The sequence below is a fragment of the Coregonus clupeaformis genome, chromosome 2, assembly GCF_020615455.1.
Source record: "Coregonus clupeaformis isolate EN_2021a chromosome 2, ASM2061545v1, whole genome shotgun sequence".
NCBI lineage: Eukaryota > Metazoa > Chordata > Actinopteri > Salmoniformes > Salmonidae > Coregonus > Coregonus clupeaformis.
Window position 1 is genome coordinate 24,502,293 of NC_059193.1, and position 144,179 is coordinate 24,646,471.

General features: G+C 43.4%; 6 protein-coding genes across 8 annotated transcripts; 2 read left to right on the plus strand and 4 right to left on the minus strand.

Moving 5' to 3' along the window:
• The first annotated feature begins 13,763 nt into the window (after positions 1-13,763).
• Positions 13,764-19,635, plus strand: LOC121531978 (neuronal PAS domain-containing protein 4A-like). Its single transcript, XM_041837606.2, has 8 exons — positions 13,764-14,277; positions 14,757-14,920; positions 15,044-15,146; positions 15,264-15,573; positions 15,712-15,821; positions 16,020-16,155; positions 16,288-17,996; positions 18,118-19,635. The coding sequence occupies exons 1-8, from the start codon at positions 14,103-14,105 to the stop codon at positions 18,144-18,146; spliced, it is 2,736 nt and encodes a 911-aa protein (XP_041693540.1). The 5' UTR covers positions 13,764-14,102; the 3' UTR covers positions 18,147-19,635.
• A 19,164-nt stretch (positions 19,636-38,799) lies between these two features.
• LOC121531988 (39S ribosomal protein L11, mitochondrial-like) lies at positions 38,800-92,598 on the minus strand. Of its 3 annotated transcripts, none has more exons than XM_041837622.2 (6): positions 92,520-92,598; positions 75,062-75,218; positions 41,813-41,908; positions 39,845-39,938; positions 39,246-39,405; positions 38,800-38,905 (listed from the first exon to the last, which is right to left on the minus strand). In XM_041837622.2, exons 2-6 carry the CDS (start codon positions 75,182-75,184, stop codon positions 38,809-38,811), a joined length of 570 nt encoding a protein of 189 aa, XP_041693556.1. In that variant the 5' UTR covers positions 75,185-75,218; positions 92,520-92,598; the 3' UTR covers positions 38,800-38,808. The 3 variants fall into 3 exon arrangements, with proteins under 3 accessions (XP_041693556.1, XP_041693551.1, XP_041693564.1); XM_041837617.2 differs by having other exon boundaries at positions 92,467-92,597; XM_041837630.2 differs by lacking the exon at positions 92,520-92,598 and adding an exon at positions 85,151-85,173.
• Positions 66,850-71,548, plus strand: LOC121535986 (transmembrane protein 121-like). The gene is made up of 2 exons (XM_041843243.2): positions 66,850-67,552; positions 70,488-71,548. The coding sequence occupies exon 2, from the start codon at positions 70,490-70,492 to the stop codon at positions 71,546-71,548; it is 1,059 nt and encodes a 352-aa protein (XP_041699177.1). The 5' UTR covers positions 66,850-67,552; positions 70,488-70,489.
• A 2,845-nt stretch (positions 92,599-95,443) lies between the features above and the next one.
• LOC121532007 lies at positions 95,444-112,996 on the minus strand. The gene is made up of 16 exons (XM_041837643.1): positions 112,573-112,996; positions 108,408-108,513; positions 106,334-106,547; positions 105,804-105,946; positions 102,288-102,450; positions 102,110-102,165; positions 101,654-101,841; positions 101,261-101,371; positions 100,996-101,121; positions 100,195-100,296; positions 99,955-100,113; positions 98,104-98,746; positions 96,327-96,390; positions 96,016-96,200; positions 95,813-95,901; positions 95,444-95,612 (listed from the first exon to the last, which is right to left on the minus strand). Exons 1-16 carry the CDS (start codon positions 112,759-112,761, stop codon positions 95,520-95,522), a joined length of 2,631 nt encoding a protein of 876 aa, XP_041693577.1. The 5' UTR covers positions 112,762-112,996; the 3' UTR covers positions 95,444-95,519.
• A 6,300-nt stretch (positions 112,997-119,296) lies between these two features.
• Positions 119,297-122,123, minus strand: LOC121532016 (ADP/ATP translocase 2). The gene is made up of 4 exons (XM_041837655.2): positions 121,915-122,123; positions 120,170-120,653; positions 119,907-120,047; positions 119,297-119,763 (listed from the first exon to the last, which is right to left on the minus strand). Exons 1-4 carry the CDS (start codon positions 122,023-122,025, stop codon positions 119,606-119,608), a joined length of 894 nt encoding a protein of 297 aa, XP_041693589.1. The 5' UTR covers positions 122,026-122,123; the 3' UTR covers positions 119,297-119,605.
• Positions 122,124-123,995: 1,872 nt separating this feature from the next.
• On the minus strand, positions 123,996-130,880 carry LOC121532025 (solute carrier family 25 member 43-like). Its single transcript, XM_041837667.2, has 5 exons — positions 130,447-130,880; positions 127,273-127,514; positions 126,717-126,889; positions 125,019-125,153; positions 123,996-124,675 (listed from the first exon to the last, which is right to left on the minus strand). Exons 1-5 carry the CDS (start codon positions 130,716-130,718, stop codon positions 124,472-124,474), a joined length of 1,026 nt encoding a protein of 341 aa, XP_041693601.1. The 5' UTR covers positions 130,719-130,880; the 3' UTR covers positions 123,996-124,471.
• Positions 130,881-144,179: the final 13,299 nt, after the last annotated feature.

Below are 144,179 nucleotides of genomic sequence, written 5' to 3' on the forward strand. Positions count from 1 at the left end.
CATTTATTAAATTGAGATTTTGTGTCACTGATCTACACATAATATCCCATAATGTCAAAGTGGAATTGTGTTTTTAGACATTTTTATAAATTAATGAAAAATGAAAAGATGAAATGTCTTGAGTCAAAACATATTCAACCCCTTTGTTATGGCATGGAGTAAAAATGTTCTTAACAAATCACATAATAAGTTGCATGGACTGACTCTGTGTGCAATAATAGTAACTAACATGATTTTTTTATGACTACCCCATCTCTGTACCCCACACATACAATTATCTGTAAGGTCCCTCAGTCGACTAGTGAATTTCAAGCACAGACTCAACCACAAAGACCAGGGAGGTTTTCTAATATCTCACAAAGAAGGGCACAGATTGGCAAAAATAAAGAATCTGACACTGAATATCCCTTTGACCATAGTGAAGTTATTAATTAGGCTTTGGATGGTGTATTGATACATTTACAGTCATTTAGCAGACACTCTTATCCAGAGCGACTTACAGTTAGTGAGTGATTACATTATAATTTGTTTCATACTGGCCCCCCGTGGGAATCGAACCCACAACCCTGGCGTTGCAAACGCCATGCTCTACCAACTGAGCTACATCCAATCACTACAATACACCCAATCACTACAAAGATACAGGTGTTCTTCCTTCCTAACTAATTTGCCTGAGAGGAAAGAAACCGCTCAGGGATTTCACCATAAGGCCAATGGTGATTTTTTTTCCAAAACATGCATCCTGTTTGCAACAAGGCATTAAAGTAATACTGCAAAAAGAATGGCAAAGGAATTTACTTTTTGTCCTGAATACAAAGTGTTATTTCTGGGGCAAATCCAATACATCACTGGGTACAACTCTCAATATTTTCAAGCATGGTGGTGGCTGCATCATTTACATTTTAGTCATTTAGCAGACGCTCTTATCCAGAGCGACTTACAGTTAGTGCATACATTCTTTTTTTTATACTGGTCCCCCGTGGGAATCAAACCCACAACCCTGGCGTTGCAAACGTCATGCTCTACCAACTGAGCTACACCCCTGCTGGCCATTCTCTCCCCTACCCTGGACGACGCTGGGCCAATTGTGCGCCGCCCCATGGGTCTCCCGGTCGCGGCCGGTTACGACAGAGCCTGGATTCGAACCAGGATCTCTAGTGGCACAGCTAGCACTGCGCTGCAGTGCCTTAGAGCACTGTGCCACTCGGGGACTTATCATGTCATGCGTATGTTTGTCATCAGCAAGGGCTGGGGAGTTTTTCAGGATAAAAAGAAACGGAATGTAGCTAAGCACAGGCAAAATCCTAGAGGAAAACCCTGTTTAGTCTGCTTTTCAACAGACGCTGGGAGACAATTTCACCTTTCAGCAGGACAATAACCCTAAAAGGCCAAATATACTCTGGAGTTGCTTACCAAGATGACATTGAATATTCCTGAATGGCCTAGTTACAGTTTTGACTTAAATCTGTTTGAAAATGGCAAGCCTTGAAAACTGCTGTCTAGCAATGATCAACAACCAACTTGACAGAGCTTGAAGAATTTAAAAAACAATAATGAGTAAATATTGTACAATTCAGGTGTGCAAAACTCTTAGAGACTTACCCAAAAAGACTCACAGCTGTAACTGCTGCCAAGGGTGTTTCTAACATGTATTGACCCAGGGGGGTGAATACGTATCTAAACAAGAGATATTTGTGTATTATTTTTCATTAGTTATTTTTTATTTTTTTAAACATTTTTTCTTCCCCTTTGACATTACAGAATATTTTTTGTAGATTGTTGTCAGAAAATGACCATTAAATCAATTTTAATCCCACTTTGTAAAACAACAAAATGTGGAAAAAGTCAATGGGTGTGAATACTTTCTGAAGGCACTGTACATTAACACACAACAACCAGATGGCATCAGTATGCTTGTCTTAGCTCAGGGCTTTGTGGTACAGATCATAGTTAACAACATGATGGTGTTGCGGGGTATGGAGGAAGGGTGGGTTACGGGGGAGGAATAGAGTGGAACAACTCCCATGGCATTTCCTGTTGGCACTGAGACAAGGAAATAACCTGAGTGAAATGGGATCAGACTGTACTGTACCCGCGCAGTGGGCATGGGGGAGGATGCTAATATGTTGTGTGTGGGTTTGTGTGTGTATGCGCAAGGGTATGTGTATGTGCGAGGTGTTTTGTTTTTGCATTCGCAATAAGAGTATGAGCGTAGGTGTGAGGTTGTGTGTGAGTGCCACGGTGTGAGTGTGTATGCAGACATGGGGAGGAGTGTTTGGGGTGGCAGTAGGGAGCGGAACAGTGGGCCTCTCTTTGGCACCTCCGCCCAGGTATGAGCTCATTTTCCTGGGCAAGCCTTCCGCCGTGGGCCAGGCCGGGTGTGGGGGTGGGAGTCAGTGGGGCAGTAATGCAATCACTGGGCCAGGAAATACAGCCAATGGAAGATATAGGGCACTCAAAGAATCTAAGGACATCTTCTCCTAGAACTCACATAACCTGCTGTGTACCCAGGGTAAAGACATAAACGCCAACTATGCATAATTGATAAGATACCATCTTCTGTGAACAAACCCTCAAAAGCTAAAATAGAACAAAGCATTTCAGCTTCAATGGATAACAAAAGCTATTTCGCTCTCTTATTCTCTTTAACCACTTTGCTTGTGGATATTTTTATCAACAGAGGAGGAAGGGAACTCAGTCTAGGTAGGGTAGTGTCATTGCCCTCCGCCCACACCCTACCATTGAAATGAGTCCCTTAACAAAATCAGGAGAGTGCTGTGGAATCCGTGAGTGTCATCAATAATAGTCGTTACATATGACAACACAAACAAACAACTCTGAATGAGTGGAGTGTAAATGAGTAGGGGGGGTGGGACAGGAAATGGTGATTCTATATTGGGGTCTCTATGGCCCTATATATAGAGAGAGTGCTCCTATATAGAGATACCCAGATGATAACAATACACAAATAGATAACAACAATCACAAATACTTATCTGAAAATAGCAACCAGGTAAGTCATTGTTACCAAATCAAAAGATGCTTAGTGAATTTTTATCCGGATTAATGGTCATGAACTTCTTAAGCTGCCCATCATCTATAGCCAAACCTCATGAAGTAAGGCAGCCATGAATGGATCTGTGAGGTGAAAGAGAGAAACATGCTCGAATATAGACCAGTTGGTGAGAGGTAATTGCACTATTCGTTTGTAGAGAATTTCATTGACCTCGAGATACCACCTAGGACTTGAGATTAGAAGGCTTACAAGTGACACTAATTTTTAGCTGACCTGCTCATCACCTTAATCAAATGAGTGGTCTAATTGCTGGATATGTTGATTACACGAGGTCAGTGTAATATCCTGAACTACATGTTGAATATCTCAGTGAAGATAATGGACCAATGCATTAAGAAGCCGGCACAGCTGACCACTGTAGGGGATTGGAACCAGCTAAATTGAGGAAAATATGTAATTACATATTGAATCTCTATATTTAAAAAAAATACCCCATAAATTCAATACACCAGTGAATTTGAGGTCCATACAGTTATGTAACTAGGGACTCGTGAGTGGATGTGTAGTTTTATTCCCACACATTTGAGAAATGGTTTTCGTAACGTTTCTCCCTTTCCCTCATATGGTCAGACATTCAATGTTGCAAATACTTCCAACCTTCATAGTGGTCTCTTTGAATAATAACCCATTCCATATCTACCCCACCTTCCATTTCTTTACTCAGTGCGTAAATGTGGTTACTAAGATACGACAACGTGTTGCTATGGACGCGTGGGCGTACTGAGGCAAAAGGGCTCGAGCTGAAAGAATATTCTGCTATGCAGGAAGACATAACAGAAAAGGAAAAACTGTTATGAAAGGTATGCAATTGAAAGGAAGCTGAAGTGTATTTTGACGGAGTGCAAACGGACAATTGATACCTCAACAAATCTGCAGCTTGGATGTCCATATATTCTTCTGGACATTCCACCATGGATGAGGTGTATGGATTTGGAGACCCTGTTCAAAATGTCACTAAAAGGAGGATACAACTTTTTGGTAATTTGCACTTTGCCTACACAAATCAGTAGTTATGGTTAAGGATGAGAGGTGGACCTCTCTAGAATAAACAAATACAAGTTTCCCACGCACCAACTGGAAGCCCTTAATTCTGCCAAACAATTCTAATACCCTTTGACAGTGTTGTAAATGCCCATATTGGCTGTTGTACAAACACAACACAACACCAACATCCTTATCACGATCAATGGCCAATTTAGTATCCACCACTAAAGGGATTATTTCTCAGGTTTTATCGCTTCCAACACATATTATCAGTTATGAAACATAATGGCAATGATAAGCAGGTTAGAGAGAGAAGGGTGCTGATGGATAGAGTGAGTTAAAGGGTAAGTCATCATTAGCTATATGAGTGAAGAGGAGGTAATTGGTAGAGAGACAGAGAGAAAGAGAGAGAGAGAGAGATAGAGCAAGAGAGAGGGAGAGGGAGAGAGAGTGGGGGTGAAATAAAAAAAAAAGAATGATCTAGTAGTGTGTGAATGAACTGGACAAATGGTCATGTGGTTATCACTGCATTCACTGCACCTCAAGAAAATTCACCATTGTTATCAAAAATTATGACAAATTGCAAAGGCCAATAAACCGAGGAGGAGTAGATGAGTTTAGAGAGAGGCTCAACAAAACCCAACAAAATGAAAGTATAGATGGTACTGTAGCTTCATTCTAAAGCCAAAATGAAGGGTACCTTTTACCTCTCTTTCTCCCTTGCTCTCTCTTTCCCCTGTCTGTACTGTGCCTCTCTGCCCACAGACTCTCGCTCTCCCTTGAACAATTACGCAACATATCACCAAACACCATTTTCTCTGATTCTCATTGTTGATTATATGTCTTTGTCTCACCTTTGTCCTTCCACTATTTTTTGTCCCCTCTCCTCCTGCCTTCCTTTGCTCTTTCACTATGTAGTGAAAATCAGATTTTTGTCAATAAGCAAATACACAATCATCTCTGCTCATTGCATGTCTATCCATTCCTATCTATCCAATCTATGGTCCAAAATAAGAGAATAAGAGAGAGAGAGAGAAAGAGAAAGACAGAGAAAAAGAGCAGGAAAGACTGACTGACAGAGGGTGAATAAAAAAAACTGCTGCTAGTAGGTCTCTGATGATGTCAGACATCTACACCACATCACCATAGCAACCCAACATCAGCACCAACTTACTGAGAAAGGAGTAAGAGAGAAAAAGAGGGTGGAAATGTCTGTGGTGGCATGTAACAGTGGGATGCTTTTACATATTATATACACATACATTAAGTATTACACATCACACAATGTGGTTTGCAAATGTTCAATTAAATCACTCCTTTCTGTCAATGCTCAACGCAATCCTAACCATTATATTGAGGGCCTTAATAGAAGACACTAATGTTGACTAATCATTCTTCACACATTTTTACCATATAATGCATCCAGAAAGTCTTAGTTATAAGACACTTTAGTTATAAGACAGAAGGAAGAATGGAAAACACTTCTCTAATCTTTTCATTCAAACTATACCATCAGAACTATTGTCCTCATGATGCCCCGTGGGTTCAGATAGTCCAAAGACCACCAGGGGAGGGGGTAGAGAGGGTGAGCTTGACACCCCCTGTACTAGGCGACTGCTCCCCCTCTTCCGAGACCCAAGTTCTAAAAATAAACTGAGTACTGGAAAAAAATAGAAAAGTACAAGGCTACAGGCTCTGGAAGCATCATCAGAGGAAGGGAGGGAGGGAGAGAGGGGGTTGAGGGAGGACGGGGGATTGGAAGCAGTCAGTGGGTATGTGTGGGCGTTTGTTCGCTTCACTTCCACTGGTTATGGCTGTCTATGAATCTGGCTGCATTCACACCAGACAAACATGCAGACGGTGTGTGAAACACCCTAACCTGCACTCTATACATGTGAAAGCATGCACAAACAAAGCACACTGGAAGCTATAGCATTTTCCTGTAAGGGCTTATGGTTCACGCTGGTTATTAATAACTGCACCACGCACACTCTACGCTGCCATGCATGTCGCAGACTGTCCAGCCATCTCGCTGTCTTCTGTCCTACTGGACTCAGCTTGTCATATGTCAATATTCCAACTCATCATACCTGATCTTAACTGCTGTAGCCCTCTACCTCTCTCTACGTCACTCAGTCTTTTTCATCAACACTCCTTCCTTCCCTCTTGCCCCATCTTCTCTTGCTCGCGCTTCGACGCAGGAGTGGGAGGTGTTGCTAGGCGACAGATTAGCTCCTTTCTTTCAAGAAGCAGAGCAAAGACCTTGATTCTCTGGGTGTAAAAATAAACACCAGTGTAAAGAAAGAGAGTCTTAAGGAAAGGACAAGTATCCTTCACCTCTGCCACGAGAGGCGAACATTTATTTCCTCAGAAAAATATTTTTCTACAACCCTCTTGTGTTTTTCCTCAGAATACTCTGCTTTCCTGGAGAGGGTGAGACTTAATACACATATCATTTCAATTTGGGATAATGATAACTATCTATCACTAACTATATCTCTATAGATATCTACAGTGCCTTCGGAAAGTATTCAGACACCTTGACTTTTTCCACATTTTGTTACGTTACAGCCTTATTCTAAAATTGATTAAATAAATAAAAATCCTCAGCAATCTACACACAATACCCCATAGTGACAAAGTGAAAACAGGTTTTTAGAAATTTTGGCAAATGTATTCAAAATAAAAAACAGAAATACCTTATTTACATAAGTATTCAGAGCCTTTGCAATGAGACTCGAAATTGAGCTCAGGTGCATCCTATTCCATTGATCATCCTTGAGATGTTTCTACAACTTGATTGGAATCCACCTGTGGTAAATTCAATTAATTGGACATGATTTGGAAAGGCACAGACCTATCTATATAAAGGTCCCACAGTTGACAGTGCATGTCAGAGCAAAAACCAAGCCATGAGGTCGAAGGAATTGTCCGTAGTGCTCATAGACAGGATTGTGTCAAGGCACAGATCTGGGGAAGGCTACCAAAACAGTTCTGCACCATTGAAGGTCCCCAAGAACACAGTGGCCTCCATCATTATTAAATGGAAGAAGTTTGGAACCACCAAGACTCTTCCTAGAGCTGGCCAAACTGAGCAATCCGGGGAGAAGGGCCTTGGTCAGGGAGGTGACCAAGAACCCGATGGTCACTCCGACAGAGCTCTAGAGCTCCTCTGTGGAGATGGGAGAACCTTCCAGAAGGACAACGATCTCTGCAGCACTCCACCAATCAGGCCTGATTGGTAGAGTGGCCAGACGGAAGCCACATCTCAGTAAAAGGCACATGACCGCCTGCTTGGAGTTTGTCAAAAGGCACCTAAAGACTCTCAGACCATGAGAAACAAGATTCTCTGGTCTGATGAAAGTAAGATTGAACTCTTTGGCCTGAATGCCAAGCGTCACGTCTGGAGCAAACCTGGCACCATCTCTACGGTGAAGCATGGTGGTGGCAGCATCAAGCTGTGGGGATGTTTTTCAGCAGCAAGGACTGGGAGACTAGTCAGCATCGAGGCAAAGATGAACGGAGAAAAGTACATAGAGATCCTTGATGAAAACCTGCTCAGGACCTCCAACTGGGGGCGAAGGTTCACCTTCCGACAGGAAAACGACCCTAAGCACACAGCAAATTTAATCCAGTTTAGAATAAGGCTGTAACCTAACAATGTGGTAAAGTCAAGGGGTATGAATGCCTTTCGAATGCACTGTATATCTCTATTCCAGTAACAATATATGCCAGTAACAATCATTGACTTCCTAACAACTATTGTTATCTAACAGAAACTCTTACCAAGAAAGATCCTTTCTCCCAGGTTTCATGGTTAGATAAGAAATACTTGGTTAGACAATAATGCTGAGAAGACAGGTGAGCTACAAACTGTTCCCTTAAGTCAGATGGCCAGAGATTGCAGTAGAATAGCCTACATACGGTTTGCTTTCCATCCGACGCTCAACCCATTCTCTCTGTTACATTTACACTGTGGAAACTGCTGAGAGACACCTGTTGCCATGGGTGATGCCGAACCATTTGGCCCTTTATGGACTGACTGCAGTTAATGTAACCAACACGTAGGCTACAACTTGTTCTTTATCAACACGTTATGTGTTTGTTATGTAGGTGTGCATTTTGCATGTTTTAGTGTGTTAAGTGATAATGCCCTCGAAGCCGGTATTGATATATCCTCTAAACACCGACTTCGAGGGCATTATCACTTTTATACAATGGGTTCCCAACATATTCAAATAATGATTAACATATTTGAATTAAACGTTATTTTGAATTCATTCATACTATTTCATCCTTCCACAAGATGTAGTCTCGACACAAATCTAGGGTTGATCCCCAAGCTGGTGGTCGTTCGTTCTATCCGTTCGGTTGCCAGAGATGCGACCTAGTCTTTTTGTTTATCTATGTACGCGACCCAGTCGTTCGTTCTAAATGTTCCATTGCAGTACTGGCTGGCAACGTTCTTATCCCTTGCTTGTTAGCTAGCTAATTTACAGTCACGTCAAAAAGTGCAGCCAGAATAACAGCAAAGTAGCCGCATTTGCATTTGTTTAAGCTGTTTTCTAGTGACATTTATTTGGATACATCCATAACAATGAGCTAACGAGGCGCGATTTCGCTTGGCATGGAAAATGTGCTCACTCGTCAGGACACTGTTGTTCAGAGGAGCTTTCCAACAACACAGCTAACACAACCACTTCAAACTGAAGCTGGAAAGACTGCAAAGTAGCTGCACTTCGTTTCGTTTGACCTTTTTTCAATTGAAATTTCTTTATATATATATCCATAAAAATTATGCCAGCTGATTCATGATTTCAACCGGTTGAGAAATGCTGCCTGTCTGTCTCGCCCCGACTCCCGACACGTTCATTACTATGGGACAGCTGGAGAACAAATTTTGAATATTGAAACAATGTTGCAAATTTCGGAGACAGACAGCAAGGTTTATACAAATCTCCACTGTTGAAAACTAAATGTTAGTCTAAAAGAAATGTGAGATAATGTTTAGATGCTTTTTATAGTGGAGATCAAGTTTATAAAGTGCCTGTCTGGGCTGATCAGACAGTGAATTGTGCAGTCAGATGGAACAGAGTAAATAGGCATTTTAACTTGTGGAATAGACACCGGCTGGAATGCGGTTTTAACCAATCAGCATTCAGGATTAGACCCACCCGTTGTATAATGCGGAAGCATCACTGGATGTCATTGAGCCATGAGACAGCCTAATTGGATTCATTGAAGTCCTCTCAAATAGATAGGCTACTCATCCCTGCAACCCTCTTACCCTTTGACATCGGCCTGCCCACTGCCATGTTCCCGTCTCCCACCCAGCCGTGATACCTACACGGCCCGGCTCATAATGGCTGCCATTATCATGACAAGCACAACAATGGAAGTGATGGCAATTTGTCCAGGCCACTGCTGAGTCAACACAGTGTGTAGGACACGAAGTGCTTCTGAGACTGCCAGGTGAAAAAAATACAATAAGTGCCATACTATTTTTGGTGATTTGTGGGATGGAAATAGCTATGCCGTGTTTTGAATAATCGTGATCCAAAAATGATCTTGTATTGGAGTAAAAATACATAGTAGCCTACCAACAACCATCAGACCAGAGCATAGATTCCTCAAACATCTCTGGATGCCAGACATCTGGCTATAGGCCTACCTCCCTGACAACTTACAGTGAGGGAAAAAAGTATTTGATCCCCTGCTGATTTTGTACGTTTGCCCACTGACAAAGACATGATCAGTCTATAATTTGAATGGTAGGTTTATTTGAACAGTGAGAGACAGAATAACAACAACAAAATCCAGAAAAACGCATGTCAAAAATGTTATAAATTGATTTGCATTTTAATGAGGGAAATAAGTATTTGACCCCTCTGCAAAACATGACTTAGTACTTGGTGGCAAAACCCTTGTTGGCAATCACAGAGGTCAGACGTTTCTTGTAGTTGTCCACCAGGTTTGCACACATCTCAGGAGGGATTTTGTCCCACTCGTCTTTGCAGATCTTCTCCAAGTCATTATGGTTTCGAGGCTGACGTTTGGCAACTCGAACCTTCAGCTCCCTCCACAGATTTTCTATGGGATTAAGGTCTGGAGACTGGCTAGGCCACTCCAGGACCTTAATGTGCTTCTTCTTGAGCCACTCCTTTGTTGCCTTGGCCGTGTGTTTTGGGTCATTGTCATGCTGGAATACCCATCCACAACCCATTTGCAATGCCCTGGCTGAGAGAAGGAGGTTCTCACCCAAGATTTGACAGTACATGGCCCCGTCCATCGTCCCTTTGATGCGGTGAAGTTGTCCTGTCCCCTTAGCAGAAAAACACCCCCAAAGCATAATGTTTCCACCTCCATGTTTTACGGTGGGGATGGTGTTCTTGGGGTCATAGGCAGCATTCCTCCTCCTCCAAACACGGCGAGTTGAGTTGATGCCAAAGAGCTCGATTTTGGTCTCATCTGACCACAACACTTTCACCCAGTTCTCCTCTGAATCATTCAGATGTTCATTGGCAAACTTCAGACGGGCCTGTATATGTGCTTTCTTGAGCAGGGGGGACCTTGCGGGCGCTGCAGGATTTCAGTCCTTCACGGCGTAGTGTGTTACCAATTGTTTTCTTGGTGACTATGGTCCCAGCTGCCTTGAGATCATTGACAAGATCCTCCCGTGTCGTTCTGGGCTGATTCCTCACCGTTCTCATGATCATTGCAACTCCACGAGGTGAGATCTTGCATGGAGCCCCAGGCCGAGGGAGATTGACAGTCTTTTGTGTTTCTTCCATTTGCGAATAATCGCACCAACTGTTGTCACCTTCTCACCAAGCTGCTTGGCGATGGTCTTGTAGCCCATTCCAGCCTTGTGTAGGTCTACAATCTTGTCCCTGACATCCTTGGAGAGCTCTTTGGTTCTGGCCATGGTGGAGAGTTTGGAATCTGATTGATTGATTGCTTCTTTGGACAGGTGTCTTTTATACAGGTAACAAGCTGAGATTAGGAGCACTCCCTTTAAGAGTGTGCTCCTAATCTCAGCTCGTTACCTGTACAAAAGACACCTGGGAGCCAGAAATCTTTCTGATTGAGAGGGGGTCAAATACTTATTTCCCTTATTAAAATGCAAATCAATTTATAACATTTTTGACATGCGTTTTTCTGGATTTTTGTGTTGTTATCCTGTCTCTCACTGTTCAAATAAACCTACCATTAAAATTATAGACTGGTCATTTCTTTGTCAGTGGGCAAACGTACAAAATCAGCAGGAGATCAAATACTTTTTTCCCTCACTGTATATGGTTGTAGTTCTTCTCATTCAGAGAACTGTCTGTGATTTTATCCACAATACAATAACACAGGTCAACAGTCAGCAAAGTATGAGTAGAGAAGACAGACCTATGATGTAAGCTAATGCGGATCCATTTGATCATTCATGTACAGTATGTCATGTGGGAAGCTGTTCATATGCATTTGCGGAAAGTACAAAATTCTATATGTCAATCAGATTGTAGGAAGCTGTTTATACTACTCTGTCACAACACATCATCCATTGTTACTGTACCTTTCTGCATTTGCGGAAAGCAATATTTGATGAACGCCATCGCTCTATGTGACAATTATGGTGTTAGAGAGCGGTGTATCGCTATAGAGAGCTGAAACGTCTATGTAGCTGTCCATGGTGCTGAAATCTATTGCGGCAGCTCTAAACTAAAGCATTTGCGGGGAGAGGGAAGGTTGCTTTGTGGTGTGATGGCATCTTTAAGGCACATACCAACTTCTATATGTCAATCCAATTGTGAGAAGCTGTTTATACTACTCTGTCACAACACGTTATCCATTGTTACTGTATCTTTCCAAATGGACCACATTTGGAGATCCGTGAAATCGAAGTTTGTGAACATGCAACATGTTAGACGCGTTACACTTATGACTATTAATCTATTTTGAGCCTTAAAAAAAAGCATCTGTCTAAAAATAGGGACAATTGGAGATGGAAGCGGGGGTGCGCCACTGAGTGCATGTGTCAGTCACTGGTGAGAGCTATTTATAGAAACGACGAGATTCATCTCTGCGCTCAGCTCTGTTTGCAACAGGTGTAGTGTGTGTGTGTGAACACTCTGAGTATCCTATAAAATATATAAAAGACTACAAAACAGTTTGTATGCTTCAAATATCACATAGACTATTTGCTGAACTTTAACACGCAGTAAGAACACCAAGACACAATTGTTGCAACATACCTTCTTCATACAGTTCCTTTCAAATAATTTCACAAAACATCACATTTCATCTCAAATTGAGCTTCCACAATTTACTGGATCCGACTGTCGTCTGTCACAGGTTTTTCCACATCAGTAGTAGAAGTAGTTAAAAATGACTGCTGCACAGCCTCCATCCCCAACCAAGCCTTCCAACATTATGATTTAGGCAACGTTTTATAGGATATTTTGATTGAAGAGGGTGTATTTTGGGCAAGATCAAACTCTGGTCTTTTCTGTTCAGCCCATAGGGTTGGGTATGATCAGGTTATTGGGATCTATGTTTTTCGACAAAGCAAAAAATACACAATTTGCTAAATACAAACATGGGTGCTTCTAAATAAGATAACACTGTAACCTTTGGAAATGGTTACAAGGCTTTCCCAAATAATTCCCAGTTTGGATGCAATCCACACATAGCCTAAGGTTTTCAACCAGAAGAATCAGCCAGGTTTCGATGCATAGACAAGACATAGCTCAGCATCACCCTTAGCTACATTGCGCTCAAATTACCTTAAAAGGATGGATGTTGCAGTTTATGTAACATATAGGCTATACAGCGCGATTAGCCTGTCTCTCTTACAGTATGCCCTGTAGGATTACCGACCCCCCTCCTCTGCCTTTGCGTGTTAGCCCCGGAGGCACTGCGCAGCCTGACAACGGAATTACAGTCAGAATGGTGCACTCCATTCATAAAAAGAGACTGAATATGGTGATGTAACACTGCCCCACTGTCCCGCGTTTCTCCCTGAAGCAGAATTCCACCGATGCTAGAATATATTTTTGCTGGAATATCGTTCATGTATAACGTTGGCATGCATCTGCATGTGTTACCCTAGAGGTCGACGGTGGACGGTTTTACGGAATGCATCGCATCGTTCATAATCATAACATGAAACATATTATGAGCTAGTCTGGCGAGGCATAGATGCATTTGCATCATGTAGGCTACTGATAACTTAGACTACACTATATTAGGAATTATACATTTTCAGAGAGGATCAATTGTTCCTCGGGTGCCAGACATAGAAATAGAGCTTCTCTTTCGTATGCATCTCAGTTTCACTGCCCCCCTCCCGTACACCGGGGTCCGGTGACTCCGTCTACGTTTTACGTTTTTCTCCGCCCATTCCTCGGTTTTGTCCAAATCGGGCTTTTTGCGTCGCCGGAGCTCCGGATATCAAGCCAACGTCATCATTGTGTAGAGGGAAGCGCTGACGTCAGAAAAGTGTCACCGAAAGGAGAGGGTAGGAGCGGTAGGGGGAGCGGGCAGAGGGAGAGAATTTCACCATTGCTAACATTGAATCTCCCTCGGCCCCCCTTCCCTCTAGCCCCCCTCTCCCTACGACGTCGGTGTTGGCGCGTTGGGAGCCCCCCTTCGTCACCGGAATCCCAGCCTATATAACTTACTCGAGAGCAGAGTCCCTCCACCAGATTTACGGGATCCGGATATCTGGGCGAGAGACGGCTACTACAGCCGCCGAATCACTCACACTCCGAACCGGTGGAAAGCCATCCAGCGGCTAGCCAGTAACCTTACTGGACGCTGTGGCGGAACCGAAGAGGAAAAAAGAAAGGATATGAGAAGGTCTGAAGCCTTACTCTGGAACGAGCTGAGATGAAAGTCCAATAGTAAAACGACAAGGTTATTACTACTAGCCTATCTCTCTGACACCTCATCTTGGCGGAAAGAGACCCAAACCTCATCTGACGCAACAGTCAATACTCCGTTGAGTTTCACATTCAACTCCAGGGAATTTAGTCAACCACTATAACAGGCTACAATGTATCGATCAACGAAAGGCGCGTCGAAAGCTCGAAGGGACCAAATCAACGCAGAGATTCGGAACCTGAAGGACTTGCTTCCCATATCCGATGCTGACAAGGCACGGCTCTCATACCTACATATCATGTCCCTTGCCAGCATGTACACCAGAAAATCGGTCTTCTTCTCTCAAGGTAAGCGCGACTTAGCTTATAACAGACAAGTTCAAATACACTCAGTGTATAATCCATAGCCTGCCTGTTGATTCATAACTAAGAAATGCTTGTGAATGAAACATATACTGACAAACTGTTGCTTCCATCCGTCTGAGCTAGTTGCATGCTACCTTGGGCTTTCCGCTTGAATCAACAGGTCTTGTCGAAAGAAACAGTTGATGAACTTCATATCTATATGTGAATTATGTTGTTTAGGAATACATATAATGGAATATTATAGTGCTCTGTTTGAGGTTCTGGCGTGAAAAACTATTTTAGAGCGGAGTGTCGCTATCTAGGGCTGAAACGCTTCTATCGCTGTCCATGGTACTGAAATGTAATGCGGCCGTTCTATAGCCATTGCGGGGAGCAGAAACGTTACCTTTGTGGAATGATGACATCCATTACCTAGACAAAAACATAATAAAACATTTTTTCCCATCATCTTTTGTTTTTAGAATCGGGATCTGCCGGCAGTCTCGAGGAAAGCTCGAGGTTCCTGTCTTTCCACGAGCTGTCAGAGCTGGTGCAGGAGCTACCAGGGTTCCTGGTCCTGCTGACTGGGGAAGGCAAGCTGCTCTACCTGTCAGACAGCGTCTCCGAGCACCTCGGCCACTCCATGGTGAGTCCACGGGAGACCATATCATGTCTAAATATGAAACTAGTAAGTTAGCTGAAATTTTGATTTTGTCTCAAGGATTCCATGAATATACTAAATAAGAACTACTCTTTCTCGATGTTTCAGGTGGATCTGGTTGCCCAGGGTGACAGTGTGTATGATATCATTGACCCTACTGACCACTTCATCATGAGGACCAACCTGGCCCCTCCTACATCACCTGATACAGGTAAGACACGCCTCCATATTTCCAATGGTACAGAAACGCGTTGCAAATGGCTCGCATTTATATCACTCAGATCATTTCTGATATTCACAATCCTTCCTTACCTCTTCTTTCTCTCAGATCGTCTATTCCGTTGTCGTTTCAATACTTCCAAGTCGGTGCGCAGGCAGAGTGCTGGGAACAAGCTGGTTCTGATCCGGGCGCGCTGCCTTTTCCCACCCTCCTCTTCTACCACCCCTAGCTCCTACTGGACATCCAATCCTGTCTGGATGTGCTTCTGTTCCCCTCTGGAGGCCATCCCGACCCACTCTGGCCCTGGGGGGGACCAAGTTCCTGCTCTGATCCCTCCTGCTGCGGAGAACAACTTCTTCCTAGCCTCGTTCCAGTCTCAACACAGCCGAGACATGAGGCTCCAGAATGCACAAGACAGGTGAGGTCACACCCAATGACCAGGCAGCGCCGCCTGTTGCTTTAGATCATCTGAGTGATGGCATGACTTGTATGCTTTATAGTTAGAAGCATGTTAAACACATAGACTTACCATGTCTTCTCTCCATCTTCCCTGCAGTGTCAGTGTTTACCTTGGCCTTGATGTGTCAGCCCTGAGGTCTCGCTCCTGGTACAGCCTCCTCCACCCACAGGACCTGTCACACGCCTCCACTCAGCACTATAGCCTGTGTAAGTACCAATTCAGTTCACCACACAACAACCACACACAGACGCACCAACACACATCAACACAAATGCGAACTCAATTATAATGTATCCACCATTACATGGAGCAATCTTCACTACAAGCTCACCATTAAAGTTCTGTGATGTGATCAGTTGTAGAACAATGTCTGATGTTGATGTTCTCTCTTTGTTCCCCCACAGTGAGAGAAGGAGGAGAGGGTAGATCTGAGATGGTGGTACGGGTGGAGTCTGCAGACCACTCCTGGGTCTGGCTCTACATGGTACTGCAGCTGGAGGCAGGAGACAGCCCCATCAGCAGCAACAACCACATCATCAGGTACTACCTCTACCCTATGACAGATCATTATAACACATTGTCAATAGATATAAAGGAGATGACTGATTGCAAGAAGCACAAGGGAATCTTACTGACCATTTCCATCTCTCTCTCTTTCTGTTTCTCTCCCAGTGAGACGGAGGCGTGGTCGGTGAGACAGCAGCTGAGCACAGAGCAGACCCAGCTGACCCTGGTACTGAGTACCAGTACCTCCCGCCAGGACAGCCTGAGCCTGTCCAGCCCAGACCAAGTCTTCACCCCAGGCAGCAGTGGCCTCTCAGCCCAGTCCTTTGACTTCAGCATGACTGTGTCCAGCAGTGTGGGCTCCTCCGACGAGACAGGGGGCGCCACCACTGAGCCAATGCAGGTGGAGGGTGACCCTCGCTCTAGTATTTCCTCTATTGAGGAGGAGAGCTTCTTCCAGCAGCAGCAGCAGATGCCTGCCCCTGTCCAAAGCCCCTCTGCTGCCTCCTCCCCCACCCCAGTTACCGTTGCAACGGTAGCAGACCTGGACTTCCTCACTCAGAACATTCTCCTGCCCCCCTCCTTCCAGCTCGAGCCCCCGCTGCCCACCCTCCCCCTTCCCCTCCCCCCAGTGCCCACCTCCCAGGAGCAGCAGACCAAAGAGTTTGTGTGCACGCCCCCCTACACACCCCAGCTGGGCGTGGGCAGCTTCCTGTTCAGCGAGCCCCTCTTTAGCTTCGACCCCACAGGCACCACCACACCCCCTCCCTCCACCACCACCACAGCTACAGCCACCACCTCCATCGCCCCCTCCGCCCCACCCACCACAGCCTCCAGTCCTGCTCCCCCCTCCTCCCTGTGCCTCACTGGTCCCTCCACTGACCTGTTCTTCCCTGCCGATCCCTGCAGTGGCTCTCTCTATGAGAAGCTACCCCCCACCCCTGACAGCCCTGGGGATGGGGACTGCACAGTGATGACCTTGCCAGAGGTTCGGGGACCCCTGTATGTAGATGTCCCTTTAGGGCCCTTTCACTACCCCCTCGACGGCCTCCTCACCCCAGAGGCCTCCCCCGGTAAACAGCCTGGTCTCTCTTTCTTCTCCCTGGAGAAAGAGAGGGAGAAGGAGAGAGCAGAGATCTCCTTCTTAGCTCAGCACATCAGCTCCTTAGCAGAGGGATTCTACCTGGATCCTCTCTTATCCAAGCTATCCCCTCCTTCCATGTCCCCCTCCCCCACCCTAGCACCATCCCTAGCCACCGCTGGTGTTGACTCTATCCACATGCTGGGAGAGTTTTGCCCCGTTAAAGCATGGAGAGGCCTGGACTTCCCCATATACCAAGATGATGATGACTCTCTGTTTGAAGAGAGCATCTTAGAAGCCTTTCTCCAGGACTTCTCCACCCCTCCGCCCCTCTCCCCCACCCCCTCCATCCCCCCGCCCTCTCCCCCTAACCCAGTGTGCTGGCACTCACCCTCCCACTTTGAGGGGGTCAGCCACTTCTGTAGCGTCCAATCAGCGCACTGTAACCCCACGGCCAGGTGCGGGGCGACATTGGCTGGCGAGGCCGGGGCGATGGCAGAATGGGAGGGGCTGGGAGAGGAGTCGATGGAGATCGAGGTGGCGTCATCACCTCTGTCTTCCTGTTCCTCCATCACAGCATCCCCTCCCCTGCGACTCACTGCCTCCCCCACCTTCGCCCCCTCCACGCCCGTCGCCCCCAACATGCCGGCCGTGCCTTGCGCCCAGTCCCTCCTGGAGGAGCTGGCCGCCCTGGAACCCATGTTTGGGGCAGGTGCCTCGATCGCCCCTGGCTTGGGGCAGCAACCTGAGTTGTATCAACTCCAGTGTCACCAGCCGCCACAGTGCTTCCACAAAGGTGAGAATCATTCAGTTAACTTGTTCTACTGTCTTTCTCTGTTTGATAAATGGATGAATATGTGTTAACCCTGAACATACCAGACTAATGCCCCTTTCTCTTTCTCTCTTGTGTTTTTCAGATGGGAGTGGAAGTGTTCCTCCGTTCTAAAATAAGTCTGTGACTTACTTCATTAAGTATGGCATATTGTCATATTTCGTGGAGCTATTTTACTGAAAAGTAAAGATGATTTAAGTGTATAAATATATACATAATGTATACTACTGAAGGACTTTAACTCCTACATGTCTACTGAGGACAAAGATTGCCTTCATATTTTTGTTCATTTATTTATTAACAATTTCACATTTAATTTCAACATTGACATAATGGTGCAATATTTACCAACTGAATGTACCCATGACTGACTGAGTTTTGGGTCCATTTGGTGCCACAGCTTTTCTGTAACATGAGCTTCAGATTTTATCAGACAGAGACGTAACAAAACCTCTGACCTTGTAAAGTGCCGTTTAACTTCCAGACGCGCATTTGTATTCACTCATAGTGAAAAACCTGTTGTGAACAAAACAATAAGAATACCTTCTTTGATATTTCAATAGGGAAATGACTTAGAGCATTATTGCTTGTACTGCAGCAACGCAAACCCAAATCACAAATGTGGTGAAAGTTTATGTTTACAAAATCTCTACTGACCTGGTACAACCGATGACAGTAGCTGACAAAAGGGGACCAGATTTCCTCTCTCACATCCTCAATATTCAGTTTCCAGAGAGACACAGTTCTTCTACTCTGACCTTATTGTACTCCTCCCTTGTCATAGCTTTAAAGGCCATGTCTAAACGTACAAATACTGTAGTCAAACTAACCTAATACTTCAGACACTCTGAGCTTTGAGTTTGCGGCTGCCCATTTTAAAACATTTGGCTTCATGTTATTTCTCCATTACAAACTTGTGTATCAATGTGATGGTGTGCAACCAAAAAAAAAACAATACAAAACATATGAAGACATAGGTCTTGGAATGTCCACAAGCAAGAACACATGACGAAGGTTTCCGTCCTTTACCAGAAGGCGTTGCCAAATGGAAATCGTCTGGAAGTTACTCAACAACTGTGTGTGGTTCTGTTGTGTACAGGACCAGCACATTGTACATTAGACTCTGAATGTGGGCTCTTTAGGTCATTGTTCTCTTGGGCTTGGCTTCAAGGGCAGCTCTGCTGGATTTTCTTGCAGCATCAATATTTGCAATGCTGGCAGTTTATAGCGGCTCCTGTGTGCCTGGCATGGCCATGACCTGCTGAACTCTGAACTCTATCTGAACTCTTTCTCTGTGTCCATGAACCAATGGACAGACAGTCACATCATAGCTCTACGTGAGTTATGGTGTTGTGGGGCACAATATGGCTGTGAATGACTGTATGATTCTTCTTTTTTGAGAGGGGTTTGACAAAAATGGAAGTTTTGTTTTAAAAAATGACCTGAAAATAGTGTGATGGGGTGCTATTTCTATTCAGTTCCTCCTAAGCGACACAGGTTGAGAATGGTACTATTCCCATGGTGTCGACATGCTAACGTAGAGTTGTCTACGGTCAAGTAAAGGATTGATTCCTACGTTCTAGCTATTAAATGCTAAGTTTAACATATGTTTAAGTATTATATTGTATGTGTTAAATTGAAAAAGAAAAAACTATTGATGTTCAATGCATAATGCATTATGTCTGTGGATATATGCACATGCAATTTTTTTGAAGGGTTGTACATATTTGTACATTTGTATGAATACATCAGTCTGTACATATCAGAGACATTTCTATTGTTTAAGATGGACTATATACATGATGATATATTGAAGAATGGACATTGTGGATCAGTGTTCTCTTGTGTTGCTGATAAGTGTATTTGGTTGTCAAACAAATGCATTTATATTAAAGTGCACTTAAAGCGGCTGGATCTCTCTGTGTCGTCACTTCCAGTCCTCCTCACCCTCCTCCTCCTTCTACCTACTCTCATCATCTTCCCCCATCCCTCCTTCCTCTTCCCTCCCTCCCTCGCTCTCTCCTCCGTTTCTTCCCCTGGAGCGAGCTCCGCTCAGCAACAGCACTGACGCCACGATCTGACTCAGACTGACGCACACGCTCCACACCGAGGCTCTCACACACAGACACACAGGGGCGGACTGGGACCAGAAATCGGCTCTGGCATTTGTAACATGCCGGCTAATGTTTTTCCACCTGACCTTTTTTTCCCCTCCAAGCCCCCACAATGTTTTTCCTTGAAGCCCCCATTATTAGCCAGATAATGATATTTTGCACAAAAAAACTAAACTAGTTAGACAGGCCCACAAGGCAAAAGATTGACCAGCCCATTTGACATTTGTCCAAAATGCCAGATGGCCAGCCCGCCCCTGCAAGCACACACAATAGGAGCCCCCCATCTTTACAAATAGCAGCAGCTCACACTCACTCAATGTACCTGCTACTCTGAGAGCGTGCTGTGATGGTGTCAGACTCCATATATAGGCATTCCTGTGTCGAAGCTCTGATTCAAGCAGCCCCCTCTTTCCTCAGCCTCCGATTCAGATGGGAGGGAGGACTGGGGGAGCCAGAGAGAGAGAATGAGAGAGAGGGGAGAGAGGGGGGAGAAAAGGAGAGCAAGAGCAGAGAGGAAGCCAAAACCAGAGAGAAAGAGGGACAGAAATGATGAATGTACTATCAATCACTGACTAGTACCCAGTGAAAGCTCTGTGCTCTTCACATCATGGAGGACACATTTGGGTAAAATCACTAACGTTACATGAGTGATGGGCATTGCCATGTTACTGTGTAAATGCATCCTGCCACCTCTCTCATCTCCTTTGACATTTAGAATAGTCATCCCCCAGGTCCCTCAAATCTAATCTCAGAAGCAGATCTGTAGGATAAGGTACAAGTATGAGACCTTTAATATCTTATATACTAAACCTGGAGAGACAAAGCTTTGCCATAGCAACATTATGTTTCAGCACCAGACGATTCACTGCAGTGAGCCTCCTGGAAATGAGAGCAGCAGAGATAGAGCAGACTATAGCTCTCTCCTGCCATCTTGTGGCAAGAAAAAGTAGTACATTTTCAACTACGAACTCGTTGAGCCAACTCCTGCTGATACTGGAGTGACAGAGGGAGATTCCCAATTGTTTTTTTGGGCGCCTCCTTTCCTGTGTCCTCTCCTCCTCTCGTTTTGAATAAAGGTAAAAGGTAATGGAGGAGAGTGGCGGAGATTGAACGTGGAAGGAAATGCAGAGTCGTTTCTAGAATTTTGGGGGGGCCCTAAGCAGGATTTGGTTGGGGAACCCCCGACCTCACGGATAAAACATTTTAGTGTCCTCTTGGGAGCAGAGTGAAAAATGTGAAGCTATGAAGTTAATGTTCTGCAATTCTATACATTTTACCTTTGGGTGTATAATATTTTTTGCACTTTTAAAGCAAATTTCCTGCAATTCTACACATTTTGCCATGACTTTTGCCATTCTCATATTTGGTATTTTGGTATTTTATTAGGATCCCCTTTAGCTGTTGCGAAAACAGCAGCTACTATTCCTGGGGTCCACACAAAACATGAAACATGACATAATACAGAACATTAATAGACAAGAACAGCTCAAGGACATAATTACATACATTTAAAATCGGCACACATAGCCTACATATCAATACCTACACACAAAATATCTAGGTCAAATAGGGGAGAGCTATTGTGCCGTGAGGTGTTGCTTTATCTTTTTTTTTTATCAGGTTTGCTGTTCATTTGAGCAATATGAGATGGAAGGGAGTTCCATGCAATAATGGCTCTATATAATACTGTACACTTTCTTGAATTTGTTCTGGATTTGGGGACTGTGAAAAGACCCCTGGTGGCATGTCTAGTGGGGTAAGTGTGTGTGTCAGAGCACATTAATGTTTCTTATAAAAAGAAGAAGTGATGCAGTCAGTCTCTCCTCAACTCCCAAGTGGACATTCTCTCTTTTTCCCCTGACCCATCTGTCTATCTCCTCATTTGAATTCCATGCTGTCACAGTCACTAGTCCATTCAAGCTTAACATCCTTGTCATTTATCGCCCTCCAGGTTCCCTTGGAGAGTTCCTTTCCTGAGGATGGCTCACCCCTCACAGTTCTGGGTGACTTTAACCTCCCTACGTCTGCCTTTGACTCATTTCTCTCTGCCTCCTTCTTTCCACTCCTTTCCTCTTTTGACCTCACCCTCTCACCGTCCCCCCTACTCACAAGGCAGGCAATACGCTTGACCTCATCTTTACTAGATGCTGTTCGTCTACTAATCTCACTGCAACTCCCCTCCAAGTCTCCGACCACTACTTTGTATCCTTTTCTCTCTCGCTCTCCTCCAACACTACTCACTCTGCCCCTACTTAGGTAATGTGCCGTCGCAACCTTCGCTCTCTCTCTCCCGCTACTCTCTCCTCTTCCATCCTATCATCTCTTCCCTCTGCTAAATCCTTCTCCCTCCGATCTCCTGATTATGCCTCCTCAACCCTCCTCTCCTCCCTTTCTGCATCTTTTGACTCTCTATGTCCCCTATCCTCCCGGCCGGCTCGGTCCTCCCCTCCTGCTCCGTGGCTTGACGACTCATCAGAACAGGGCTCTGGGCAGCCGAGCGGAAATGGAGGAAAACTAGACTCCATGCGGACCTATCATCTTTTCACTCCCTCCTCTCTACATTCTCTTCCTCTGTTTCCGCTGCTAAAGCCACTTTCTACCACTCTAAATTTCAAGCCTCTGCCTCTAACCCTAGGAAGCTCTTTACCACCTTCTCCTCCCTGCTGAATCCTCCTCCTCCTCCCCCTCCCTCCTCCCTCTCTGTGGATGACTTTGTCAACCATTTTGAAAAGAAGTTTGACGACATCCAATCCTCATTTATTGTCAAATGACACCGCTGGTCCTGCTCACACTGCCCTACCCTATGCTTTGACTTCTTTCTCCCCTCTCTTTCCAGATGAAATCTTGCGACTTGTGATGGCCGGCCGCCCAACAACCTGCCCGCTTGACCCTATCCCCTCCTCTCTTCTCCAGACCATTTCCGGAGACCTTCTCCCTTACCTCACCTCGCTCATCAACTCATCCTTGACCGCTGGCCATGTCCCTTCCATCTTCAAGAGAGCGAGAGTTGCACCCCTCCTCAAAAAACCTACACTCGATCCCTCCGATGTCAACAACTACAGACCAGTATCCCTTCTTTCTTTTCTCTCCAAAACTCTTGAGCGTGCCGTCTCTAGCCAACTCTCCTGCTATCTATCTCAGAATTACCTTCTTGATCCAAACCAGTCAGGTTTCAAGACTGGTCATTCAACTGAGACTGCTCTTCTCTGTGTCACGGAGGCTCTCCGCACTGCTAAAGCTAACTCTCTCTCCTCTGCTCTTATCCTTCTAGACCTATCCGCTGACCACCTTCCGGAGACACTTGAAACCCTACCTCTTTAAGAAATACCTGGAATAGTATAAAGTAATCCTTCTTCCCCCACCCCCAATAAAAAAATATATATATATATTTTTAAAAAGTGGTTGTCCCACTGGCTATCATAAGTTGAATGCACCAATTTGTAAGTCGCTCTGGATAAGAGCGTCTGCTAAATGATGTAAATGTAAATGTAACTCTTAGCCAAGAGAGACTGGCATGCATAGTATTTATATTAGCCCTTTGATTACAATGAAGAGCAAGACGTGCCGCTCTGTTCTGAGCCAGCTGCAGCTTAACTAGGTCTTTCTTTGCAGCACTTGACCACATAACTGAACAATAATCAAGATTAGACAAAACTAGAGCCTGCAGGACTTGCTTTTTGGAGTGTAGTGTCAAAAAATCAAATCAAATCAAATCAAATCAAATCAGATTTTATTGGTCACATGCGCCGAATACAACAGGTGCAGACATTACAGTGAAATGCTTACTTACAGCCCTTAACCAACAGTGCATTTATTTTAAACAAAAAAAGTAAAAATAAAACAACAACAAAAAAAGTGTTGAGAAAAAAAAGAGCAGAAGTAAAATAAAGTATAATAATATATGCCATTTAGCAGACGCTTTTATCCAAAGCGACTTACAGTCATGCGTGCATAATTTTTTTTTTTTTGTGTATGGGTGGTCCCGGGGATCGAACCCACTACCTTGGCGTTACAAGCGCCGTGCTCTACCAGCTGAGCTACAGAGGACCAAAGTGACAGTAGGGAGGCTATATATACAGGGGGGTACCGTTGCAGAGTCAATGTGCGGGGGCACCGGCTAGTTGAGGTAGTTGAGGTAATATGTACAAAAAGCAGAGCATCTCTTTATTATGGACAGACCTCTACCCATCTTTACAACCATTGAATCTATATGTATTGACCATGAAAGTTTAAAATCTAAGGGAACACCAAGTAATTTAGTCTCCTCAACTTGTTCAACAGCCACACCATTCATTACCAGATTCAGCTGAGGTCTAGAACTTAGGGAATGATTTGTACCAAATACAATGCTCTTAGTTTTAAAGATGTTCAGGACCAGTTTATTACTGGCCACACATTCCAAAACAGACTGCAACTCCTTGTTAAGGGTTTCAGTGACTTCATTAGCTGTGGTTGCTGATGCGTACAGTGGGGAAAAAAATTATTTAGTCAGTCACCAATTGTGCAAGTTCTCCCACTTAAAAAGATGAGAGAGGCCTGTAATTTTCATCATAGGTACACGTCAACTATGACAGACAAATTGAGGAAAAAATTTCCAGAAAATCACATTGTAGGATTTTTTATGAATTTATTTGCAAATTATGGTGGAAAATAAGTATTTGGTCACCTACAAACAAGTAAGATTTCTGGCTCTCACAGACCTGTAACTTCTTCTTTAAGAGGCTCCTCTGTCGTCCACTCGTTACCTGTATTAATGGCACCTGTTTGAACTTGTTATCAGTATAAAAGACACCTGTCCACAACCTCAAACAGTCACACTCCAAACTCCACTATGGCCAAGACCAAAGAGCTGTCAAAGGACACCAGAAACAAAATTGTAGACCTGCACCAGGCTGGGAAGACTGAATCTGCAATAGGTAAGCAGCTTGGTTGGAAGAAATCAACTGTGGGAGCAATTATTAGGAAATGGAAGACATACAAGACCACTGATAATCTCCCTCGATCTGGGGCTCCACGCAAGATCTCACCCCGTGGGGTCAAAATGATCACAAGAACGGTGAGCAAAAATCCCAGAACCACACGGGGGACCTAGTGAATGACCTGCAGAGAGCTGGGACCAAAGTAACAAAGCCTACCATCAGTAACACACTACGCCACCAGGGACTCAAATCCTGCTTAAGCCAGTACATGTCCAGGCCCGTCTGAAGTTTGCTAGAGTGCATTTGGATGATCCAGAAGAGGATTGGGAGAATGTCATATGGTCAGATGAAACCAAAATATAACTTCTTGGTAAAAACTCAACTCGTCGTGTTTGGAGGACAAAGAATGCTGAGTTGCATCCAAAGAACACCATACCTACTGTGAAGCATGGGGGAGGAAACATCATGCTTTGGGGCTGTTTTTCTGCAAAGGGACCAGGACGACTGATCCATGTAAAGGAAAGAATGAATGGGGCCATGTATCGTGAGATTTTGAGTGAAAACCTCCTTCCATCAGCAAGGGCATTGAAGATGAAACGTGGCTGGGTCTTTCAGCATGACAATGATCCCATACACACCGCCAGGGCAACGAAGGAGTGGCTTCGTAAGAAGCATTTCAAGGTCCTGGAGTGGCCTAGCCAGTCTCCAGATCTCAACCCCATAGAAAATCTTTGGAGGGAGTTGAAAGTCTGTGTTGCCCAGCGACAGCCCCAAAACATCACTGCTCTAGAGGAGATCTGCATGGAGGAATGGGCCAAAATACCAGCAACAGTGTGTGAAAACCTTGTGAAGACTTACAGAAAACGTTTGACCTGTGTCATTGCCAACAAAGGGTATATAACAAAGTATTGAGAAACTTTTGTTATTGACCAAATACTTATTTTCCACCATAATTTGCAAATAAATTCATTAAAAATCCTACAATATGATTTTCTGGATTATTTTTTCTCATTTTGTCTGTCATAGTTGATGTGTACCTATGATGAAAATTACAGGCCTCTCTCATCTTTTTAAGTGGGAGAACTTGCACAATTGGTGGCTGACTAAATACTTTTTTTCCCCACTGTATATGGTTGAATCATCAGCATACATGGACACACAGGCTTTGTTTAATGCCAGTGGCAGGTCATTGGTAAAAATAGAAGACTAGAGGGCCAAGAGAGCTACCCTGCGGCATTTCCCAGCCCTAATAGGCAAGGTTATGTAACCATATTTAGTCCTACCTGCTATGGTGGTTTGTTTTTGAGGTAGAATTACTGTCATGTTATTGATCCCAGATTGCAAACCTTATTTGCACATTCTCTATTCCAGATCCATCTTTCAACTACAGTAGGTCAGCTGTTTCAACCTGGAACACTGTTCTCCTGCTTTGGTCTGTTTCAGTCATTGCAGGTAGTCCTGAAGAGCAGGAGTGTGTGAAGGGGTTTTGTCCCAGCCCAGCCAAGCTCTAACACTTGATCAACATAATCCATTGATCATAATCAACACAACGAATCACGGCGATAGGCTATGATTTGTAATCAGGTATGAGCTGGGCTGGAACAAAAGCTTATACACACTCCAGTCCTGCCATTCAGATCTATAGATGTCATTATTCTGTACTATAGTAATTTAGATGGTATGATATATAACCCATGCTCCGCTCTCAAGTTGAACTTGAACTTGTTGACTGACGCCATGGCAGCGGCTGCTAAGAAGAAGGTAGCAGCTGCGGACCAGAAGACTGCAGCCAAAGGCAGCACTGGTCCACACCTGCCCTGTCTGTTGGGTGAGTAGTATTGGTTGGTACCGCATGTGCCTTTAGGTTCCTCTCCATGTGTAGGTTATTGTACTGGCCTGTGTGGTGCAGTCTTTCATATGTGTAGCAGTTTGTTGCATCGTATTGCTTCGTTTATCATTTGTGTCAACTTTGAATTCAATCTAAGTCACAGATTGTTAACTTCCACCATTTTTGTACTTGACCTTTATTGATGCAGACCTGAAGACATTCAAGCAGCACTTTGAGAGCGAGCATCCCAAGTCGCCAATGGTCCCAGTACTGGTTGATGTGCAGGCCTAAGGGATCACTCACACTCAAATGGACCTACAGCTGGGGTAAGATTCTTCCATCATTTACACACAGTAGACATAGTGTAAACCACCATGTTGTCAACAAAATGCTGTCCTCAATCAATGGTTAAGTTGTATTGTGTATGGCTCAATTTGTGGCAAAGCTGTGATCACTCATAGTTTTTAATGTTGTGATTCACAGACACACGATGACCACGATTTGAATGCTGCAACTGAGACTAAATGACGTTGAGGGATACATGCTGAGACCCCGAGTATACAGTGCTGTGAAAAAGTATTTGCCCCCTTTCTAATTTTCTCTACTTTTGCATATTTTTGATACTGAATGTTATCAGATCTTCAACCAAAACCTAATATTAGATAAAGGGAACCTGAGTGAACAAATAACACAACAATTACATACTTATTTCATTTATTTCATAAACAAAGTTATGCAACACCTAATGCCCCAGTGTGAAAAAGTAATCGCTCCCTTTAGCAGTGTTTGGTTTTCGCCAGGCATGATGGGACCCATGTCATCTAAAAATGTATACTTTTGATTCATCTGTCCATAGAACATTCTTCCAAGAGTCTTGAAGATCATCCAGGTGCTTCCAGGTGCTTTTTGGCAAACTTCAGTCAACTTTTTGGATGAGATGGGTCCCATTATGTCTGGCAAAAACCAAACACTGCATTCCACAGTAAGAACTTCATACCAACGGTCAAGCATGGTGGTGGTAGTGTGATGGTTTGGGGATGCTTTGCTGCCTCAGGACCTGGACGACTTGCATTAATAGAAGGAACCATGAATTCTGCTCCGTATCAGATAATTATGTGTGAAGGTTAGTATGCATGATCCATTGACATGAGGGAGGTGGGTGGATATAGTACCTTGTTTGAGTGTGTATTAATGGGGACAAGATTGTAAACTGTTGGCTAATCACCTGACTACTGTGTCCTACAGACTAATCCTGCTGCTGCTGCTGAAGATGACACCAGCTTGACACCATCTTCAGTAGTACAGAGCCTGTAGAACAGGGCTTCCCAAACGTTTTTGGCCCACGACCCCATTTTGATATCTGAAAACACTCGCGACCCCAACCATGTGAAACAAATTAAATAATTAACGGCCAATGTTTACTTTTTTATTTGGGGCTATGGCAGTCAATTGAAAAACATTCTAACCGTTTTTCTGATTGTCTTTTCAACTCACCATCACATACTTTTAATGTGGGGCTATGACAGTCAACTTCAAATTAGTCTGACATAATGTATCTTATCTCACCACCACTAATGAGATGGGTGTGCTTGATGCATGTTGCGTCGAAGCGTCTCAAAGTCAGGGGGCGTGGTCGACAGTGCGCACCTCATCTCTGCTGTCACATCCAACCTGGATCGATATTTGGTTTTAATACAGACGAGAGCACTGAATCCAGCTTCACACAGATATGAGATGACGAAGGGTACCATGAGTTTTATGGCGCTTTCAAGACAACTGGGAACTCTGAAAAATACAAAGTCAAATCATGACGTCAGTGATCTTCCGGTCGGAAAGTCGGAGCTCTAGAAAGAGGCGAGTGTTCTCAAGTTGGAATTCCGAGTTGGATGACCGTTCAAAATGAATTGGGAAGTAGGTCCCAAAATGGTCTTACAAGCGTTGGATGTGAGCAGTCATCACTCGTGTGGGACACTTACTGATGCTGTTTTCTGTTAGAAACATGCACAGCTGAGGGAAGGGGGTATGGTTCGCTTTTGAAAGACTCCAATAACAATTATTTCCTCTGAATCCACTGATTCGGTCACTCATCTGTAGAATGTTTTTGTATTTCCCCTGCATGCTTGCGTTCAGTTTCCCAAATGTGGTTTGATGTAGTTTACAATCAAAGTTACCTACTTCTGGATATCTGAGTTCTGTGCTCAGCTCTTTTGCTGCCAGTTTCTCTCGGTGAATCATACAATGCACCTCCTGCAGCATATCTGGATATCTGAGTTCTGTGCTCAGCTCTTTTGCCGCCAGTTGCTCTCGGTGTATCATACAATGCGTCCATATGGCAGAGGGAGACACATTCATAACTAGAGTGCATAGATGGAGCCCAATTTGTGCAAAAGCACGCCATGGAATCTGTTTTTCGTCAATATAGCCACGCAGCACACTGAAAACAAGTGCCGTTTCATGCTCAGGAATTGTGAGACAGAACAATATGTCCTCGTGAATAGCTTCCCCCGACAAGTATAGCGAACAAAGGTCAATGCATAGCGTCTCGGCCCTCACATCTAACGTCCATTTGGAGGGCATAAACTGGGGAGATGCTAGCAATAGCATAAATTCTTCGTTTAACAGTTATCTGTGAGTTTCTGTGCCTCTGCCACCCCACACATTGTTTTCACCATATCAATTGCCACTGGTAATCTCTGCATTATTATTTTTTTATTTTACCTTTATTTAACTAGGCAAGTCAGTTAAGAACAAATTCTTATTTACAATGACTGCCTACACCGGCCAAACCCGGACGACGCTGGGCCAATTGTGCGCCACCCTATGGGACTCCCAATCACGGCCGGTTGTGATACAGCCTGGAATCGAACCAGGGGGTCTGTAGTGACGCCTCAAGCACTGAGATGCAGTGCCTTAGACCACTGCGCCACTCAGGAGCCCAGTGTGTGGTTTCATGCGGGCCTAGCCATTCATGGTGGGAATCATTCAAGTGCAAGGTCAAGTGCTACCTATTCCCATGATCTAAGGGTGCTCGCTCTCTGGTTGAATTCTATCTTTTAGATTTGAATAATTTTAATTTAGTGTGATGGTTACAATGATTTTGAGATACAAATAATAACTTTTTTCTGGATTTGGGAACCGCTGCAGTAGACCTATTGGATGAAAGCTTTCAGCCTGGAAAAAGCTCAAACTCAACATCATTTGACTTTGAAACAAGCCAGGACAGCCAAAGGTATTTATAAAAGCACAATACCCTCTTGAGAAAACAAAATCACCAACACACTAAACTGTCTACAAAACAAGTGCTCCTCAAACTGTCACACCCGGATCTGTTTCACCTGTCTTAGTGATTGTCTCCACCCTCCTTCAGGTGTCGCCCATCTTCCCCATTATCCCCAGTGTCTTTATACCTGCGTTCTCTGTTTGTCTGTTGCCAGTTTGACCCTGACGCTCTGTACCTTTTGGACTCTGTTCTGGATTACTGACCTCTGCCTGCCCTTGACCTGTCGTTTGCCTGCCCCACTGTTTTTGTAATAAACTTTTGTTACTACGAAACTGTCTGCATCTGGGTCTTCTCCAGAGCCATGATACAAACTTTTCACACACTTGCAGTCAGTTTTTTTTTTTTTTTTGGGGGGCTGTTAGTATACTCGTCTAACCTATTCACTCTATTGTTGGCAGTACTTGTCTACTGAAAAGCACAACTGTATGTGCTCATACATAACAATACACGACTAGACTGTCTACAAGTCTGAGTGTAACAAAACACATACCAGTCTACTGTACCATTTTTGGTTAACAGATTAACATGATTTATTGTGTGGTTACACATCCTCATGATCAGTCTACATGTTTTACACATCCTCATGATCAGTCTACATGTTTTACACATCCTCATGATCAGTCTTCATGTTTTACACATCCTCATGATCAGTCTTCATGTTTTACACATCCTCATGATCAGTCTTCATGTTTTACACATCCTCGTGATCAGTCTTCATGTTTTACACATCCTCGTGATCAGTCTTCATGTTTTACACATCCTCGTGATCAGTCTTCATGTTTTACACATCCTCGTGCTCAGTCTTCAGGTTTTACACATCCTCGTGATCAGTCTTCAGGTTTTACACATCCTCGTGATCAGTCTTCATGTTTTACACATCCTCGTGATCAGTCTTCATGTTTTACACATCCTCGTGCTCAGTCTTCAGGTTTTACACATCCTCGTGATCAGTCTTCATGTTTTACACATCCTCGTGATCAGTCTTCATGTTTTACACATCCTCATGATCAGTCTTCATGTTTTACACATCCTCGTGATCAGTCTTCATGTTTTACACATCCTCGTGATCAGTCTTCATGTTTTACACATCCTCGTGATCAGTCTTCATGTTTTACACATCCTCGTGATCAGTCTTCATGTTTTACACATCCTCGTGCTCAGTCTTCAGGTTTTACACATCCTCGTGATCAGTCTTCATGTTTTACACATCCTCGTGATCAGTCTTCATGTTTTACACATCCTCGTGATCAGTCTTCATGTTTTACACATCCTCGTGCTCAGTATTCATGTTTTACACATCCTCATGATCAGTCATGTTTTACACATCCTCATGATCAGTCTTCATGTTTTACACATCCTCATGATCAGTCTTTGTCTTTCTAGGAGACTTGCAGTACAAACCAATCTTCTGCAAGAGGTCGAAGCAGTGGGTGGTGTCATTGCCCAACACATGAAGTTCACCAGCTGAAGAACATTCTGGAACCTTCCAGGAACATTCAACCAACGCAACATCCATATTCAGTTAGACTGATGTTGTAGTATAATATAGGATGCCGAGTATGCTCACAACTGCATTGTGGTCTAGATATTGTTAGCTGTTGTACATATGTATATAATGGTGTTTTATATAATGTTTTTTACTACTCTACTGACAAGTGACTAAATGATTCCAGCTGCATCAGAAGTGTTGACTTCAACTTCTTGATCAATTAATTGTGATATTCATGAAATGTATTTGGATAAACTAGCTTCAATCTTACTGCTAAAACAAATTATGCAGGGAGTTGGTGTATCATTTAAACTTTAATTTGTTGGCAAGTAAACATGTTTCAATAAAACAGTAGATGAGTCTGTCAATATAGCAAATAAGTAGACATGGCTTGTATTCAAGACAACGTTTATTTGCTCTGAAGACCGAGGTGAGTTTACACAGCAATATGCAGGAACGGTAATGGCACTGAGTATACTAAACATTAGGAACACCTTCCTAATATTGAGTTGCACCCCCCCTGTCCCCTGTCCCCCTCTTGTTGGAGTGAACATGATAGCCTGTGTTGACTCCAACACTTCTGTTGGAGGCTGAAAAACTCTGCAGCGTTGCAGTTCTTGACACAAACCGGTGCGCCTAGCACCTACTACCATACCCTGTTCAAAGGCACTTAAATCTTTTGTCTGGCCCATTCACCCTCTGAATGGCACACGTACACAATTCATGTCTCAAGGCTTAAACATCCTTATTTAACCTGTCTACCCCTTCATCTACACTGATTTAAGTGGATTTAACAAGTGACATCAATAAGGGATCATAGCTTTCACCTGGATTCACCTGGTCAGTCTATGTCATTCACCTGGCCAGTCTATGTTTACATTTACATTTTAGTCATTTAGCAGACGCTCTTATCCAGAGCGACTTACAGGAGCAATTAGGGTTAAGTGCCTTGCTCAAGGGCACATTTACGTCATTTAGCAGACGCTCTTATCCAGAGCGACTACAAATTGGTGCATTCACCCTATAGCCAGTGGGATAACCACTTTACAATTATACTTTTTATTTTTATTTTTATTTTTTTATTTTTTGGGGGGAGGGGTAGAAGGATTACTTTATCCTATCCCAGGTGTTCCTTAAAGAGGTGGGGTTTCAAATGTCTCCGGAAGGTGGTGAGTGACTCCGCTGTCCTGGCGTCGTGAGGGAGCTTGTTCCACCATTGGGGTGCCAGAGCAGCGAACAGTTTTGACTGGGCTGAGCGGGAACTATGCTTCCGCAGAGGAAGGGGAGCCAGCAGGCCAGAGGTGGATGAACGCAATGCCCTCATTTGGGTGTAGGGACTGATCAGAGCCTGAAGGTACGGAGGTGCCGTTCCCCTCACTGCTCCATAGGCAAGCACCATGGTCTTGTAACGGATGCGAGCTTCAACTGGAAGCCAGTGGAGTGTGCGGAGGAGGGGGTGACGTGAGAGAACTTGGGAAGGTTGAACACCAGACGGGCTGCGGCATTCTGGATGAGTTGTAGGGGTTTAATGGCACAGGCAGGGAGCCCAGCCAACAGCGAGTTGCAGTAATCCAGACGGGGAGATGACAAGTGCCTTGATTAGGACCTGTGCCGCTTCCTGTGTAAGGCAGGGTCGTACTCTCCGAATGTTGTAGAGCATGAACCTGCAGGATCGGGTCACCGCCTTGATGTTAGCGGAGAACGACAGGGTGTTGTCCAGGGTCACGCCAAGGCTCTTCGCACTCTGGGAGGAGGACACAACGGAGTTGTCAACCGTGATGGCGAGATCATGGAACGGGCAGTCCTTCCCCGGGAGGAAGAGCAGCTCCGTCTTGCCAGGGTTCAGCTTGAGGTGGTGATCCGTCACCCATACTGATATGTCGGCCAGACATGCAGAGATGCGATTCGCCACCTGGTTATCAGAAGGGGGAAAGGAGAAGATTAGTTGTGTATCGTCAGCGTAGCAATGATAGGAGAGGCCATGTGAGGATATGACAGAGCCAAGTGACTTGGTGTATAGGGGAGAAAAGGAGAGGGCCTAGAACTGAGCCCTGGGGACACCAGTGGTGAGAGCACGTGGTGCGGAGACAGCTTCTCGCCACGCCACTTGGTAGGAGCGACCGGTCAGGTAGGACGCAATCCAGGAGTGAGCCGCGCCGAAGATGCCCAGCTCGGAGAGGGTGGAGAGGAGGATCTGATGGTTCACTGTATCAAAGGCAGCAGACAGGTCTAGAAGGACAAGAGCAGAGGAGAGAGAGTTAGCTTTAGCAGTGCGGAGAGCCTCCGTGACACAGAGAAGAGCAGTCATGGAAAGAGCAGGTGTTCTTCATGTTTTGTATACTCAGTGTATAAACAGTAGAATCAAAATATACTACTAACACTTATAATAAATACTAGAGTTCTACAAAGGGAATACTTAGGAATGGTGTGTTTGGGTGGTGCAGTGAAGTGTTTCGAAGTCACTTTTATAAAAGGGGAGATTGTTATGGGACCTTTCACATCTCCTCTTGAGATTCATCAACTTCTTTGTATCCAAGCGGTATTGTCTGTGAGAGAAAGACGAAAATGCTATTCATGGGCAATCATTGTGTACAGACAGTACAGTATTCCTACTGTAGCAGCATGGTGTAGAATATGAGACATTCCACAGACACACATTAGCTAGCTAGCTACAACACAGGTATAGTTACTCCAAGACTAATGAGTCATAAAGCCACAGTCATTCCTTTACTCTCTGCCATCATCATCAAAACATTTCTCCAGTTTTGCTCCTAATGAGAGGCACTGAGGCTAGCTAGCTAACTAGCTATAACGTTAGATTACAGTCACAGGAGGCTGCTGAGGGGAGGACAGCTCATAATAATGGCTGGAATGGTGTGAACCACATTGAAAACATATTTGATGTGTTCGATACCATTCCATTGATTCCGTTCCAGCCATTACTATATGAATCTTCTCTTTGTGCCAGCCTGGGTTCAAATGCCTTCTGTTAATTTTTTTTCTGTATTTATTTATCTGTATATGTTATGTATGTATGTATGTACAGTTGAAGTCAGAAGTTTACATATACCTTAGCCAAATACATTTAAACTCAGTTTTTCACAATTCCTGACATTTAATCCTAGTAAAAATTCCCTGTCTTAGGTCAGTTAGGATCACCACTTTATTTTAAGAATGTGAAATGTCAGAATAATAGTAGAGAGAATGATTTAATTCAGCTTTTATTTCTTTCATCACATTCCCAGTGGGTCAGAAGTTTACATACACTCAATTAGTATTTGGTAGCATTGCCTTTAAATTGTTTAACTTGGGTCAAACGTTTCGGGTAGCCTTCCACAAGCTTCCCACAATAAGTTGGGTGAATTTTGGCCCATTCCTCCTGACAGAGCTGGTGTAACTGAGTCAGGTTTGTAGGCCTCCTTGCTCGCACACGCTTTTTCAGTTCTGCCCACAAATGTTCTATAGGATTGAGGTCAGGGCTTTGTGATGGTCACTCCAATACCTTGACTTTGTTGTCCTTAACCCATTTTGCCACAACTTTGGAAGTATGCTTGGGGTCATTGTCCATTTGGAAGACCCATTTGCGACCAAGCTTTAACTTCCTGACTGATGTCTTTCCTTACTCTTGATGCCATCTATTTTGTGAAGTGCACCAGTCCCTCCTGCAGCAAAGCACCCCCACAGCATGATGCTGACACCCCCGTGCTTCACGGTTGGGATGGTGTTCTTCGGCTTGCAAGCAACCACCTTTTTCCTCCAAACATAACGATGGTCATTATGGCCAAACAGTTCTATTTTTGTTTAATCAGACCAGAGGACATTTCTCCAAAAAGTACAATCTTTGTCCAACCTAAGTGTATGTAAACTTCCGACTTCAACTGTAGTTAGCTAGCTAGCTGCTTTGTAAAAAAAAAAAAATAGCCTAGTGTTCATGGCACATTGTATATCTAACTGCTACTAGGATAGTATTCTGTACAAGACACAAGACCAAATGCATAAATAAGACAAATATTAGTTAAAATATGGAACAGTACATGAAAATGTTCAATATATCTTTCATTCTGGATCAAGGTAGCTAGCAGCTAGCTAGCTGACAGCAACAGTGTCAGCTAGAGATGAAGTGCCGGAGCTTGCTGGGATTTTTAGTCTTGCATGAGGTCTACTTTGATGCTAATTAGCATATATGAATCAAATCAAATCAAATTGTATTTGCCACATGCGCCGAATACAACAGGTGTAGACATTACAGTGAAATTTGGTTGTCCCACTGGCTATCATAAGGTGAATGCACCAATTTGTAAGTCGCTCTGGATAAGAGCGTCTGCTAAATGACGAAAATGTAAATGTAAATGCTTACTTACAAGACCTTAACCAACAAGGCATTTTTTACTTATTTTATTTTTAAAGAATAAAAGCAAATAACTAAAGAGCAGCAGTAAAATAACAGTAGGGAGGCTATATACAGGGGGGTACCGGTGCAGAGTCAATGTGCGGGGGCACCGGCTAGTCGAGGTAATTGAGGTAATATGTACATGTGGGTAGAGAAAGTGACTATGCATAAATAATAAACAGGGTAGCAGCAGCGTAAAAGAGGGGAATGGGGTGGGGGGGCAGTGCAAATAGTCCGGGTAGCCATGATTAGCTGTTCAGGAGTCTTATGGCTTGGGGGTAGAAGCTGTTGAGAAGCCTTTTGGACCTAGACTTGGCGCTCTGGTACCGCTTTCCGTGTGGTAGCAGAGAGAACAGTCTATGACTAGGGTGGCTGGAGTCTTTGACAATTTTGAGGGCCTTCCTGTGACACCGCCTGGTATAGAGGTCCTGGATGGCAGGAAGCAGAGTAAATAGAGCCGAATATATTGATAAAAGTCACTTTGTCCGAGAGAGATTTACACCGTTATAATAATAATAATAATAATATGCCATTTAGCAGACGCTTTTATCCAAAGCGACTTACAGTCATGCGTGCATACATTTTTTTTGTGTATGGGTGGTCCCGGGGATCGAACCCACTACCTTGGCGTTACAAGCGCCGTGCTCTACCAGCTGAGCTACAGAGGACCACTCCACTTTATCAAAACATCACTCCAGGGAAAGCCTTCATGAAACACAGACCTTGTTTGAAGTGGTTCTAAATGATTGGAACCATTTCCGTGTTTGACCGCTAGGTTTTATGGGTATTAGGATGTGTTCACTGTGGGGCTCTTGCCGCGTTCAAAACAACTGGGAACTCTGAAAATACGAGGTCAAATCATGACGTCAGTGATCTTCAGGTCGGAAGGTCGGAGCTATAGAAAGAGGCCCAAGTTCCCAAGTTGGAATTCCGAGTTGGATGACCGCAAAAAAAAAAAATCCCAGTCGGAGCTCGTTTTTTTCAGAGTTCCCAGTTGTTTTCAACGTGGCATCTATAGTGTCTGTGACAGCATGAGCAGCCATTGAAGCTATCTCCATTTTCAAGTAGTCAATTTTCTTCTTCACGATTGGCTGATCCCTCCTGATGATCCGGTTGGAAATGACTCCAACAGGGTCACCAGGAGGGATCAGCCAATAAAGTTGGAAGTCCCACCCAGTTGACTACATTACAATGGTGGAAGCCCTCAATGGCCTTGCCCATGCTAAAACGGCCTTCTTGGCCACTAGAGGCCTCTATCATTCTCTATGGTCCTTCTCCACTTGCACATCATTAGGCAAATTACATTTACAGGGGTGGAATCCTAAAATAAATGTGTAAAGTAATAAAAACGAATTTTACTAGTTGTGCAATACATTTGATATTAAAAGGATAAGTAGTAAATGTTCATTTTTAAGAGTTTGCATTATTTTCTCCTTTGAGAAAAAACTACTGATTCAAAAGGGGTGTGGCGGGTATTAAAGACCCAATGCAGCCATTTTTATCTCAATATCAAATCATTTCTGGTTATCAAGTACCTAACTGTTATGTTTTACAATTAAAATGGTCAAAAAAAGACAAAAACTGCTTCTTAGCAAAGAGCAATTTCTCAAGCAAGAATTTTGCTAGGACTGTCTGGTAGTGGTCTGAGAGAGGGGATTAATTGGACGAGCCTAATGGGAGGGATATGTAACCTGAAAACTAGCTGTTATTGGCAGAGGTTTGAAACTTTTTGTTATTGGTCTATTAACTTATACCACCTGGTGATGTCGCCAGGCAGGCCAAAACTCCATCCCCAAAACTCAATATTTTCAAACAGCCATTACACTAAAATGCAATTTTCATTTTCACAGTATTATTCTAACCTCATAGTGTGGAAATATACAGAGTTTACAAAACATTATGAACACCTGCTCTTTCCATGACAAACTGACCAGGTGAAAGCTATGATCCCTTATGTCACTTGTTAAATCCACTTCAAATCAGTGTAGATGAAGGGGAGGAAACAGGTTAAAGAAGGACTTATAAGCCTTGAGACATGGATTTAAGTGCCTTTGAACTAGGTATGGTAGTAGGTGCCAGGCGCACCGGTTTGTGTCAAGAACTGCAACGCTGCTGGGTTTTTCACACTCAACAGTTTCCCGTGTGTATCAAGAATGGTCCACCACCCAAAGGACATCCAGCCAACTTGATACAAATGTGGGAAGCACTGGAGTCAACATGGGCCAGCGTCCCTGTAGAACGTTCGACACCTTGTAGAGTCCATGCCCCGACAAATTTAGGCTGTTCTGAGGGCAAAAGGGGGGGGGGTGTAACTCAATATTAATGTGTTCCTAATGTTTGGTATACTCAGTGTACATAAAGCACAGGAAAATCACTTCTCCTCGACCACTCACCATTTTTCATTTGATAGATGGCAAATGAAAGAAGATGCAGCAATTTGTATAATAAATTCCTTTAATACACCAATGGCTTGGTTTGATGCCAATACTGAGCGATGAGATACATTCCTTAAATCATCTTCTGCACATAAATGATATTAATCAACTAGAGAAAACATGAATCTCGTTGAGAGAAAATTAGCATAAAAACACACTCAACTACACTTAAAATCATACATGATTATACAAGTTTATTTTGCTAAGAAAGACACAGAGCAAAATGACAGTTATGACAGAATGTGTGTATGTGAGTGGTATGTGTACAGTACAGGGTCAGTATAAATGCATGTGTAGGATATGGGATGTCTGGGGGGGTTCTCATTTCTTCTTCACTGCTTCGGCTGCAGCTGCTGCCTCGGCTCTCAACCTCGCCTCCTTCTCCTCCAGGAAAGTGTTGTACTCCTCTGCCGATAAACTGAAGGTGGGATGAGAGGGAGGGAGGAAGGTAAGGCGAGACAGGGCGAGAGAGAGAGACAGGGCGAGAGAGAGAGAGAGCGAGAGAGAGGAGAAAATACAAAAATGTGAATAAAATGTCAAAACTATTATATCAGTGGTCCTAACTGAATAATTGGGCATCACAACAGTACCATTTGCCAATCATGAGAATGGCACTTAATTCCAGTCTATCAATCCATACCTGGGAGTACAACAGAGTATGATAATAGATAATGAGTTTACAATAGAGTATGAGTTTCTCAATGCCAAGTATTGTACTAATATTAATGACACTGGGCACTTTGAGACGAGGGTCTTACTCGTTGACGATCTCAATGCCCAACGAGCGAGCCGAGCCGATGATGCTCTTGACGACCGTCTCTAGGGAAGCGTTCTGCATCTTGAAGGCCTCGTCCTGGGCCTTGACCTGAGCCATCTCATACACAGCCCTTACAGACACCATCCCAGCTGTCTCATGGCCTAGAGATGGAGAAAGAGATAAAGTGGGTCCAAAGTGGGAATAAGATGAAGAAACCGAGGGGAGCAGAGGGTGGAAGAAAGAGAAAGGGTAAGGAGCAAAAAGGAGGGCAGAGTGCGGAGGAGAGTGGGGGAAAACGAGGAAATGATTGAAGGGAGGGAGGGAGGAGCCGGCGCAGAAGGAGGAAATCCATAATTCTCTTTCCTTAGCCCACCACCGTTCCCACTACCTTCCTCCTGCCTGTAATTGCCTGGCTCAAGCCCCGTCCCCTGTCGATCATAAATACATAATCAATCAGTCCAATCTCAGCCCCAACGCCCTGTGGGAGACGTTTGTCTGTCCGTCCGGTACGGGGCTGGCCTCAGACAGCCAGACAGACAGCTACAGAGATTGAGTGAGGGGGGGAAACCATCCAACATTGTCCAAACATCCAAACCTTACCTGTTTTACTGGCCCCTTTCTGGATGCCAGCCGCCTGCTTGAGGAAGTAAGACACTGTGGGTTGGCCGATCTTCAGGTCATACGTCCTGTCAGGCTGCAGTGAGAGGTTGGGGGGGGGGAGAAAGAGAGGTAGGAGGGGAGAGAGCGGTAGTGGAAGAGAGAGAGGTAGCGGGCGAGAGAGTTAATTTTAGATGTGTTTTAATCCATCAATCAAGGTGTGATCAAAGTGGAGTGGACGCTGTAGGAAGTGGAAAGTTGCTCTCTGTTCTGCATTAACTTGTCAATGGAATTATCGATCATCCATGACCTCACAGTGAAATGACACCATTTGTCATCATCTATGAAATAGCCATTCGCTGGGATGGCCTAATGCTCCTGGCATCGATCTGGTGGACAATAGCAATATCCGAGAATTACTCTTGATTTAGGGATGCTAACTTTGTAAAATAGGAAGATTTGCTACTTCTCCTATCTTTTTGTTCAACAGGATGAGTCAGAGACAGGGAGAGAGAAATGAAGGAACAATGAACACAAGACTGATCGAGGCTGCAAGGTTCCAGCAGCACTGTGGCATGCCAGGGATAGACACACTTCCACTACACTAGCTAAACCAAGTCTGTCTGTGAGATCGCATTAGAGGTTGAAGCTCATCACATACATGCATATACACTACATGACCAAAAGTATGTGGACACCTGCTCGTTGAACATCTCATTCCAAAATCATGGCCATTAATATGGAGTTGGTCCCCCCTTTGCTACTATAACAGCCTCCACTCTTCTGGGAAGGCTTTCCACTAGAGCAGTGGAAACGCGTTCTCTGGTGTGATGAATCAAGCTTCACCATCTGGCAGTCCGACTGACAAATCTGGGTTTGGTGGATGCCAGGAGAACGCTACCTGCCCTAACGCATAGTGCCAACTGTAAGGTTTGGTGGAGGAGGAATAATGTTCTGGGTCTATTTTTCATGGTTCGGTCTAGGCTCTTAGTTCCAGTGAAGGGAAGTCTTAATGCTACAGCATACAATTACATTCTAGACGATTCTGTTCTTCCAACTTTGTGGCAACAGTTTGGGGAAGGCCCTTTCCTGTTTCAGCATGACAATGCCCCGTGCACAAAGCGAGGTCCATACAGAAATGGTTTGTCGAGATCGGTGTGGAAGAACTTGACTGGCATGCACAGAGCCCTGACCCCAACCCCATCGAACACCTTTGTGATGAATTGGAACGCCGACTGCAAGCCAGGCCTAATTGCCCAACATCAGTGTCCGACCTCACTAATGCTCTTGTGGCTGAATGGAAGCAAGTCCCCGCAGCCACCACCTCTGATTCAGAGGGGTTGGGTTAAATGCGGAAGACACATTTCAGTTGAATGCTTTCAGTTGTACAACTGACTAGGTATCCCCCTTTCCCTATACACAAAAGGACATTTGTGTAGTGAGGAGATGCTTGTAGTGACCAGCAGATGGAGCCCATGAGTAAGAGCGAGGCTGCAGGTGGGTTGGACATTGTTCTGAGCCTTTCTGTCAAAGTCAATGCCTATGGGGTTTACAAGACTTAATTTGTTCCCTCATTAGATATTCCACATATGCACTGACATCAATGCATGCATAATGTATAATTGGCTAGAGGACTTTGAAATGGGGAGCAGAAAAATGCTGCTCTATGAGAGATATGAAAAATTAATACATACGAAAATAAATCATAAAAGCCTCTTTACGATGGTTCTATCCTCTTTACGATGATTCTATCCTCTTTACGATGATTCTATCCTTTTATATGCGCTAAATTCTGTGAGACTTTTATGTCCCCCTGGACACTGCTAGCTTACTTCAGTGTAACAATATGAATAATGGAGGTTCTTGGGTAATGGTATGCAGACAGTGAAATCAGGCAGGATCTCTGAAAGGGCAAGCTGCAGGGGGGCAGGTGTGTGTACACTAAGTGAGGTTTTAAAAAAATAAACGCACCTTAACATGGATCTTGATGGGCAGAGGGATTCCTTCCTTGAGCTCTTTGGTCTTCTCGTTGAAGTCCTTGCAGAATTGGCCGATGGGGATGCCCTTCTGATGGAGATAGAAGGAGAGAAGACAGAGAGACAGGTGAAATGTTTTAAAATGTATGAGGAGTCTGGACCTGCAAACATCTATCCGAGTGTCACTCATAGTGGGTGCAGCTCGCTGCTGGAATACCAATAACTGCCGGGGCCTGTCAATCAATCACAGGGCTTTTCAGAGTGGGCTGAGTGTATATGCACGCATGGCCGCCCTGGGGAGTGAGAGCATCAGCAGGTGTGTGTGGTTGTGTGTGTCATTGTTTCTGTAGTGTGTGTGTGTGTGTGGGTGGTTGATTATGTCTGTTTGTGTACACAGCTGTGTGTGTGTGTCTGTGTTAAAGTGCACGTGTGTGTGTGTGTGTGTGTGTGTGTGTGTGTGTGTGTGTGTCAGGGTATGACAGAATGCATGTGCGTGGCCACTGCCTGAGATGAATGAGCCTGGCGTTCCCAGTGCCTGCCATGCCAACCAGAGCGGAAGCTAAATGGATGGGTGACATTAAGTCAACACGCGCCACTGGCATTCCCCTCTCTTGTCTAGCCTACCTCCATACACACAGCACAATAAGCCATTTCTCAGAGTTGCATTGGGAGGCAATGACTAATCAGCAATCTAATTACCACTGTTGAAATTTAAACTGACCTTCACCAGCCATCCTTCCCCTAAGGCAACACGCACACTTTGATTGAAATGTTCATTTCAGAATATGCGAAGAGCGAGAAACAGATTTTTGACCACAGTCTAAATGGTGCTATGAGCTGCTGTGCTGCCATGATGGACCGTGTTGAACACTGCCTGCAGTTCCTAATAATGTCACTAATGAAAAGCCATTCATCCAAGCAGACATTATTCAATGACAGGAGGATGAGGAGAACCTTTATTTGGGACTAACGGAGCAGAAAAGCTCTTTTAACATCATCTTCACTCTATGTGAGAAAAAACAACTAATGAATGTGACTCGATCCAGCCATCTATCTATCTTACTGCCTCTCTACTTGCCTCCATCACAGGAGGCTGCTGGGAGGAGGACGGCTTATAATAATGGTTGGAACAGAGCGAATAGAATGGCATCAAACACATGGAAACCATGTGTTGGATGTATTTGATACCATTCCACAGATTCCGCTCCAGCCATTACCACGAGCCCGTCCTCCCCAATTAAGGTGCCACCAACCTCCTGTGCTCTCCATGTATCTTTTCTCAGCTTTAAAAAAAACTCAACCTGACTGAAGTTACAAATCACCGCTGTCATCACGACTCATATTGTTGAGTCGTGCAGATGAGGCCCATTTGAATTAGAAAACCTCACTAATGAAATGAAAAACCATAAAGTCCCTGGAGCCTATCGCCCCCTCTCCCCCTGCTGCTTATTAACAGTAATCCTATGTCAACCTCACTGCCGTCTACTGCCTTCCCTACCCTCCTCCCATAAAACAACAGAGCTCAACAAACAAATGGGGAGGAGGGGAGGACAGAGAGAAAATGTCTAATTAAATATGGATTAATATAAAGGCTGGGATGTTGGGAAGCGAGTCAACGCAAACTTCTGTTCTCCCCCATCAGATAATGATCTGTCAGACTCTACGGCCAATGAACAATGACATGAAAAGCCACACAGACTAGCAGAGACTAGAGGAGATGGGTCTAATGCCGATATAAAGTGCTTAAGCACAGACAAAGGGACATGTATGCAGAGTCAGACAGACAAACGGACTGACAATTATGCTATAGATAGACAGAGAGGATGACATGAAAGGGCCACAGACCAGTGGAGATGCTGTCCCATGGTGTTAGAAACAGATTAAAAGAACATAGAGATAGAGATGCAGAGAGAGAGAGAGAGAGAGAGAGAGAGAGAGAGATGCACTTCTCCAATCTTTTTGGCCATATAACAAAGAACAAACAGCAAAAAATATATACATGATCAAATGCAAATCTTAGAATCAACTATTAAAGACTACCACAACCCACTGGATTCTCCAATTACATTGAATGAACTACAGGACAAAATATAAACCCTCTAACCCAAAAAGGCCTGTGGTGTTGATGGTATCCTCAATGAAATGATAAAATATACAGACCACAAATTCCAATTGGCTATACTTAAACTCTTTAACATCATGCTTAGCTCTGGCATCTTCCCCAATATTTGGAACCAAAGACTGATCACCCCAATCCACAAAAGTGGAGACAAATTTGACCCCAATAACTACCACGGGATATGCATTAACAGCAACCTTGGGAAAATCCTCTGCATTATCATTAACAGCAGACTAGTTCATTTCCTCAGTGAAAACAATGTACTGAGCAAATGTCAAATTGGCTTTTTACTAAATTACCTTACGACAGACCACGTATTCACCCTGCACACCCTAATTGACAAACAAACAAAAACAAAGGCAAAGTCTTCTCATGCTTTGTTGATTTAAAAAAAGCTTTAGACTCAATTTGGCATGAGGGTCTGCTATACAAATTGATGGAAAGTGGGTTTGGGGGAAAAACATACGACATTATAAAATCCATGTACACAAACAACAAGTGTGCGGTTAAAATTGGCAAAAAACACACACTTTTCTTTCCACAGGGCCGTGGGGTGAGACAGGGATGCAGTTTAAGCCCCACCCTCTTCAACATATATATCAACGAATTGGCTAGGCCACTAGAACAGTCTACAGCACCCGGTCTCACCCTACTAGAATCTGAAGTCAAATGTCTACTGTTTGCTGATGATCTGGTGCTTCTGTCACCAACCAAGGAGGGCCTACAGCAGCACCTAGATCTTCTGCACAGATTCTGCAGACCTGGGCCCTGACAGTAAATCTCAGTAAGACAAAAATAATAGTGTTCCAAAAAAGGTCCAGTTGCCAGGACCACAAATACAAATTCCATCTAGACACTGTTGCCCTAGAGTACACAAAAAACGATACATACCTCGGCCTAAACATCAGCGCCATACGTAACTTCCACAAAGCTGTGAACGATCTGAGAGACAAGGCAAGAAGGGCCTTCTATGCCATCAAAAGGAACATAAAATCGACATACCAATTAGGATCTGGCAAAAAATACTTGAATCAGTTATAGAACCCATTGCCCTTTATGGTTGTGAGGTCTGGGGTCCGCTCACCAACCAAGAATTCACAAAATGGGACAAACACCAAATTCAACAAAAATATCCTCCGTGTACAACGAACAACACCAAATAATGCATGCAGAGCATAATTAGGCCGATACCCTCTAATTATCAAAATCCAGAAAAGATCTGTTAAATTCTATAACCACTTAAAAGGAAGCGATTCCCAAACCTTCCATAACAAAGCAATCACCTACAGAGAGATGAACTTGGAGAAGAGTCCCCTAAGTAAGCTGGTCCTGGGGCTCTGTTCACAAACACAAACAGACCCCACAGAGCCCCAGGACAACAACAACAACAACAACAACACAATTAGACCCAACCAAATCATGAGAAAACAAAAAGAGAATGAATTGACACATTGGAAAGAATGAACAAAAAAACTGAGCAAACTAGAATGCTATTTGGCCCCAAACAGAGAGTACACAGTGGCAGAATACCTGACCACTGTGACTGACCCAAACTTAAAGAAAGCTTTGACTATGTACAGATTCAGTGAGCATAGCCTTGCCATTGAGCAAGGCCGCCGTAGGCAGACCTGGCTCTCAAGAGAAGACAGGCTATGTGCACACTGCCCACAAAATGAGGTGGAAACTGAGCTGCACTTCCTAACCTCCTGCCAAATGTATGACCATATTAGAGACAAATATTTCCCTCAGATTACACAGATCCACAAAGAATTTGAAAACAAACCCAATTTTGATAAACTCCCTTATCTACTGGGTGAAAAACCACAGTGTGCCATCACAGCAGCAGGATTTGTGACCTGTTGCCACAAGAAAAGGGCAATCAGTGAAGAACAAACACCATTGTAAATACAACCCATATTTATGTTTATTTATTTTCCCATTTGTACTTTAACTATTTGAACATTGTTACAACACTGTATATATAGACATAATATGATATTTGAAATGTCTTTATTATTTTGGAACTTCTGAGTGTAATGTTTACTGTTAATATTTATTGTTTATTTCACTTTTGTATACTATCTACTTCACTCGCTTTGGCAATGTTAACATACATTTCCCATGCCAATAAAGCCCTTAAATTGAAATTGAAATTGAGAGAGAGAGAGAGAGAGAGATGCAGAGACAGAGAGAGAGAGAGAGAGAGATAGTGATGTAGAGAGAGAGCGAGAGAGAGATGCTGAGCGAGAGAGAGAGACGCAGAGAGAGAAAGAGATGCAGAGAGAAACTAGCAGAGAAAGATGCAGAGCGAGAGAGAGCGAGAGAGAGATAGAGAGATGCAGAGTGAATAAGAGAGATGCAGAGCGAAAGAGAGATGCAGAGCGAGAGAGAGATGCAGAGCGAGAGAGAGATGCAGAGCGAGAGAGAGATGCAGAGCGAGAGAGAGATGCAGAGCGAGAGAGAGATGCAGAGCGAGAGAGAGATGCAGAGCGAGAGAGATGCAGAGCGAGAGAGAGATGCAGAGCGAGAGAGAGATGCAGAGCGAGAGAGTGAGAGATGCAGAGCGAAAGAGAGAGAGATGCAGAGCGAAAGAGAGAGATGCAGAGTGAAAGAGAGAGAGATGCAGAGCGAAAGAGAGAGATGCAGAGCGAAAGAGAGAGAGATGCAGAGCGAAAGAGAGAGATGCAGAGAGAGATGCAGAGCGAGAGAGAGAGAGATGCAGAGCGAGAGAGAGAGATGCAGAGAGAGATGCAGAGCGAGAGATGCAGAGCGAGAGAGAGAGATGCAGAACGAGAGAGATACAGAGCGAGAGACGCAGAGAGAGAGAGAGAGAGACGCGGAGAGAGAGAGAGAGAGAGAGAGAGAGAGAGCAAGAGAGACGCAGAGAGAGCGAGAGAGACGCAGAGAGAGAGAGAGAGACGCAGAGAGAGAGAGAGAGACGCAGAGAGAGAGAGAGAGAGACGCAGAGAGAGAGAGAGAGACGCAGAGAGAGAGAGAGACACAGCGAGAGAGAGAGAGAGACGCAGAGAGAGAGAGAGAGACGCAGCGAGAGAGAGACGCAGCGAGAGAGAGGCAGCGAGAGAGAGAGAGATGCAGAGAGCTCTCTCTCTCTCTCTCTCTGTGTACAGACTCAGTGAGCATAACCTTGCTATTGAGAAAGGCCGCCGTAGGCAGACCTGGCTCTCAAGAGAAGACAGGCTATGTGCACACTGCCCACAAAATTAGGTGGAAACTGAGCTGCACTTCCTAACCTCCTGCCAAATGTATGACCATATTAGAGACACATATTTCCCTCAGATTACAGAGCCACAAAGAATTCGAAAACAAACCCAATTTTGATAAACTCCCTTATCTACTGGGTGAAAAACCACAGTGTGCCATCACAGCAGCAGGATGTGACCTGTTGCCACAAGAAAAGGGCAACCAGTGAAGAACAAACACCATTGTAAATACAACGCATATTTATGTTTATTTATTTTCCCATTTGTACTTTAACTATTTGCACATCATTACAACACTGTATATAGACATAATATGACATTTGAAATGTCTTTATTCTTTTGGAACTTCTGAGTGTAATGTTTACTGTTAATATTTATTGTTTATTTCACTTTTGTTTACTATCTACTTCACTTGCTTTGGCAATGTTAACATATGTTTCTCATGCCAATAAAGCCCTTAAATTGAATTGAAAATTGAGAGAGATGCAGAAAGAGAGCTGCAGAGAAAGAGAGCTGCAGAGAGAGAGAGCTGCAGAGAGAGAGCGAGAGATGCAGAGAGAGAGATGCAGAGAGAGAGAGAGCTGCAGAGAGAGAGAGAGATGCAGAGAGAGCTGCAGAAAGAGAGAGCTGCAGAGAGAGAGAGAGCGATGCAGAGAGAGAGATGCAGAGAGAGAGCGAGAGATGCAGAGATGCAGAGAGAGAGAGATGCAGAGAGAGAGCTGCAGAGAGAGAGAGAGATGCAGAGAGAGAGAGAGATGCAGAGAGAGAGAGAGAGATGCAGAGAGAGAGCGAGAGATGCAGAGAAGTGAACAGACAATGACATGCCAGACACAAAGAAAAAAACACAAACTATGTCAGGCAAACAGACGAGCAACCATCGTTTTAATTATGACATTACATGAGGGTCCAGTCATTGGGGTGTTTGAAGATGACAGGGAGAGCTAGTCTCCTTGTCACCCCGGCCCTATTTAATAGCCTAATTGAAGTCATTATTTGGATTGAGCCGTGTTGGTAATTGTAATGAGACTCTTTAAACTGGCAGTGGAGGCTGGCATGCCATGAAAGCAAGGTTAACTTGGCTCCCTGACTTCCCATGACATTTATAGCAGAGAGTGAAAGCGAGCGAGAGACGCTGAGCATTTGCACCCTGGCCAAATAGCCAACAAGGGCCCTGCTCCACTCTCTCTCCATCTGAACATTCAATCATCCCACAGTCCGAGATGAGCGGCCGGCTCTTTCTCTCCTCCTGTAATTCCATGACTGATTAGATTCAAGAGCTCCAGAGTGCAAAATGGCTGCAGCCCATCACCCAAGGCGGGCCTACACATTCTTGAGTGGAGGGGATATTTAATTCCCTCATCTTCAAAGAGTTTCTCTGAGATCCTGTCTGTGCATCAGGATTAAGTGCTAATCTTTGGCGATATTTCAGCCGTCAAACTCCACAGCGACAGTAGTGAGTAATTGCTCCGATTTTTTCCCAGATCAGAGGGTTATTATAAATATTATAATTAATAGCGCAATTAGGCATATGCAATTAAAATATTGGAAGTGTCCGTCTGATTTGACCCTCACACCATATTCTCGCCACTCTTCTTGTCACTCCTCATGTTAATGTGATTGGCCTTTCAGCTTCACTAACTCTTTTTAACAAGATATAGCGAGCACTGACATGAGCGAGAGAGAGGGTAACTGTGAATGTGTATGGCCAGAGAATGAAAGAAGAGAGAGAAAGTGAAGAGGGAGAGATAGCCGGGAGGTAGATTTGAGTGTTCAGTGTGAACAGTGATCATCAGGATCAATATTTGAATAATGAAAAGGTTCATTTGACCAAGGTAAACAAAAGGAGAACACAGAAGTACAGCGGCACCACAGGAGATCTTTATGAATGTGTGTGTGTGTATGTGTATGTGTACACATACAAACATTGTGTTCCCATATTCTCTCTGCATCTGATATTCTTGTCAGACTCAAATGTATGTATGACATACATTTGAGTCTGACAAGAATATCAGATGCAGAGAGAATATGGGAACACAATGTTTTCTTTCAGAAACAAAACGTTAACATGAAAAGATACTGAGGAGTAAGGCTCTGCGGGGTGTGTGTGTTCCATCTCCCCTCTCTCTTTGTGTGGTCACAGGTGCCTTGGAATTATTTTTTAGGGGGTAGATCAGCTTTAAAATTGCAGATAGATTGTGGGTTCTATCAATGTAATTGTCTGCATCATTTCCAATCCCCCATATATATATATTTTTCAAATATATTTTCCTTTATTATTTTCCCCTAACCCTACCACCCCTCCCCTAATGGGAGTAAACTAAGGGACAACAATATTTAGGCTTCTACTTCCAGCTTATACACACTATATACATTTTACGGACACGATATATTTTACATTAGTTATCTTTTTTATTCGTTTTTAGTCCCACCCTTCAGCTACCCTCAACCCCTCCCATCTATCTCTGGATGTTTTGACTTCTAATTGCCATATATTGTTCAACTGTGCTGTAATGTTTCACAAAAGTTCTGAACCTTTCTATCATCAGTTTCTACAGATTGTAAATTAAAGATGAACAGTTTTACTAAAAATATTATTATATTATTGATCGATTGCCTATGGCTTTTCAAGTCACCCAGCAGTGCTATTTGCAGAGTTAGCTCCAGGTAAATGTTGCAATTCTTCAGCCATTCCTGAACCTGCGACCAAAAACAAGCTACATTTGGGCAGTACCAAAACAAGTGATCTAATGATTCGGTCTCTTCGCAGCAAAATCTGCAGCGCTGGGATGGTTGTATCCCCCATAACTTCAGACTTGTAATTTGTATTTTGTGTGTTTCTGAGTAACGATGTCAATAAAATTTGTGAAATTATCCCTGTCTTGACGTGAAAGTGAATACCTAATTCCTGTTGGTCTGACTGTCATGGTAGTAGTGTCTCAGTCAGGGTATGTTGTCAAATTGCTAGTTTCCATTTGGCTAGCAAATTCCCCCGTGAGAATCGAACCCACAACCCTGGCGTTGCAAACGCCATGCTCTACCAACTGAGCTACATCCCTGCCGGCCATTCCCTCCCCTACCCTCGACGACGCTGGGCCAATTGTCCCGGTCGCGGCCGGCTACGACAGAGCCTGGATTCGAACCGAGTGCCTTAGACCACTGCGCCACTCGGGAGTACAACTCTAGACCTGGCATTTTGTGTGGAAGCCCTACATAATAAAAAGTCACTAGTTTGGCCAATAACTGTTGGCGCAAGCCAGAGTAAGGCCTACAATCCTTTATTCTGGGAAGGGGTAATATGCAGTTACTACATTTTTACTTTACCATTTGTTTCTTGAATATACAAATGTAAACAAGGTTGGTTTCACAAGCTGAAATAAAATCTGTTTTCTTTGTGCACATTAGTTTACATCCCTCTTTGTGAGCATTTTGCCTTTAAGAGAATCCATCCAGCTGACAGATGTGGCATATCAAGAAGCTTATTAAACAGCATTATCATTACACCGGTGCTGGGGACAATTAAAGAACACTCAAATGTGCAGTTGTCATGCAACTTATCTCAAGTTGAGGTAGAGTGCAATTGGCATGCTGACTGCAGGAATGTCCGCCAGAGAATTGAATGTTAATTTCAGTACCATAAACTGCCTCCAACGTCGTTCTAGATAATTTGGCAGTACATCCAAATGGTCTCACCACCGCAGACCGCGTGTGGGCGAGCGGTTTGCTGATAACGTAGAGTGCCCCGCGGTGGGTGAATGGGCAGGCATAAGCTATGAACACAATTTTATTGCAGATCCCGTGACGAGTTCGACATATATAAAAATAACAGATTAATATCTGTATTCCCAGTCTGAATCAATTGCTCAGGGCCTGATGAATGTATTTCAATTGCCTGGCCTTACATGAAATCTTAAATTGGTGCGTTATATTTTCGTTCATTATAACTTAAATGCCCCATGAGCTTCAACTGTTGTACACCATCAATTTAAAATATGCTTGGTTTACTCGTTAGTAAATGTAAATTGCCTCAAAGGTTACAATTTTTTATCATTGTGGGTCCATCTTTGCATGGCTCAGTCTATGAATTTGAGCGGTTATATTTTTCCAGCCCATTCCCTCAATTTAAGGAAACGGTTGCGGGGAAATGCTTTGTTTCAACTGCAGATAGTTCCTATTTATCTAGTGTATTGCCTCATTAAACTGACCCCAATGGAGTAGTATAAAATCATTATCAAATGTATGGGAGGGCTGTGAACATGCATAGTATTTATTAACACTTGATGGCACAATTGGTCCAGCGTCGTCCAAGGTAGGGGAGGGTTTGGCCGGCAGGGATGTGGGTTCGTTTCCCACCGGGGACCAGTATGACAAAAAACAAAACATGTACGCATTCACTAACTGTAAGTCGCTCTGGATAAGAGCGTCTGCTAAATGACAAATGTAAATGTAAATGTATAAATAACATTATATTGGTTCCAAGAATTTGGTATAATAATTTAAATTGAAAAACTAAGTTTTTAATCCAGCGTCGTTTTGTGTATCATTTCATAAACCATGTGCCATGGAATCGGCACATCTAAAATCTCTTCCCAACTATTTAGCAACCTGTATGGTGCAGCTGCCAATTTTTTGGTCCTTAAATTAAACTGGTATACTTTTTTTATTTGGAGGCAAAAGATACGCACACCTATTTAGGCGAGGTGTTGGCTAGCGGAGTAGAACACTTGAAAAAGAAAACGAGAGCCGCACACTCTAGGAGCTCGGATGCAATAATTTAATAACCTAATAACCAACGTATTGACAAGCTTATACCCTGATGAAGACAGCTTGTCTGTCGAAATGTTGATTATTAGGTTATTCAATGATTGCATCTGAGCTCCTAGAGTGTGCGGCTCTCCTTTTCTTTTTCAAATACTTTTTTTTATTTATCATCATTTTCTTTAACCTCTACGGGATCGGTGTCCCGTATAGGGGATGGTTGAGCTAACGTATGCTAATGTGATTAGCATGACTGCTGTAAGTAACAGCAAACTTTCCATGACATAGACATGTCTTATATGGGCAGAAAGCTTAAATTCTTGTTAATCTAACTGCACTATCCAATTTACAGTAGCTATTACAGGGAACAATTACCATGCTATTGTTTGAGGAGAGTGCACAACAATAAAACATTTATCATCATGGCAACTGATGATACATTCCCCTCTGAAGGTAAATAATGTACTTACATTCAGTAATCTTGCTCTGATTTGTCATCCTAAGGGTCCCAGAGATAAAATGTAGCATAGTTTTGTTTGATAAAATCCATGTTTATATTCAAAAGTAGGAACTGGGTTCTACAGTTTGATCCCCTGCTGTCTCTGGCTCCACATCCACCCCGCCCAGCCATCTAGATGTGTGAAAGTTAGTGTATAAGCTAATGTCCATCATGTATGACATTCCTGGGAGTGTGTAAACTTACATTTTATATTACCATATCATTTTTGTATGTTCTCTATAGTTATGTACTTGAAAATGTATCAATTGACCAATTCGGCACATTTGGGCAGACTTCATACAAAATAGTCCGGTATTGCAATGCTTCACTGGATCAATCTGAAACTTTGTACAGACACTGCTGCCATCTAGTCGCCAAAATCTAAATTGCACCTAAACTGAAATATTATATTGCGGCCTTTCTCTTGCATTTCAAAGATGATGGAACAAAAACAATAATAGAAAACATGTTTTTTTGTTTGTATTATCTTTTACCAGATCTAATGTGTTATATTTTCCTACATTAATTTCACATTTCCACAAACCTCAAAGTGTTTCCTTTCAAATGGTATCAAGAATATGCATATCTTTGCTTCAAGTCCTGAGCTATAGGCAGTTAGATTTGGGTATGTCATTTTAGGCGAAAATTGAAAAAAAGGGTCCTATCCTTAAGAGGTTAACCAATTTTGGTATTTAATGTAGGGCCGACAGACAACTTCCTTACCTTCTCTCCCTTCCACTTGCCTCTTCCATTTTTGCGGTAATGCTGCAATCAGTTGGTTGACATTTTTTAGAGCAGACATTTCCATATATTTTTGTTAGCTGCATGTGTAACATAACTCCCCCCCAGAGAGGGATAAGTGTTTATCCATGTATAAGGGTAAGAGAGTTTAGCTAGCTACATTATCAGATATTATACGTTTCTAATTTTGTCAAAGTTGTTTTCATTGCAAGTTAGCTAGCTAGCGAACGTTAGCTGGCTGACTCGCTAGCGTTACGGGTATGATCTGTGTAGTAATATTATTCGTATCTCAGAGACATTTGCATTGCTAGTTATAGCCGAAGTTGGTTAGCTACCTGAAGATTCATGCAGGGTAGTAAAGTTATGAGTTGGGAGTATGGTTCATTGTTCAGCTATCTAGCTAGCTACATGTCTAAACAAAAGACTCCACTATGCAAGTAACCATTTCACTGTACCTTTTACACCTTCTGTATCCTGTGAATGGGACAAATAAACTTTGATTCCATTTGACATAGTATGTGTTTACCAGAGACGGTAATGTGAAGAACAACATGACCTGGACCGAAGTCAAATTAGGATATAACGTTAAGCCAACGAGACAGTGTCCAATTTCAAAGATTCTCCGGTAGAATGCCCTGCTTTTATTTCGTTACACTCACAACCTGTCAGCGGGTGCTGTAGGTGGGTGTGGTGCAGGAATTAGGCGCAGGACGCAGAAACTTAGTCCAAAAGACTTTAGTGAACACTCACTCATAACACGAGCCAAAAAGCCCGGAGGCGAGAAAAGACGCACACAGGCGTAAAACAAAATGCGCACTAACATGTGCGAGAACCCTCCCCTAACAGAGGAGGAAACAACAGCACAGACAACCAACAGTAGCGCACGAACACGACAGCAAGTACAATCACACACAACACCTGACAAACACAACGAGAACTTATAGGACACTAATGAACGCTAAATGAAAACAGGTGTACAACATCAAGACAAAACCAAACGAACATCGAAACATACAACGGTGGCAGCTAGTACTCGGAGACGACGACCGCCGAAGCCTGCCCGAGCAAGGAAGAGAGAGCCTCGGCGAAACCGTGACAGTACCCCCCCTTGTCACGCGGCTCCAGGCGTGCGCCGACTCGGCCTCGGGGACGACCAGGGGGGCGGAGCAGAGCGCGTCGGGTGACTACGGTGGAATTCCGTCAGGAGAGACGGGTCCAAAATGTCTCTCCTCGGCACCCAGCACCGTTCCTCCGGGCCGTACCCCTCCCACTCCACGAGATATTGGAGACCCCCTATCCGACGTCTCAAATCCAAGATGGACCGCACGGAGTACGCCGGTGCCCCCTCGATGTCCAAAGGGGGCGGAGGAGTCTCTCTGATTTCATCTTCCTGGAGTGGACCAGCTACCAACGGCCTGAGAAGAGACACATGGAATGACGGGTTAATATTCTTATAATCAATAGGCAGTTGTAATCTGTAACACACCTCGTTCAATCTTCTCAGGACTTTAAACGGCCCCACAAACCGCCGACCCAGTTTCGGCAGGGCAGGCGAGGGCAGGTTTGTAGTAGAGCCAGACTTCGATCACCAGGTGCGTACACCGGCCCCTCACTGCGGTGGAGATCGGCGCTCGCCTTCTGACGACGGAGGGCCCGCTGCAGGTGGACGTGTGCAGCGTTCCACGTCTCCTCCGAGCGCCGCACCCACTCATCCACCGCAGGAGCCTCGATCTGGCTCTGCTGCCATGGTGCCAGAACCGGCTGGTAACCTAACACACATTGGAAAGGGGTTAGGTTAGTTGAGGAATGGCGTAGGGAATTCTGGGCCATTTCTGCCCAGGGAACGTACCGTGCCCACTCCTCCGGCCGGTCCTGGCAGTATGATCTAAGAAACCTACCCACATCCTGGTACACACGTTCCACCTGCCCATTACTCTCCGGATGGTAACCCGAGGTGAGGCTCACCGAGACCCCCAAACGCTCCATAAATGCTCTCCAGACTCTGGGGGTGAACTGGGGACCTCGATCAGACACAATATCCTCGGGTACCCCGTAGTGCCGGAAAACGTGAGTGAATAGAGCTTTGGCGGTCTGTAGGGCAGTAGGAAGACCCGGCATAGGGAGCAAACGACAGGCCTTAGAGAACCGGTCCACAACAACCAGTATAGTAGTATTCCCCTGCGAGGGGGGAAGGTCAGTGACGAAGTCCACCGAGAGGTGAGACCACGGTCATTGTGGAACGGGCAGGGGTTGTAACTTCCCCCTAGGCAGATGTCTAGGCGCCTTACACTGGGCGCACACCGAGCAGGAGGAGACATAAACCCTCACATCCCTCGCTAACGTGGGCCACCAGTACTTAGCACTAAGGCAGTGCACTGTCCGGCCAATACCAGGATGTCCAGAGGAGGGTGACGTGTGAGCCCAATAGATCAATCGATCCCGAACCTCGGCGGGGACGTCGTCCGACCCTCCGGGCATTGAGGAGGACTAGGATCGGTGCGCAACGCCCGCTCGATCTCAGCATCGACCTCCCACACTACCGGTGCCACCAGACAAGACTCCGGCAGTATGGGAGTGGGCTCCACGGACCTCTCCTCCGTGTCATACCGACGAGACAGTGCGTCTGCCTTACCGTTCTGTGACCCAGGGATGTCGTGATCTTAAATACGAACATGGCCAAAAACATGTTCCACTGCGCCTGGCGAGGGTTCAGTCTCCTAGCTGCCCGGATGTACTCCAGGTTACGGTGGTCAGTCAAAATGAGAAAGGGTGTTGAGCCCCCTCAAGCCAATGCCTCCACACCTTTAGGGGCCTGTACCACGGCTAACAGCTCCCTGTCCCCCTACGTCATAATTTCGCTCCGCCGGACCCGAGCTTTTTTGGAATAAAAGGCACAGGGGCGGAGTTTAGGTGGCGTGCGGACCGTTGCGAAGCACGGCCCCTATACCCGGCCTCTGACGCGTCCACCTCTACCTGAAATGGTAAAGAGGGATCCGGATGCGCCAGCACCGGAGCCGAAGTAAACAGGTCCTTCAGTCTCCCAAAAGCCCTGTCCGCCTCGGCTGACCACTGCAAACACACCGGACCCCCCTTCAAAAGAGACGTTATGGGAGCTGCCACCTGTCCAAAACCCCGGATAAACCTCTGGTAGTAATTTTCAAACCCCAAAAACTGCTGCACCTCTTTAACAGTGGTTGGAGTCTGCCAATTACGCACGGCTGACACCCGGTCAACCTCCATCTTCACCCGACGCAGACAACTGATAACCCAAAAAGGAGATCGACTCCTGGAAAAACAGACATTTCTCTGCCTTGACATACAGGTCGTGCTCCAACAGCCTCCTCAACACTCGGCGCACCAGGGCCACATGCGACTCGGGTAGACGAGAATGTCATCTATGTACACGACCACCCCCTGCCCCTGCATGTCCCTGAAGATCTCATCCACGAATGATTGGAAAACTGAAGGAGCGTTCATCAACCCGTATGGCATGACAAGATACTCGTAATGACCCGAGGTGGTACTAAACGCTGTCTTCCATTCATCGCCCTCTCTAATGCGTACCAAGTTGTAAGCGCTCCTGAGATCTAATTTTGTGAAAAAACGCGCCCCGTGCAATGACTCCGTCATGGTCGCAATCAGAGGAAGTGGATAACTGTACTTCACCGTGATCTGATTGAGACTACGGTAATCAATGCACGGGCGTAACCCTCCATCCTTCTTTTTCACAAAAAAGAAACTCGAGGACGCAGGGGAAGTGGATGGCCGTATGTATCCTTGTCTCAGAGATTCGTCTATGTAAGTCTCCATAGCTCTCTTCTCCTCTTGAGACAGAGGATACACATGGCTCCGTGGGAGCGCAGCTCCTGCCTGGAGGTCTATCGCACAATCTCCCTGCCTATGAGGTGGTAACTGCGTCGCCCTCGACTTACTGAACACAATAGCCAAATCCTCATACTCGGGGGGAATGTGCAATGCGGGCACTTGGTTTGGACTCTCCACCGATGTAGCCCCCACGGAAACACCTAAACATCGCCCCACACACTGGGCAGACCACTCCATCAGAGCCCTCTCCTGCCACGAAATAGACGGATTATGGATACTCAACCAGGGCATTCCCAGCACCACCGGATACGCAGGAGAGTCGATCAGATATAGCTGGATAATCTCCTCATGACCCCCTGCGTACACATCCTAAGTGGTGCCGTGACCTCCCTGATCAAGCCCGAACCCAACGGACGGCTATCTAGGGCATGAGCACGGGAATGGGACGTCAACAGGAAGAAGGGGAATCCCTAATTCTAAACAAAATTTTCTATCAACAAAATTCCCAGCCGCGCCTGAATCTACTAGCGCCTTATGCTGGGAATGAGGTGCAACCTGTGGAAATCGCACAGGTATACAGAAGTGCGCAACAGAGAGCTCTGGGTAAGTGGGGCGCCTACTCACCTGGAAGGACTCCCCAGTGCGGAGCCTGTCGTCTTCTCCCCTAGGAGACCCCCCAGCACCTAGCCGCGGTGTGTCCTCCACGGCCACAGTTGGTGCAGAGGACGGCCCCCCTCGTGCTCCGACCCCTCCTCTCTCTAGCGCCAGCACCCCGAGCTCCATGGGCTCGGCTCGGAGTTGCTGGAGGCTGGAATGGACGGACCCCCTCGGAACGTCCGCGGGTAGCCAGCAGGGTGTCCAGCCTGATGGACATGTCCACTAACTGATCGAAAGAGAGGCTGGTATCCCTGCAGGCCAGCTCCCGACGGACGTCCTCTCGTAGACTACAGTGGTAGTGATCGATGAGGGCCCGCTCATTCCACCCTGCATCCGCCGCTAGAGTTCGGAATTCTAAAGCGAACTCCTGGGCGCTCCTCCTCCCCTGCCGGAGGTAGAACAGACGCTCCCCGCCGCTTTCCCCTCAGGTGGATGGTCAAACACAGCCCTGAAGCGGCGGGAGAACTCAGAGTAGGTGATGGTGGAGGCGTCTATTCTCCTCCACTCGGCGTTGGCCCATTCCAACGCCTTGCCGGTAAGACAGGAGATGAGGGCGGACACGCTCTCGTGTCCCGAGGGCGCCGGGTGTACGGTGGCCAGGTATAGTTCCACCTGCAGAAGGAAGCCCTGACACCCGGCAGCGGTCCCATCATAGGCCCTCGGGAGCGAGAGCCGAATTCCCCTGGGTTCCGGAGCTTGAATGGGCTGACTGGCCCATGGTGATGGCACGGGAGGTGGAGTTGTGGGTGTCCCTCTGGTCTCCCAGCGTTGAAGGGTGTTAATCACGTCCTGAAGGGCGGTCCCGATACGAAGGATCTGATCGTTCTGCTCACGGACCCTAACCTCCAGAGACTCAGGTGCTGCTGCGGCTCCTGCTGATTCCATCCTTATGGTGTGTGATTCTGTCAGCGGGTGCTGTAGGTGGGTGTGGTGCAGGAATCAGGCGCAGGACGCAGAAACTTAGTCTAAAAGACTTTAGTGAACACTCACTCATAACACGAGCCAAAAAGCCCGGAGGCGAGAAAAGACGCACACAGGCGTAAAACAAAATGCGCACTAACATGTGCGAGAACCCTCCCTAACAGAGGAGGAAAACAACGAAGCACAGACAAACAACAGTAGCGCACGAACACGACAGCAAGTACAATCACACACAACACCTGACAAACACAACGAGAACTTATAGGACACTAATGAACGCTAAATGAAAACAGGTGTACAACATCAAGACAAAACAAACGAACATCGAAACATACAACGGTGGCAGCTAGTACTCCGGAGACGACGACCGCCGAAGCCTGCCCGAGCAAGGAAGAGAGGCAGCCTCGGCCGAAACCGTGACACAACCGTAAGTTATTTTCTTTAATTAGCTTGCCATTAACTTGTAAATAATGATCTTGTTTTGAGTTTATTTATTTTCCTGTAATAATGAATACAAATTAGCTAAAAAGACGTTGTCAGCTGTATGATAAGGTCATTATTTGAACTGGCTAGCCAACTAACTTAACGTTAGCTAGCTAGCTAACAAGCTAGAAACTAACCATTTAGTTGCCTGGTTTGCTAGATTGACATATACTAAATTAATTTTTTAACAGATGGGTTTATTGGTGTTAAAATACACCAGTTATGCTATTTTAGACCACCAGGCTGCTGATGACATGCAGCCTGTAGTTTTTGTATTTATACTTTTTCATAACAACAATGACAAGTTTGATGTCGGACGACAATAGAATGTTTATGTCACTGCAACAACTGTCTACAGACATGTCGATAGACGTAGAATAAACAAGCCTTTAGTCTTCAAATCTTTGGTTGTTTAGTAGACTACTGTACTCATATTGTTTAGCACATGGCCTCACATGTGAATCCTTAAAGAGATGGGCGGGGCTAAGGCTTAAGAGGGTGTGAACGATACTGAATGTGTACAAAAGGCTGTGAAGTATTTGTAGTTAATCATATCAGTAATGTTAGTAAATCACGTCAGAGCTGTAGCTCTGCCCACCATTTAAGTGGAGCAGAGCATGCTGGGCGATCTCCAGCTCAGAGAAGATGATCAGCTCGAGAGAAGTCAAGTGAGAGAAAGCTCCAGCCATCTTTGTGTTTTCCCACCAGTTAGCTTTCATTGTGTTAGCCAAGGCCAGTGTGCGTCCTTGTTGATATGCAAGTACATATTTCATATCTTTCAGGTGTTTATGTCTGAAGATGCACTCTGCGACGATAATGTCATATTTATGGTTATGCTAATTAGTCGTTTCTACTGCGAGCTAGCTATTGTGAGCTGGCTAGCTCTGTTATGGTTGTCATATCATTTCGGACATTTACAGTGGGGAAAGAAAGTATTTAGTCAGCCACCAATTGTGCAAGTTCTCCCACTTAAAAAGATGAGAGAGGCCTGTAATTTTCATCATAGGTACACGTCAACTATGACAGACAAATTGAGAAAAAAAAATCCAGAAAATCACATTGTAGGATTTTTAATGAATTTATTTGCAAATTATGGTGGAAAATAAGTATTTGGTCACCTACAAACAAGCAAGATTTCTGGCTCTCACAAACCTGTAACTTCTTGTTTAAGAGGCTCCTCTGTCCCCCACACGTTACCTGTATTAATGGCACCTGTTTGAACTTGTTATCAGTATAAAAGACACCTGTCCACAACCTCAAACAGTCACACTCCAAACTCCACTATGGCCAAGACCAAAGAACTGTCAAAGGACACCATAAACAAAATTGTAGACCTGCACCAGGCTGGGAAGACTGAATCTGCAATAGGTAAGCAGCTTGGTTTGAAGAAATCAACTGTGGGAGCAATTATTAGGAAATGGAAGACATACAAGACCACTGATAATCTCCCTCGATCTGGGGCTCCACGAAAGATCTCACCCTGTGGGGTCAAAATGATCACAAGAACGGTGAGCAAAAATCCCAGAACAACACGGGGACCTAGTGAATGTCCTGCAGAGAGCTGGGACCAAAGTAACAAAGCCTACCATCAGTAACACACTATGCCGCCAGGGACTCAAATCCTGCAGTGCAAGACGTGTCCCCCTGCTTAAGCCAGTACATGTCCAGGCCCTTCTGAAGTTTGCTAGAGTGCATTTGGATTATCCAGAAGAGGATTGGGAGAATGTCATATGGTCAGATGAAACCAAAATAGAACTTTTTGGTAAAAACTCAACTTGTCGTGTTTGGAGGACAAAGAATGCTGAGTTGCATCCAAAGAACACCATACCTACTGTGGAGCATGGGGGTGGAAACATCATGCTTTGGGGCTGTTTTTCTGCAAAGGGACCAGGACGACTGATCCGTGTAAAGGAAAGAATGAATGGGGCCATGTATCGTGAGATTTTGAGTGAAAACCTCCTTCCATCAGCAAGGGCATTGAAGATGAAACGTGGCTGGGTCTTTCAGCATGACAATGATCCCAAACACACCGCCCGGGCAACGAAGGAGTGGCTTCGTAAGAAGCATTTCAAGGTCCTGGAGTGGCCTAGCCAGTCTCCAGATCTCAACCCCATAGAAAATCTTTGGAGGGGAGTTGAAAGTCTGTGTTGCCCAGCGACAGCCCCGAAACATCACTGCTCTAGAGGAGATCTGCATGGAGGAATGGGCCAAAACACCAGCAACAGTGTGTGAAAACCTTGTGAAGACTTACAGAAAACGTTTGACCTGTGTCATTGCCAACAAAGGGTATATAACAAAGTATTGAGAAACGTTTGTTATTGACCAAATACTTATTTTCCACCATAATTTGCAAATAAATTCATAAAAAATCCTACAATGTGATTTTCTGGAATTTTTTTCCTCATTTTGTCTGTTATAGTTGACGTGTACCTATGATGAAAATTACAGGCCTCTCTCATCTTTTTAAGTGGGAGAACTTGCACAATTGGTGGCTGACTAAATACTTTTTTTCCCCACTGTAACCCTGTATTTGTATAGGCTAATGTCCCCCAGTGCGTCGTTTATATGCCCTGTAATTGTATATGTGTACGGTACATCATTATATGGGTATTACATTGTATTTCACTGTTTAGAGGTATTCAAGTTCATTGAGCAATTGTAGCCCTGTACTGAAGATGATAGTGCTATGCTTTTGTAGTACACGTGCAGCGGCACCCCTTTGATCTCAAATTAGTACAGTCAGTGTCCCGTTTTATTGCACTGTATGGTCCTGTATAGCATTATGTTATAGCCATGCATATTGTTTATAAGAGATTGTATTCTGTCATTCACTATTGTATCTTTATTTCTCTCTCTTACACACACACTTTGGTTGAAGCAAGTTGCCAGACCACTAAGTGCCTTAGCCCATCCACACTACATACACTGTGCGGTACTGTTCCATGCCTGTGCATCTTCAGCGTTATTAAACCACCTCAACTGGAATCATACCTGTCTGTCATCTGTGCCCTTACCAGCACACGGGAGCGAACACAAAGTAAACCCTAACCTAAAGAATATACAGTCCACCAAGTCCTCACTTACAGAATGGGTGTAGACAAAGAAGAGCTCTCCAGTAGGTGTACCAAAACCTTCAAGGGCCATTTTCTCAAATGTGGGGTTACAAGTTTATCAACTTTCAAAGCAGAATTACTTTCCCATTGTTCCTCAACTGTTGTGTATGATATACCATTGTCTAGCTCTGAGTCTCTACTTTTATCCAATGTAAAAAAAACACAATTTCAAATTTTGTCACATAAGACCGAATCGAGCCGGTCGGTCACATTTCATTTTCAAATAACTTAAAGTGAGAGGTTGTAATCTGAATAAAGGGGAAAAAGGCCATTTTTGAATACGAGTTCAGATTTAAGTACAACTTTTGTATGACAGAAGCCTTTAGTGAGAGATACAATACTTTCATATTTAATCATTTCAGCCCTCCGAATTCATAATCATTATATAAATAGGCCTGTTTAACATTGTCTGGCTTGACGATCCAAATAAAGTGGAATATGTTTTACTCATATAATTTTTAAAACAAGTCGTTAGGTGTAGGCAGGGCCATAAGTAAATAGGTAAACTGGGATATGACCAAATTAAAATCAGGGTGATTTTTCCACAAATAGACAGGCATTTACCTTTCCATGGTAGCAAAGTCGTATCTATTTTTGCTAACTTCCTGATAAAATGTATTTAGTGAGATAGTTTCTTTCGGGATATGAATACAGAGTACGTCCACTTCACCGTCAGACAATTTTTTTGGTAAACTATAATATAATAATATAATATGCTATTTAGCAGACGCTTTTATCCAAAGCGACTTACAGTCATGTGCGCATACATTTTTACGTATGGGTGGTCCCGGGGATCGAACCCACTACCCTGGCGTTACAAGCGCCATGCTCTACCAATTGAGCTACAGAGGACCACATATGACATTGTGTAGGTTATAATATTACAACACACACCATGAAAGTAGTCTACATGATGACATTGTGTAGATTATAATATTATAACACACACCATGAAAGTAGTCTACATGATGACATTGTGTAGGTTATAATATTATAACACACACCATGAAAGTAGTCTACATGATGACATTGTGTAGATTATAATATTATAACACACACCATGAAAGTAGTCTACATGATGACATTGTGTAGGTTATAATATTATAACACACACCATGAAAGTAGTCTACATGATGACATTGTGTAGGTTATAATATTATAACACACACCATGAAAGTAGTCTACATGATGACATTGTATAGGTTATAATATTACAACAATTGATTTATTTAAAAAAGTGAAGAATAAAACAAAACACGAGTCTAGTGTGGATTTATCATGTTTCATCATTACCCAACTGCTAAATATATTTACATACACACTGTATTTACATATACAGTAACCAGCAGGCCTATCTATGTGTGTCAGCCATTCAGTCCACTATTCAGTACCCACAATGCCTATGGATAGAGACGGTCTCCGAACCACACAGATGTGTGTTAGACAGTGTGGTAGTCACTCAGTTCTCGTAAGACTCTAAAAGGTTCCTTCTACATTGCAGGTCATCTGGTCTCTCATGAGATATTTTCTCTACAACATCTACACAGTAATGTAAAAGTTGTATTTTTTAGCGATCCAATACGTAATATCTTACACTTATCATAGTTCGGTTGTAATCCAGAGAGGTTAGAGAAATTATCTAGATCCTTTATGAGGTTGTGCAGGGATACAAATTGCGGATTTAAAAGAAAACATGAGTCGTCAGCGTACAATGACACCTTTATATTATTGTTGGAGCTCATTTTAATAGCTAAAATAACGATGGCCATAACAAATAGATATGCCAATAGTGGACAACCTTGTTTCAGTCCTCTTCAGTGTGATACCTTCTGAGAAGTATGAAAAATGTATGCACTCACTAACTGTAAGTCGCTCTGGATAAGAGCATCTGCTAAATGACTCAAATGTAAAAATGCGAAGTATTCATTATTTACTACACATACCTTTAACACATTGTATAAATTAAAATAGTCCAGGCATTTATATATCAATTCTAGTCATACTTTATCGAAGGCCATTTCAAAATCAGCTATGAATACCAGGCCTGGTTTCCCAGATTTTTCATAGTGTTCTATTGTTTCCAGTACTTGTCTTATATTATCTCTAATGTATCTTCCATGAAAAAAAACCTGTCTGATTAGGATGAATAATATCCAACAATACCTGTTTAATTCTATGTGCTATGCATTTTGCATCACAACATTGAAGTGTAAGGGGCCTCCAGTTCACAGGTGTCTTAGAAGCATGTGTGTGTGAGAGAGCAAGAAAAATAGAATGTGTGTAAGCAAGCATGGCAGACATGCAGGTAGAGGACACAGACACAGGAGGGGGCCTTGGGGCAGGATTAATTGCCCCTGGCACACAGGAAGGACAGGGGATAAATTGCCCTGACAGGCAGTGAGGTGGTTGGGTGGGATAGGGAGAGGGTAGGAGATATAGAGGGGTGTGAGCCGTGAGGAGGGTAGGACGCGGCTGGGGGTTAATTAAACTCTCCGGTGTGAAACACTCTCATTCATTATCTTGTTCATTTAATCTGCTGCCATGTTGCCGTTTTATCACTCATCCCTATCAGGACGTCATTCGGCTGATTGGGTTGACCCGACTTACCCCTGCACGGCACGCCTTTGTCCGAGCACAGGGGGTAGGGACACGGCAGGCTGCCACAGAGAATAGCAGGTTAGCTCAGGTCCTCTAAGCCCACAGTCAACCATGACATATTGTACTGAAATAAGTCTACTTCAAGCACATTTCCCAAATGACCAGGATGATGACACAACGGACAGTGCCGGCCAAACTCCCAAAGAGCACATCTCCATAACAAGCGAAACAGGTGAGCATCATCTAGCAGCACAGCTCTGCTCCAAGTGTGTATACTGGCTCGGTCTGCTCTAGAAGAGTCTACACTACAGAGAACCTGCCCAATCAGAATAGCAAGCAGGGCAGGAAAACAAGTGATTACACCATAGCAAAGAAAACATAATATTTTCGACTCCATTAAGTTCCCCTCACATTCTCGACAGTGTTGTGCTTCATGATTAATCATGTGTAGAGGCGGCAGCAGCAGGCTGAATGGCCTACTGGAGGCATCAACAAGACGTCTCAGGAACTCTGGAGGAGCTAGTGGGAGTGAGAGAGCCAGGAACTGGATCACAGGGGTATTGATTTGGTAGTGTTGCATTGGAGTGTAGTAGCAGTGGTAGTAGGTTACTACTAGTAGTATTGTAGTAGTAGTAGTAGCAACAGAGCAGTAGTGTGGTATTTTGGTTGTGAAGGGTTCTGTGGGGGTGATAGCCTGACATGTCATGCCATTTGCACAATTTAGAAAGCACTCCAATTGCCACATTAAACTAAATAATTCAGAGTGTGGTAGGTAAAGCAGTACATGAATATCAGCAGAGGGCAGAGCTCTGATACATGTGACGGAAAGGAGACTGGCGAGAGCAGATGGTGGAGAGGAGATTGCTATTCTATTCTGGCTCTGTGGTGGTTGGCCTTTGCCACTGGTGGATATCAGCTTGGGACCAATCAGTCCTTAGCATTCTTGGATGGTCGCTTACCCCACATGTCCTTCCAAACTTCCTCCCCACTCATGTTTAGGAGGGAAAGCGATGACTGTGCAGTGCTGTGGACAGTCTGCCTTCCCCCCCTCTCCTCCTCCCTCCCTCCGTCTCCCTCTCTACCTGCTCCCCCTTTTCATGCTGAAAGAGAGCCAGTGCAGAGTGACCTTCAACCACACCCACAGGGAACCAAAGGAAAGGGGGGAAGAGAGACTGAGAGAATGGAACTGGAAGGCATGAGAAGAGAGGGAGAGAAAGAGAAGGAGAGCTGAGAGAAAAACAAACAAATTGAACCCAGGGAATGGAAAGCCTCTGTGGAAGCCAGTGGAGCGAGTAGCTGATTGTGACAAGAATGATGACTATCCTTCCCCTTTCTCACACACAGAGAGGAGAGAGAATAAAAGGTAAATGGTTAAATGAGAGAGCCTTTGAATTTAGATGTGATGCTGAGAAGGTGGAGATTGATATGCACATGCATGCACTTAACGGAACAGAACACCAATGACAAGGTGAAGCAATGCATGCTCCTTGACCATCAAAACAATCTCAAACACCAAAAATCCATTCATTCCTAAATCCTTTAGGTGATAAGGCAGCTGACTGGGACTGTTTTAAATCTACAGTACAACAAAAAACAGGATGGTTTTGTTGTGTAACTAAAAACATTAAGAAACAGAAGGGGTCTAATTAAAAGTAGTAACATCTGCGTTTTGAGAAGTGTCCACAAGCTACAGGCATCTCTTGCTCTACTTGGCTCCATGTAGCTGAGTGCATTCCGTATATATTTCAGTGAGGGCGGCACAGGCAAGGCAATCAAGGCTGTAACCTACTTCCATGTAATACCAAGCCATTACGCTAGTTATGATTTCATCAAAGTGGCATCATTATGATTACCGTAACCGATGGACATAACTGTGGGCTCCTAAATATATATATGCATTCCAGTCCGCCTCTTAAAGTTATACAGCGGATGGTTTAAAAAAATAGGGGGGAAAGGAGGTGGCAGAGTGGGCGAGTTCGTTTTGCATGGCCTGGTGCCCCGGGTGTGTTGAGATGTCACTTAAGTACCAATGGAATGGTCTAAGAATGTCAAACTCCTCTCTCCCGGGGCACCGGGCGATGCAAAACGAACTTGCCCAGTAAGAGGACGAGAGGCGGGGAGGAGAGCATGTAACCTGCCTACAAATTAACACCGCAATCATAAACTCTAGCGGCGAGTTTCCTCATGTTTCGCTCTCGTGTCCTCGAGGTTTGCTTTACTGTCGATTCTCCTTATCTGAATTTTTTGGCCGTCTTTTCCTGATCATCATTCCGCGTGAAGCAGCAGTCTACTTCTGCGCGACTTCAACAGCTCACAGAAGACCGAGCCCGGAGAACAAGCCAGCACAGCTCCTTCCCGAATAACTGGATCTTCGGCTGCCAGACCCGATATCCAAGGTGTCAAATTCAATACGAACATAGCAAGAGATGGAGAATTCTGCGCCCACGATGACCGTGGAATAATTGTGCAAAATGATACGCTTATCTGATGACACAAAAAGCAAAAGCGGCGAGACGTTTTAAATCTGACAAACTCGAAGATGGACGGAGGGCAATTACTTTTCCCATATTTTATCAGTATGATAAAATCGTCATAGCGGAGTGGGATTTTATTCAAATATTCCGACAGACACACAGCATTATAGGACTAACACAAAGCAACCGATGAAAGTCCTAATTTAGGAATCACAGATTAGCATTTTTGGCCTTTAATGTTTATCCAGGGACCGTTCGAGTTCGACTAATAGGCGACGTGGATCTCAATCAAGCCAGGAGGAGCTGCAAAGAAAGAACGCATGCTTTGGGTAACTAGCTATCCCCCACTTTGAAAGAGTTGAATTATGTATGCACCTATTAATAAACGGGTAATTATGTAACAGGTGGTGCATTAAAATGGACCATAAATGAGAGTGACTAGATGTTAAGCGTGTGGCTCCAACATAACGGTAGACAAAATCCCCCATAGAGAGGGGATTTAAACAGATTTCTGTTGAAATTATCATGGGGAAAAAACAATTAATTTGGGGGACATGCTCCAATACCTATTCAACCCCTACACATGTAATAGCCTATAATAGCTGTTCCCATAGGCTTACAAATGCCTCATGAGACATCAACAGAAGTTATTGCTGGATGGCAACTCAGTCACCTGGATGAGACACGATTTGCCAATACTATTCCATTAGTTGGACCATTTTTTCCAGGTTTTACCTCCATAAATTAATTTAGTTGAAATTGAAGACAAATCCCTTTTTCTCTCTAACAAGCAACCCACTCAGGCTTTCACATACCCCTTCCTTGTACAACTTAGGCTAGACTGTGATATCACCCCTCCTGCTGGGTAAGATTACATTCAATTTAGTTTGTAGTAAGACAAATATCCTAGGGAGAATGTTTTTAGATGAATTATAGGTCTAGAGCAATTCATCTTCCTTTTACCTGCCTCGCAGCGCACCTGGCAGACCACCAATATTAGAGAGGAAAACAGATGTGACAAAAAAAGAGGCGAGGTGTGTGTGTGTCCATGAGTGTAGGGGAGCTAATTTGAAAACCATAACAGATTACCTGGGTGATTGGTGAAAACACTCCTTTCTTCACCACACAATACACACGACACGCATAACAAACAAGAAATAAGTCTTTCTTTTTGTCCTTGTACACCTTGGGCTGAAAAATCACAAACAAAATGTTTACCTGTCCACCTTTACAGGCCCATTCCTTACACTTGCAGCGGAATAGCCTGAATCAGCCTGTCAGTTACAGTCCCGCTTTCTAATGATAGGGACGATGAATTTGGTCATTATTGATGAGCAGAGTCGACCCACGGCAGTCATCCGGGCCGCTCACTCAGAACAAAATCAATGCGTGTCAAAACACAAACACAGGCTGACAGAGGAATGCCAGGGTTCCAGGGTACAATTTAAGACGCATATAGAAGTGCCAACAGGCATGTTGGGAATGAGAAAGGCAAAAACACACTGTCTGGGGTGGCAGACTACCTTTCTCCCTCCACGGACTGCAGTTTGGGGGGTTTGTTCAGATAAAGCACCATTTTCAATTCCAATATTCTCAGTCAGCGGATTGGTACACTAGAATCCATTCCAGCACTGATAATCAGGTTGCAGTGAAACAAAAAAAGCCCTCAGTCTGATAATCAGATATTAGTGAAGCTGACATTCGTGCCCCTCTTTCCTCACCATGCCCCTAGGAGGATTAGTCAGTCTAGGTCGTTTCCTCACCATGCCCCTAGGAGGATTAGTCAGTCTAGGTCGTTTCCTCACCCATCCATTTCCACTCCAGATATTGTGTTTAATTTCTTCTGATCCCTGGTGATGAATACATTTGAATCTATTCATACAGAGTTGGTGTAAGATGCCATGTCTTTTTTAGCTCCCTGCATCAACATCTTCTGTCTGCAGCTTCCTCTTCATCACTTTTGGCTTTAATCTCATCTCCCCTCCAATTCTCTCCAAGCGGAGTTAATTTATGAACTATTACCATCATGCAGTAATACTTTATTAGGCATGTAGACAGCCAAGAGCATCCATCTCTTACTTTCAATCCCCTCTCCCACAAGTCTCTCCTGCAGACCTTTTGACAGTCTCTCTCGCTCAGTGGATGACAGGGCTCAGATGAGTGCTGCATTGAAAAGATTGATGCCGGTCGTCAGTCAGAAGCAGACGTAAACACGTTATTAGCTCCTCGATGGCCGCAGAGCCCGCAATCGTTTCGCTCGATCACGCACTCAAGTGTTGCCATTATGGCATATCTGAGGTGGTAATGATTTCATATTAAAATGCCATCGATCCCATGGAGTGGTTGACACCCTCGGCGGTGCTAGTCAGATGGCCGACACCCCTCTTCAGCTCTCCTGGCTCCGTATGCTCAGAGACATACGCCAAAGCCTCAATATGATAAGGAGTGTCGTGTTTTATTTCACCGTAAGGTCTGATCATTTCTCACTCCCAATCAATACTGGGGATTTATACTGTTCACTGCTGAAATATGGATAAAAAAAATTAACACATTGGTATTCCATAAATGGGCAGATTAGCCAATTAGAATGGCTTGCACGCACACACACAATTTAATGAACGAACACACGTGTGTTCATGACAACAAGCAATTACCGTCAAAAACACCTCAGAACAAATATTAATAAGATATGTTATTAACATTCGGCCCTAATGAGAAGGCAATTTTCTGCCGATTTAAGACTGCGGCAGGCAGCAACAATGAGAATCAAACAGGCTGAGTAAACAGGAAGGATAATTTTTTTTTTTCTGCACTTTAATACAATTAATTAATAATGAATAAGGTAAGAGCACCCAAGCAAAACACCATGGCAGGAAACCTAGGTAATTCTCAGAGTTTTAGCCAAGGTGCCAGGAGGGGTTAAAACTTTCATAGCTGAAGAGGCCCATTAAATAAAAAAGCCGCAGAGGAGTGAGAACTAACACTGCTCCTCAGGATGCATGACCAGAGAAGAACGGTCTCTGACCCAAAGCTCACTGCTGAACTGGCACGAAAATGATCTTTATCCATAGCAACAAGCAAGAAAGAATGACTAGAATCACTGTTAAGTAGACAAGTCTTTAAGAACGCTTTCGTCTATCATACAAGTGAAATTCACATTGGTGAATGAATGAGGTCAGAGTCTAGACGGGAACAAAACAGTTCTTCTATTCTGCATTATTTCCCTTCTCTCAATTTTGTCATGTTTCTGTGTTTCTCTCCCAGGCATGGTGCCTACGCCCCAGGTGTGCGTATCAACCCTGGTCACGGTGAGCACCATGGCAGTGGTTGACCTTTACCTGCTGGAGCAGAGCATGCTGGGAGCCCGTGGCAAGGCCGGGCCCAGCGTGTGGCCGTGTGCCGCCGTATTGCTAGGTGACCTGGGCTTCCTGCTGGCTCTGCGTTTTGTGTCGGCAGGCGTGGTGTCGGAGGCGCGCTCCCCTCGCCGAGGCTTCGCCAACGCCCTCTGGTTCCTCTTCCTGTCCCTGCTCCAGCTCAAACTCTTCTTCGTCTGCCAGAACTACCGGACGGAACGTCGGCCACCTGACCCCCTGGCCAGGAAGACCCTCACCTTGCTGCTGTCCGTCTGCCTGCCCTCCCTGTTCCTCATCCTGACTGGGGCTGACAACATGACGCCCCTGCGGAGGAAGCAGGAAGTGCGGGGGAGGCTGCTCTGGGTGGTGGTGGACCTGCTGGATGTTCTGGACCTGCAGGCCGGGCTGTGGGAAGCCCACGCAGGGGCCACTGACCTGAGGGTGCCCCTGTGGGCCGAAGGCCTGGTGTTCTTCTACTGCTACGCCCTGCTGCTGCTGCTGCCCTGCGTGGCCCTCACTGAGCTGGGGGCCGCCGCCCTGCCGGGACAGAGGGGGCCCCGTAAGGAGGCCCTGTATCCCTGGCTCAGCCTGGTCACCATCAACGTGTTCACACTGGCCCTCAGGGGCACAGGCATGCTGTGGTACAGGGACCCCCGGGTCTCTACAGTGTTCCTGGGGAAGAACCTGCTGGCCCTGGCTGTGAAGCTGAGCTCTGCCTGGGAGAGGCACAAGCAGGGTGGGAGCAGGGGGGCAGGGATGGGGGCTGGGGTGGGCGTAGAGACAGGCATGGACTCCACCCTGGCAACCCAGAGCTCTGAGCAGACAGAAGTCCAAGCCCAAGGCAAAACCACCCCCAGGCCGCCCTCTCGCTTCCACACAATGTCCCGCTCCCAGAGCCACTCCGTGTCCCATGTCAGTCTGGATCCTACAGAGACCTCTCTGGGCCCCTCCTTCATCTCCCATGAACTCTAGAAACTGTACAGACAGAGACAGCTCGGCTTCAGCTGTCAAGCTATCTGATCTCCCCAGTCAGGGAAGCATTTAGCACTGAAGAGCGAAGACTGTTGGCCTCACACAGACGGACAAACTAAAAACTACACACGTACACCCCTCGCTCTGTGGACCAGCCCAGGCAACCACATCAGTAACTCATCCAATTAGCTCACTTTGGTTAAAGGGATGATTTATCCACCCCTGGGTCCTGTCAGCCTGTAGTATTTGGTTATCCGGGGGAGAGAGAGGGCTGAGGGCTCAGGGCTGGGGCGGAGTGATGGGGGGTGAAAGATGTACAGCGAAGAAGTGCCTTGCTTTTCAAGGAGCTACAATCCTCAGTACTGGTTCCACACAGACATGATTTGTGTCATATGGGACTTAGACATAATGCCGTGGTGTTAGTCAGTGTGTATACTGTGAAAGCTCTTCCACACCTGTTGTCAGCTACACCTCCAGGACAGCTTCCAAACTGTAATAAAGGGTTTCATACTCACAGGCTCTGACACTTTATTGGCCATGTGTGGGAGGGTATTGGCAGCCTGTCACAACATTGGAGAAGACAGGATCAGAGGCTGATCATTCACAGTTAGAGGGCCTCAGGGACATACTAGCTGTCACTAACTTTCAAAACATCCACTGCATCAAAGCAAATGGGTTTCCTCTTTACATATTCAGTGAAAACATCAGCATTTCTTTGTTGAAGATGCAGGCCGATGTTATGGATAGGGAGCTACTGTTATGGATAGGGAGCTGCTGGGGCGAAGCGCTCCACACATCTGAGGCAGGCAGTGCAGCGCACTGTGCTGTGCTATGCGAAGAGAGAGTGACAGACAGTGGAAAAGCTATCATTTATCACAATTAGACCTGCAGCACCAGCCTGATAAGCATGCAGTGATCCTTCAGCTGTCTGGCTGCTGGTCTGGCTCCAATTTCAACAGGGGAGCCTGCAGACGTGCTAAGGTTTGTGTGTGATAGTGCTGAGCGATTAACCGTCATTAGTTTTTTCCCCCAGTTATTAAACAACTAATTGACTGACGTTGGTTCAATTACTTGAATTCCATTTAGTTCGTTTTTTTTTTGTGAACCCTAGAGAGAAATCAAATCATTCACGAAAACAATGACATTATTCACGAAAGCAATCGTGTCAAGAACTATGTGGGACGCTAGTCTGAAGGGAGTTGTAGTTTTCAATAAACAAATATTCAACCTAGTTCAGCGCAGAAACGTGGTAATTAACTACAATGACCATAATCCACTGCGCCAGTTTTTTCCAGATCAGAGAGGAAGAGGCGAAGCAAGAGGTTTCACTCGCCAAAATCTGTCCAAAATAAGCCCAATGCGTTTCTATGGGCTTATTTTGGACCTATGCTTGTCACCTGCCTTCCCGCCTTTGGGACAACGACTCCCATTGTTAGGGAGGAGACATGAGCATCTCATCATTATATACAGATCTCTGGACTGATACACTTCTACGCCTGCTAAATTAGGTTAGATATAGATGAGATCGAAATATACACAACACAACGACGAGAGAGAGGGATAGACAGTTTGTGAAAGTATCCTTGATCTACTTTGAAGAACTAGTAAAATGATTGTCAGACAGCTCTGCAGCATACTTAGACAGGCTAGCTAAATAGGATGACTGAAGACACTACAGTATGGGGAGCACATCATGTTAGATGGCCTTGCTGACTGACTGCTACTGCCTGATGACTGTAAGGAATTAAAAATAATAAAGCAGTCAAATAAAACAAAGCAATATAAACAACAAATATTTTATTTCATAGTAATTTTCTATTTTTCTATTGATGTCTACCCAATGTGGACCTGATCAGAGACAATGGAATATTTTCAATGTTTTACAATTGAATGTTCACTATTTGGGGCTTTGGAATTTCCATTAAAAAGTTCTAAAATCATTGTAACGTAATTATTTCGTAATGCATTTCATGTTATAAAAAAAATATAGAACCGAAACCAAACCGACCTCCAAAAGCACTAATCGCTCAGCACTACATTTTACATTTTTGTCATTTAGTAGACGCTCTTATCCAGAGCGACTTACAGTTAGTGAGTGCATAAATGTTTCATACTGGCGCCCCGTGGGAATCGAACCCACAACCCTGGCGTTGCAAACGCCATGCTCTACCAACTGAGCTACACGGGACCACTAGTGTGAAAGAGAGAGGAAGGGTCTATTCAATCTCCATCAGTGGTTCCTAATGCACTCCGCAACCCCTCTGCCTCCCCTCTAACCATTAATGCTCCTATTCACTGAAATTGGGACCCATTTGTCTAAATGCTAACAGCTTATACACAGCTTTATGCCTGATTTACAGGGCATATTTACAGGATCCTTCAGCTGTCTGGCTAAACACACACACACACAGTTAACAGTAAAGCTATACCTCCAGGGAGTTTCTCTGTAGTTCTGAGAGAGAGGGGGAAACGTCAGGGATGTGTTCAGTTCAGTAGACCGGGAGTCCGCTTCTCTCTCGCTCTTTCATCTCTCACTCCCTCTCCATTTCTAAACTACGCATTCTGGATGCACTCCCAGTTGGGCAACGTCTCTCATATTTCTGATATAAAAGCAGTAACTACATCGGCAACAGCTGCAGCAAATGACTACTTCCTTGAATTTGTTACACCTGTTAAGCCCTGTGTATAATCCTCAGCATTAGTGGTCCCGCTCTTCTTTCCTCCTTCTCTCCCTCACTCCATTCTTCTCCTTCATTGCAGTGTGCTAATTTCACTATGGACTGTAATTATTCTCCCCCACCAAAGCTGTCAGTTCTTCCCTTTGGTCTCCTGCTTCCCATTTTATTTCTCTCTCGTTTGTTTAAATTTGCTCCGCGGCCGACAGCCTACCTCTTTGCGCTCCCCCTGTCAGGGGTGGTTAGTCATAGGAGATAAAGGGAAAAAAACAAGGGAAGAGGAGAGAGGGAAGATTAAAGGGCCAAGGCCGATGCCTAAAGCCTAGTGGCTGCCGACTGGCACTTATTTACAGTTTACTTCACACACACACACTCAGCGCTTGATGGTGCAAGGGAACAAAGAGAGAGACAGAGGCAAAGAAAAACTCACTGGCATGGCGTGCTGCAACACTGACATATGGCATATGAAACCATTGAGAGGGTACCTTTAGCCAAACATACGGGTCTGTTTTGCCTGGATGCAACTCATCTCACCTCATTACTGCTCTCTCTACCACATGAAGGCATCTTTTCTTGAGCTCTCCAACCCACACAGTGTGGGAAAGGGAGAAACTTAACAGAAGGAAGTCTAAATCATTCATCATAGCTCAGCCCTCAAAAGGCACCAACACTTTCTTTTTGGCAGGAACTTCAAGTATATTTCAAGAGCAACCGCCAACTGATGCACAAGAACCTGACACTCCAAGACAAGTAAAGAATTTGACACAGAGTTTCTCTTCTTGTTTGAAGGGAAATAGAATAGGAGAGACAGGAAGTGGAGTCTGAGCAGTAAGTTTACCTGTCCCAGGACAGGACCCAGAGGGGGTCCGGGAGCCGCCTGTCCTGACCTCACGATGGCCCGGATCACACCCCCAATGTCCACCTTCTTCACGGCCTTAGCAGCCTTGGAGATCTTGGACATCGCAGTCTGTATGGAATGCCCTCTATCCGTCTGTCTGTAAGGAGAAAGAGACTACAGCGTAAGAAATCTGAGCAGAAAAAAGCTATTAACTTCACCCACCAAAGACATCACCTTAAACAACTAATTTACAAACATGCTGGGCTCATTAAAATATCACACAGTCTAATCGATAGAAGACACCCTCGGGCTAAACCCGAGTTTTCTATTTCGTAGCAGTCTAGTAATTAAAAAAATCTTTGCCTTCGATCTCCGTGCAAGTCACCTGGAGGGCGTTTGTGTGGATCAGTGAGTGTCTGAGTGAAAAGCAAGGCCCTTGGTCCTGGCTGGATTTAGAGATTCTGAGATGAAACATTGGTTGCATTCCAAATGTCTCCACTGTATCTAATCTGATACCACCACCGAAGCAGTACACAGTATAGAACCATTGTAAGCTGTATGACTCATTACCATCATGTCTCTGTACTGATCCCTGATGGGCCGTTATCTCTGCACAGCCCCCATCAGCAGAGGTGAGGGGTCATTTGGAACCCAGCCAAGACAACGTCAGGTGGATAACCATCGTCACTCTACAGTAAGGGCAGAGAGGGGTCTTCTTTTTCATTCCACCTTCAAATGCATTTACCAAATTACCAAATTACCAGTCAATTAATGGAGTGGGGAGAGTGGGCTGAACTCTTGGCCCTGCTCCGCGGAAAGAGCCAGAACACATAAATAGCAAGCCTGTAGACTGTAATACCCACTTGGAAAAGACCACAGCTGTAAAACCCAGAGATCAATGGGTGTACACAAGAGACAAGTAGGGAGTTTTAAGGTTTAGCCAGGTGATATTGGGTGAGACCTGCATTCAATAAAAGTTAGAACTTCAAAAGGAGTGGAGAGGAGACGTAAAAACAATTCAGTTTGGGCAACAGAGGGTAACAAATTAGATCAACAACAGCTGAAGAGCAGACACAATCAAAAAGATATATCTGGGCACTTTTGGTGTTTCAAAGTAGAAGTTGCCAATGAGAAGCTGTTGTTCTATGTAGTGTAGCTGGGTTTGTTTAAGGGCAATTTCAGCATTTGCAAAATCTAAACTTTAATGTCTCACAGAATGGTCTAACAAAATAGAAATGAAACTTTTGATGTGTGTCTATAGTACCCCTTGGGGGAAGTGTACTGTTCCTTCAGAAAGTATTCACACCCCTTGACTTCTTCCACATTCTGTGTTACAAAGTGGGATTAAAATGGATTTAATTATCTTTGTCAAAGATCTACAAAAAATACTCTAATGTCAAGGTGGAAGAAAAAAATCTAACATTTAAATTTTTTTTATGAAAAATAACACTAATATACACATGACCAAAAGAGTGTGGACACCTGCTATCCAACATCTCATTTCAAAATCATGGGCATTAATATGGAGTTGGTCCCCCCTTTGCTGCTATAAAAGCCTCCACTCTTCTGGGAAGGCTTTCCACTAGGAACATTGCTGCGGGGACATGCTTCCATTCAGCCACAAGAGCATTAGTGAGGTCGGGCACTGTTGGGCGATTAGGCCTTGCTCGCGTTCGGCATTCCAATTCATCCCAAAGGTGTTCGATGGGGTTGAGGTCAGTGCTCTGTGCAGGCCAGTTAAGTTCTTCCACACGATCTCAACAAACCATGTCTGTATGGACTTTGCTTTGTGCACTGGGGCATTGTCATGCTGAAACAGGAAAGGGCCTTCCCCAAACTGTTGCCACAAAGTTGGAAGAACAGAATCGTCTAGAATGTTATTATCATTGTATGCTGTAGCTTTAAGATGTACCTTCACTGGAACTAAGGGGCCTAGCCCGAACCATGAAAAACAACCCCAGACCATTATTCGTCCACCAAACTTTACAGTTGGCACTATGCATTGGGGCAGGTAGCGTTCTCCTGGCATCCGCCAAACCCAGATTTGTCCATTGGATTGCCGGATGGTGAAGCGTGATTTGTCACTCCAGAGAACGCATTTCCACTGCTCCAGAATCCAATGGTGGCGAGCTTTACACCACTCCAGCCGACGCTTGGCATTGTGAATGGTGATCTTAGGCTTGTGTGTGGCTGCTCGGCCATGGAAACCCATTTCATGAAGCTCCAGATGAACAGTTATTGTGCTGACGTTGCTTCCAGAGGTAGTTTGGAACATGGTAGTGAGTGTAGCAACTGAGGACAGACGATTACATTTTATTTTACCCATCTACCAATCGGTGCCCTTCTTTGCGAGGCATTGGAAAACCTCCCTGGTCTTTGTGGTTGAATCTGTGTTTGAAATTCACTGCTCGACTAAGGGAGCTTACAGATAATTGTATGTGTGGGGTACAGAGATAAGGTAGTCATTGAAAAAGAATGTTAAACACTATTATTGCACACAGTGTGTCCATGTAACCTGTGACTTGTTATGCACGTTTTTACTCCTGAACTTATTTAGGCTTGCCATGACAAAGGGGTTGAATACTTATTGACTCAAGATATTTCAGCTTTTCATTGTTTATTCATTTGTAAAAATGTCAAAACACTTAATTCCATTTTGACATGGAGTATTGTGTGACAAAAAAATCTAAACTTCATCAATTTTAAATTCAGGCTGTAACACAACAAAATGTGGAAAAAGTCAAGGGGTGTGAATTCTTTCTGAAGGCACTGTGTATACCCCAAAAAGCAGACTTCTAAATATTGGAGAAATTAAGCAAATCAAATCAAATCAAATTTTATTGGTCACATGCGCCGAATACAACAAGTGCAGACATTACAGTGAAATGCTTACTTACAGCCCTTAACCAACAGTGCGTTTATTTTAAACAAAAAAAGTAAGAATAAAACAACAACAAAAAAAAAGTGTTGAGAAAAACAAAGAGCAGAAGTAAAATAAAGTGACAGTAGGGAGGCTATATATACAGGGGGTAACGGTGCAGAGTCAATGTGCGGGGGCACCGGCTAGTTGAGGTAGTTGAGGTAATATGTACATGTGGGTAGAGTTAAAGTGACTATGCATAAATACTTAACAGAGTAGCAGCAGCGTAAAAAGGATGGGGTGGGGGGCAGTGCAAATAGTCCGGGTAGCCATGATTAGCTGTTCAGGAGTCTTATGGCTTGTGGGTAGAAGCTGTTGAGAAGTCTTTTGGACCTAGACTTGGCACTCCGGTACCGCTTGCCGTGCGGTAGCAGAGAGAACAGTCTATGACTAGGGTGGCTGGAGTCTTTGACAATTTTGAGGGCCTTCCTCTGACACCGCCTGGTATAGAGGTCTTGGATGGCAGGGAGCTTTGCCCCAGTGATGTACTGGGCCGTACGCACTACCCTCTGTAGTGCCTTGCGGTCAGAGGCCAAGCAGTTGCCATACCAGGCGGTGATGCAACCAGTCAGGATGCTCTCGATGGTGCAGCTGTAGAATTTTTTTGAGGATCTGAGGACCCATGCCAAATCTTTTTAGTCTCCTGAGGGGGAATAGGCTTTGTCGTGCCCTCTTCACGACTGTCTTGGTGTGCTTGGACCATGATAGTTCGTTGGTGATGTGGACACCAAGGAACTTGAAGCTCTCAACCTGTTCCACTACAGCCCCGTCGATGAGAATGGGGGGCGTGCTCAGTCCTCTTTTTTTTCCTGTAGTCCACAATCATCTCCTTTGTCTTGGTCACGTTGAGGGAGAGGTTGTTGTCCTGGCACCACACGGCCAGATCTCTGACCTCCTCCCTATAGGCTGTCTCATCGTTGTCGGTGATCAGGCCTACCACTGTTGTGTCGTCGGCAAACTTAATGATGGTGTTGGAGTCGTGCCTGGCCATGCAGTCATGGGTGAACAGAGAGTACAGGAGGGGGACTGAGCACGCACCCCTGAGGGGCCCCCGTGTTGAGGATCAGTGTGGCAGATGTGTTGTTACCTACCCTTACCACCTGGGGGCGGCCCGTCAGGAAGTCCAGGATCCAGTTGCAGAGGGAGGTGTTTAGTCCCAGGATCCTTAGCTTAGTGATGAGCTTAGAGGGCACTATGGTGTTGAATGCTGAGCTGTAGTCAATGAATAGCATTCTCACGTAGGTGTTCCTCTTGTCCAGGTGGGGAAAGGGCAGTGTGGAGTGCGATAGAGATTGCATCATCTGTGGATCTGTTGGGGCGGTATGCAAATTGGAGTGGGTCTAGGGTTTCTGGGATTATGCTGTTGATGTGAGCCATGACCAGTCTTTCAAAGCACTTCATGGCTACAGACGTCAGTGCCACGGGTCGGTAGTCATTTAGGCAGGTTATCTTAGAGTTCTTGGGCACGGGGACTATGGTGGTCTGCTTGAAACATGTTGGTATTACAGACTCGGTCAGGGACATGTTGAAAATGTCAGTGAAGACACGTTATGAAGAAGAAGCGTTATGGATGTTACATGAAATGGACAAGCTTTTGGGGGAGACTGAACATATTAGCAAAAGTCTGAGTTTGTAAGTCTTAGCTGAAACCATGGATAGCCTTGGTTGAACACAAAAACAATAATTTCGAAAATATTTCCTTTATTGCTTTAGAGAACAAAAACAACCGTTATCGATATTACTCTGTTATAGATGTTACAGAGTCTGAAATAGACTTTAAATCGTAAAGATGTCTTGGTCAAAATATATCATAACACATTCGTTGTCATTCAAAATGTTTTTAAAATGTCAGCAGACGGTATAGTACCTAGGATTGCATAATTACAGGTAGCCGGAATACTATACAAGGCCAGACACCACACCCTCACAGGTATTTAAAAAAATCTTTATCCATATACAAATGAACCTTTACCAGTTGAATGCAGACACATACAGTGGGGAGAACAAGTATTTGATACACTGCCGATTTTGCAGGTTTTCCTACTTACAAAGCATGTAAGAAGAAGGATGAGTACAACCCCAAGAACACCATCCCAACCGTGAAGCATGGAGGTGGAAACATCATTCTTTGGGGATGCTTTTCTGCAAAGGGGACAGGACGACTGCACCGTATTGAGGGGAGGATGGATGGGGCCATGTATCGCGAGATCTTGGCCAACAACCTCCTTCCCTCAGTAAGAGCATTGAAGATGGGTCGTGGCTGGGTCTTCCAGCATGACAACGACCCGAAACACACAGCCAGGGCAACTAAGGAGTGGCTCCGTAAGAAGCATCTCAAGGTCCTGGAGTGGCCTAGCCAGTCTCCAGACCTGAACACAATAGAACATCTTTGGAGGGAGCTGAAAGTCCGTATTGCCCAGCGACAGCCCCGAAACCTGAAGGATCTGGAGAAGGTCTGTATGGAGGAGTGGGCCAAAATCCCTGCTGCAGTGTGTGCAAACCTGGTCAAGACCTACAGGAAACATATGATCTCTGTAATTGCAAACATAGGTTTCTGTACCAAATATTAAGTTCTGCGTTACTTATGTCATGCAATAAAATGCAAATTAATTACTTAAAAATCATACAATGTGATTTTCTGGATTTTTGTTTTAGATTCTGTCTCTCACAGTTGAAGTGTACCTATGATAAAAATTACAGACCTCTACATGCTTTGTAAGTAGGAAAACCTGCAAAATCGGCAGTGTATCAAATACTTGTTCTCCCCACTGTATTATCTATTTCTTTTCATTACCATTTTTCTGAAATATTTTAACACATTATGCAAATTAGACAATATACAGTGGGATCCGAAATTGTTGACACCCTTGATAAAGATGAGCAATAATTACTATTTAATAATTCAAATACTGAGCTATATTTTATGCAAAAAAATTTGAGAAATTATATTTTATACTAATACAGAGTAAGAGATTTTGTTTAACAAGTAATATTTGTTTTTCTAAAAAATGTAGGGGTCACCCCTAAAGATTCTTATAAAGTAGTCAAACGTTTAGTATTTGGTCCCATTTTCCTAGCACACAATGACTACATCAAGCGTGTGACTCTACCAGTTCGTTTTGGTTGTTTCAGATTATTTTGTGCCCAATTGAAATGAATGGTAAATAATGTAGTGTCACTTTGGAGTCACTTTTATTATAAATAACAGAATATTTCTAAACACTTCTACATTCATGTGGATGCTACCATGATTACAGATGAGCGAGAAAGTTACAGAGGTTCAAAGAACATACCCCCCAAGACATGCTAACCTCTCACCATTACCAATAACAGGGGATATTAGATGTCTTGGGGGTATGATCTTTGATCCTCTGATGTTGTCATTGCGTTCTAGGAATATGGGACCAAATACTAAACTTTTGCCTCCTTTACTTATAACAATCTTTAGGGGTGTCAATCATTTTGACCTCTACCTTAATGGGGAAAAATGTTATTACTTGTTAAACAAAATCTCTTTCTGAGCAATTGTATTAGTATAACATAATTTCCCAAATTTTTTGAGTATACAATAATAGCTCAGTATTGGAATTATTTATTTTATACAGTCATTATTGCTCATCTTTATTAAAGGGTGTCACTAATTTCGGACCCCCTGTACATGTGCCTATACTGCCAATCCACTTTTCTGGACACTGGATGAAGTGAGTATATTTTGGGGGGCTTTCAGTTGAAAAATACACTCCAGGACTAGAAATTATTTTCAGCATATATTTTCCAAAATAATCTTATCATTTTCAAGACATCAACAATTGCTTCAGTAAAAGTCTGAAGAATACATTTCAGAACAAGCACACAATGTGGTGAACGCACAAGGTTCTGGAGCTTAAATATGATACAGCAATATGCATCACATCAACAACCATTATGGATGTTACGGATATCTGAAAAAGGATACTGACAATGAAAAGAGAGAAACCAATTATAGACCATATAAAACATTGATGAAAGCTAGCTGTACATAGAACGTTTCAAGATGATTCAATGTAAGGTGCATGCTTAAAAAAAATAAAAAAAACTCATGGATGTTACATTGCCTGTCCCAGTCACCCCCAGTCATCTTTACAAGACTGTAGAAACACGCAAACAAAACTAAAGCGCCTTTGAGACTTGGCACCATACTTTTTAATGGTCAAAATCCATAAAATGTCCTACTTAAACGTTTCAAATAAAGCCTGAAATCCAACATATATACTGTACCTTAAGGATAATTATGAACGTGGTTTCATTCGGAAATGGCTAACTTTATTTGTGGATGCCCAGGTTGACTTTCCCACGGAAAAGGCCTTAAATGAAAAGCAATTATGGGGCTTAGTAAGAATGTTAACGGTATTAAACTGGGTCGCTTACTGTGGGGCAACACAAATATTATTTTCGTTTTATGAACTCTACTCTAGCCCCTTCCTTGAAAATATCACTCACGCCTGCCACTACATTTCAGCAGTCAATTTCATGCTACTCACATAACGTGTAATTCCACTGTAAAATAATCATGTAGCAGCTCAAATCGATTAGGGAGCGAGTCAGAAATAGAGAATAGAGAGTCCAGCATGCATAGAGCAGGGTAATCTGCCCAATTTCAGGTGGGGAAAAAAGCAACGATCAAAGAAAAACCACAGAACTTCAAATGAATTAACAAAACACCTGCGGAAACTGACAAACTCCCTTAGAGTTCTATTCCTTTTTTAAATGGACCATCATCCTAAAACACATACGCCAAGACACACTGACATGCAAGGCAAGAAGTGGAATTATTGTAAAACATACTAGACAATAATTTGGAATGGCAGCGAATGTGGGGTTAGTACTCCAAATATGGGAATTTGGGAATAGTTGGGAATAGTAGTGTGAGGAAATGACAGTGTCATGCTTTCATGCACCACAACTCAAGCCCGAGTATGAATAATGAAAACAGCAGTTCCCGCTAAAAATGAAATTGTTCATCAGAAGGCCAAGCACAGAGGGCTGGTGAAGCACTGACCTAGATAACAGCAACAACATTTCACAATACTGCATTTTGCATTCATAAATCACACCTCTCTTTGTGACTCAATATTCTATAGAGATATGTAGCTGATACATTATTTGAAGGTGATATGTGTATTGCTATTTCTGCACCTGCTGTGCTTCTAGAGCCAACATACCATTGATGAGCATGCTAAAACACTTGAGGCTGGATAATCATTAACAAATTAGGAATCGACTTTCTTTTCCTGGCCAAACATTGATCAAAGGAGTGCATTAACCTATGTATTATGGAACAACAGACAAATTGGGACATAATTTGAAGATATTTCTGCAAACAACACACAAAGGCTTGGGGCCTTGTATGCTCCTAGCCTCAGTAATCAGTCAAAGCCAGAAAGAGGGACGCCGGTCTTACATGTTCTCTGAGTGCATAAAGCTTTGCAAGTCAAACATTGTGATGTTATGCAGAGCAATTAATTGTTACCACAAAAGTCAATAGAACCCCACTGAATCACACCATAGGTCTTGATGAGATTAAGATAGTTTAGCCCATCAATTAAATGCAAAGGAGGTCTTGAAGTTGTGATCAATACCGATATGAACATAGATAAGATGAAGAAAAGAACAAAGCAAAATAAAAGACTACGGCCAGAGTTTAGCCATGAGGTTGCACAACTTTTTAAGTCAATGAGACTCGTTTTAGTCAAATTATGATCTATTTGGGCATGAAGTGACAAATCCGAACTGCTCACTTCATGCAAATCCGGGTGAATGCAGTGTATTTTCCTATGATATGACATACACATTCTTTTCAGCCTACGTTTCGTTTCAGGGCTGGGTTTTAATTTAAACGTTACCACACACCAGCAGGTTTATTAATCAGAAACAGCTGCAAAGTTATTCCTCTTCGTGACTGAGATGAGCCCAACAGCCTTGTGTTCACTTGACTGCCTGAGCCATGGAGCAAAATAAAAAGGGAGAGAAACGTATGTTTTTGCACCTCCACTTCAAACATTTTACCCGAACATTTGTCAATTTTCACTTATTTTTTGCTAGTCTGTATTTTATTTATATACTGTATACACACAAACGTGGCCAGTTTATTAAGTACACCCATCTAGAACCGGGTCGGACCCCCCTTTAGCCATGAAGGGATGCAACTGGTCAGCAACGACTTTCAGATATGCTGTGGCGTTCAAACGTTGCTCAATATCAAGGGACCATAACGTGTGACAGGAATACATTCCCCACACCATCAGCCTGTACAATTGACATCAGGCAGGATGGGGCCATGGACTTCTGCTGTTTACGCCAAATCCTGACTCTGCCATTAGCATGACGCCACAGGAACCGGGATTAATCGGAACAGTTCATGTTTTTCCACTCCTCAACGGGGTGGTGTACCTAATAAACTTGCCACTGAGTGTATAAATGACCATTTTATAAATGGTATAATTGCGTGATATGATAGCATTTTGCAAACCTGCTCCCCCCGTTGCCCCAAGATGAATGGTTTTGACCACTAAAGCTTTGCTTCACTACACGCACCACTGCTTTGCTTGGTGTAACGTTAGCTAGAAACCACAAGTGTCTATCCAGATAATGAAAAGGCACCCCGAAAGAAAATTAAAGGAATTTTTAGTTACATGTCATTTGCGACGTGAATGATCATGAGCGAAATCATTGTAGCCTATCATTTCACTTCCCCTGTGAGAACCGTTAGCACGGGCTGACTTGGCTTTGCTGTACCGCAGCCTGCCAGCAGCCTACCTACCAACGGTTGCACTGTTTCCATTACAATTGAAAAACGCATATAAACCATCTTTCAATAGTTATCCAAATTACCGGGCAGAGGGTCATTTTATTATTTCTAACTATTTATATGGCGGATTCACGGCCGCAATTTATGGAAGATGCCAAAACTTCAGATGACAATTGATGATGAAGTCAAAGATAGGCCAGCGGTTTCCATCTGTGGCGAAATTCTCCCTAAATCAATGCTTATGACAAATCCAGTTCCAGAACCAGCCATAGAGCCAGCTGGCTAATCATTTGAATATGGTGTAGTTAAAACAAAAACAGCAACAGCATCACATTAGCTAGCTAGATAAAGTTAGCAAGATATCAAAATGTTCATAACTAACCCAAGATAGACCACACCCTGTCGATTCCAATGGAACAAATGAGTCATAGTGGGCAGAACAAGCAAGGAGGGGGCAGAGCCAAGCAGGAGCTAGCAGTATCCTATTGGCACGTTCTAACATATATTTGCATATTTCCGTTAGGGAATGCCTACTTGGTGAAGTGCACTTTTGCAATAACTCAATTCACCCTTGCGCTTCTTCTAAACAATGCAACTTTTGGAAACTTTGGCAAAGAGTAAAGTCTAAAAAACGTAGTCCACTCTGTTCGTAACATATTTTAATTTTGGGAACAGAAAACTGTATTGAGATCAAATGTTTAGTCAATGAGAACATTAGCAGAATGTCAGCCAAAATCTGCTACCACTGCCGGCCACTGGGCTTCCTCTCACCACCATATTTGGTAGTGAGTGGAAACGCCAAGCGGATGCTTCATATTTATACATCCAGTGAAATATCTGTCTTATTGTTCGATCTGTGTAGATAAGGTTAGCTAGCTAGCTCCACTGACAGCTGTCAGTGCCCTATGTGTTGATGTTTAATCAACTCCACATGGAAATTCCCACACCCAATTCGTGAATATGTATAAGTAGCCTTCGTCATTCTTCGGAGGTGCAACCTAAATGAGCATAACACTGAAATAGTGACCAGAGCTGCCATGGTCTATCCATTTCAACTCCAAATTTTGCACTGTGGTTTTCACAGTCATCTGAGAACTCTGGAATGGACAGCTATTTGACACAGATGGGATCGTCTATCTAAACAACAATCCTGCCATGTAAAACAAATGAGAACGCACCTAACATATGCTGTAAGGCTTTGATAGGCAAACTATTATGATATGACTTTGTTAAGATGTCTAGTTAGAAGACATAACTATTTGGTTAGCATTTTTCACACATTAGCATTCAGTCTTTAAAACTCTGCAGCCCCGTAGCTGAATATCTATTGCAGTAAAGTCAGTGTCAGGCATTCTGAAGGCCAGACAAAGAACTCAAGTAAAGTCTTGGAGAAATGCTCGCAAAATGCTAACTGACAATGTCTAGACAAGGCTATAGATCACTCTACCAAGCCCAAGCTTAATATTGATCAAGCTGATATCTCAAAATAGTGATCATGTCAGGCAGCTGCTGCTGCTAATAGACTTTGGCTAGAATCTGGGCTGACGGGCCTCTGATCTTTTCCTAGGGCCTCATTTATAAACCAAGCTTAAGTACAAATATTCCCCAAAATGTGCATGCGCCAGTTCACGCAAAAGTTGGCATTTATAAAAATGTAACTTGACATGAGAATGTGCTCACCTCACCGCAAACTTTAGACCATGCATCTGCTAGTGGTTGAAATATTGTATTGCAAGCTGGAGAGTAAGTATTTTGTGCAAATGGGGGATATAAATCTTATTCATACAAAACAAAAAAGTATTAACAAGAACGCTGCCATTTACCATTAGTGAGAAGGACATAGGAATCTTTTTCCTATTTATTTTAATAACCATCTCAGAATATATTCCTCACCTTTTCTGGCCGTGATGGGTTCATATTCCCGAAGGTGCCATAGCCTACAACAAATTACCATGTGCATCTCTAATTTAATTGGACCTAGTAGCCTAGTAAATAGATAGGCCTAGCCTATATGTATTTTAAGTTTAATATCATAGGCAGTGCAGTTTATAATACCGGTATACAGTCGAATTTAACAGCTGATCTATACTGAACAAAAATACACTATATATATATATACATACACATATATATATATATATATACATACACACACACATACATATATATATACACACACACACACACATATATATATATATATATATATATATATATATACACACAAAAGTATGTGGACACCCCTTCAAAATTAGTGGATTCAGCTATTTCAGCCACACCCGTTGCTGACAGGTGTATAAAATCGAGCACACAGCCATGCAATCTCCATAGACAAACAGTGGCAGTAGAATGGCTTTACTGAAGAGCTCAGTGACTTTCAACATGGCACATCATAGGATGCCACCTTTCCAACAAGTCAGTTTGTCAAACGTCTGCCCTGCTAGAGCTGCCCCGGTCAACTGTAAGTGCTGTTATTGTGAAGTGGAAACATCTAAGAGCAACAACGGCTCAGCCGCGAAGTGGTAGGCCACACAAGCTCACAGAACGGGACCGCCGAGTGCTGAAGCGTGCAGCGCGTTTAAATCGTCTGTACTCGGTTGCAACACTCACTACCGAGTTCCAAACTGCCTCTGGAAGCAACGTCAACACAAGAACTGTTCGTCAGGAGCTTTATGAAATTGGTTTCCATGGTCGAGCAGCCGCACACAAGCCTAAGATCACCATGTGCAATGCCAAGCGTTGGCTGGAGTGGTGTAAAGCTCACCACCATTGGACTCTGGAGCAGTGGAAACATGTTCTCTGGAGTGATGAATCACGCTTCACCATCTGGCAGTCCGACGGACAAATCTGGGTTTGACGGATGCCAGGAGAACGCTAACTTCCCGAATGCATAGTGCCAACTGTAAGGTTTGGTGGAGGAGGAATAATGGTCTGGGGCTTGTTTTCATGGTTCGTGCTAGGCCCCTTAGTTCCAGTGAAGGGAAATCTTAACGCTACAGCATACAATTACATTCTAGACGATTCTGTGCTTCCAACTTTGTGGCAACAGTTTGGGGAAGGCCCTTTCCTGTTTCTGCATTACAATGCCCCTGTGCACAAAGCGAGGTCCATAAAGAAATGGTTTGTCGAGATTGGTGTAAAGAATTTAACTGGCCTGCACAGAGCCCTGACCTCAACCCCATCGAACAACTTTGGGATGAATTGGAACGCCGACTGCGAGCCAGGCCTAATCGCCCAACATCAGTGCCCGACCTCACTAATGGTCTTGTGGCTGAATGGAAGCAAGTCACCGCAATGTTCCAACATCTAGTGGAAAGCCTTCCCAGACTGCGAGCCAGGCCTAATCGCCCAACATCAGTGCCCGACCTCACTAATGGTCTTGTGGCTGAATGGAAGCAAGTCACCGCAATGTTCCAACATCTAGTGGAAAGCCTTCCCAGAAGAGTGGAGGCTGTTATAGCAGCAAAGGGGGGACCAACTCCATATTAATGCCCATGATTTTGAAATGAGATGTTGGATAGCAGGTGTCCACACTCTTTTGGTCATGTGTATATTAGTGTTATTTTTCATACATTTTTTTTTTTAATGTTAGAATTTTTCTTCCACCTTGACATTAGAGTATTTTTTGTAGATCGTTGACAAAGACAATTAAATCCATTTTAATCCCACTTTGTAACACAGAATGTGGAAAAAGTCAAGGGGTGTGAATACTTTCTGAAGGAACAGTACACTTCCCCCAAGGGGTACTATAGACACACATCAAAAGTTTCATTTCTATTTTGTTTGACCATTCTGTGAGACATTAAAGTTTAGATTTTGCAAATGCTGAAATTGCCCTTATACAAACCCAGCTACACTACATAGAACAACAGCTTCTCATTGGCAACTTCTACTTTGAAACACCAAAAGTGCCCAGCTATATCTTTTTGATTGTGTTGGGGGACCAACTCCATATTAATGCCCATGATTTTGGAATGAGATGTTCGATGAGCAGGTGTTAACATACTTTTGGTCATGTAGTGTATAAAAGCGACATGTAAAGTGTTGGTCCCATGTTTCATGAGCTGAAATAAAAGATCCCAGACATTTTCCATACGCACAAAAAGCTTATTTCTGTAACATTGTGTGTACACATTTGTTTAGATTCCTGTTAGTGAGCATTTCTCCATTGCCAAGATACTCCATCCACCTGACAGGTGTGTCATATCAAGAAGCTGATTAAACAGCATGATCTTTACAAAGGTGCACATTGTGCTGGGGACTGAGGAGTATTTCTGTCTGTAATAAAGCCCTTTTGTGGGGAAAAACTCATTCTGATTGGATTGGCTGGGCCCCTGCCCAGTCATGTGAACTCCATTGATTAGGGCCTAATGAATTTATTTCAATTGACTGATTTCCTTCTATGAACTGTAACTCTGTAAAATCTTTGAAATTGTTGCATGTTGCTTTATACTGTATTTTTGTTCAGTATACATTGAAGTAGGCCTATGTATGCTATTGTAAGTACTGTAATACAATTTTTTGGAGTCGTCTACAATGTTTCAGAATTTGCGGGCAGTCCATAATGTTTAGGTTGGGGGAATAGTCGATGCAAAACATTGTTGAATTCAAAACGTTCTGCTAACAGGTCCACGACAATTTGACATTGTCCGTTTCTGAAAGAGAAAACAGTCCTTATCCAGATACAGCATAAATTACTGCTAAAGATAAAAAAAAATCTGCCTACACAGTAAATAGACTGGTAGTTTATGGACAGTATTTTACAGTATGGCTAGGCTACAGTATTGCTGTGTGATAGATTAAATAGGCAATGATGTCGTGCTCCTAAGACCCTATACCAAGGCACGGAATATAAACCCAATAATCTATTGATAAACTACAGTGCCTTCAGAAAGTATTCACAACCCTTGACTTTTTCCACATTTTGTTGTGTTACAGACAGAATTTAAAATGGATTAAATGTAGATATTTTTTTGTCACTGGCCTAGACACAATACCCCATACAAAGCCGAACTGTCTTGAGTCAATACGTTTTCAAACTCTTTGTAATGGCAAGCCTAAATAAGTTCAGGAGAAAACATTTGCTTAACAAGTCACATAATAAGTTGCATGGACTCACTGTTTGCAATAAGTGTTTAACATGATTTTTGAATGACTCTCATCTCTGTACCCCACACATACAATTATCTGTAAGGTCCCTCAGCCGAGCAGTGAATTTAAAACAGATTCAACCACAAAGACCTGGGAGGTTTTCCAATGCCTATCAAAGAATTTCACCCATTGGTAGATGGGTAAAAAATAAAATAAAAAGCAGACATTGAATATCCCTTTGAGCATGGTGAAGTTATTACACTTTAGATAGTGTTTCAATACACCCAGTTACTACAAAGACACAGGCGTCATTCATAACTCAGTTGCCAGAGAGGAAGGAAACCGCTCAGGGATTTCACCATGAGGCCAATGGTGACTCTAAAACAGTTACAGAGTTTAAATGGCTGTGATAGGAGAAAAAAGAGGATGGATCAACATTGTAGTTACTCCACAATACTAATTGACAGAGTGAAAAGAAGGAAGCCTGTACATAATTTTAAAAAATCCCAAAAATGCATCCTGTTTGCAACAAGGCACTAAAGTAATACTGCAAAAAATGTGACAAAGCAATTCACTTTTTGTCCTGAATACAAAGTGTTATGTTTGGGTCAAATCCAATACATTACTGAGTGCCACTCTCCATATTTTCAAGCATAGTGGTGGCTGCATCATGTTATGGGTATGCTTGTAATCGTTAAGGACTGGGTAGTTTTTCAGAATAAAAAAAGAACCGGAATGGAGCTAAGTACAGGCAAAATCCTAGAGGAAAACCTGCTTCAGTCTGCTTTCCACCAGACACTGGGAAATTAATTAATGTTTCAGCAAGACAGTAACCTAAAACACAATGCCAAATCTACAATGGAGTTGCTTACCAAGAAGACAGTGAATGTCCCTGAGTGGCCGAGTTACAGTTTTGACTTAAAATCTACATTAGAATCTATAGCAAGACCTGAAAATGGTAGTCTAACAATGATCAACAACCAATTTGACAGAGCTTGAAGAATTTAGAAAAGATGTGGTGAAAAGGTGTGGAAAGCTCAGATACTTACCCTGAAAGACAGCTGTAATTGCTGCCAAATGTGCTTCTACAAAGTACTGACTCAGGGTTGTGAATACTTATGTAAATGAGATATCTGTATTTCATTTTAAAACATTTGCAAAAATTTCTATAAACATGTTTTCACTGTCAATATGTGGTATTGTGTGTACATGGGTGAAATAACAATAAATAAAACATATATTTTGAATTTAGGCTGTTCCACAACAAAATGTGGAATAAGTCATGGGGTATGAATACATTCTGAAGGCAATGTAAATATTAAACAATTCGTATTTTGCATGTCATGGCATAATGCCAATAGCTCCAAAATTATACAGCAAATAAAGGGCATTATTTTCACCATAAAAGGTGGAGTTTCAATGCTCGTTCCCACGCGCACAGTTTTACAACAGTTCTGATTTATAACGGGAAACATGCGTATGAATGGCGTGCGCCAAGTTAATAAATATTTTGGTATGCGCAGACTTTTCAGAAATGGTGCACGCAATAGTTTAGTGCGAAATTTACGCAACGGTTATAAATGAGGCCTCGGGGGCTGCTCCAGTTTACATCTGCAGCGCGGTGCATGTTTCAATTACCTGAACAAGCCCATGGGGTCCTGTTCAGACCTTATATTATAACTAGGGGTGCACCTTAGGGGTGTATTCATTAGCCAGATTCCGTTGCAAAATATTTGGTATGTTGCTAAATGTTTTCCAATTGAAACAGTTTACTCCAAACGGAAAACGTTTAGCAAAGAAAACGAGAGCTTCTATTTGGTTCCTAAAACGGTAAACGTTTCCGTTGCAAGACGTAATGAATACACCCGTTTACTTCAGAGTAAATGGTAAACGGTTTTTGGTGCAAAACGTTTTGTTACAGACCAAACGTTTTGCAATGTAATCCGACTAATGAATACACCCCAGGCTCCCTCGTCTCTTTTCCCTCATATACACTGATGAGAATGAGCTGAGAAGCAGTGTAAAGCTAATTCCCAATTAGCATCCACCATTGCTTTCAGTGTTATTAGATGAGTGCAGAATGAAGGAAAGAAGACAAGGACAGTTACTGAGACAGGGAGAGGTGGTTAGTTCAGGTGCAAATACCATTTTGTATTCCCTTCAGTTCTTCAAAGACGGAAGACAAATAACTAGTACATTACTGATACTGTACTGGAGAGTTCGAGTGATGTCACGGTGATAGAAGGCTTGATGTCTGTAAAGTGTGTTTGGTGTTTTATTTGATTATTGACAAACAATGCACTTAGCTACTCGTCAATGCAACTGAAACACGGTGGTCCTGCTAATTCCTGCACACGACACCAACCATAGAAATATGCATACAATACAGGTTTGAGCATCAGCGTAAAGACGCACACATTTAGCTAATATTCTCATTTTGCTAGTTAGTGTCAGCTCGTGCTAGCTACATTGCAGAATAGGAGCTATCGTTAGCTAGCTAGCTAACGGTAAGTAAATAATATACACAATAAAACGAGATGACAAACTAATCTAGCTAGCAGACACTTAAATTGAAGTTTTTTTAAAAAAGTGTCCCTTTTACCGTACCTGTCCGTTATTCAATGCTCAAAGCAGAAGCACCTTCACACTTTACAATTTACCTAACGCTCAGGGCGCAGCCATCTTGGATGAACCAGAAACACTCACTGGTGAGAGCGCCACCAACAATGCTGCCAACTAATGTGTTGGAGGCTAACTGAAGAATAGCATTGCAGGCAAGAGCATTCAGCAGAGCAGAGTAGCGCTAAACATGATACATTGAGCAGAGCTAGATCATTGAGCTCTACATTTTTCATGATTTAGGCCTACAATAGGTACTATCAAATCAAGAAGATATAAGACATAAGTATTTTCATATACCTTCTCATTTAAAAAAAAAAGAGCTATAGGAGAATGGGCTCATTGTAATTGCTGGAATGGAATCAATAGAAAGATATCAAAAACATCAAACATATGGAAACCACGTTTGACTCAGTTCCCAGAATGCCATTCCAGCCATTACAATGAGTCTACCCTATAGCTCCTCCCACCAGCATGTATTCTCTTGGTTTGGGTATCATCATTTGGCATAGCTACAAAGTCTTAACTAATTTGATCTCTTAAAGCTGCACTATGCAGTAATCGCTCTGCTTTCAAGTAGAACGATAAATCTATAGCTCACATTTCTATGTAAATTTGGTCAGGTCGCCCAAAAAGTTACATACTGCCACTTTAATTATCCTTTTTTTTGGTCTGTGAACTTTAATAATAATCACCATAGAGAAAGACAGTTAAAACTCAGTAATACCAGAAATATAAATGGCTTTATTAAAAAGGCACATCAACACCAAATTGTCACATTCAGTTGCTTCACAAGCTTTCTTTTAGAAAAAAAAGTAATGGTAAAGCCTAAATTACAGATAAAGGCATGTGTAATTACTGGCAATTCTCCAAACCCAATACCATACAATATGAACAACTTCAGTCAAATGCTTCTTATCATCTAATACATCTCCCATCAACTCTGAATGTGCTCAGTGATCATAAACTTTTTGGACAAAACTTTAACATTTTATTTACAGTGCTCTGTTTGTCCCTACCAGTACATTGTTTTATTCAAACCATCGAAATAAAAATACATTTATGGTACCTCGGACTTTGACAATGGAGTACATCGTTACCATCTCGATGGCAAATATTTATATTTTCTACACAGGTAAAGGATATTTGAACTTGAATAACCACACGTAAATTTGCCAATGTTGCCAAATTCATAATCGAGATCAACTTATTTCATAGTCAACATGATACATTTTAAATAATAGGCATGATTCACAGCATGTTTAATTCATGAGGTAAAATACATTTTCCTGGAAATGCATCATAACACTTCTTTATTATAATACTCCAATCAGGTGTAGACATGGATTAAATGTGACTAAATGGGACTGTTGTAAGGCCTGACAACCAATAAAATAGTAACATTTTCTAAAACTACAGTGCACTGAACTAAAGTTAATTTAAAAGCATGATTCACCTGAGAACATCTACAGTGCCTTGCAAAAGTATTCATCCCCCTTGGCATTTTTCCTATTTTGTTGCATTACAACCTGTAATTTAAATTGATATTTATTTGGATTTCATGTAATGGACATACACAAAATAGTCCAAATTGGTGAAGTGAAATGAAAAAAATAACTTGCTTCAACAAAAATAAATAACGGAAAAGTGGTGCCTGCATATGTATTCACCCCCTTTGCTATGAAGCCCCTAAATAAGATCTGGTGCAACCGATTACCTTCAGAAGTCACATAATTAGTTAAAAAAAGTCCACCTGTGTGCAATCTAAGTGTCACATGATCTGTCACATGATCTCAGTATATATACACACCTGTTCTGAAAGGCCCCAGAGTCTGCAACACCACTAAGCAAGGGGCACCACCAAGCAAGCGGCACCATGAAGACCAAGGACCTTTCCAAACAGGTCAGGGACAAAGTTGTGGAGAAGTACAGATCAGGGTTGGGTTATAAAAAAATATCCAAAACTTTGAACATCCCACGGAGCACCATTAAATCCATTATTAAAAAATTGAAAGAATATGGCACCACAACAAACCTGCCAAGAGAGGGCCGCCCACCAAAACTCATGGACCAGGCAAGGAGGGCATTAATCAGAGAGGCAACAAAGAGACCAAAGATAACCCTGAAGGAGCTGCAAAGCTCCACAGTGGAGATTGGAGTATCTGTCCATAGGTCCACTTTAAGCTATACACTCCACAGAGCTGGGCTTTACGGAAGAGTGGCCAGAAAAAAGCCATTGCTTAAAGAAAAAAATAAGCAAACACGTTTGGTGTTCGTCAAAAGGCATGTGGGAGACTCCCCAAACATATGGAAGAAGGTACTCTGGTCAGATGAGACAAAAATTGAGCTTTTTGGCAATCAACGAAAACGCTATGTCTGGCGCAAACCCAACACCTCTCATCACCCCGAGAACACCATGTTTTTCCATCGGCAGGAACTGGGAAACTGGGCAGAATTGAAGGAATGATGGATGGCGCAAAAGACAGGGAAATTCTTGAGAGAAACCTGTTTCAGTCTTCCAGAGATTTGAGACTGGGACGGAGGTTCACCTTCCAGCAGGACAATGACCCTAAGCATACTGCTAAAGCAACACTCAAGTGGTTTAAGGGGAAACATTTAAATGTCTTGGAATGGCCTAGTCAAAGCCCAGACCTCAATCCAATTGAGAATCTGTGGTACGACTGTGGTAAAGATTGCTGTATACCAGCGGAACCCATCCTACTTAAAGGAGCTGGAGCAGTTTTGCCTTGAAGAATGGGCAAAAATCCCAGTGGCTAGATGTGCCAAGCTTATAGAGACATACCCCAAGATACTTGCATCTGTAATTGCTGCAAAAGGGGGGGGGGGTGAAACGTTTTGCACGCTCAAGTTCTGTTTTTCTGTCTTATTTCTTGTTTGTTTCACACAAAAAAATATTTTGCATCTTCAAAGTGTTGTGTAAATCAAATGATACAACCCCCCCCCCTCCAGGTTGTAAGGCAACAAAATAGGAAAAATGCCAAGGGGAGGTGAATACTTTTGCAAGCCACTGTAAAAATGAGTTAGTTGACGTTCACTTTCTGCAGGGTTATGGCACTCACATTAAGGGCATCCTCACCTGGCAGAAGCTCTCTCAACAGGAATGAAAGCAGCATCTATTGAAAATAAAGAGAAGCAGAAGATGAATCAACATCTCTACAAAACTGTACAAGAAAGTCTAGACATTTTTAGGACATTTGACAGAAATCAAATATAGACACAGCACTGCAACATTGATGAGAGGACATTGGGATCTTGACACCAAAGTTCTCTCTTCCAGTGCTCTCCACAGAAACTCAAGAGGCTAGATACACACATATACCAGCTTCTTGTTTTCTTCATAGTCCTGGAAGAGCTTAAACGCTGTCTCCATATCTGTCTTCTTCAAGATTAAATAGTTTGAATCTAAAATGAGAACATGATGTTAGTGAACTGTGACACACTTCTCAAATTTCTGTCCAAGCATGAAAAGCAGAACTCAAAATATTTCGATAGAAAAACACTGTGTATATCATGTACATCTGGCATTGATGAGGTGGTGAGCTCTGTCTTTGGTCTCATTCTTCTCCTCACTGCTGCGATGGGGTATGGGGCAAGTCACCTCCGGCAAGCCCTTGGGCCACTGTTTCTCACGCAGGTTGTCGATATAGGAGGCAATCTGGGCTTCCGTTGGGTTCATCTTATTCAAGAAGCTGTTCACTTTCCTAGAGAATATTATAAAACGTCATGCTGGGATTCTCAAAAGGACAAATGTAGATCATCCTATTATTCTGTCAGTATGACGAACCAGGACTGCAGTTGAAAATTAAATAATATTTCACAGCTCTTACTTTTTCAATATCGGCATGACGGGTTTCAGAATCGCATCAAATATGTTCAGGAGGATGGAATTGCCTGGAGGGCAAAGTAGGGCACTGATTATTACACACTATTAAATGTAATTAATATTCATAACCATCCTCAAAGGTGACTCTTTAATTAAAATAAATATCTACAATTACACTGAACAAAAATATAAACGCAACATGCACCAATTTTAAAAGATTTTACATTTACATTTTAGTCATTTAGCAGATGCTCTTGTCCAGAGCGACTTACAGTTAGTGTGCATACATTGTTTTGCATACATTGCATTTTTTTCTTTTTTTGTTCTTCATACTGGCCCCCCGTGGGAATCGAAGCCACAACCCTGGCGTTGCAAGCGCCATGCTCTACCAACTGAGCTACACGGGGCCCATTTTACTGAGTTACAGTTCATATAAGGAAATCAATCAGTTGAAATAAATTAATTAGGCCCTAATCTATCGATTTCACATGACTGGGAATACAGATATGCATCTGTTGGTCACAGATGCCTTCAAAAAACCAGTCAGTATCTGGTGTGACCACCATTTGCCTCATGCAGCACAACACATCTCCTTCACATAGAGTTGATCAGGCTGTTGATTGTGGCCTGTGGAATGTTGTCCCACTCCTCTTCAATGGCTGTGCGATGTTGCTTGATATTAGCGGGAACTGGAACACGTACACGTCGGTCCAGAGCATCCCAAACATACTCAATGGGTGACATGTCTGGTGAGTATGCAGGCCATGGAAGAACTGGGAATTGTGTACAGATCCTTGCATCATGGGGCCGTGCATTATCTTGCTGAAACATTAGTTGATGGCGGTGGATGAATGGCACGAAAATGGGCCTCAGGATCTCGTCACGGTATCTCTGTGCATTCAAATTGTCATCGATAAAATGCTCATTGTGTTCATTGTCCGTAGCAAATGCCTGCCCATACCATAACCCCACCGCCACCATGGGGCGCACTGTTCACAACATTGACATCAGCAAACCGCTCGCCCACACGACGTCATACATGTTGCTGCCATTTGCACGGTACAGTTGAAACTGGGATTCATCTGTGAAGAGCACACTTCTCCAGCTTGCCAGTGGCCATCGAAGGTGAACATTTGCCCCCTGAAGTCGGTTACGACGCCAAACTGCAGTCAAGTCAAGACCCTGGTGAGGACGACGATCACGCAGATGAGCTTCCCTGAGATGGTTTCTGACAGTTTGTGCAGAAATTCTTCGGTTGTGCAAACCTACAGTTCCAACAGCTGCCAGATGTGGAGGTCCTGGGCTGGCGTGATTACACGTGGTCTGCCAAATTCTCTAAAACAACGTTGGAGGTGGCTTATGGTAGTGAAATGAACATTCAATTCTCTGGCAACAGCTCTGGTGGACATTCCTGCAGTCAGTATACCAATTGCATGCTCCCTCAACTTGAGACATCTGTGGCATTGTGTTGTGTGTCAAAACTGCACATAATAAAGTGGCCTTTTATTGTCCCCAGCACAAGGTGCACCTGTGTAATGATCATGCTGTTTAATCAGCTCCTTGATATGCCACATGGATGGATTATCTTGGCAAAGGAGAAATAGTCACTGACAGGGATGTAAACAAATTTGTGCACAAGATTTGAGATAACTTTTGTGCGTATGGAACATTTCTGGGATCATTTATTTCAGCTCATAAAACATGGGACCAACACTTTACATGTTGCATTTATATTTTTGTTCAGTATACAATTTCAAACAAATTAGGAAGTTAGAACTAACCAGATATTGCTTTCAACAAATCAAAAATGGCTTTGGTTGCTTCCATTTGCTCCCAGCTGGATTGGTCCTTTTTCAAACACGGTGAGTCTTCTAATTTTGACTGACTCCCCATGTCATTTCCTTTACTCCTGTGGATCCCTCCTGACATTTTGAAAGTGAGTTTCTCACTTTTATTTGACTTTCCACCGAGAAGATGCGATGGACTGTCAGTGAGGTCAAATTGCGAGCCTCCATTATGACTGGAATGTCGCAGTCTACAGAAAGAGTCAGTCAGGTCTTCAGGGGTGTCTGATTTCGTTTGGGCCAGACACTCCTCTGATTTAGATCTAGATAGCCCTTTGATTACCATCTTTAGTTGAGAAGTTATGGTGTTCTCTGATTCCTTGGTTTTGTCCTCGGTTTTATCTGCATTAACCAAAACGTAAGATTTCTCTACTGGTTCGGTCTCGTCATCTCTGCAGCACTCAATGGAACTGGGTTCTGAAGGAGAATCCTCATCACATTGGGAGATGATGATAGAAGGGCCCCGGACCGGGCTATCCCTTGTATCGCCATCCAGGTTCTCAATTGCAGTTGGGTCTGCAGCCTCCGTTGGGGTGGAATCATCTGGTTTGGTCCCTCTTCCAAGGCTGTTATGCTTGTCCTGAAAAATGCAATGTGCATTGCAGACCTGGGTTCACATACATGTATATTTGATTATTTATTATTTAAATGAATGTTTTTGGTCTATTTGAGTATGTTTAAATAATGTGGCCCAAATCAACTAGCTACTACTTCTGTTCAAGGTATTTTCTAATAATTTCCCATAAAAAGCCTACTATTAGAAAATATTTAAAAAACATTATTTAAAATACCAAACTGACCTGGGTTCAAATGCATAAAGAGTGTTTATTTAGTATTTGAAAATACACAGGGTATTTTGTTTTTTTCAACTTTTTACCCCTTTTTCTCCCCAATTAGTAGTTAGTCTTGTCCCATCGCTGCAACTCCCGTACGGACTCGGGAGAGGCGAAGGTCGAGAGCCATGCATCCTCCGAAACACACTGCTTCTTGACACACTGCTCGCTTAACCCGGAAGCCAGCCGCACCAATGTGTCGGAGGAAACACCGTACAGCTGGTGACCGAAGTCAGCTTGCAGGCGCCCGGCCCGCCACAAGGAGTCGCTAGAGCGCGATGGGACAAGGACATCCTGGCCGGCACAAACCTTCCCCTAACCCGGACGATGCTGGGCCAATTGTGCGCCACCTCATTGGTCTCCCGGTCACAGCCGGCTGCGACAGAGCCTGGGATCGAACCCGGGTCTGTAGTGACGCCTCTAGCACTGCGATGCAGTGCCTTAGAACGCTGCGTCACTCGGGAGGCCCGGTATTTTGTTTTTCAAATAAAATTAAAAAAGTCAAAATACTTACTTCCAAATGTCTTTGAAAGTCATGGAAATACCTGGTGCAAAAATACTGACTGACTGCTGGAGATTCACAACTGCCTTGGTTTCTTAATCCACCAGCAGAGGGCATCATTTGCCATTTGTGGTGACACTGACACAATACAGGCCTTGCTCAACATTTACATTTACATTTTAGTCATTTAGCAGACTCTCTTATCCAGAGCGACTTACAGTTAGTGAGTGCATACATTATTTTTATATTTTTTCATACTGGGGGAATCGAACCCACAACCCTGGCGTTGCAAACGCCATGCTCTACCAACTGAGCTACACCCCTGCCGGCCATTCCCTCCCCTACCCTGGACGACGCTGGACGACGCGAACCAGGATCTCTAGTGGCACAGCTAGCACTGCGATGCAGTGCCTTAGTCCACTGCGCCACTCGGGAGGTTATTAAAATGCCTACCTCATCTTCCTCTTGGCCCGGAGTCAGGAAGTAGGCCAGGCCACTGAAGAGGCCCCACACTTCCCCCACATGCTCCTCTTCACTCAGCAGCTTGTCCAGAGGACACAGGAACTGAAACACTGGCTGAGTGTGGCCCATCAGAGCATCCGACACCAGCTCCTGGAGAGGACATTTATTTATATCATATCGAATCACCTATCTGTGTGCATTTCTGCTTGTGCATGAAGTGTGCCAGTGTACCTGTAAGAAGAGCTTGAGGGATGTTCTGGCTTCTTTAAAATCCTCATCGATGTTAATCTCAGTGCTCTCCTCTAACACGGATAGGGAGGGTAAATTAGAGTCCTAAAAAAACAATCCAAACAAGGGAAAAATGATAATAAAATATATTTAAGAATGATGATGTGACATAAGTGTATGATATGTGGATAAGAGTGTCTGCTAAATGACTCAAATGTAAATCTGGACCCATTTTGAGGACGCAAAAGAGAGACTAGTGTCAAAAGAGACTATACACTCAGACTATTAGCATTGGTCGTATCTAATTGTGCGACATCCATAAGATGTCAGAGATCAATTAAACAGTACAGTATCTGCTCCATTCAAAACTTCTGCAGCAGTCTGTTTTGACAACAGTGCTGTGGTTTTGTCATCTTGAGACACAACAAAATAAGGAAGTTACCATGGCCGTGGGAAGATGTTTTGGGGTGTCGGTGCTAAACTTTTTGTCGATGGGGGAGGTGCGGTAATACAGGAGTAATAAAGGCCTAGTGCATATTCATATTTTTATTACATTATTTTTTAAATTGTGATTTATCAGGGGGTGCTGCAGCACCCTCAGCACCCCTACTTCCTGTGGCTGTGGAAGTTACACTTCTTCTATGAATATGTACAACTTGATGCATTGGTCCCATTTCTCAAAATTCAATACCAAACAGCATAGCGGCTTTACCTAATTTCAATGGCCATGAGGTTACATAGTAAAATGGTACCTTGTGGAACACAATTGCAACAATACAATCTCCCTCTTCATCCTTCCCTAACCTGCCATAGGTTGCAGAAGTGGATGATGTCTGTTTGGGTCTTCCTCACATTCCAGTGAAGGTTCTCAGGGTTGTCCCTCTCCTCCAGGTGAACTGTAAAACACAGTTCCTCGTTTTCCCTCTCCACCTACAGACAGTAACATCTTACTGGCTCAAACATTAACAGGTAACAAAACGACCAAGGACATGTTTTCACACAGCTCAGCAACTAACAGTAGTTGCATTCAAAGCATTCCACAGTGACTTGTGTGTGATTAGTGACTCACACAAGGGACGCTGACAGCCCAGTGGCCAAGCCGCCACATCTCATACGACAACTTGAATTCCATCATATCCTCTTGTACACTGTTCAAGTAGCTCTCCAGATCACTGTCCTCCTGGTGAACCAAACCAATGACAAAATAAAATGTCAGCCGTGTTATATTTCATCCTCAGTTTGATACTTAACGTTTTCAGACTATAAATAGAGCAATGTTTGGGGTGGATAGAGGGCATTCAGAAATAAGGCTATAATAATATGAAATAATCTTCTATTGGATAGATGGCAAAACATGTACTGTCTGAAATCAATAGAATTGCTATTTTAAAAAAAAGAGTCGAGCAGAGTGAATAGTGCAGTGATGACTGCAGAGCTGCTCTTTCTGGTGCAGTGTCCATACAATGTCAGAGTCCTGCTGGCTATGGATGGAGCCCTCCCGGCTAGCCCCTTCATTTCCGTTTGATGGTGGACCCCGGATAGTCATGGCCCTGATAACCAGCGCCTGCTCCCTTTTCTTAACCTCCCTTTTAGCTTTCTTCAATCTCATCTTGTCAAGGAATTTAGACCAGCCTTCCTTCACTTTGTTGGCTGGAAAAAAACACACATATCCGGTTAGCTAAATGTCAACATTTTTCATGGCCTTTTCTATGTCACAAGTTGACTGCAAACTGAGATAACTTTAAGGCACAGGGGAAACAAAACAAACATGAAAAAAATAATCATAGAACAAACAGAATTAACTGCACACAAAGAAAATTTACTTCGTTTTGGTCCAGTTAATTTTGTTTTTGTCAAACAAACTCAACATTTTCAAGTTCATTAGCCTAGTGATTGTTTCAAAATTACACACCCTCACCTTTCTTTTTGCACTTGCTGTCACTAGTTTGAGCATCCTCTGTTTCTTCCTGCGTTCTAAAATGGCCACCAAACAAAACCAAAGCACAATTTATTTCTGTGTTCTCTGCACCCTAACAGCACTGAAGTGTGTTTACTAAAGAAAAGAGAGGCAGCCTGGTAGGAAAAAGTCTACTCACGCTCCATTGGCCTGGCTCTCCAGGGTGGCTGGAGAGGTCCTGTCAGAACAGGACTCACACAACTCTTCCACAGAGCTCTCGGGGGTCACTCCATCCAGCTGACTCACCACCAGCTGGTTGAGGTTGTCAGGGTCTGAGAGCCACCGCACCAGCAGGTCCAGTACTGAGGGTATGGATGACAAAGTCAATGTGATGGGATACGGACTACAGAGTAAAACCACATGGTAGGGTGATAAAACCATGTTAAAAAATATAAACGGCCCTATGTTTCATGAGCTGAAATAAAATATATTGTGCACAAATTTGTTTACATCTCTGTTAGTGAGCATTTCTCCTTTGCCAAGATAATCCATCCACCTGACAGGTGTGGCATATCAAGAAGCTGATTAAAACAGCATGATCATTACACAGGTGCACCTTGTGCTGGGGTCAATAAAAGCCCACTCTAAAATGTTCCATTTTGTCACACAACACAATGCCACAGATGTCTCAAGTTGAGGGAGCGTGCAACGTGCAATTGGCATACTGACTGCAGGAATGTCCACCAGAGCTGTTGCCAGATAATTTAATGTTAATCTATCTACCATAGGCCACCTCCAACATTGTAGAGAATTTGGCAGTAGGTCCAACCGGCCTCACAACCACAGACCACCTGTATGGTGTCGTGTGGGCGAGCGGTTTGCTGATGTCAATGTTGTGAAAAGTGTGCCCAATGATGGCGTGGGGTTATGGTACAGTGAGGGAAAAAAGTATTTGATCCCCTGCTGATTTTGTATGTTTGCCCACTGACAAAGACATGATCAGTCTATCATTTTAATGGTAGGTTTATTTGAACAGTGAGAGACAGAATAACAAAAAAAAATCCAGAAAAACGCATGTCAAAATGTTATAAATTGATTTGCATTTTAATGAGGGAAATAAGTATTTGACCCCTCTGCAAAACATGACTTAGTACTTGGTGGCAAAACCGTTGTTGGCAATCACAGAGGTCAGACGTTTCTTGTAGTTGGCCACCAGGTTTGCACACATCTCAGGAGGGATTTTGTCCCACTCCTCTTTGCAGATCTTCTCCAAGTCATTAAGGTTTCGAGCCTGACGTTTGGCAACTCGAACCTTCAGCTCCCTCCACAGATTTTCTATGGGATTAAGGTCTGGAGACTGGCTAGGCCACTCCAGGACTTTAATGTGCTTCTTCTTGAGCCACTCCTTTGTTGCCTTGGCCGTGTGTTTTGGGTCATTGTCATGCTGGAATACCCATCCACGACCCATTTGCAATGCCCTGGCTAAGGGAAGGTTCTCACCCAAGATTTGACGGTTCATGGCCCCGTCCATCGTCCCTTTGATGCGGTGAAGTTGTCCTGTCCCCTTAGCAGAAAAACACCCCCAAAGCATAATGTTTCCACCTCCATGTTTGACGGTGGGGATGGTGTTCTTGGGGTCATAGGCATCATTCCTCCTCCTCCAAACACAGCGAGTTGAGTTGATGCCAAAGAGCTCAATTTTGGTCTCATCTGACCACAACACATTCACCCAGTTCTCCTCTGAATCATTCAGATGTTTATTGGCAAACTTCAGACGGGCCTGTATATGTGCTTTCTTAAGCAGGGGGACCTTGTGGGCGCTGCAGGATTTCAGTCCTTCACGGCGTAATGTGTTACCAATTGTTTTCGTGGTGACTATGGTCCCAGCTTCCTTGAGATCATTGACAAGATCCTCCCTTGTAGTTCTGGGCTGATTCCTCACCGTTCTCATGATCATTGCAACTCCACGAGGTGAGATCTTGTATGGAGCCCCAGGCCGAGGGAGATTGACAGTTATTTTGTGATTCTTCCATTTGCGAATAATCGCACCAACTGTTGTCACCTTCTCACCAAGCTGCTTGGCGATGGTCTTGTAGCCCATTCCAGCCTTGTGTAGGTCTACAATCTTGTCCCTAACATCCTTGAAGAGCTCTTTGGTCTTGGCCATGGTGGAGAGTTTGGAATCTGATTGATTGATTGCTTCTGTGGACAGGTGTCTTTTATACAGGTAACAAGATGAGATTAGGAGCACTCCCTTTAAGAGTGTGCTCCTAATCTAAGCTTGTTACCTGTATAAAAGACACCTGGGAGCCAGAAATCTTTCTGATTGAGAGGGGGTCAAATACTTATTTCCGTTATTAAAATGCCAATCAATTTATAACATTTTTGACATGCGTTTTTCTGGATTTTTTTGTTGTTATTCTGTCTCTCACTGTTCAAATAAACCTACCATTAAAATTATAGACTGATCATTTCTTTGTCAGTGGGCAAACGTACAAAATCAGCAGGGGATCAAATACTTTTTTCCCTCACTGTATGGCAGGCATAAGCTACGGACAATGAACACAATTGCATTTTATCGATGGCAATTTAAATGCACAGAGATGCTGTGACAAGATCCTGAGGCCCATTGTCGTGCCATTCATCCGCCGCGATTACCTCATGTTTCAGCATGATAATGCACAGCCCCATGTCGCAAGGATCTGTACAAAATTCCTGGAAGCTGAAAATGTCCCAGTTCTTTCATAGCCTGCATACTCACCAGACATGTCACCCATTGAGAATGTTTGGGTTGCTCTGGATCTACGTGTACGACAGCGTGTTCCAGTTCCCACCAATATCAAGCAACTTTGCACAGCCATTGAAAAGTAGAACAACCTTCCACAGGTCACAATCAACAGCCTGATCAACTATGTGAAGGGTATGTGTCACACCGCATGAGGCAAATGGGGGTTTCTGATCCACTACCCTACATATTGTTCAAGGTATCTGTGACCAACAGATGCATATCTGTATTCACAGTCATGTGGAATCCATAGAATAGGGCCTAATTTATTTATTTCAATTGACTGATTTCCCTATATGAACCGTAACACAGTAAAATCTTTGAAATTGTTGCATGTTGCGTTTATATTTTTGTTCAGTATACATAGGTAAAAAGCTGACACACTTTGTCTCAGAATAACAGACCATTACAGAGACCCTTTCCACTTGTTTCGCTTTTATACTAATGGCCACTTCCAGTATCCACCATTATCCACGTCTCCCAGGCAAAGAAAGATGGTGTTAACGGTCAAGTTTCACTGAACATTATTGAGACTCAATAAAGGTTACAGGTGCAGAAAACAGAAGTGAATGTTTTATCTACAACAGTAAAATCCCTTACCATTACTAAGCCATAAATGTAATCGTTCAACCCGTTTCACTGGCTCCTGTGATCAGAGCCACTGAAAGACACTGACCGGATAGGTGCAGTGAAATGTGTTGTTCTACTTTATCTGCAGGTTTCAATAACACACTGTGTTAGCGTTCCTCTAAGGAGAGACCTTATTTTAGTTACAGCACGTGCAGTATTTCCAATCTCTATCCTTTACTCATCTTGATAGAATGATAAGAATTATAATGGTTTCGTGCTTATTTGTTCTCATTTTCAAAAGTTCAGCAATGTGCTGAGAGAATACATGAGGCACTGATAGGCCTATATTGTGGGGCTTACCTTTTAAGGCAACTATCTCATTTAAGGCACAGTGGCTGACTGTCAGTCCCCATAGGGACTGAGGAAAAAGGTTTCGCACCAGTGCTTCAGAGAACACTCTGAGAACTTCAACCTCCTCTCCTCTAGAGCAGAACAATGGTTTTCTGAGAAAGAGAGAGAGCAAAACAGACAGAGACAAAATGAATAAAAATTGTCTATTTGGAATAATGACAAAGAGAGCAATAATATCTAGATTGGTGAAATTCTATCACCTCAATACTTAATACAGGCCATTCTTCCATCATGTGACAGCTTGCATAGTACCCTAGGTCACATGAAATCCATATAAAAAAACGACATTACACCCAATAAAAGTTTGAAATTCAGAACTGAGGATGTTAATGATTTATCCAAAACAATAAAATATACATAAACCACTTCAACAGTATAGGCAAGCAATATAGCTGTAGAACGGCAACTCAATATGGGTGATGACAAAATCAATTGCTTCTATTGATATTCTACTAGTGACTTCAGGAGAGCTGTATTACCTATCAGACTGTTTGGCATTATGGAGGTGCTGGGTCAGGATGCGAATGCAGCCCACACTTGCAGCACAGACATCAAAGTCTTTGCCTCTGCTGATGACTAGATCGATGACTTTGTCAAACTCCCTCGACAGTACCTGGTGCAGGAGCTGACTGTCACGGGGCTTAGGGACGCAGTACCAGGGGAGGACTAGCTGGTCGTAGGCACACTCAAACACTGGGGGAAACGAACACTCAAAATCAACACAAAGGCAAAATAGCTGACGAGGACAAAGAAAAATAGGTACATTTACATTTACATTTGGTAGGTATTCGAACCCCAATACTTTTTCAACATTTTGTTACATTACAGCCTTGTTTTAAAATGGATTAAAGAATAAATAATTCCCTCAATCTACCCACAATACCCCATAATGATGAAGCCTAAACAGGTTTTTAGACATTTTTGCAAATGTATTACAAATAAAAAACAGAAATACCTTATTTGCATAAGTATTCAGAGCCTTTGCTATGAGACTCGAAATTGAGCACAGGTGCATCCTGTATCCATTGATCATCCTTGAGATGTTTCTACAAATTGGAGTCCACCTGTGGTAAATACAATTGATTGGACATGATTTCGAACGGCACACACCTGTCTATATAAGGTCCCAGAGTTGACAGTGCATGTCAGAGCAAAAACCAAGGCATGAGGTGAAGGAATTGTCCGTAGAGCTCCGAGACAGGATTGTGTCGAGGCACAGATCTGGGGAAGGGTACCAAAAAATGTCTGCAGCATTGACGGTCCCCAAGAACACAATGGCCTCCATCATTATTTAATAGAATAATTTTGGAACCACCAAGACTCTTCCTAGAGCTGGCAGCCCGGCCAAACTGAGCAATCGGGGGAGAAGGTCCTTGGTCAGGGAGGTGATCAACAACCCGATGGTCACTCTGACAGAGCTCCAGAGTTCCTCTGTGGAGATGGGAGAACCTTCCAGAAGGACAACCATCTCTGCAGCACTCCACCAATCAGGCCTTTATGGTAGAGTGGCCAGACGGAAGCCACTCCTCAGTGAAAGGCACATGACAGCCCGCTTGGAGTTTGCCAAAAGTTACCTAAAGGACTATCAGACCATGAGAAACAAGATTCTCTGGTCTGATGAAACCAAGATTGAACTCTTTGGCCTGAATGGCAAGCGTCACGTCTGGAGGAAACCAGGCACCGCTCATCACCTGGCCAATACCATCCCTACGGTGAAGCACTCGGGGCTGTTATCGCTGCCAAAGGTGCTTCAACAAAGTACTGAGTAAAGTTTCTGAATACATATGTAAATGTAATATTTCCATTTTTTATTTTTAATACATTTGCAAAAATGTCTAAAACCTGGTTTTGCTTTGTCATTATTGGGTATTGTGTGTAGATTGATGAGGGGGAAAAAACAATTGAATCCAATTTAGAATAAGGCTGTAACGTAACAAAATGTAGAAAAAGTGAATGGGTCTGAATACTTTCCGAATGCACTGTACAAGAGCCCTGAGTATTCTAAGTGAAAGGCTACTTTTTTTTGTTGTTGTCAAAAGTGCAGGTTGAAGTGAGCTGTGAAATTCATTTTAGCAGGATTATCAAAAACACTTCCTGACAGAAAACAGTCCAAACCGGTCTGAACATGCCTTATACAAAATATGCAAACCAACTCGTTCCATTTCCAAGCACAGCGTGGTAAAACAACACCCACTTACCATAATCCACAACATAGCACATTGAAAGATTGTTATTTTTGTGTCTATTGCCCCAACATCTGTCACCCAAGCCCCAGATCATGTAACATGAGATGTCTGCAGCTGCATTTGCTATCCTATTCAACTGTGTCACAGAATACAGAATAACTACATTTGGCTGACCAAGTACACTAAGGCAAAAGGCAGAATGTTGGTACAAAATGTTTTCGTTATTCATCCTTGATCTTAACAATAGACGCCACTTTACAAATCTCTTACTCTGGCAGAAAGTCTCACAGAATGATTTACAAAAAAATATAAGTTATAATGGAAAATTCTGTCAGGATCTCAGATCATGCAGAGCAAAATTGCACACCTTGCTGAAGAGACCTCTTCACACTGGGAAACTGTGTCTCCTGTGATGTTTCAGCTTTAGTGCTTGTTGTATCAGTTACATCACAACCGAAATGTTCGGTGGTTTCCTGTAAGACAATTCAGGTACGTTACAGTAGAGCACAGTAGAGTTCAGTACAGTAAAGAGTACAGTACAGTAGAGTTCAGTACAGTAGAGTTCAGTACAGTAAAGAGTACAGTACAGTAGAGCACAGTAGAGTTCAGTACAGTAAAGAGTACAGTAGAGTTCAGTACAGTAAAGAGTACAGTACAGTAGAGCACAGTAGAGTTCAGTACAGTAAAGAGTACAGTACAGTAGAGCACAGTAGAGTTCAGTACAGTAAAGAGTACAGTACAGTAGAGTTCAGTATAGTAAAGAGTACAGTAGAGTACAGTACAGTAAAGAGAATAGTACAGTAGAGCACAGTAGGGTACAGTAAAGAGTACAGTACAGTAGAGTTCAGTACAGTAAAGAGTACAGTACAGTAGAGCACAGTAGAGCACAGTAGAGTTCAGTACAGTACAGTACAGTACAGTAGAGTTCAGTACAGTAAAGAGTACAGTACAGTAGAGTTCAGTACAGTACAGTAGAGTACAGTAGAGTAAAGAGTACAGTACAGTAGAGTACAGTAAAGAGTACAGTACAGTAGAGTACAGTAGAGTTCAGTACAGTAAAGAGTACAGTACAGTAGAGCACAGTAGAGTTCAGTACAGTAAAGAGTACAGTACAGTAGAGCACAGTAGAGTTCAGTACAGTAAAGAGTACAGTACAGTAGAGTACAGTAGAGTTCAGTACAGTAAAGAGTACAGTACAGTAGAGCACAGTAGGGTACAGTAAAGAGTACAGTACAGTAGAGTACAGTAAAGAGTACAGTACAGTAGAGTACAGTAGAGTTCAGTACAGTAAAGAGTACAGTACAGTAGAGCACAGTAGAGTTCAGTACAGTAAAGAGTACAGTACAGTAGAGCACAGTAGAGTTCAGTACAGTAAAGAGTACAGTACAGTAGAGCACAGTAGAGTTCAGTACAGTAAAGAGTACAGTACAGTAGAGCACAGTAGAGTTCAGTACAGTAAAGAGTACAGTACAGTAGAGCACAGTAGGGTACAGGGCACAGTAAAGAGGTGATTATAGTGTTTTGACATCATTCATTCCTTACCATGTAGATTAAGGAGAAAGATGGCATAAATTAATTTTTAATGTAAAAGGACCCATGAGCACTAACATGTGAAGTTGGGTGTCAAATTAATGCTAAGAGTCTATATTTTTGAGAAATTAAGGCATATATAAATGTTCCAACAATTTTCCATCCTAAAAATTAGGAATAACCAAAGGCTTTGACTTCTTGTCAAACTTATAAAAAAGGGTCTTAGAAAACATTGACCAGAAAAAAACTTTAAAGGTATTAGAAATACATAAAAACCAGTGGAGGCTGCTGAGGGGAGGATGGCTCATAATAATGGCCGGAACGGAGCAAATGGAATGGCATCAAACACATGGAAACCATGGGTTTTATGTATTTGATACCATCCCACCTATTCCTCTCCAGTCATTACCACGAGCCCATTCTCCCCAATTAAGGTGCCACCAACCTCCTGTGATCAAAACACTATAATGTTTAAGTAAAGACCCCTGCCAATTAAAATAAACACCTATTTAGTTTAGTAGATTTTTTTCTGCCTTCTGTATGTTTAAGAGACATTGCCTTGTGCCTTGAAATTCCGTTACCAAACACCCACATATCTTTAAGATATTTTCTAATTTCTCTCCGTCATGAGGGAGGATAATGAAAGTTCACAGAAGTAATAAGGTAGACCTATCAATTAGTTATAGTGTTTTTACTAATATCAACTTTGTTTATGAATTATTAAATGATTAAAACTCCAAATTCTGTTACAAAATCGGTAACAGAATTTCCCAAAAATCTGTAATGGTATTTCTGCAATTGAATTGGCTACAATGGGAAATCGTAGTAGTCAACACTGGACGTCCATGGACGTTGACAAGTAGTTGAAATTTGGTCAGTCTGCCCTGGCCTTGATTTCAATATCCACAGACGTCTGGACCAGCATTCATTTGGCTCAAACATAGACGTCCATGATTGGTTCAGATTTGGTCCGGTAAATCTGAACCAATCATAGACATCTATGTTTCCCAAGTTTGGGCAGTATAGTACAGTGTACGGTAGAGCACACTAGAGTGGAGTACACTACAATGTACTATACTCTACTTTACTGTACAATACTGTACCCTACTGAGCTTTACTGTGATGTACTTTGATGTCCAAACTTATGAAACATAGACGTTTATGATAGGTTCAGATTTGGCCCAGTCCAGACCAACAACATGTGTTCTTGTTTGGTGGCGGAGCTCATTAAAGCTGCAATATGTAACTTTTTGGGCAACCTTACCAAATTCACATTGAAGTGTTTGTTATAGATCTGTCATTCTCATTGAAAGCAAGTTTAAGATGCGGTACATCTGTGCACTATTTCTATGCTTCCCGTTCTTAAGTTCTGTTTTTGAGTCTTTTACTTTCGTTTTTCTACACCAGCTTCAAACAGCTGAAAATACTATATTTTTGGTTATGGAAAATATATTTCACAGCAGTTCAGAGTGTACAATGATTCTCTACACTATACTTGCTTGTTTTGTCACATAAACTGAAATTAAGCGAACTATTAGAATTTTAGCAACCAGGCAATGGCGGAGAGATTTCTGCATAGTGCATCTTTAAAATAATAGCCAGTCTGTAGAATAATACCCAAATACGCAAAGAAGGATATTGCATATTCTACCTTTGTGTACCTATTTAGGATACATCATCATGAAGAGAACGACTTTCACATCCATAATTATGCATTTCTGTGTAGTACATTTCAGGGACCCATGATGAAATTCAGTTTCTGCAATTCTGTTACCAGGTGTCAATCCACTTCACTTAGTGTAGTTTAAAGGTGCTACACATAAGATTATTTTTATTTTTTCATTGTAATTTCAGACAATGTCCATAATATATTGGGCGCTAATAAAGCCCCACAGTGGTGGTGTCATAATACCCATAAAACCTAGCGGTCAAACAGGGAAATCGTTTTTCTACCATTCATTTTTCAAACACTTAAAATAAGGTCTGTGTTTCGTGTGTGACATTTTGATAACCATGTAAATCTCTCTCGGATAAGGTGACTTTTATCAATATTCTCTGGAGCGGCATCTGTTGTCAAAATGTTCTGACTTTGTGGCTGTGTTATCTAGTGAACATAGCTGTCATTTCCTGGTTGCAAAAATTCTACACTGTTCACTCATAGTGTAGGGCAGGGCTCTCGAACCCTGTTCCTCGAGAGCTACCATCCTGTAGGTTTTCACTCCAACCCTCACCTAGCACACCTGATTCAAAAAATTAGCTGGTTCAAAAGCTGAATCAGGTTGGTTAAAACTGGGGTTGGAGTGAAAACCTATAGGAGGGTAGCTCTCCAGGAACAGGGTTGGACAGCCCTGGTGTAGGGAATCATTGTACCATCTAAATTGCAATATAGTTTTTACAGCTGTTTGAAGCTGGTGGACGAAAACCTCCCACCAGCTTCAAACAGGTGGTGTTATTGAAAATATATTTCACAGCGATTTAGATGGTACAATGATTATTGGGCTAAGGGGACGCCATTATTTTGCAGGTGTTGTCATAGCCCTCTTTCATCACCCATGTATATTCAAGTATCACCTTATTTTCCCCTCCACTTGAAATAATATGGGCAATTTGCCACCAGCTATATATAGGACATGAGGAGGTCCATGTCAATAACTTTTCATCATAATTTGATACGTTTCATTTGACCCCACAACCACTACAACCATAATGTTTCATGGGCTAACGACTTTTAATACATTGCATACAGCCAATCAGTTGAAATACTAAAACGTTCGGTGGTATTAATGAGTGATCATTGACATCACTGACATGAATCATAAACTGGTTACATTGTTTCTGTCATTTTGTAAACAAAAGTAACATGCACGGCTCACGTCCTGTTACGTTGAATCTCATTATGAGCGATACATTGTAGCAATGATGATCTCTCGTGCAACGAAAAAGTAACACCTTAGTGCAATTGAATAGTCAGTCATAACAAATGCATAGAATTTTTTAATTACCTGGAATAATTCTTCTTCAGCCACATCGTCTGTCTGAGTGCCACTTTCCCGTCCGGCCTTTATGAAAAAATGTGGGGTTGATGGCCAAAATAGTAAACATAAAACAATTTGAGCCGCTACTTGTCCGCAGTCAAATAAATACCATACAAGCCCAAGAATGATGGCGATAGAGAAGCGCCACAGGTACATGTTCTATCTTTGCAAGAAGCCAGTCTCATTCCTTCCACTATGAAGTTTCCATTCAGGTCGCTATTCAAAGTTAAAGTCTAGGTCTTCATCTACAAAAACATTTATTGATTAAGGCAAAGGCCCTTTTCAACTTGCTTGTCTTGACAAAACATTAAAAGAAAATAACTGTACACACTGAGGAGTGCTCTGCTCTGCTCTGCTCTGCTCTACTCTACTCTACTCTACTCTACTCTGCTCTTCTACTACTACTACTACTACTACTACTACTACTACTACTACTACTACTACTACTACTACTTCTTCTTCTTCTTCTTCTTCTTCTTCTTCTTCTTCTTCTTCTTCTTCTTCTTCTTCTTCTTCTTCTTCTTCTTCTTCTTCTCCGCAAACAAATGCCAGAGGTGCATGCCGCCACCTACTGTTTTGGTTGTACATGAGGGCTCTGATTGGTCAGAGTGAGTTTTTATTTTTATTTATTTTTATTTTTGGGGGGGGGGGCATGCACCTCTGGCATTTGTTCTGGAACGGATTATGGTATGGCATGCCATCTATAGGGAGAAGGGTGCAATTGCGGGCATGTGGGCATTCCTGCATCTGCAGAAACCGCTCTTTATACTTCTATTGGTCAATTTTTAAGTTGGGACAGGCGTTCTGTGGGTGGCACTGTGTGCTTTTTTGGAAGGATGGGTCCCAGTCTCTCGGGGCCCTGGGATCCGGGGGGATGAGGGTGGTGTGCCGGTCACTAGGACGACAACCCAACTAGGGATGGGGGGAGGTTTTAGCGGGTGGAAAAGTGGAGAACAATTGGAGGTTTACTTAGTAGCAATGCAAATATCATGGTACAGCTATATGGACACTCAATCATTATGGTACTTTTTAATGGTAAGTTTACAAACATATATTATGATAAATAGAATTGAAACTTGTGTCTCATTATGGTAAACGGTAAAATAAGTATAGCCAGTTCTAATTGCAATGGCTTAGTTGATCGTAAGACTAGAGTATCAGCATTTACCTGCTGAAAGAGAAGGAATATAATATCTATTGTTCAGGAAACTCATTCAACAATTTTAGATGAAGTTGTGTGGGAAAAGGTGGGGGGCAAATATACTTCTCCCATGGGCAAAGAAACTCAAAAGGGTTGATGATATTAATTAACAATAATTTTGATCCAAATGTGCAAATTCTCCAAACCGATCCCCAAGGGAGATGGATTATTTTAAATATGTTATTGGACCATAAACAGATTTGGCTCATTCATCTATATCATCCAAATAATGATGATCCACGCTTTGTAAAGTATTCAGACCCCTTGACTTTTGCGACATTTTGTGACGTTACAGCCTTATTCTAAAATGGATTAAATAAATGAAAAATCCTCAGCAATCTACCCACAATACCCCATAATGACAAAGCAAAAACAGGAGTTTAGAAATGTTTGTACTTTTATTAAAAACAAAAAACAGAAATACCTTATTACATAAGTATTCAGACCCTTTGCTATGAGACTCGAAATTGAGCTCAGGTGCATCCTGTTTCCATTGATCATCCTTGAGATGTTTCTACAACTTGATTGGAGTCCACCTGTGGTCAATTCAATTGATTGGACATGATTTGGAAAGGCACACACCTGTCTATATAAGGGTACCAAAAAATTTCTGCAGCATTGAAGGTCCCCAAGAACACAGTGGCCTCCATCATTATTAAATGGAAGAAGTTTGGAACCACCAAGACTCTTCCTAGAGCTGGCCACCCGGCCAAACTCAACAAACGGGAGAGAAGGGCCTTGGTCTCGAGAGACCTGAAAATAGCTGTGCAGCAATGCTACCCTTCCAACCTGACAGAGCTTGAGAGGATCTGCAGAGAAGAATGGGAGAAACTCCCCAAATACAGGTGTAGGAACCAATGGGATGCTCTAGAGGGGGTGTTCCTGCAGATGCAGGAATGCCCACCTGCAGGAATGCTCCGAATTGCGGGCTGCAGTCGCACACTATTGTCTATAGGCCATAATTGGATCAACTGAGCTTGTCTAAATTTGTCAAAATACTAAAATATTTCAAATGACTGAAAAGGGAAAAAGCCCGAGGAAGCATGCACCACATTTTTCCAGAGGCAAATGCAAAACAACAAATCTAAAACATTTAATATCATTCCCCCTCCACAAACTATGAACAGATGGACTGGGGCTTAATCCAGTAATCCAGGGGTTACATGGTTGAGTGCATCAATTGTACCACAAAGTTCTGGAGATCTAGGAAGAGGCTGTAATAGTGTAGTACACTCACATAGGGGGATAACATCTCCTCTTTGGTTATTTTCCCCAAATGTCCTCATGTTTTCCCATCAATTTACTAAAGTTCATTCGATATTACGACCATAATGATGTTTTTTTCCTTGGTGGAGCTAAGCATGTGCTGTGTTTTGTTTAATTAACCACAAGTGTAGTGCCAAACACAGACCTGAGACTGAGCTTGTTCAGGATGTGCAGCCTGAGGTGGGCACTGGTCTGATTTATGGACCAGAGGAGGCTGGTGGGAGGAGCTATAGGAGGACAGGCTTATTGTAATGGCTGGAATGGAATAAATGGAACGAAGTCAAACGTGGTTTCCATATGTTTGATCCCATTCCATTTACTCCATTCCAGCCATTAGAATGAGCCCGTCCTCCTATAGCGCCTCCCACCAGCCTCCTCTGCTATGGAAAGGCTGACCCATGAAAACAATTTTGTTATGGCTACAAAAACATTGTTTTACAAGTGCAGTTTCTGAACACCTGAAGGAAGCCACTGATTCCCCAGGCCAACCAAAATAGCCATGATTTTTTAAAATCTGGTATGCTTTGTGGCTGCAATTTATTGTTGTGGACACAAGTTCAAATCGAAGGAATCTGTCAAACTTCAACTATGCCTTTGTCAATAAGATACCTCACTAGCACAAGGACCATTGTTTATGTTTTGTTTCCATATGAGACTTCTTAAACAAATTATGTAACTCATGTTTGGATAAAAATAATGTTTCTCTCATGGAATGTAATTTATTGACCACTATAGATTTGTCATAGAAATCAAGTGTATACATGCCAAGGAACGTTTACGTTTTTGTTGTTGGTGAACTACTCTTTGGTGCTATGCCAACAGTGTGTAAAGGATAGATAAAATGCTAATAACATACATTCACCCCAGGATGGCACTCTCTGCATTTCTATGAGCTGGCAGGTGAAGCGTAAACCACACTGGTGGTGGTTTAAAAACAGTGTATGAAAATAAATACAGATCCCAAATGCAATTTAAAATATGTAATCTAATTAAAATATGAAATAAGTATTGCCTGAATGAGCAACTGACGAGGAATCAGCTCCTAGAGAGATTACCACCGATGGTTGCAAATGTTGAGGTCATTTTCATTGGATTTAGCATTATAACAAACCGCCTCAATATTTGCAACCGTAGGTGGTAATATCTCTCTAGGAGTTGGTCCGTCGTCAGTATTGGAAATAATTATAATGTTAAGGAAAGATTTGAATGGAGAAAGCTGATCCGAGAGCAGCGTTCCCTTTCTTTTGACCCTTTCAATATCGACACATGTTCTCGCTGCGTGGTGTTTTGGGAATGATGCATCTTTAAACCACTAGTAAGCCGAAATTCCATCGCTATCTGTAAAACGGGCCCTGATTTGAAATAAATGTTGCGGTCCGATAATCACATTCCTTTCATATCAGTGAATAAACAGGGACGCCGCTGGGTTTGGGGTGTGTAGTCTATTACGTCATTCAGCAGGCAAGGACAGGATTATGAAACAGCAGGGCAGTCAGGAATGGATTCTGGCGCATGCCCCCAGTGGTGATTAGTAATCTCCTAAAACCATGTAATCCATCCGCACGACATGTTCTTTGACAGTTAAGGGCAGATCAAACCAGTTTCACCTTTTGAAAAATGTTATCAGTAAATAATAACCACACTTCAAAATCAGCTTATTTTTTAAACCTGAAAACAGCCTATAATAATGTGACGAATTGTAATATTGGCCGTTGTCCCTTTTTATTTTAATGACAAATCTTTCAAATTGGGATATAGACTAAAGGTTTACAAAAAACACTCCAAAGGTGTGGCACTGAAAGGGTGCTAGTTGGAGCGCTCTCCTATGACCTCAAATGGATCACTGCAAAATGCCTCACACTGACAGAGCATAAATCTACCTGAATGCCGCTGAGCCACACTACTAAGTGACTCACTGATGCCTCCTAATTCAGTTGTAATGATGCAGAGGTGGAAAGGACATGCTGAAACATTACAAAGTTACCAGTCAAAGTTGTAGGTAGATCACCAGTCTAGACCATTCCTGGCGTTACACTGACGTAATGGTTAGTGCTATCTGGATTCCTTGGGACATCCCTACCCTAACCCAGGGGTGTCAAACTCATTCCATGGGCGGCCTAGAGTATGCGAGTTTTTGTTTTTTTCCTTTCAATTAAGACAGACAACCAGGTGAGGGGAGTTCCTTATTAATTAGTGACCTTATTTCATCAATCAAGTACAAGGGAGGTGTGAAAACCTGCAGACAATTGGCCCTCCATGGAATGAGTTTGACACGTGCCCTAACCATTTTAAACATCAACTGGCTTGGGATGACCCAAGGATCCTGAATAGCAAGGACCCTGATGCAAAGCTGATGCCAAGGAATACTTCCTAAAACTCCCACGCAGGAGTTAGGAAGATTACAGATACTCCATACCCTGCTGGGTAAATCATGTGTAATCTGAGGCGTCGGGAGCTAAATTAAGGGTGCCATTGAAGAGCGTCCTAGACACAATACGTCTACAGAGCTCATGACAGGCCTACTTAGTTGACTGGCTCCTCTATGCTAGTGAAGGTATCCCAAGGACGGGGATTATGACCTGATATATTGCAGCCAGCACTGATGTAACAGCATAGTTGATATAAAAAGGGCAAGGAGTGTCCGTACTCATCTTGATTACACGAGTTTGGATTGGCGCCAATGGGTCTTTACAGCTGCTGCTATCATGTATCTGGAAGAATCTCAGCCACGTCACTAAAGCAGCATCAACGTCTCAGACTTCAAAACACGTTAGCACCCACTGATTTTATTTCCTACTAGTACCTCAGGTTTGACTCCATTACAAGTTTCCCTGCCATCTTGTCTGAAGGAAAAAGGGAGTAAATAAAATGTAGCATAGTTTTGTTTGATAAAATCCATTTTTATATTCAAATATAGGAACTGGGTTCTACAGTTTGAACCCTTGCAGTCTCTGGCTCCACACCCACTCCGCCCGGCCATCTAGATGTGTGAAAGTTAGTGTATAAGCTAATGTCCATCATGTATGACATTCCTGGGAGTGTGTAAACTTACATTTTGTATTCCTATATATTTTTATGTTCTATAGTTATTTATTTGAAAATGTATCAATTCGGCACATTTGGGCAGACTTGATACAAAATAGTCCAGTATTGCAATGCTTCACTGGATCAATCTGAAACTTTGCACACACTGCTGTCATCTAGTCGCCAAAATCTAAATTGCGCCTAAACTGCAATATTATATTGTGGCCTTTCTCTTGCATTTCAAAGATAGAACCAAAAATGAATAAATCCATGTTTTGTTTGTATTATCTTTGACCAGATCTAATGTGTTATTCTCCTACATTAATTTCACATTTCCACAAACTTCAAAGTGTTTCCACTCAAACGGTATCAATAATATGCATATCCTTGCTTCAGGTCCTGAGCTACAGGCAGTTAGATTTGGGTAAATCATTTTAAGCGAAAATTGAAATAAAGGGTCTGATCCTTAAGAGGTACAATTACATTTTAGTCATTTAGCAGACACTCTTATCCAGAGCGACTTACAGGAGCAATTAGGGTTAAGTGCCTTGCTTTAAGGGCACAGACAGATTTTTCACCTAGTCGGCTCGGGGATTAGAACCAGCGACCTTTCAGTTACTGGCACAACGCTCTTACCCACTAAGCTACCTGCCGCCCAATAGTCATGAACTTTGAGCATGGTTGTCATTTTGGTTAATCTACACAGTTGGCCACACAGGTTATGGTCCAGCATCTCACCAGTTCCGAGTCAGAAGAGGCTTGATGGGAGATAAGTATATTTAGAAGCCTGAAGTAATCCACTTCACCAGGTAATCCTGGATTCCTCAGCACCGGATGTCACTTTTAGTTTCCGAATGAGTCGTTTGTGTTCAAAGAAGCATTTTGCATCAGGTAAAACGTAAGCCACCCACTTCTTGTCATAAGTCCCTCTGCAGCAGTTTCTTTCAGGTCGTCCGTGTTTGGAAACGTATCACCAGCTTGTATAGATTACAACCAGCCAGTCCAAGCTCCAGTCAGCTGACTTTGGCAGGAACCCAACCACAACCGTCGAGGACAACCCAGATCTTAAGGTAACACCTCCAGGAATAAGACACCAGTTGGCACTCAAGAGAAACCACACTGAAGGGAAGCCAGGAGAAACACTACACGCCATTCAGGGTTGCTACTTCCACAGACAAAAAGTGAAAAGCTAATTGTAGGTTCATTCAGTAGGTTGCCTTTATTGTTACAGCATCGACTAAATAAACAGACCATCTTGATGAAACCGGTTGACATTTAAAGATCTGGCACAGTCACCTTTGTTTTATGGGAATTACATTCTGGTGAAGGGGGGCAAACAAAACAAACATTGGGCCAATTAAAAAGTGCATAACCGATTTTCCCAGTACAACTAGCACCGACATACTAGTTGGTCCCTATAAACAAGGTGGAATTTGACGGTCCTTCCAAATGTACAAGATATGTTACAGTTTAAACATCTCACAACATTTATGGGTGGACATAAACAATTTAGAGGACCTTCTTCAACTCATCGTACAAGACTAGCACGAAGGCACCTCCCATGCCTCGGAGAACGTTGGACCAGGCTCCTTTGAAAAAGGCCTTGCCACCCTCATCCCTCGCAATCTTCTTCCAGCAGTCAATGGTGCCAGTGTACATGATGTCACCTGCAAAACACATGTAAGATAGGTCATACCTCTGCCTTGGCTGAACGGTAAGCCCAAGTAGTACCTCACTGTCGGTGGATAGCATGACGGTGAATGCACAACTTGATAACAAAATAGACAAGTGTTCAAAAGTTGACAATTACCTCCTTTGCGCCCAGACTGCATCATCATGCGACGACGAACGGTATCGAATGGGTAGGATGTAAGACCGGCGACTGCAGTCACAGACTGCGCGATGGCCCAGCTGACCAAGATGCTTGCGTTCTTAGGATCTGGCAGCATGCCTACAGAGAAAAACCAAGAGGATTAAGCAGGCTTTAAGATTCTTTGTGAAACAAACAGACACTTGCAATTCCTCTACTCAGATATGATTAAGGCCTGTGCTCAGAGCAGCCCATGGACTCACCCTTGGCTGTGTCATAGACGCCAAAGTAAGAAGCTCTGTAGATGATGATGCCCTGGACAGACACTGAGAAGCCCTGGTAGAGGCCCTTCAGACCGTCAGCCTTGTAGATCTTCTTCAAGCAGTCACCCAGGCCGTTGAACTCACGCCCAGCACCGGCCTTACCGACATCAGCAGCCAGTCGGGTTCTGGCGAAGTCGAGGGGGTACACAAAACACAGGGAGGTGGCTCCAGCAGCACCGCCAGAGGCCAGGTTACCAGCAAAGTATCTCCAGAACTGTTTCTTGTCCACGCCATCCAGGAAGATTTGCTTGTATTTGTCCTTGAATGCAAAGTTGAGGGCCTGGGTGGGGAAGTATCTGATGACGTTGGCCAAGTTTCCTCTCCAGAATGACAGGAAGCCCTGCTCCTTGGGGATACGGACGACGCAATCCATGATACCCTTGTACTGCTTGTCAACGGTGATCTGTTTGCTAGCATGTTGCACCTGTAATCAAAAAGACAAATCAAAATCCAACTCCTGCTTATACTATACATTTACAAAACATTTGACGAGAAAATGAAACTGCTGTTAAATGACAAATATACATCAAAAAGGCCTAGCTATATGGGGAGTTCAACAGGTTGAGTGCCCTTCAATCATTGCACAACCGTCAATGTTCTTAGCAAAGTTGCCAACTAAATAAACAAAGACAAGTAGCCAACACCCCTGACGATGCTTCCCATGGTAATGAAACATGGGCAAACAACAAAATGTTTTGTCACATACACCAGAGGTGCAGCCAAACGTCTTGTGTTAACAGATCGCCCCTGGAACAAATTAGGTTTAAGTGCATTGCTCAAGGGCACATCGACAGATTTTTCACCTTGTTGACTCGGGTTTCCAAAACCAGCGACTTTTCGGTTACTGGCCCAACACTAACCACTAGGCTACCTGCCACCCCTTGCGCAAACTCCACTCAAACTCCCTAGGGCAACATTGTGGATACCGGTACATTGATAGTAGTAGCAAAAATCAAGAAACTAGTCCGCACCAATCACATCTCGCCTTTCAACATTCACAATGCAGGGTCCGCCTCCGCACGAGTTTGGTCCTCGCTAGGCCTCAGCTCACACAGGATGAAGCCTCCGTTTGTTGCGACCTTGGCAATTTCTCGGGCCTAGTAACTACTAGCTGCGCCATATTTGATGACGATGGACAAGGACACAATTTGCGATGTCCAAGTTAGTTAAACAGTATGACAATGATCATAGGACGAACACGGTGTCTTTTACAAGTCAACTTGCGTGGTTGCGAAATAGTCCTTGGCAGCAAGCAAACTAAAAGCTAGTTAAACCAAATTCCAAGACAAGACACTGACACCGGTGGACTACTTTACTGACAGTCTCACGCGACAAGGGACCAAAATGGAAGTGTCACACATCTTTGCAACGCACCAATGTCATTAGCCAAGTTAGCTAGTTAACCCAGGTTAAAAAAAAGAGACATTGGAGTTAGCTCCTAACGTTAACAAGTTAACTTACTGTCTGTCACTAATAACATTAAACGTCAGATATATTATTATAAATAATATGATAATTGATAGATCTGTTTGACCATGCCATTTTATCTAAAAGGACATTGCATTTTATCTCCAAGGAGATAGTGATCTTCTTGATAGAAACTGCAAAGAGTCAAGGACTAACGTTAACTAACTTAGTTAGATAACATTAATACATTCAATTTCTGAAAAGCCAGTCAAATTTACCTGAAGAAGAAGCTTGATTCTTTCAATAGGGGCTACAGCTGTTTTGGAGATGGCAGCTGAAATACCACCAGCCAGGAAGTCCTTGCCGAACGAGATGACGGTCTCATTCATTTTAGGCTGTTATCGAGGATGATGTTACACGGAAACCTTCCCGTTCAACGAAAGGACTGCTGGGGTATGCCGGCTCAGTCGAAATGGCCGATTCATTTAGTTGAGAGCGGATTTAATACCACTGTGTTCGCGAGACAAAACGGGAGCTGGCAGGCAGCATGCCATTGGTGCGCTGTTGGATTTAGTGGGCGGAAACCCATTTTATGATCGTCCCCTCGCCTGAAAGATGAGAGATTTGTCCTGTATTCGTGAATGTGAACTCAGCTGCGTCGTTGTGCTCAAAATTATTTATTTATTTCAAAACATTTGTTTTATTAATATCATACATGAAAGGTTGGCCTATAATAATACATGTGATAACATCAAAGTTATATCCAAAGTTTAAAATAGTACTTTTAGCTTTCATGTCATTCAATAGGTTGTAGAAGCAGTAGGCCTACATGGTTGATGGTGAGTGAATAACACTCATAAAACTATGATTATGCCTTAACAACCAATCTTTAGGTTGTTGAGTTATGGACCCAAGGTCATGTGAAAAGCATGGCAGCTTGGAGCAGCTGAAACTCCTGTCTACTAATGAGTTAATCATCAGCTGTGAGAGGGCACTTAGATACAGGTTAAAATGTCCTTGACTGCAGTTTCTCACAAGATCAACTTGTAGATCAAATTCATTTTAGATAAAATACCATGGTCAAGCAGATCTGATATTATTTTAATTGATATGTTATATTATTATTATGACATTGACACAATTTATCTTACAGTCCTACAAAGTGACAATAATGAGTCAGTCCTGTGATCAAACTTCCTTGGGACAAAAAAAAAAGAATGTGTCTGCTCCTCAAAAATCCATTCAACAACTTACATATTTTGGGGAAATGAAATGCTGCTGTCTATAGGCCTACTGTAGTAAGGTGGTGGGGTCAGCTGGCACTGGGGGAACTGTAGGTGATCAGGTTACAGTCACCGGACTAGGGCATTCTCTGTAGGGTGCACCGCTTAGAGCCTTTGAGATAGAAATTATGTGAGAGAACTACATGTGTACACCCATTCTGTATTCTGTATTCAACATTTCCATCTGAGACTTTCTTCTGAATGTAGTGTCCTGCCGAATATGATACTGAGGGAGCAATTGCTCCATTCATTTCCTTTGTATAGGTACAAATGAAATTTGAGTTGTCATCCATACATTGTCAACCCATATTCAGGAGAGCCACACCTCCTTGCTTAGCAAAGGAATATAATTGTGCGTTGATGTACAGTACATATATCAGCCACAGTCACTATACCAGCCATTACAATGACTGTTCAAGTAAAATTCACTTCAATAATTCTGAATCATCTCAATCAAAAATAATTAACTATACATTTGCATGGTTTCATCCATCAAATGTATTACATACTGTATACACGTAATCTTAAAGGGGAATGGAAACACTTTAGGAGTTAGTTACAGTGAACTGGCATTCTAAAGCCTAGTGTTTCCCTTCCCCTTTAAATCTCAGTGACACTGGAGTGCTTCAGTTACAATCTTATTGCTAGGTTCACAACACACAATGATACAGTATGTGCTATGAAAGTTAGCAACTGATAATGTCTTGGACTCAATCAGATACTTTGTGTGAAATTACATAACTACCAATCATAATTAAAACAGTCGTCGAAATAAGCCCTATAATAAATAAGGAAACCTTAAGGCACATAAATATTATATGCCCAAGTCTGTTAAAATAGTAATTACTACATTACGAATATAATGAAAAAAGCATTCATTTGCAATAGTAAGATAATTCCATCTTATAACAGGTTTGTGCTTTGTGTTCCTCTTCATGGCCATTATGTAAGGCCAATACCATTGTTAGAACCAGGTCAGCACCATAACATTTACAATGTTTTGTCATTTAGCAGACGCTGTTATCCAGAGCGACTTACAGGAGCAATTAGGGTTAAGTGCCTTGCTCAAGGGCACATCGACAGCTCAGGGATTCAAACCAGCAACCTTTTGGTTACTGGCTCAAAGCTCTTAAACGCTAGGCTACCTGCAGCCCATAAGCATGAATAAACTGTAGTAATAACACAGAGATAACTGTCAAAAAACTGTATAACAAAGTTTAAAAAATACTTAAACTCTGAATGAGGAATTGCTGAACAAACAGTTAAAAGTTTTTTTCCATGTGTCAATTATAGAAGTGCAATCCTATGATTGCATTGCAACTTTCAAATATCAATGGATCTACCTCTGATTCTGAAATAGTTGCTAATACACAAACACAAATCTGTAAAATACCAAATTGTCATCTTCAAAGCATTGAATTCCAACAAATATTCCTGACTCCTTTTCATCGTTCAGACACTTTCCTATACTAATGGTCATCCTCCTCTTCAGAAATCCAGACGTCTTTGTTCCATCGTTTTTTTTGGTAATGTTTTTTTTTTTTCACCAGTTTTACCAGCGACTTCCTTGCTGTGACTGAAAGTTCCTATTCTTCAGGTACCTCTTCACCTCTTCCACCTCAGTGGGGCCCATGCTCTGGTCCACTCCTGGTGCCAACTTATAGCTCAATGGAGACACAATGTACCCGTTGCGGTACAGACAGACCTGCTTGCACATCTCAAAGCAGCTGAAGAGAAGGCCAAAGTAGGGGACAATCTAAGGAAGAAAAACAGGGAAGATGTCAGTTGGCTCAATAGATCAATTGCTTTTGACTCTGTATAAAATGTGAAGAGGTAGGTTAGAATCTGCCCTGGTAGTAGGGCCTGGTTATAATAATATTGTCCACAAAGTACACAATTTACTTGTTAGACTGTTCATGAGGAGATTTTACACCAGTAAACCAAACAACAACTAAACTGCCATTTGGAGATGAAAGAAACAGACCCAAGTCAGCCAACTTGTATTATCCCTGTTGTGAATTACCCACAAAGGGTAATATAGTCAGTCTCTCTCTCTCTCAAAAAAAATTATAATGGGAACATGACATAGGTTGTCATACCTTGACCATGTTGGCTGTGATGCCACTCCACAATGTCAGGATGCCCTTGTTTCTGATCACCTGCCTGAAGCAGTCCAGCATTCCAGTGAAGTGGACATCAGCCCCACCGTAATGCGGGAGCCGAGGATTCTGGGCCTGGCGAGAGACAGGGACAGAAATTCCCATTTTAAATGTCAACTTCAATGGGGGGCATTGAAGTTGACATTTAAAATGGTTATGGTAAGGGTACGATTTATGGTATGGATGTCCGAAGGATCCCGGATAGCACTGACCCTCATAAAAGCGTGTGTGATCCAGGTAGTAAGAAAGACTATGGAATGAATATAATTATTTCCTTGAATTGAAATTCCTGAAATCTATGATAATTGCGCAAACTGACCGGGGATCTGTGCTAAGGGCCATTTGTAACTTGGGATGTAAGTGAAAACGAATGAACTGAGCAAATGTGGGTGTGGTCTCAAGCATTACTCTCACAAGACGTCAGTATCTTACACGTCCCAAGACAAACTGTGCTCTTTTTTTGTCAAGCATTAAATCGCTTAACTGGCTCAACGCTGGATGCATTCTCATTTTAGAGGGCACTTCAATCCAAGATAATAAAATCTAGAAAATGGTGCCGTCTGGTTTGCTTATAAGGAATTTGAAATGATTTTAGCAATTATATTAATTTTGAAACTTAACTTAACTTTTAGACTTTTACTTAAGTAGTATTTTACTGGGTGACTTTCACTTTTACTCTAGTCATTTTCTATTAAAGGCATCTTTACTTTTACTCAAGTATGACAATTGGGTACTTTTCCACCACTGCACCCATGCCTCAAGCAAGCTTCTTTAAACATTCTCGCTTGTGGGTTGTGTCATCTGTTTCTACTTGAGACTTCTTGTTTTGCCCTAAACATCTGATAGACTTCTATGCAACATGTGAACAAAAATGATTTGTGGCTGCAGCCTTAGATTCATGTCGTTGTGTTAATTCTGTGTGTCTGAAACTAGGCAGAGGGCATTAGAGAGAGGTGCAGTTTGTTTTATAGGCTTCTCAATTGGACTGAGACTGTCCACTGTGTGATAGCCGTCAGCTATATTTAGATAACTTATCTATATTGCAGGCAGACCCTGAACAGCGTTCACATTCTCAGCTGCCGCAGCACCTTGAGGTCACTAATGACAAGTTGATGAAAACGGATGTAGTATTCTGTCCTTCATAAAAGTCCTACTGAACCCTATGTGTCCTCTACATAGAGAGAAGGACAGGTGAGGGGAGACATTAACTTATACTTCGGCTCAAACTATGGTAACTTACAATTCAATAACTACGGTAAGTTATTGTCTACAAAGTGTACAAAGAAACTGTCTTATTAATCTTATAATAATTTCTAAGCTTCTATGTTGCATTTTGTTTAGAAAGTAGAAAAAACAGATGCACTCGATGGCTATTTTATCAAGGGCAAGTGTTTTGTTCTTTTATTTTTAATCCCCCGTCCCCGCAGAAGGCCTTTTGGTAAGCCATCATTGTAAATAAGAATTTGTTCTTAACTGATTTGCCTAGTTAAATAAAACAAAAAATGTAAGGACAAGTGTTTTACTACCGGTATGCACCGATCAGAGGTACCGGTACAAATCCACCACCCTATGGACAGATGTGGTATTACCAATCTGGTTGTGTCTCATAAAATGGCCCAATGAGTTGAGTGCACTTGCCTGCATTTTCCTTTTCACAGTTTCAAAGGGGTAGGAGAAGGTTTGAGCTATTCCTGCCGCTACACAGCCATTTATGAAGTTCTGAAGGGGAGTGAACCGGAATTGGGGCTCCCGCCACAGCTTATCCAAGTTGATGTAGACTGCATAGCAACCAATGGAGAAGGGAAACGCACCTGTAGCAGAATAGATAAAAATAAAAACAACAATGAAAACTCAAGAGGCTGTAAGAGGGGCAAAGGGTGTTTCACAAGTAAGCAGACTGGACACTTTATATAGAGTTATACAATAAGTTATACCAGCGTTTCCCAAACTCATTCCTGGGGACCACAAGGGGTGCACGTTTTGGTTTTTGCCCTAGCACTCACTACACAGCTGATTCAAATAATTAAAGCTTAATGATCAGTTGATTATTTGAATCAGCTGTGTAGTGCTAGGGCAAAAACCAAAACGTGCACCCCTTGGGGTCCCCAGGACAGAGTTTGGGAAACATTGAGTTATACTGAATCATTGTGGTGCTTTTCTTAGGAATATCTTTCTCCACATTTCTGTAGTATACCTAGGACTGTGAGAGAGAAGCCCCTGTAGAGTGCTCGAAGGCCTTCGGTCTGGTATATCTTGGAGAGCGTGTGGACCACCCCCCTGTATGTGGGCTCTCTGCAGTTCTGAGCTATGAGGCGAGTCTCTGCCACCTCCAGAGGGTACGTGGCCAGCGCAGCACTGATACCAGCTAGCCCACCAGCGAAAATGGCCCTCCACTGAGAAATGTAGCCCAATTCATCCATGTGGAGGTGGACGATCCTGGAAAGCCAAAAACACAGAGGTCAATGTTTTGGTTCTTAATTATTTTGATAAGGAGCCTATCTGGATAATATATTCACTTTCATCAATGCATGTGAGGCAGGTATAGCCAGTGAATATATGTACGATTATGGCTTCATGTTTTTCAATATGATAATTCCAGAAATTATAGTAGTAAGTAACTGTGTTACATAACTGTAACAGACAGAGCATCTAATTCTAATTAAATTGTTCATAGAGTGTAAACATACTATGCAAACATATCATGTTCTCCATTGAGAATCCACCATAATACATTAGAATACTAAAGACGTCTTCCAGCGATTTGTGAACATTTCCTATTGAAAAGTGATATCCCAAGTATGGGATTATGATGCCGAACTGCAGTCAGGTCAAGACCCTAGTGAGGACGACCAGCATGCAGATGAGCTTCCCTGAGATGGTTTCTGGCAGTTTGTGCAGAAATTCTTAGGTTGTGCAAACCCACAGTTTCATCAGCTGTCCGGGTGGCTGGTCTCAGACAATCCCGCAGGTGAAAAATCTGGATGAGGTCATGGGCTGGAGTGGCGCAGTGGTCTAAGGCACTGCATCGCAGTGCTAGCTGTGCCACTAGAGATCCTGGTTCGTATCCAGGCTCTGTCGTAGCCGGCCGTGACCGGGAGACCCATAGGGCGGCGCACAATTGGCCCAGCGTCGTCCAGGGTAGGGGAGGGAATGGCCGGCAGGGATGTAGCTCAGTTGGTAGAGCATGGCGTTTGCAACGGCAGGGTTGTGGGTTCAATTCCCACGGGGGGCCAGTATAAAAAAAAAAATGTATGCACTCACTAACTGTAAGTCGCTCTGGATAAGAGCGTCTGCTAAATTACTAAAATGTAAATGTCAATGTCTGCGGATGTGAGGCCGGTTCGACGTACTGCCAAATTCTCTAAAACGATGTTGGAGGCAGCTTATGGTAGAGAAATGAACATTCAATTCTCTGGCAACAGCTCTGGTGGACATTCCTGCATTCGGCATGCCAATTGCACGCTCCCTCAAAACTTGAGACATATGTGGCATTGTGTTGTGTGACAAAACTGCACATTTTAGAGTGGCCTTTCATTGTCCCCAGCACAAGGTGCACCTCTGTAATGATTATGCTGTTTAATCAGCTTCTTGATATGCCACACCTGTCAGGTGGATGGATTATCTTGGCAAAGGAGAAATCGTCACTAACAGGGTTGTAAACTAATTTGTGCACAACATTTGAGAGAAATACGCTTTTTGTGCGTATGGAACATTTCTGGGATCTTTTATTTTAGCTCATGAAACATGGGACAAACACTTTACATGTTGCATTTATATTTTTGTTCAGTATACTGCAGGGCAGCCAACTTTTGAAGAAAGCTTGGAATGAGATTTGCTATGTGAATATCATTGCCCCCTGACACAATCCCTAGACTGGGGACTGGGGCATTTCGCTACACCTGCAATAACATCTGCTAAATATGTGTATTTGACCAATAAAATTTTATTTTATTTTGGGGGTCCTCCCTCAGGAATATTTTACTGTTTTAAAGCTAATTTCCTGCAGTTCTATGTATTTTGTAATGGCTTAGGCCTATGACCAGGGTGGAAAATGTGGTGTATTCAGGATGCAAACATATTTTTTAGGTGGTTTGACACTTTATTCAGACAGTAATGAAATGAGATAGGGAGACAGACAAATGCTAGAAACAGTGGGAAGATTGGAAGCAGGTATTGATCCCTGTTCTCAGGTAGAAAGTTGTATACGACACGTGCAGGGGAGTGTTACCACTACACCAAGGCTCTGCACAGGAAATGTTAATATTAATGGTTGATGGCAGAGGGTAACCAAATCATAGATTGCAGTCTGCTTGTCCATAGACTGCTTTCAAGTTAAGCCACAAACATTTTATATTTTGTCATTTGGGTGGACTATCTCTTTAAAATATGTCTGAAAGAAAATCCTTCTTGCTCTCCATGAGGGTTGGCCACCCCTTATTTATGTTTCCCAAATGCTGGGTGTTTGAAAATGTTATTGTTATAACAATTCATTTCTCAAGATCACCTAACCCTCAAGAAAAATCGAATGAATATCAATATTCAGGTGGTTTATACCTAATATAGTAGTTGAAGATCTTTGCCATCATCTTACTCTACATAGACAAAATATGATGCGTTTATGAGTTGTGAGTCCCCCTACCATCTCTGCCTAGCATGTGCACAATACTAAAATGTCAAAAATTATATTCGATTCCTGGAGCATTTACTATTCAATGCTTATTTGTATGACTTATTCAAAACTGTCCATGAATGGCTGCAAAAATGCCTCATATAATTCATTTTCAAAGACACAAGCAGGCCAATCAGACTAATGCACGTGTGGATTAAATCGACTTTAGTACATGCTATCAAAATGTTGCATTCTGCAATAGGGACGGGAGTAACAGCAACCTAATTTTGTTGACAACATTGTACATAAAACAGCGCTACCGTGCTGCTCTTTTTACAGTTGTATAATCTCAGTGGAGAACGTTCTCTCTCCATTCAGCTCCACTCTAATCTTGAGGGGCGTTTCTTTAAAACTAGACCAATCATATGTTTCAATGTGCCGCAGTTCAGTGTTGTGGCAAGACAGGACATTGATAGAGATTCCGCTCGTGATGTTAAATTACAGGCGCAGATGCTCCGATTTCAAAACAATTTGGAGCACAGTTTCAAATTAACGCGCTGACTATACAATGGATTAATAAAAGCGGTACTTTTCAATGCGTGAGATATAATAGGCCAATACGTGGGAGTTGGCAGCGCTGATACGGCTAGCTCTAACGTTATAACGTTAGCTAGCTAGGAGGAAACTAACTACATAGTTGTTTTAAGATTAACGTTATCATACCTCAGAAACAACACAACAAATTGCTTATTTACTCACTGTTTATATGTTGCCAAATGGACGGCGCTGTAAGGAAACAGGCGGAGACAGGAGACGAGGTTCCCCTTCCAAAATCCTCGTAGGCCTTCATTCTGGTAGACGACATTAAAGCTGTGCAGAAAGCCTTTTTTACAGTGAAATGTGCCTACTTGACTCTTGATTTTCACCACCTCCAGAGGCGACGTGACAGTTTTACTGAAAACTCCCGCAAAACCAACGCACATAAAGCCCTGAGAACTTGTCAGTCTGTCATCTGGTTTAACTGTTGCCATTACTCTAGATCTGTATGGAACCGACTTGCCTAGCCGATGCTACTTCCTCATCAGTAGATCTATAGTGTCTGTAGGACCAGCAGCACGGCTTGTTTATCTAAGACCAACTGAAAACAAACCCCAATCCTGATTCCTGTCACGTTGGTCTGAGGGGAGGGGGTATTGAGGGTTTGTCTAGAAGGGATAAAGCTTTTGTCAAATTGGACTTTTCATATCAGGTTAAGGAGAATTTACGCAGCGGGTTAGGAAAATTAAGTTAAGATTAGTAAAAGGGGTAGGGTTAGCTAAAATGCAAAACATTTGTTTTTACACTGCTTCTACTCGCTGTTTATTATTTATGCATAGTCACTTTACCCCTACCTACATTTACAAATTACCTCGACTAACCTGTAACCCCGCACATTGTCTCGGTACCGGTACCCCCTGTATATAACATCATTATTGTTATTTTATTGTGTTACTTAAAAATAAAACAATTTTTACTTTAGTTTATTTAGTAAATATTTTCTTAACTCTATTTTCTTAAAACTACATTGTTGGTTAGGGCTTGTAAGTAAGCATTTCACCTGTTGTATTCGGCGCATGTGACAAATAAAATGTGATTTGATTTGAAATTTGACAAAAGCTGTATCTCATCTAGCATCTAGACATTACCGATACAGCGTGCACTGGGCAGGCGTGGGGACATTAAGGTTCTCTTCCAGGAAAAAGTGTGTCCTCTGGTGGCTATTTAATGTATTAACGTACTGTACTTTACCACAGAGTTTCTAAACCCAGAGGCGCAACATCGCGAGAAATCTGGGAACGCTTGCGAAACAGACCAAACAGACCAGCCCGGGGTTTGGGATTTGAGAAGTCAATGAGAGAAGTGAAAGGTTCTTCCTTAGTTGTTAATTTTATCGAAATTTAAAGGCACAGCCTAGATTGGAGCCAATGTCTTAAGTAGTTGAGCATGTTTTTAATCCAACCTCGTGAAAGTGACAAACTGACACGTTTTAATTTCGTCCAAACAACTGTACATCGAAGGAGAGCCTTTGAGTTAGCCTGCACATGCGCAGTTCGGTGCGTGAGACCGTTAGACCAATGACGTATTTCTACGCATGCGCTTAGCTATCCAACGTTGCCATGACATCGCCCACAAGCGTGATAAGGGATTTATATTGTAGAAGCAGTTTTAGTTTATCTTCATACTGTACTGTCTTTGACTTTACTATCTTGTATGATGAAAAAAGCCATGAAAAAATGAGCACCTAGTAGTAGGTCATAGGCCTATTTATAAATGATTAACTTATGTTACAGCCTCTATGCATGAGTCATGACCCCAATTGCCTCAGAAAGTAACTGCCCATAGTATGGCCCTAAGATCTGTCAAGCTAAGAGGATCATAGATTTGAATATTTTCTTAATAATAATTCAAGGATGATTAATGTTTGTTTAAATTAGCCACAAACTCCATTGTTCACCGGATACAAATAGTTCATGAAGTCGTTCAGCTTCCACTAATGATCAATTAATGCATGCGTTCCACTTATTGTAAAGACCACCAGGGGGTAGTCTAAGCCCAGTAACTTTATGCAGTGGTAAATCTAAATCGAATCAAATCAAATGTTTTGGTCGCATACACATATTTAGCAGATGTTATTGCGGAAATGCTTGTGTTCCTAGCTCCAACAGTGCAGTAATATCTAACAATACACAACAAACTAGAGATCCTGGTTCGAATCCAGGCTCTGTCGCAGCCGGCCGCGACCGGGAGACTCATGGGCGGCGCACAATTGGCCCAGCGTCGTCCAGGGTAGGGGAGGGAATGGCCGGCAGGGATGTAGCTCAGTTGATAGAGCATGGCGTTTGCAACGCCAGGGTTGTGGGTTCGATTCCCATGGGGGCCCAGTATTAAAAAAAAAAATGTATTCACTAACTGTAAGTCGCTCTGGATAAGAGCGTCTGCTAAATGACAAAAATGTAATGTAAATGTAATACAAACAAATCAAAAAAGTAAAATAATGGAATTAAGAAATATATAAATATTAGGACGAGCAATGTCGGAGTCCGGAGTATAAAAATATACGCTACCAGTCAAAAGTTTGGACACACCTACCCATTCAAGGGTTTTTCTTTATTTTTACTATTTTCTACATTGTAGAATAATAGTGAAGACATCAAAACTATGAAATAACACATATGGAATCATGTAGTAATCAAAGTAGCCACCCTTTGCCTTGATGACAGCTTTGCACACTCTTGGCATTCTCTCAACCAGCTTCATGAGGTAGTCACCTGGAATGCATATCAATTAACAGGTGTGCCTTCTTAAATGTTAATTTGTGGAATTTCTTTCCTTCTTAATGCGTTTGAGCCAATCAGTTGTGTTGTGACAAGGTAGGTGTCACGCCCTGGCTCTGGGGACACTGTTACGTTGAGCCAGGGTGTGTAATTCTATGTTTGTATTTCTATGTTGGCCTGAGTTACTCCCAATCAGAGGCAACGAGTGTCAGCTGGTTGTCTCTGATTGGGAGCCATATTTAACTGTCTGTCTTTCACTTTGTGTTTGTGGTTTCTTGTTCCGTGTTGGTTGGTGTATGTAACCAGGGACGTCACGGTTTCGTTTTGTTGTTTTGATCGTGTGATCATTTATTAAATAAAGAATATGTTTGCCTTCAACGCTGCGCCTTGGTCCTCCTCCTTAGACGCTCGTGACAGTAGGGGTGGTGGTATACAGAAGATAGCCCTATTTGGTAAAAGACCAAGTCCATATCATGGCAAGAACAGCTCAAATAAGCAAAGAGAAACGACAGTCCATCATTACTTTAAGACATGAAGGTCAGTCAATACGGAAAATGTGAAGAACTTTGAACGCTTCTTCAAGTGCTATGATGAAACTGGCTCTCATGAGGACCGCCACAGGAATGGAAGACCCAGTTACCTCTGCTGCAGAGGATAAGTTCATTAGAGTTAACTGCACCTCAGATAGCGGCCCAAATAAATGCTTCACATAGTTCAAGTAACAGACACATCTCAACATCAACTGTTCAGAGGGGACTGTGTGAATCAGGCCTTCATGGTCGAATTGCTGCAAAGAAACCACTACTAAAGGACACCAATAATAATAAGAGACTTGCTTGGGCCAAGAAACATGAGCAATGGACATTAGACTGGTGGAAATGTGTCCTGTGGTCTGATGAGTCCAAATTTCAGATTTTCGGTTCAAACCGTCGTGTCTTTGAGAGACTTAGAGTAGGGGAACGGATGATCTCTGCATGTGTGGTTCCCACCATGAAGCATGGAGGAGGAGGTGTGATGGTGTGGGGGTGCTTTGCTGGTGACACTGTTGGGGATTTATTTAGAATTCAAGGCACACTTAACCAGCATGACTACCACAGCATTCTGCAGTGATACGCCATCCCATCTGGTTTGTGCTTAGTGGGACTATAATTTGTTTTTCAACAGTACAATGACCCAAAACACACCTCCAGTCTGTGCAAGGGCTATTTGACCAAGAAGGAGAGTGATGGAGTGCTTCATCAGATGACCTGGCCTCCACAATCACATGACCTCAACCCAATTGAGATGGTTTGGGATGAGTTGGACCGCAGAGTGAAGGAAAAGCAGCCAACAAGCGCTCAGCATATGTGGGAACTCCTTCAAGACTGTTGGAAAAGCATTCCTCGTGAATCTGGTTGAGAGAATGCCAAGAGTGTGCAAAGCTGTCATCAAAGCAAAGGGTGACCACTTTGAAGAATCTAAAATCTAAAATATATTTTGATTTGTTTAACACTTTTTTGGTTACTACATGATTCCATATGTGTTATTTCATAGTTTTGATGTCTTCACTGTTATTTACAATATAAAAAATAGTAAAAAATAAAGAAAAACCCTTGAATGAGTAGGTGTGTCCAAACTTTTGACTGGTACTGTTTATATATATGTGATGGGATGTATAGACAACATGGACAGTATATGAATAGAATATGTCATATATCTGAAGAATAGTATATGTACAACAATAGATAGACTAGAATACAGTATATACATATGAAGTGGGTAAAACAGTATGTGAACATTATTAAAGTGACCAGTGTTCCATGTTTATGTACATAGGGCAGCAGCCTCTAAGGTACATGGTAGAGTAACTGGGTGGTAGCCGGCTAGTGACAGTGACTAAAGTTCAGGGCAGGTTACTGGGCGGAGGCCGGCTAGTGGTGACTATTTAACAGTCTGATGGCCTTAAGATAGAAGCTGTTTTGCAGACTCTCGGTCCCAGCTTTGATGCACCTGAACTGACCTCACCTTCTGGATTGTAGTGGGGTAAACAGGCTGTGGCCCGGGTGGCTGAGGTCCTTGATGAACTTTTTGGCCTTCCTGTGACACCGGGTGCCGGTAGGTGTCCTGGATGGCAGGCAGTGTGCCCTCGGTGATGCATTGGGCAGACCGCACCACCCTCTGGAGAGCCCTGCCATTGCGGATGGTGCAGTTGTCATACCAGGCGGTGATACAGCCCGGCAGGATGCTCTCAATGGTGCATCTTTGTGAGGGTCTTAGGGGCCAAGACACATTTATTCAGCCTCCTGAGGTTGAAGAGGCACTGTTGCGCCTTCTTTACCACACTGTCTGTGTTGGTGGACCATTCCAGATTCTCAGTGATGTGTACGCAGAGGAACTTTAAGCTTTTCACCTTCTCCACTATGGTCCCGTCGATTTGGATGGGGGGTGTGCTCCCTCTGCTGTCTCCTGAAGTCCACGATCAGCTCCTTCGTTTAGATGACGTTGAGGGAGAGGTTATTTTCTTGGCACCACCCCGCCAGGGCTCTCACCTCCTCCCTGTAGGCTGTCTCGTTGTTGTTGGTAATCAGGTCTACCACTGTTGTGTCATCTGCAAACTTGATGATTGAGTTGGAGACGTGCGTGGCCACCAATCATGGGTGAACAGGGAGTACAGGAGGGGGCTGAGCATGCACCCTATAGCTCAATGAGTGGAACCCTATGCAGTGGGTCACTTGCATCAGATGACGTCAGTGGAGGCTGCTGAGGGGAGGACGGCTCATAATAACAGCTGGAACGGAGCAAATGGAATGGCATCAAACACATGGAAACCATTCCAACCATGTGTTTGATGTATTTGATACCCTTCCACTAATTCCGCTCCAGCCATTACCACGAGCCTGTCCTCCCCAATTAAGGTGCCATCAACCTCCTGTGGATGACAGGCTGCGTGGTTCAATTCCCTGTCCCAAAAGGACAGTACCTTGATCTTTGTTTTTGTCACAAGATGGCGCACTCAGAGCATACAATCCTATATGTTAAGAGATTGTTCTGAAACCAGGAGGCCATTCCCAAAACTCCAGAAAATCCATGAGATCATCAAAAGTTTACTCTCATATATTCTGAGTATGGCATGCGTCAATCTTATCTAAGCTAGTATAATTGGCTGGTGCCAATTTAGCTGTGGTGGTCGTTTAATGAATAGCCCTCCCCTTGTGTGTTGACCATGCATGTCATATAAATATCATATGATTACTTTCTACATGAATTCTAATTTGGGTTTAGGTAGCAATGCTTTGAATTAAGGGTGAAAAGTGATTAAAATGTGAATGTCTTGCATGTGACATTCACATTGTCATATTTAGTTTGAACCCTCTATAAATTAGCCATACATGTACCCCCACCCCCTCATCTCTCCTTCTCTCCTATCTTGTAGTTCCTTTCCTGTTAAGGCCCATGTTTGTTTTCTGCCTGTGTCTGCCTGCTAGGAGCATCTCCCTCCCCTGCTGGGCTGACAACCTCAGCTGCCTGTGAAGAGCCACCTCCTGTCGGTGGCTGGGCCACTTGGCTCATTCACAAAGGCTACTGGAATAACAGAACCCTCCAGAGGAAATGACAGCCTGTCCAAAGGAGGTTTCTCCCCCCTCCTCGCTCTGGGTCTTCACCAGGGGGTGGGGGAGGGGGAATACTGTTTACCACTAAAATGGGGCAAAAAGGATTGGCCTAGATTATGAATGATCAATTAAAGTAAAATGGTTCACTCGTTCATATTTCTATGGAAACTTCGTAGACTTAGATAGAGAAATTACATTTATCATATTAAGTCGGGAACCGATAACAAGTCACCAAAGGCCTTTCTGAAGTTAACAAAACATTTCTACATGCAGTAAGTGCCTTTGTTGGAGATAGACAAGAGTAATGCTTGAAGTAATTTAACACTCTAGTAACGTCTAGGCGTGGGAAGGCACTCGGTTTCAGAGGACTCCTCTTGACTCTGTCACTGTTCTCTAATTGAAGATTGTCAGAGGGGGAATGAGAATTTTCCCTGGTCGCAAGAGCAATAAAAGACCCAGTGCTTCCTTTGAAAGTGCTTGGAAAGACCCCTTTGATCTCACTGTCATATGCATGCGGTTCCTAATACAAGATAATGGGCTGGATGTCTTGAAAGATAGGTGGTGTGAAGTGTGCACGTGTGTGTGCTGCATCTTATCAGTTAGTGCCTGAGCGATTTAAAAGGACACCCAAGGTATGTGTTGCCACACGGTCTACGCTGCCTGGACCTCAGTATCAACTAGTGTCCCAACTGTCCCCCTCAATCACAATGTCATTACAACAGCCCTTTGTCTGAGACAGGGATAGAGCACTGGCTCTATCCTGTATGTATACACCTAGTGCCCTCCTGCTTGCCCAGCCCTCTCCCTGAATGGGTATTTCCTCCACTCTGAGGCGCGGGAGCCTCCAGCCTCTTTTCCTCCATCGTCTCCACGTCCCAGGGCCTGACATATAGCAGCAGGAGGAGGCTGGGTGGGGCATTGTCATGCCATGCATGTCATGCGCAAATGTACTCTTGATCTTCCACTTTGAAGTGGGAGTGCAGGAGGAACTGCAACTGTGGTTTGGGATGTTGCTGGGGAATTGTACTAGGCAGTAGAGGGCGCCTGTGACCAGCACTGGTGCACACAGACCTGGGTTCCCCCTTCTCCTCACAGACTGGTGCCAGGCCCAGAGACTGCTGCAATACAATTCTCGCCTCATTATCTGGGACAGCCACATCACAGGCCTGTGTTGGGAAGGGAGGGGGGGAAAGGGAGGATGGGGGTGGGGACGGAGGGGTGTGGTGGGATGGGGGATGAAATAGTGGGAGAGATGAGGGATAAGTATATCCCAGGCACTGTGTCAACACCTCCGGCCTACAGTAGAAAGGCTCAGGAGTCAGGACACACTCTCTGACCCACTTCACAGGAAGGAGAGAGAGTTGTTATGCACAGAAGCCCGCTTTTTAAATGAATGGTTTCAGTAATGGGTTAACTGTGAAAGCTTACCGCTGATTGTTAGCATTGACCCACACACCACTGCAATTCAGTGGTGATTAATGAAGTGTTCTTTATCTTTTTTACTGCATACTACATATTCAAATATATTATATTTTACATCAGCCAGTGGATATGAATAAAGATACAGTCTAATAGCTTTTCAAAATCAAATGAAACCGTGGCTGACTTTCCCAGACTTTTTTTGTTTTCTTTTGCTTTGGTAACATTCAGTGAAAAAGTACATGTCAAACAGTGTTTCCCTCTCCTGGTTGAAAAATGAGTCCATTCGCCTATTATGCAAAACAATTCATATCTATGTTATGAACAATACTAGATAGTATGTATTACTGTGTATCTCACTACACTCTGAGACTTGGCTGTGTCTTTAAGGAAGCAGATGAAGGGGTAGCCCATTGTCTGTCTGTGAGGAGGAGGCTGGGTAGGGGGAGAACTAACAGCTCTGGGCTCCTCCTGGCAGCTGGTGTCCTCCTATCTTCACATGTACGGCCAATAAATCAATATCAAATCTAAGGAACAGGAAGCCAGATGGCCTTCCCCCAGACCTCCTCGACCTAGCAGGTCAGAGCCCTCTCAGAGCCACCATGGCTACTGTACAACCGGCCCATGGAAGCAAGCCCTTTGAAGGCATAGACATTCAACAAGGAAACCATGAATAACTAAAGGGGACAAATAAGCTGTTACGACTCAGTGTTTGTGTTTCCATCCACATCAAAGGCTCAGTACTGTTTGATATTCAGCCCCACACATTGATCCATGCCGTGGACAGGTAGAGAGAGGAGGAGCAGTCCATTGAGAGGATAGGGGGGCTTGTGGTGTCTCCACAGCCCTGGCCAAAGGGCAGTTGACCCAGACGAGGGGTCTGCCATTGCCACTTATTCCCTAGGGTGCAATTGGCCCCCTCATACTTACCTCTAGCTATGTAAGGCTGCCCTGTTGAGTACATACATGCCTCTGTAGATGCCATATTCAGACGATCTATGTATCCACAGCTCTCATTTGACTATGCAGCCAATACTTTTATACTCAATTAATAAGGTACCCTACTCTTTGCCTGTCTGATACTGAGTCACCATGACAACTCAATCAATCAATCAGCAGATGTCACAAAGTGCTTATACGGAAACCCAGCCTAAAACCCAGAAGAGCAAGCAATGCAGATGTAAAAGCACAGTGTTTAGGAAAAACTCCCTAGAAAGGCAGGAACCTAGGAAGAAACCCAGAGAGGAACCATGCTCTGAGGGGTGGCCAGTCCTCTTCTGGCTGTGTCCAGTGGAGATTATAAAAGTACATGGCTATTAAGGCCAAATCATTTTTCGAAAGGTTCAAACGTTAATAGATGACCAGCAGGGTCAAATAATAATCACAGTGGTTATAGAGGGTGCAACAGGTCAGCACCTCAGGAGTAAATGTCAGTTGGCTTTTCATAGCCGAGCATTCAGAGGTCGAGACAGCAGGTGCGGTAGAGAGAGAGAGAGAGAGGGTCAAAACAATTGGCTTCTTTGAACCCTTCATACATTTAGCGGAGATAGTGGAGAGTGTATAGAGTGCGGGGGTGGGAGGAGGAGGAGGGTCGTCGATGAGGTCACCTTCCTAAACGCATCCCGCAAGACTCATCTTGATTTCTGTCTAAGTCAGTCAGGTTAAACAGTAGTTTGATTGAATGGCTGTTCACAGGACAGTGTGAAATTCCAGCTCTATTGCAATGTGTGAGCAGGGAGGAGGGGGCTGCCCTGGCCTTTGTGTGGCCCAAAGTCTGAGTGTGCAGCCCCCATTGTTAGAGCTCGACCACCCAGCCCTTCAGACTCTCTCCCCAACCTGCTTTGTCTTGAGCAGCGTGACCATTTCCTTCATCCAGGTCAGGGCTAGGTCGTGACTTTGGACACAAGTCCTCCCTGTCTGACTGTGCTGTCTGCACGCCCATAAATACACTTAACATTAGCCAGATGGACTGTTGTGACCTTACTGGGAAAAGGTAACTATTTAAAACCCTTGTAAGACTGAAGAGAAGAGGTATGAAATGTATTTTTCACACACAGGTACTGGTCAAGTAATATGGATATCTTGGATGCCTTTCTAAAAGCATTTAGGAGGTCAACCACTTACAGGATGACCTTAATGGTTGAATAAACCCATGGGTCATGACTTTAACGGTTGAATACCTCTTGGGTCAATAGGTCCCAGCAGTGTGACAGTTGAGTCTGCATGGTCAAAGTGAGAGACATGTAACAAGCCCTAATAGTACTAATAGAGTGTAAAATATACAACCAGACTTATCGGTCTAAGATAACCTCTCAGATATTAATAATAGGCCCAGCTATTAGGCTGAAAAGGGAAGGGGTAGGAAGCAGCATCCCTTACTTGCGCACTGTCCTTAGGCAGGGGCTGTCTACCTTATCCAGGCAAGCCCTTGATATTGATAAGAGGAGGAAAGTCCAAAGTGCCACCAGGAGCAGCGTGGGCAGTTCAGGTCAACACAGTGCTGTGAGGGAGGCTGCCTTGAGAAGGGAGGAGGGGAGGAGGAAAGGAGGAGAGGGATATTGCCTGAACAATCCCCCTGGGACTTTGATCTCTGAGAGGCTGATAAGGGGTTACAGAGTGTCATGCTGTGCGGACGAGCAGAGCGACACGACAGGTACAAACAAGCACTCTGAGGGCTCCGAGGACAGCAAACAGTTACATAGGTCAGACTGCTGGGTGGGTCACTGGTCAAATTAAGGAGAGGGACGTTTTACACAACTTTCTCTCTCATAATGCACACATTCTGTGTGACGGTAAATTATTTAGGGGCTCTATGCATTACATTTTTACATTTGAGTCATTTAGCAGACGCTCTTATCCAGAGTGACTTACAGTTAGTGAGTGCATACATTTTTCATACTGGCCCCCACACACCATGAGTCTGTTGAAACGACTCCACACACCATGAGTCTGTTGAAACGACTCCACACACCATGAGTCTGTTGAAACGACTCCACGCTCCATGAGTCTGTTGAAACGACTCCACGCACCATGAGTCTGTTGAAACTACTCCACGCACCATGAGTCTGTTGAAACGACTCCACGCACCATGAGTCTGTTGAAACGACTCCACACACCATGAGTCTGTTGAAACAACTCCACTCACCATGAGTCTGTTGAAACGACTCCACACACCATGAGTCTGTTGAAACGACTCCACTCACCATGAGTCTGTTGAAGTGACTCCACACACCATGAGTCTGTTGAAACGACTCCACACACCATGAGTCTGTTGAAACGACTCCACTCACCATGAGTCTGTTGAAACGACTCCACACACCATGAGTCTGTTGAAACGACTCCACACACCATGAGTCTGTTGAAGCAACCACACACCATGAGTCTGTTGAAACGACTCCACACACCATGAGTCTATTGAAGTGACTCCACACACCATGAGTCTGTTGAAACGACTCCACACACCATGAGTCTGTTGAAACGACTCCACACACCATGAGTCTGTTGAAGCGACTCCACGCATCATGAGTCTGTTGAAACGACTCCACACACCATGAGTCTGTTGAAGCGACTCCACACACCATGAGTCTGTTGAAGCGACTCCACACACCATGAGTCTGTTGAAGCAACTCCACACACCATGAGTCTGTTGAAACGACTCCACACACCATGAGTCTGTTGAAGCGACTCCACACACCATGAGTCTGTTGAAGCGACCACACACCATGAGTCTGTTGAAGCGACCACACACCATGAGTCTGTTGAAGCGACTCCACACACCATGAATCTGTTGAAGCGACTCCACACACCATGAGTCTGTTGAAACGATTCCACACACCATGAGTTTGTTGAAACGACTCCACACACCATGAGTCTGTTGAAGCAACTCCACACACCATGAGTCTGTTGAAGCGACACTTGAATGTGACGATATGGCCACGTGGGGGGTGCCCTCTGTAGTCGCTCTGTGGTCACTGTGGATCTAGGGCCTGCATGTGGAGGCCAGACAGAGCCTGGGGTTGGGAGTGCAAGCTGTGGCCTAAAACAGATGCCTTGCTGTCTAGCCCAGGGGAAGATGGGGTGTAGGGGGTTCTGGTTTGGTGAGGGAGGTAGGGAGGGACAGCAGGACCGAGAGGAGGACCGGGGGTTAGTTCCCCCCTAGCAACAGTTAAGCAATAAATTGATATTCATTGCACCTGCGCCTGCGCCTTGGTCTGTGTGTGTGTGTGTGTGTGTGTGTGTGTGTCTGTGTGTGTGTGTGTGTGTGTGTGTGTGTGTGTGTGTGTGTGTGTGTGTGTGTGTGTGTGTGTGTGTGTGTGTGTGTGTGTGTGTGTGTGTGTGTGTGTGTGGGTCACTTGTTTTAAGTAATTGGGATATCATCCTCTGTGTAAAACAGTCATCATTCACCTTCTATCCTCTTCTTTCTTTTGGAGCGTACATTTCTGAATAAACCTTTTTAAACAGGAATATTGTCCAACAGTACAGCATTTTATTTTACTGCCCTAATCTAAAGGCAAATTCATAGGACACTAAGGCCAGTTTACATATCTCACTTAACTTAACACAATTTAACAGTAACTGACAGAACCAGATTGACTTTTGTTCTGTGTACACATACAGTATCCCATTACAGACATGGCGTATCAATTTGTAACATCCAAGCTCCAATAAAAAGGATTAAGACGTTAGGGGACTTCATTGTCAGCTCTGCCCTAAAGACATCAAAGGCCCTGGTGGAGTGAGAGTGCAGCTGCCCTCCCTGACCGTGTGAGTTTCTCCCCTCTCGCTGGCGCTGCGGCCAAGACAGTGTTTGTGTTGAGGATGTTTAACAATCCCAGGAAAGACAAACACCTTCATTCTTGTTTGTGGGTCCCCTAGCTCAAACAGAGGGCCGTAGAGAGAGAGAGAGAGAGAGAGAGAGAGAGAGAGAGAGAGAGCGAGAGAAAGAGAGAGAGCGAGAGAGCGAGAGAGAGAGAGGTCTGTCCCCAACCAAGGAGGGCCTACAGCAGCACCTAGATCTTCTGCACAGATTCTGTCAGACCTGGGCCCTGACAGTAAATCTCAGTAAGACCAAAATAAGGGTGTTCCAAAAAAGGTCCAGTTGCCAGGACCACAAATACAAATTCCATCTAGACACCGTTGCCCTAGAGCACACAAAAAACTATACATACCTCAGCCTAAACATCAGCGCCACAGGTAACTTCCACAAAGCTGTGAACGATCTGAGAGACAAGGCAAAAAGGGCCTTCTATGCCATCAAAAGGAACATACAATTCGACAATTAGGATCTGGCTAAAAATACTTGAATCAGTTATAGAACCCATTGCCCTTCATGGTTGTGAGGTCTGGGGTCCGCTCACCAACCAAGAATTCACAAAATGGGACAAACACCAAATTGAGACTCTGCATGCAGAATTCAGCAAAAATATCATCCGTGTACAACAAAAAACACCAAATAATGCATGCAGAGCGGAATTAGGCCGATACCCGCTAATTATCAAAATCCAGAAAAGAGCCGTTAAATTCTATAACCACTTAAAAGGAAGCGATTCCCAAACCTTCCATAACAAAGCAATCACCTACAGAGAGATTAATTTGGAGAAGAGTCTCCTAAGTAAGATGGTCCTGGGGCTCTGTTCACAAACACAAACAGACCCCACAGAGCTTCAGGACAACAACAACAACACAATTAGACCCAACCAAATCATGAGAAAACAAAAAGAGAATTACTTGACACATTGGAAAGAATTAACAAAAAAACAGAGCAAACTAGAATGCTATTTGGCCCTAAACAGAGAGTACACAGTGGCAGAATACCTGACCACTGTGACTGACCCAAACTTAAGGAAAGCTTTGACTATGTACAGACTCAGTGAGCATAGCCTTGCTATTGAGAAAGGCCGCCGTAGGCAGACCTGGCTCTCAAGAGAAGACAGGCTATGTGCACACTGCCCACAAAATGACGTGGAAACTGAGCTGTACTTCCTAACCTCCTGCCAAATGTATGACCATATTAGAGACACATATTTCCCTCAGATTACAGAGCCACAAAGAATTCGAAAACAAACCCAATTTGGATAAAATCCCTTATCTAGTGGGTGAAAAACCACAGTGTGCCATCACAGCAGCAAGATTTGTGACCTGTTGCCACAAGAAAAGGGCAACCAGTGAA

Coding starts and splice junctions, on each gene's coding strand:
- LOC121531978 (XM_041837606.2), top strand. CDS start 14,103: ATGTATCGATCAACGAAAGGCGCGTCGAAAGCTCGAAGGGACCAAATC. Junction 15,574..15,711: donor CTCCAGAATGCACAAGACAG/GTGAGGTCACAC, acceptor TCTTCCCTGCAG/TGTCAGTGTTTACCTTGGCC. Junction 17,997..18,117: donor GCCACAGTGCTTCCACAAAG/GTGAGAATCATT, acceptor TGTGTTTTTCAG/ATGGGAGTGGAAGTGTTCCT.
- LOC121535986 (XM_041843243.2), top strand. CDS start 70,490: ATGGTGCCTACGCCCCAGGTGTGCGTATCAACCCTGGTCACGGTGAGC.
- LOC121531988 (XM_041837622.2), bottom strand. CDS start 75,184: ATGTCCAAGATCTCCAAGGCTGCTAAGGCCGTGAAGAAGGTGGACATT. Junction 39,406..39,844: donor GAAAGGGGCCAGTAAAACAG/GTAAGGTTTGGA, acceptor CTCCATCTCTAG/GCCATGAGACAGCTGGGATG. Junction 38,906..39,245: donor GGCATTGAGATCGTCAACGA/GTAAGACCCTCG, acceptor TCCCACCTTCAG/TTTATCGGCAGAGGAGTACA.
- LOC121532007 (XM_041837643.1), bottom strand. CDS start 112,761: ATGTACCTGTGGCGCTTCTCTATCGCCATCATTCTTGGGCTTGTATGG. Junction 101,842..102,109: donor CAGCAAGTGCAAAAAGAAAG/GTGAGGGTGTGT, acceptor GTTTTTTTCCAG/CCAACAAAGTGAAGGAAGGC. Junction 95,613..95,812: donor AAAACAAGAAGCTGGTATAT/GTGTGTATCTAG, acceptor TATTTTCAATAG/ATGCTGCTTTCATTCCTGTT.
- LOC121532016 (XM_041837655.2), bottom strand. CDS start 122,025: ATGAATGAGACCGTCATCTCGTTCGGCAAGGACTTCCTGGCTGGTGGT. Junction 120,654..121,914: donor GAATCAAGCTTCTTCTTCAG/GTAAATTTGACT, acceptor TTTTGATTACAG/GTGCAACATGCTAGCAAACA. Junction 119,764..119,906: donor GCAGTCTGGGCGCAAAGGAG/GTAATTGTCAAC, acceptor TGTGTTTTGCAG/GTGACATCATGTACACTGGC.
- LOC121532025 (XM_041837667.2), bottom strand. CDS start 130,718: ATGGCAACAGTTAAACCAGATGACAGACTGACAAGTTCTCAGGGCTTT. Junction 125,154..126,716: donor CTGTGAAAAGGAAAATGCAG/GCAAGTGCACTC, acceptor GTCTCTCGCCAG/GCCCAGAATCCTCGGCTCCC. Junction 124,676..125,018: donor TCACAGCCAACATGGTCAAG/GTATGACAACCT, acceptor TTTCTTCCTTAG/ATTGTCCCCTACTTTGGCCT.